At 44.6% G+C, this 144,179-nt stretch overlaps 3 protein-coding genes and 2 pseudogenes across 3 annotated transcripts in view; 2 read left to right on the top strand and 3 right to left on the bottom strand.

Annotated features, from left to right (window-relative positions):
- The first annotated feature begins 14,370 nt into the window (after window positions 1–14,370).
- Window positions 14,371–81,504, top strand: LOC106730305 (rho GTPase-activating protein 20-like). The gene is made up of 15 exons (XM_032470519.1): window positions 14,371–14,488; window positions 18,573–18,655; window positions 40,436–40,600; window positions 47,604–47,753; window positions 54,803–54,844; window positions 55,752–55,836; window positions 58,719–58,796; window positions 60,956–61,022; window positions 63,386–63,574; window positions 70,682–70,857; window positions 72,227–72,388; window positions 73,958–74,067; window positions 76,707–76,896; window positions 78,068–78,182; window positions 79,350–81,504. The coding sequence occupies exons 2-15, from the start codon at window positions 18,576–18,578 to the stop codon at window positions 81,194–81,196; spliced, it is 3,456 nt and encodes a 1,151-aa protein (XP_032326410.1). The 5' UTR covers window positions 14,371–14,488; window positions 18,573–18,575; the 3' UTR covers window positions 81,197–81,504.
- On the bottom strand, window positions 23,457–23,595 carry LOC116660692 (annotated as a pseudogene).
- LOC116660623 lies at window positions 39,045–40,105 on the bottom strand (annotated as a pseudogene).
- On the top strand, window positions 50,883–52,560 carry LOC102516104 (protein-tyrosine sulfotransferase 2-like). Its single transcript, XM_032470518.1, is given in 2 exon segments — window positions 50,883–51,909; window positions 51,912–52,560. Coding segments are annotated over 2 exon segments (1,419 nt in total). The 5' UTR covers window positions 50,883–50,913; the 3' UTR covers window positions 52,335–52,560.
- A 51,978-nt stretch (window positions 81,505–133,482) lies between the features above and the next one.
- LOC116660644 (translation initiation factor IF-2-like) overlaps window positions 133,483–144,179 on the bottom strand; it is a 13,514-nt gene continuing 2,817 nt past the window's right edge. The window contains exon 2 of the mRNA XM_032470560.1: window positions 133,483–133,731. Within this exon, the coding sequence (XP_032326451.1) occupies window positions 133,728–133,731 (4 nt within the window). The 3' untranslated portion in view covers window positions 133,483–133,727. The remainder of the gene's footprint in view (window positions 133,732–144,179) is intronic.

Below are 144,179 nucleotides of genomic sequence, written 5' to 3' on the forward strand. Positions count from 1 at the left end.
CACAGAGGGCGGAAGAGGGGTTCGCAGGCTGCCAAGGCACTCCTGTGGATTTCCATCCAGTGTCCCCCTCAGCCTCCAATGGGGGCGCCCTCTGCTGCTTCAGGGTGGCAAGTGACATCCCTCCAGGTGGGTCGAGTACTGTGCGGCTTCCTCCATTAGACAGACAGACAGACATATAAATACGCAGACACACTAGCCTCTTCCTGCATTTAGCAACAGCCATAAATCTAATCTTCTCTTCCTCATACATTTTATAGGTAGACAAATACATACATAGTCAGACAGAAAGAACCACACACGCACACACGCACACACACACACACTAATCTCCTTCTCTTCTTGAAATAGCTAGATAGGTACATAGACAAACAAAACTCATCCTGCAACAGACAGACTAATAAAAAGACACACTAGCCTGCTGCTATGCCTCCTGTAGGCAGATAAGAATATAGATAGAAAGATAGATAGATAGATAGGTAGATAGATAGATAGATAGATAGATAGAGAGATAGATAGATAGTTAGATAGATAGATAGGTAGGTAGAAAGTTAGGTACATAGTTATAAAGTTAGATAGTACTGCGGGCCCAGAGAGAGACAATCTAGTCGCCTCCTCCTCCGTTAGATAAACAGACACACACACACATAGTCTAGCCTCTGCCATCCTCCAATAGTTAGGCAGTCAGGCAGGCTGTCAGACAGAGAGACAAACTATAGGCAGGGTGCTGTCCGGACACGGGGTTTGGCGGCCACGACAGGGGACTAGGGTGAACCTCGCGAGCCAGAGGATTTCTTCCCTTGTCCCAGGCTGCCTTGCCTGGGGACTGCCTCCGCTCCCCCAGGTTCACGGCATTTAAGGCCTTGAGATCAGTCTGCTCAGGGAGGGGCGTGGTGAGGTCAGGGGAAGAGGTCAGCAGCCCAGGAGGTGGCTGCACAGCATTAAAGGGGGATGCCAAGGCGAGTTGGTCATTTTCCTCCCATCTCCCTCTCTCCTGTCCTCGGGGCGGCCTCTGCTAGCCCAGGTTTGCGGGATTTAAGTCTCCTTCTCAGTATGGTCCTGGGATGCTGGTGGGGTGAGTTCATGGACAGGGATGTCGCGGGGAGCGGATGGCCTCGGGTGAGCCGATCAGTTTGCTCTCATCTCTACAAGGTGTTGGTCTGGGGTTTGGGGGCCTCTCCTTCGCCAGGTTCATTGTATGCATGTTTGCAGGTCAGCCTGCGCCCCTGAGGCGGTGCGGTGCGGTGCGGTCAGGGGCTGCAGTGGGGAGTCGTGGCTGACCCACCGAGCCCGTGTATTTGCTCCAATCTCTTCCTTGGCCGGTCCTGGCTTCGGTCTCTGCTATCTGAGGTACACGAAGTGCACATCTCTGTGTTTTCTGGCTCCCGGTAGGCGGGTGCGGGGTGGTCACGGGGCGGGGAAGGGGCGGGCCTTGGCGGCTACACAGAGGGCAGAAGAGGGGTTCGCAGGCTGCCAAGGCACTCCTGTGGATTTCCATCCAGTGTCCCCCTCAGCCTGCAATGGGGGCGCCCTCTGCTGCTTCAGGGTGGCAAGTGACATCCCTCCAGGTGGGTCGAGTAGTGTGAGGCTTCCTCCATTAGACAGACAGACAGACATATAAATAGGCAGACACACTAGCCTCTTCCTCCATTTAGCAACAGCCATAAATCCTAACCTCCTCCTCCTCATACATTATATAGGTACACATATACATTTATAGTCAGGCAAAAAGAACAACACACGCACACACACACACACACACACTAGTCTCCTCCTCTTCCTGAAATAGGTAGATAGGTACATAAACACACAAACCTCGTCCTGCAACAGAGAGACAAATAAAAAGACACACTAGCCTGCAGGTATGCCTCCTGTAGTTAGATAAGAAGATAGAAAGATAGATTGATAGATAGATAGAAAGATAGATAGATAGATGGATAGATAGATAGATACATAGATACATAGATAGGTAGGAAGGTAGTTAGGTACATAGTTATACACGTAGATAGTTCTGCGGGCCAAGAGAGAGACATAATAGTGGCCTCCTCCTCCGTTAGATAAACAGACAGACACACACATACTCTAGCCTATCCGATCCTCCAATAGATAGGCAGTCAGGCAGGCTGTCAGACAGCCAGACACACTTCAGGCAGGGTGCGGTCTGGACCCGGGTTTTGGTGGCTGCGAAAGGGGACTAGGGTGCCCCTCGAGAGCCCGAGGATATTCTCCCATATCCCAAGCTGCCTTGCCTGGGGACGGTCTCCGCACGCCCATGTTCTCCGCATTTAAGTCTTTGCCATCAACCTGCTCCAGGGAGGGGCGTGGTGAGTTCAGGGGCAGAGGTCGCCAGCATAGGCGGAGGCGGCACAGCAGTAAAGGGGGATGCCACGGCGAGTTGGTCATTTTCCTCCCATCTCTCCCTCTCCTGTCCTCGGGGCGTCCTCTGCTACACCAGGTATGCGGGATTTAAGTCTCTTTTTCAGCATGGTCCTGGGATGCTGGTGAGGTGAGTTCAGGGGAAAGGGATGTCACGGGGAGCGGACTGCCTCCGGTGAGCCGATCAGTTTGCTCCCATCTCCACAAGGGCCTGGTCTGGGCGTGGGGGGGCCTTTCCTTCCCCAGGTTCATTGTATGCATGTTTCCAGGTCAACCTGAGCCCTGAGGCGGTGCGGTGCGTTCAGGGGCTGCATTGGGGAGTCGTGGCTGACCCACCGAGTCCGTGTATTTGCTCCAATCTCTTCCTTGGCCGGTCCTGGCTTCGGTCTCTTCTATGTGAGGTACATAAAGTGCACATCTCTGTGTTTTCAGGCTCCCAGTTGGTGGGCGCGGGGTGGTCAGGTGGCGGGGCTGGGGCGGGCTGTGACGGCTACAGAGAGGGCGGAAGCGGGGTTTGCAGGCTGCCAAGGCACACCTGTGGATTTCCATCCAGTGTCCCCCTCAGCCTGCAATGGTGGCGCTGTCTGCTTCTTCAGGGTGTCAGTTAGCATCCCTCCTAGTTGATCGTGTACTGGGAGGCTTCCTCCATTAGACAGACAGAGAGACAAATAAATATATAGACACACTGGCCTCTTCCTCCCTTTAGAAGCAGACATATTTCCTATCCTCCTCCTTCTCATCCATGAGATAGGTAGACAGATACATACATAGAGAGACAAACGGACACACACACACTTGCCTTCTCCTATTCCTCAACTAGGTAGGTAGATAGACACACTAATCTCCTCCTCCATTAGATAATAGATAGATAAACTTAATAATAGACTCTTTCTCTTCCTTCATTAGATAGATAGTCAGTGATATAGACGGATACACACACTCGCCTCTACCTTCTCCTGTTAAAGATACAGACATATAGCCAGGAACACGGCCTCCTCCTACTTCTCCATTAGATATCGATAAGACAGACTCACAGACACATGGAGAGACAGACACACTAGTCTTCTCCTCCTCTGACGGACAGAGAGAAAGACACTCTAGCCTCCTCCTTCTTCCTGACTAGATCTAAGTACATAGATACCTGATAGATAATCAGACAGACAGGCATACTAGCCTCCTCCTCCTCCATTAAATGCATCTATACACAGATAGACAGACACATTAGCCTCCTCCCCTTTTAGTTACAGATACATAGACAGAGACGCACACCCACACACATAATAATCTAGCCTCCTCCTCCTCCCCAATTAGGTAGGTAGGTAGATTGACGCAGTATACTCCTCCTCCAACCGACAGACAGACAGTTAAAAAGACACACTAGTCGGCTCGTATGCCTCCACTATATAGATAGATAGATCGATAAATAGACTGATAGATAGATAGCTAGATAGGCAAGGAGAGAGACATTCTAGTCGCCTCCTCTTCCGTTAGATAAACAGACAGAGACACACATAAACTTGCCTCTCCCCTCCTCCGTTAGATAGATTCCGGCAGGCAGTCAGAGAGACAGGCACACTAGAGGTGGGGCGCGGTCAGGGGATGGAGTAGGCGGCGGCGACCGGGGAATGGGGTGCCCTTGGTGAGCCAGAAGATTTTCTCCCATGTCCCTAGGGGCATGGTCTGGGGGCAGCCTCAGCTCCCCCACGTTCTCTGGACTCAAGCCTTTGAAGTCAGCCTGCTCCTGGGAACGGCGTGGTGCGGTGAGTGGAAGAGGTCGGTGGTGGAGGCGGCTGCACTGCAAGTGTGTGCAACTGCCCCGGGTAGTTGGTCATTTTCCTCCCATCTACCCCTGTCATGGGCTCGAGGCATGCTCTGCTACCCCACAATTGAGGGATTTAATTCTCCTTGTCAGCCAGGTCCTGGGATGCTGGTGAGGTGAGTTCAGGATACAGGGATGTCGCTGGGAGTGGACTGCCTTGGGTGAGCAGATCAGTTTGATCCCATCTCCACAGTGGACTGGAGTGGGGGTAGCCTCACCTGCCCTAGGTTCACAGTATGCATGTTTCCAGGTCAGCCTGAGCCCTGGAGGCGCGCGCGGTGCGGTCAGGGGCTGCAGTGAGGAGGCGGGTGCTGCCCTACTGAGCTGGTATATTTGCTCCTATCTCCCACTTGCCTGGGCCTGGTGTCTGTCTCTTCTACCCTAGGTTCATGGGGTGCGCATCTCTGTGTCGGCCGGCTCCCGGGAGGAGGTCGCGTCGTGGTCAGGGGGCGGGTGCGGGGGCGTCTGCAGAGTGGGCAGCAGAGGGGTTGGTTGCTGCCCAGGGAAGCCTGTGGATTTCCTCCCAGTGTCCCCCTCCGCCTGCTCTGGGTGGGCCGTCTGCTGCCTCAGGGTGGCAACTGGCATCCCTCCAGGTCTGTCGAGTCCTGGGAGGCTTCCTCCAGTAGACAGGAAGCCACCTTCTTCCTCTGGGAGCTGGTCCAGGAGCACCCAGCTCCTGCCCCAGCGTCCTCTTGTTAGGGCTGTGGTGATCCCCCCACCCCCTCTGCCTGCCAGCCTGCCTGTCTGCCTGCCTGCAGCAAGGAAGCTTGGCTGGGGCTCCTGAAGTAGGGATCTATGAGTGGGACTGGGCGGTGGGTCAGTGGAGCTTGAGGCGGTGGGGTGGTGGTGCGCACCCAGCCCTCGACCAGTGCTGGGCAGGTCCCCAACCCCAATGTCCCCCCCGCTAGGATCCCAGCACCCAACTAGAACCACCATGGGCCCAGGGCCAGGCCACACCCTCACCAGCCCCAGTCCCCCTACTTGCCGACCCCCACCCAGTCAATGCCTCCCCACCCCTGCCACGCCCTGTCCCCTGATCCGTTGCACCCCCCCAGACAAGGCTGCTTTTCCTCACACCCAAGTCCCACCCCAGGTCTGCGCCCCACTAGATCCTAAGCTACAGCCCCTGCAAACCAAGCTTACCCCTCATGCCTCACCCCAGGTTCCCCCACAGTCCAGAGATACTCCCCTAACCCTTCACCCCGGAATTACCCCCCACCCTTCAGCCGAGTCACTTCCACTCCCAGCAACCCCTTCCCCTCAGCATGTCCTCCTCCACTGCCAGTTCGCCCCACACCCGGAGTGCACCCCTACCCCAGCTGACCCCCTCAGCCCTCTCCTCGCGGGAGCCGGGCGGTCCGGGCTCCGATCACCATGGCGACAGCCGCCAGACAGGGATCCCGGGCTGACTGCAGGCACACAGCCCTAGGTCCCAGGTGCCCGGCCCGGGCGGGAGGGCGAGGCTGGAGGCCATTCCAATTTCCTGCACCACCCCCATGCCCCCATCCCTCCCCCCACCCCACCCTCATGCCCACTGCCTCCTCTGAGCTCATGGGTCAGGGTGGTCCCAGGCTGCACACCGCTCGCCAGTGGTCCTTGGCTGCTTGATGCTGGTGCTGGGAGGGAGGGTGCAGCCGCAGCCCGGCCCCCGCGATGGACAGCTGGCAGCAGTGGCGGCGGCGGTGGGGGAGAGGAGGCTGCCCTGGGAGAGCCAGTCTACTTGCTCCCATCTCCTCCGCTGCCTGGCCTGGGGGCAACCTCTGCTGCCGGAGCTTCCTGGAAGGAGTTTCCCCCTGTCCACCTGCTCCTGGGAGGCAAGCCGGCTGTGGTCAGGGGGGCGGGGCGGCGGCAGCAGTGGCAGCAGCAGCGCTGGAGATGGCAGGATTGGGGCTGCCCCATGCTAGATGGGGGATGTGCTCCCTTTTCCCGCTGCCGCTGCCGCTGCCCCTGCCCCCGCCCCAGCACACTGACTGCACCATGTCCCACCTCTCAGGAGCAGGCTGACCCGAGGACAAGCCTCCAGTGACCCAGAATAATATTTCAAAGTCTGATATACTACACTGTATTCATCCATTCATCTACCTAAGGACATCTTGGTTGCTTCCAAGTTTTGGTAATTATAAATAAAACTTGCTTGAACCTCAGTTTGCACGTTTTTGTGTGGACCTAAGCTTTCAGCTCCTTTGGGTAGATACCAAAGAGCACAATGACTGGATCACATGGTAAGCGTATGTCTAGTTTTGTAAGAAAACTACCAAACTCCCTTCCAAAGTAGCTGTAGGATTTGCATTCCCACCAGCAATGAATGCATTATTTCACATCCTCATCAGACTTTGGTGTTGTCACTGCTCTGGATTTTGGCCATTCTAATAGGTGGGTAGTGGTATCTCGTTGGTGTATTAATTTGCATTTCCCTGGTGACATAACATGTGGGAGATCTCTTTTTATGCTTATTTGCCATCTGTATATCTTCTTTGCTAAGGTGTCTATTACGATCTTTGGCCCATATTCTGATTAAGTTCTTTGTTTTCTTGTTGCTGAATTGCAAGAGGTTTTTGTATTTTGGATGACAGTTCCTATTAGACGTGGCTTTTGCAAATATTTTCTCCCAATCTGTGGCTTGTCTTCTAATTCTCTTGATACTGTTTTTTCCCCAGAGCATTAGTTTTTAATCTATTAATTATTTCTTTTATGAATCTTGTCTTTGGTGTTGTATCTAAAAAATCATCAGCATACCCATGGTCATCTAGATTTTCTCCTATAGTTTTGCTTTTTTTTTTTTTAGGTCAGTGACCCATTTTGAGTTAATTTTGTCAAGGGTGTGAAGTCTGTGTTTAGATGTTGTATTTCCTTTGTCCTCTTTTCAAAGATCAGTTAGCTATATTTATGGGGGTCTATTTCTGGGCTTTCTAATATGTTTCATTGATCTGTCTATTGTTTCACCAACACCGCACTGTCTTGATTACTGTATCTTTACGCTATGTTTTGAAGTCAGGTTACATCAGTCCTTTAACTTTGTTTCTTCAGTATTGTGTTGGCTATTCTGGGCTTTTCACCTTTCCATATAAACTTGAGAACAAATTTATTCTTACCTATAAAATAACCTGCTATGATTTTGAGTGGGATTGCACTGAATCTATAGATCAAGTTGGGGATAGCTGATACGTTGACAATATTGCCTTCTTATCCATGATCACAGAATATTCCTCCATTTATGTAGTTCTTTAATACTGTTCATCAAAGTTTTACAGTATTCCTCATACAAATCTTGTATATATTTTGCTAGATTTATACCTAAATATTTCATTTGGGGGTGCTAATGTAAATGTTATCGTGTATTTAATTTCAAATTTCACTCAGTCATTATTGGTATATAGGAAAGCCATTGACTTTTTTATATTAACTTGGTATCCTGCAACCTTGCTATGTCATTTATTAGGTCAAGGGGTTATTTCATTGATTCTTTCGATGTTCCACATAGATGATCATGCCATTTGCCAAAAAAAGAAAGTTTTATGTCTTCCTTCCCAATCTGTCTACATTTTATTTCCTTTTCTTGTCTTATTAGATACCCAGTAATGTTCTTATAAAACTGTATTAACATGTTAACTATACAGAGGCAGAAGAAAAGGTTAATCAGAGATTAAGCAGGGTTTGTTTTTTTAACTGCAGAATATTTCAAAGATTTAATATACACATTTTATAATGTACACTAGGACATCAGCAGTATTTCCCATGGAACCCTCGACTTTGGAACACTTCTTTTTCTAAAAGCATCTTAAGAAACTAGTGTTGCATATGACATGCTTTGGAAAATATGTTTTAAAATAAAACTTCTTTCAGTATGTTTATCTCTAACTTCTTTCTAACTTCTTTTTATTTGACACAAACACTATTTTAAAAAATAAGCCATATGTTTGTTTAATTACCAGTACCGTTTTCTGTTATTTTATACTACAAATAGGCAACAGGTGATTTTCATTTATAATTCAAATAGGATTTAAGGGAAAGAATTTAAGTCTCACAGTTTTAAGAGGAACAACTGGACTAGAATGCCGTTCCACCGCATATTAGCCGAGCAATCTTGCACAGCTCACCGAATCTACTCACGGACTGAGCTCCCTAATAACTCTGCCACATCAGCACAGACAGTAATCAACTGTGCAGCAGATCTAGCAGGGAAATAGGAGTATAATTAAAAGAGCAAGTTTCCAGAGATCTCTGGAGAGGACTGTAACATAAACATGTAGACAGAGCTAAAAAACATGCAGTCAATTGAAATGCCTTTAAAAAAAAAACAAAGAGGAAGAAATTTTTAAAAACCCAAAGTGATTTGTTGGGGAGAGAAGTGTCAAACACTGTGCTTACCCTTGAAGAATGGGCATGAGCACGAGGCACATGGTAGACAATAAATGATGATTAGTTAATTAATTAGGTCTGGCTCAACAGAGCAACCTAAACTTCGATGGAAAACAGACATTCCTCCTCCTTTTTGCTGTTTCTTATTAAAATATCAAGTTGCTTTGTAAAATACATTTTTTTTAAATGATTAAGCTAAGCCTCTGACCAGCAAGCAAGTTTACTGTGGACAGAGCAGAAGGGATCATAACAAGTTTTATCTCACAGGAAATGGATGCAACACAATTTATGCACTCATAAGGAACTAAAATAGGACAATACCATCAAGTGCAGAGGTTAAGAACATAGGATGTGGTGTCCTGGGTATGATCCTGGCTCTTGGACTCAGTAGCCATATAATTTCTAACAAAAAGCTTAGTATCTCTGAGTACCAGGCTCTTTGCATAGTGGGCATAAAACTACAAGCCATTAGAGTTGTTCTGAATATTTTGATAGTGCATAAAATGCTTAGCACAACATTTGACTACCTAATCCATGTTTCCACAAAGTTAGCTCTCAATGAATGGTATCTGTTGTGAATAATATTATAAAACTGTTGACATCATAAGCATATGTCCTTAGATTCAATCAGATCTGGTTCAAATTTGGCTCCATCACATTTTGGTTGTGTGACCTCAGAAAGCTGCTTAACTTCTCTGTGCCTCATTTTCACATTTAACGTGAGTATAATGATGCCCACATCTCTGGTGATGGTCAAAGTTAAATGAGATAATGCATGTAAGGCATACCTAACACACGGCAGGCCCTCAGCAGATGCCAGTTCCCTTTCTACCACTTTCCCTAAAAAATAATAACCACATTTTTACCATGGAATCCTTCATAGTTTGGCCACTACCTCTTTTTTTCAGCCTAAGCTCCTAACATCCTCCATTTCTTCCTTCCTCCTTTCCCTAATTCCTGTGTCTCCCACTTCATGAGCTCCCACTCTTATAGCTGGGATTCTGTTCTTTAAGGGAGTAGCCCCTTTTGAGATTTCAACCAAGGATAAGAAAGCAAACCCCACGTCTGACCTTGATAATTGAGTAAATTCAAAGCTCTGCTGTGTCAAGGCCCTTAGTCACCCTGGGGAGGGCTTGATCTCTTGCAGCATTAGACACTGTCAATCTTTTCTTGGAAAACTAATTACTTTGGCTGTAAAACACATACACACACACACACACACACACACACACACACACACACACACACACACAGTGTTTCTCATTCATTTCTGCCCTCTTCTCTACTTCTCTTGCCAGTTTTTTATCTTCCATTGTCTTACCTGTTAGTGGTTCCTCAGCACTAGGGACAGCAGTGACTCGATAATCATAGGTTTGTTGTGAGCATGAAATGTAATAACACAGCTATAACTCAGTGTTAGCTGATTGTTGCCTTGCAGAAATTGAGCCCAGTGTTATGAAGAGTTTGATCTTTTTCAAGAGGACTGAGATGTCTAAGTGGAATATCTTGATTTTTAAGGTTGGTAACAAGTTTGAAAAAAAGCATGTAAGTTGAAAAACATGCCTGAATTCACTCAGTGGGCCATCAGTTTGAAACCCCTGCTCTAGGATATTTGGGTGGCACTGCTGATGATTCTTGTGCCCATTTTGGGGGCTTACAAGGACTGTTCTGTGGATTCATTTTGACTGTATTCTAAGTGCCTGGCAGAACGTCTGGCACACAATAAATACACTGAATGGACAAGGTGCACAGACACCTCCCTTTGTATTCACTGTTATTCAGTCTAATGGTTGGCAAAACATTTTGGTTTCATTCTGAGATTGCTTCCTATTAAAGGTCTGCTATTGGTATTTCCCAGCTGTTTTATGTTGCTATTCTCAGTACTTTGCTTTATGGTTTGTTTCAAAATATTCTGGATACATCCTGCTGTGTCAGACATGGTCATCACACTCCTCCAACCGCCTTATCATCGCTTTGGTTTTCTGGCATCACCCATTTCTACAACATAACATTTCCAGTGCAGGAAAAAATGGTTTTACCATCTGAGAAAAGACAAGGCTGGCCTAGGATTGTTTCTTCCCCATAAGAGCATCTTCCTTATATTGTGCAGCACAATGAAGATAGTTGTTTTTAATATTTCATTCATTCATTCAAAGGTAAGTCCTTGAAAAAAAATCAGTGAAAGCATACTTGTCTGCCTGGCACCAAGAAGAAAAGACAAATAAATGCAACCTTCAATTTCAAGGAGCTTACAGGCAAGTAAACAGATGGTAGCAGTATAGTGTAAAACATGCTATGAAGAGAAGAATCCACACACAGGAGAGGCAGTACAGCCAAGTGGTTGAGAGCATGGGCTGCGGGCAGACGCCCCAGTTTCAAGCCTGGCTTCACTGCTTACCAGCTGTTTAACAAGTTATTTAACATCTTTGTAGCTTGGTTTTCCCATGTGTAAAATCATGTGTGTGGGTATCTACCTTGCAGGATTATAATGAAGATTTAAGTAGATTAATATGTTGAAATGCTTAGAATAGTGTCTGGTATAAAGTAAGCACTCAATAAATATTATCTGTTGCTACTACAGAAGGTGTGCTTAACCGTGTGTGTATGTGTGTGTGTGTGTGTGTGTGTGTGTGTGTGTGTGTGTGTGTGTGTGTGTGGTGCTTGGAGGTAGCGAGTAATAAAATTAGGAAGATTTTCCTGATTTAATTATTGACTTAAGTCTTAAAGATTATTTCCTTAACAAATATTTGTTGGGTATTTACTTACACACTCTGCACTAAGTAAGTAAGTGTAAAGCAATAAGTTAGAAAATACAGAAGGAGAAATTCCTCGGCAAGGGAACAGCAGGTGCAAAGTCATGAAGGTGTGAGAGGTCATAACAAGTTCTCGGAAGTGCAGATAGATCAGTGAGAGGGAGAACAGGGTGAAAAGTGAAGAGGGGTAAGAAATGAGAAAAGGAAGAAGTGGGGGCCAGGGTGTCAGATTATAGGTGTAGTATGTCATACTATGGCATTTGAAAATTATTCCATAGACACAAGGAACCACAGAAGGTTTTAAGCAGAGGAGTGACATGATTAGGTTTGTGTTCTTAAAACATTACTCTGGTGATCACATCACTCTAGGCAAACTCAGTTTTCTTTAGGAAGTGAGACGTCCCTCAAAACTCCTTCTAGAAGAGAGATAAGATGGTTTTCTATGCAAATCAAAACTAACAAATTTTGAAATAAAAGCACTTACAAATTAAGAAGTAAATGTGAGTTTTCCATATATGCAGTAAAAATAACACTTCAATTGGGAGCATGAGGTGTTTATCTCAAAAAGAAATACCTGATAGCATGAGTGAAATTATCATCTCTAGCCTGGCCATTCTGGATCTATCTCATATCTTTTCTGTGTCTCATTCATTCATTTAATCAAACAAACATTTGTTGTGCCAGACACTGCTCTAAGGTGCTTGGGAGGAACAACAACAAAGGTTCCTGCCCTCTGCAAGACAACAATAATAACACTTAAATGGAATAAGTAAATCACATGAAATATTGAAAGAAGATTAAGAATTATTGAAATTTAAAAATGAAGCAGAGTAAAAAAAAAACTGAAATCATACATTCATGGTAGGAATCATCATAGCACAATTTCAACAAGGAATGAAAGGAACTAGAAAAGCCCTCTGCAGTATAGAGTGTAAAATTCATGATAAACTCTAGGGTGGGTGCAAAGTCTTATCTCAGGACACTGGTCTAAGCAGCAGAAAGAGAATCACCTTGAAAAACTGTATATATATGTGTGTGTGTGTGTGTATATATATATATCACACATATATATACATATATACACACATATACATATATATGCACATACATATCTATTAGCATGACATATAATTGTATGTGTGGGTGTGCATGATTTATAAAGCCTGTGTATGCCTACTTTAAACCATATGATATGGACAAAGCTTAAAACGGGCTGGAACATCTTCCCCCCATTACTTCCACAATCAACAGTTCCAGGGTTTGGTGCGGTGGTGGTGTGTGGGTGTGTGTACGTGTGGGTGTGTTTTGGACAGCAACTCCTGCTTGGAACAGAGCTGGCCCGAACCCTGTTCTTCCGCAACCTGTCCCGGTAACAGTCCAATCCGGCAGGAACTTCGATCCATTTCTTTCTTATCACAAAAACAAACAAACCCCTTCAACGAGCTAGTATCACAGAGTGGTGCCCCTCATCACTAATCCGCCCTTTCTGTAGTCCTGACTCCAAGGGAAGAATGCCATCTACCGAACCATCCGCACCGGTCAGCCAGTCCTGCAAAGTGCGGCAACGCTCAACTCAGCCCGGGTCGGCTCCAAGTCCCCTCCCTCTGATTATTCTTTGGTCTTTAAAAAATTTGCCACTATTTGGGCTGACAGGAAGTTATGCTCTCAGAGCACATAAATGATAAACACTGCCGCATATTGTAGCCTTCTCAACAGCGAAGTCAAATTTCGGAGTCCTCTCTCTGCCTGCGTTTTCCTTAATCGCGCTTGCACGTTTGGAATGCCCAGGTCTCTGCAGCCCGCAGACAGCGGAAACCGCCGGTGCAAATTGCGCGGGGGCTGCTGCCCTGCCCGGCCCAGCGGCTGCAGAAGCCGGCGCGGGTCCCCCGGGCAGGCTAAAGGGCGGGATTGCACAGGAGGTCAGCCGGTGCTTCCAAACCCCTCTGCGACGCGCGACTCCGTCCCCGGGCCTCCCGGGCGGGGCGGGGGGCGGGGGACCCCTCCGCAGCACGGAGAAAGCAAGACAGGCATCACCGGCACTCCTCCCTTCGGGCTGAGGTCGCCACGGCAGCGCCGATGCACGGGCTGCCGCGGCGCCTTTCCCGCGGGTGCAGCGCGGGAAGGGATGGGGTCGGGCGCGAGTGGGCTGGGTGGCGGGAGAGGCGCGCATCCGCGCGCTAGAGGCCCGGTTAGTGACACCGGCCGGTGAGCCCCTTCGGACCGGACCCAATCGGCGTCGCGGACTGAGAAGGTCAGTCGGTGGCCGGTGTCCTAATTTCTATCTAGAAAGGCGCGCGGCAGGCCGGGCCGCCGCGGGGAGGGCTGCGGCCGGAGGAGGGCGGCCCCGCGCGGGGCGCCCGGCGCGTAGTCGCGGACCTGAGGCAGGGCGACCGCCGCCGCAATCGGCTGCAGCCGCGCTGCGGAAGGCGGGAGGCGGTGCATGGCCCCGACGGGAGGTGCGCGGCCCGCACCCGGAGCCCCGCGCGCCTGAGCGCGGCGGCCGGACCGCCTCGGCGCTGCGCGTCCTTGGCCGTCCGGCCGCCGTCCCGCGGACGGGACCGCGTAGCCTCCTCTTGGGCTGGGATTTGCTTGAAGGTCTTCTTCCTGGAAGCGATGTCCCCCCAACAGGAGACGCTGGAGGTGGGGTGGGCAGCCGGGGCGCTCCTCTTCCCTGACAGGAGTGTCTCAGATCGCGGGCGGCCCCAGCACCAAGAAGGTGAAGGCGCCTAGCGGGACCCCGCGCCCGCCGCCGCCGCCGCCGCCGCCGCCGCCGCCGCCGCCGCGGTCCCATTCCCGGCGCGCGCCTTCTGCGTCCGCCGCTGACGCCGCAGGGTTTAACGTTCGAAGCTCGCGTTCGGCGCCGTTTGTTCCAGACCATTCCCGCCTTACCCGCCTTCACGCCTGCGGCGCCCCCAGCACCTCCTGGTCTCTTCGTGTCTAGTCTCACTCGCTCCACAGAGGACCCCGCGGCAGCCCATCCGCCGCGGGCCCGGCGGCCCCGCTCCCGCCTCCGGCGGGGGCGAGGGCCGGGAGCTGGGCAATGCCTTTCCCCATCCCCTCCTGGTGCCGGCTCTTGGCGCCCCGCCCGAAGTCCCCCGGGCGCTCACCGCTTCTTGACCGGGTCAGCTCCGAGGTGGTCGAGGCCGGCGGCGTGTTCCCGGGCGCGGCTACCGCGCCGAGTAAGGTAGGCGGCCGCGCTGCGGCGCCCCCGGGGATCAACCTCTCACCTGGACCCCGCGGCGCGGCCGCTCCGCGCGATTTGCGGGGGTCGGGGAGGGGGTGCGCCCCTCACTGCGCTCCCGGAAGGACTCCGGGTCTCCCAGGCGGTGGGCAGCCTCGTAGGTGTGCTGCTGATGCTAACGGTCAGCTCCACGGAAGGGCCTGGGAACGGGCTGGGTGGGGCCGGTGGGCTGCAGCGGGGGGTCGTGAGGGCTGCGGTGGAGGGCCTTGGCCCTGCGCTTGGTCCCGGCCCGCGGGGCCCGGCGGGGCTGGGGAGGGCCAGGTGTCAGTGTGGGCGTGCGGACGGCGCGCTTGATCCCTGTCAAAGATGGGAGGGACGCAGGCCACAACTTGTAGCGTACCATGCCGATAAACACAGCCGCCGTGCGGTGTGCCCGTTCGGATCGGGTCAGGTTTCCTTGGAACCCTTCCCTCGGCAAGTGCACGTGGCCGCAAGCGGCTGGCCTCTGCAGCTTGGGTGTCTCTCTGATTGATTGATTTGAGTGTTTCTAGCCTTGCCTGCTCTCGCTCCTCCCCTTCCCCAAGACCTTCTGATATTTGGCCATTTTTGCTCTGTGTCCTGGTGGTGCCCTTCCAGCTTCTGTGGAACCAAATTGGGATTCGAGGAATAACCTAACTCTTCCTTAAGAAATGTCTTGAGGCATTGTATTTATATCGTTGGGGCCCTAAGGGACCGCGGAGGCTCCCTGATGTCAGAATCTTACAGCCTTTCATGACTCCTCCGACCAGGATCTGGGTGGGCTCCAGGTCAGTGGAAGAGCGGCGAGATCCATGCATCCGTGCGCCGAGTTCAGAAGTGTGTGAGCTCCCAAGGACCATGACCATGTCACCAAGCCATCTAGGTGTCGGTGAACTCGATGTATCGCTGTAGTGCCGGCTCAGCCTTTGATGTATTGAGGCTGAGGTTTGTCCTTGTGCTTGTCCCCTTCAGAGATGCAGGGATGGGGGGAGAGGGACTCACTAGGTTAGAGCTATATTTGGGAAGGTAATTGAATGTTCAGTAATTAGCATTTTTAAAGCACTTTTATTCTTGTAAACTTAAGGAATTGGGAAAAATCAAATTATTCGTGAACAGATCTCTTCCTTTTTTACTAACGGTAGTTAGGCATACTGGTGAAGGGAGAACGCGTTAGAGGAGCTTGCTTACGTATCAATAGTACTTGTCCAATAAATGATAGGTTGCTTTATATCTTAAGCCATTGTCCTAAAATGCTGTCCTTCATTATAAAACATAATGGGTTGTCTCGTTACCAATCCAGTCTTTTCCTTTTCCTTTTTAAAAAAAGTAAATGGATGTTGCCAGTCTGGTCTTTTGACAGCATTTTATTGCCTATAGAGCAGGAGTAAGGTTGAAGAACTGTTTCATTTTGCTTTTAACATTTTTTTTCCAAAAATGCATTCTCGAGTATGAGTCCACTAGATGAGGTAGGCATACTCCACATTTGACTCCTCACACATCTAACAATTTTATAACTAAGAAAACCGTCTAATTCCTATGTATATATGCACAAATGGTCCTCTGCACTAGGTCTCCATGGAAGCTCCTATCTTAAAAGCACCTTTACAGAAGAAAATTTGTCACCCTTTGATTTATCCATTCTCATGCTTAACAACCATCACTCTCAGAAAGTTTTCCTTATAGCAGAAGGTTTCAATTTGGGGATCCACAGATCCCTGAAGAATCCATGTTAGGGGTTTCTGAGGCCCTTGAAGTTAACGTGCATAATTTAGTTCACAGCTTTTGTGAACTTCTCTGAGAACCACTACCCAAGGTCAACCTGGATTCTCAGTCTACAGTTTGGCCACATTTCTTTTTGCCTTATTTTCTTTGAAAGATACTTTCGATCCTCTGTATTATAACTCTGCATTAATTTGTATATTATTACTGTTTCTAAATGAAGAATTTCAGACCATTTTAACTTCTCTCATTTGAAATCATTTTGATGGTAATCTTTTGAACCTTTTCCAAATTCTTTATAAACCTGAAAGTCAAGGAGCTCAGAATTAAAGATCATGTATTAATGAAGACCTAGTTTAGGAGCTTGGATCTGCTGACAGTGTCAGAGGGTTAGAGCAGCAGAAGTAAGACTACTGAGATAGGCCCGGGATTGTGGCCTGTGCTCAGGTAGCTAGGCAGACCCTCATGATCAGAACAGACAGAGGGCAGGGGACCCAGGGCAAGCTTAAAGGATTGGGCGCATTTCAAATTTCAAAGCATGGTAAATAGATCCTGAATAAAGGGAGTCAGGATAAGGAGCAGGAATCAAACCCAGACCTGAAGGTGGAACAGAATCCTGCAGAAAATCTGCATATGAATGAACTGCCACCTGTTTTAGTAAAATCAAAACTGATCTTCCAAAGTTGAGACTCTTTATGTGGAGACAGGCTGCTGGACCTTGCAGTACAAATACTAGTCTCCCATATTTCCCTGGATCCTGCAGCCTCTGCACCCAGAGTGGCCACGGAGTATTAGATCCCTGAGAGGTACATTCCCTAGAGATGTGACTAATGGAAGCAGTGCAGTGGGGCTTATAGGCTTATAAGCTGTAATATATAAAACAGTTTATCAGAATCACTGGGCTTGAGAGGGATTACAGATTCTTCTGGGAATCTGATGAAAACTTCAGGCTTTCCCTTCAGAAAGGAGGCACCAAATATGTATCATGTGAAAAAAAAAATTTATACAATCTAACCTGCCCCGAAACGAATTCATGGTTAATAAGTCCTGATTGAGTATGGTGTTCTGCATTTGTTTCCTGCCCATTATTAATGTTTTATATAATTGTTTCAGTTGCTATCTGAGCTGTATGAAGAAGGTTTGGGCATTTAGTTTCTACACGTGAGCCAAAAGACGAAAGGGGGAAAGAGTAACACTGAGGCCATGGCACTGGTGACAACAGTAACTTGTGTGAGATCCCCGGGGCATGGTAAATCTGGAGGCAATGAAATGGGCCAAGGAAGTCCAGTATCCCCTTCTCACTGGATGGTTCTACCTCTCTTCCTTAGGATCTAGGTTTTATTTTACTAGCTAAGAAGCAGTTCCCTTATAAATCATGTAAGGAGATACTGCTACTGAGCTAGTTGGTCTTGTGTGTGTGTGTGTGTGTGTGTGTGTGTGTGTGTGTGTGTTTTAAGAGCAGTATCCAGTCCCAGGCATGGCTGGCCTAGGCCCTCAGGTGATGGGTGGGTGAGACCTCTGGCCAGGATAAGGAGAGAGGGTAGAGCAGGAAGAATGCTACTGTGACCCAGCCTGAACTTCACTCATGGCTGTTTGTGACTATATTGTAAGTTTTACACATCCAACTCCAGCGGCAGGCCCTCAGACTCTGTCTAGAGGTGTCAGATATGTAACATTGAAAATTTAAGGAGTAATTATCTGGATAATTCAAGTTGAATAAAACCCCATTTATCACAAATTTTAGGTCCTCTGAAGCACAGAGTATCTGAATTATCCAATTAATCCTGTACTTATATACCACTTAGAAAAGAAAGAAAAAGTTACTTTTTTAAAGTTACAGGTAAATATCTATTTGGAAGGATAGATCCCCAAATGTGTCAACATTTCAATTTTAAAGTCTATTAAGTGTATACGGACCTAGTCTCCGTCTTTTGCTTTAACTACGTTCTTTCTCCCTTTTCTTGATCTCTTCGAATTCTGTTTTCCCTTGAAGCCCACTTTGGGGCCCACCCTGCCTGTGAAGCAGAGCTAGCAGAATCACTCTGATGAGATTCCAGAGAGGAAATGAGACAGTCCGGTCCTGTCCTCGGCGTAGGGCCGTGAGCAGTGAAGCCGCAGCTGATGCTAATGGTTGGGTGCTCTTTCCCGAATACGCTGGTCAACATTTAAGCTCCTTATTCTCTGACCACGAAACAGACTTGCTGCTTGTACCGCTTTTTGCCACTTAGCTGTCCTGGTTTAGATGTTATTGTTTTATGTCCATGATAAGATTGCGAACTGGTATTGAAAACTGGCATTTACTTGCTTTATAGCCTCGTGGTCTTCACTTTGATTTGTTCCCCCTCAACAGAAAATGAAAGCACTAGCAGAAAGGAGGAGGAGTGCCCCATCCCTCGTCCTGGATGAAGCCCAGCAGAAACGGCCGAGGACCAAGTAAGTGTGGAGCTCTGTGCTACACATTTGGCACGTGCTGCGTTGTTTTTTTAAACGTGTGAGGTTTGTTTTTAATCAAGACCAGAATTCTCTGTTAACTAACAGAAAATAGGACTTTTGTTCTGAGGTTATTTAATAAGGCCTATTCTTTATGTGAAACATAAACATAATGAAATACATAATTAATTACTTTCATTTTCCTTTATTAACTGTTAGGATTTTTTTTCTATTTTTTATAATTGAGGTATAGTCAGTTGACAATGTTGTGTCAGTTTCTGGTGTACAGCACAATGCTTCAGTCATCCATGAATATACAAATATTTAGACACTTTTGAAATTCTGTTAAATAGCTGTGAATTTTGTCTCAGGATAGAAAAGGAGGAATTGGAATGAATGGATAAGCATAGACATGTATATAACAAAGGGATATTGGGTCTAATAGGGTTGAAAATGACTGAGAGAGGTGAAGTGCCAGGTTAGGGAAGAAGCCAATACGTGACTTACTGGGGTGGTTTTGAGTTAAGAGAACCAATATGACAATATTGCAACCATGACCCTCTGCCTTCCGGCCTCCCCATCACCTCTGCAATAATTGGTGCTTACATTGGAGCCGGTTCCCCAAATTCCTGCCTCACAAATAGTGAAATATGATGGGTTTTGTGTCAAAATAACCACAGGAAATAAAGTTTAAGTTGAAATTGTGTATGTTTTAATCTTCAGCTTGTTTCCTATGAGTGTCTCTAGGTCAGTAAGACGAGTACTTAGTGCCAGAGAACAGGACTTTCACTTACAGGAATAACGCCTTTACTCTGTGCAGTATCTGGTGGTTAATATGTGTCCAAAAAAAAAAGCTATTTTGGGTGTTGAAGGTGCACAAAATATTTGCAAGTAGCGTAATCTGGTAGGATTGGTGAAGACCTTAAAGGTCATCTGGTCTGGAGGTTTCCAGACCTTTCTAAGTCCGTACTCTGCAGTGAGACCCAGACACCTGCATATTTGTTTAAAAACCCTTCACAGTTAATTGTAATACACTCTGGGTGGAGAACCACTCCCGCAAGCTACAGAAGAATCCTTTCTTTAAAGAATGCTCTAAAAAAAAAACTCAAACAGAATTTTAAGAAAATATAGAATTATAATATTTATTTCTTGTAAAACAAACTGTGTGGATGTTATAAAACAAAAAAGTAAAAGTCCGCACTCTCTGTCCCCAGGGGTGACCACTATTAATCATTTGTATGTCCTTCTTACACCTTTGTTTATGCAAATGTGATTAGGATTTTTATAAGGTGTTATTTAGTAATTAAAGGCTTGTAGGTACCTGGTATTCAGTTATTATTTGTCAGATGAATTAGTTAATGAGCAAGTGACTCAATTTCCAAATCAAAATAGGAATTTAGTAAGTTAGCACAGTAGTTTCTGACTTTTCTGCCCTTCTTTGAGTAGCCAGTACATAAGACTTTCCTTGTTTGTTGGTATTATTCGTGAAATTCTGGCTAGGGAAAAATGCAGATCCATTTTAGCACAATGATTCTGAGTTATTGTTAGGAAGTTATTTCATGCAGCAAAATACCACAGGAACGCATGTATGTGGTCTGGGAATGCCACATATATTGGCATTCTTGTCGTACTTCATTGTGTACTTAGGGATAAACTCAAGTCACACAAACTTCTTCCAGAAAGTCACCTGTTTTGATATTTCAGCCCACCTTGTAAAAGTTACACCAAAATGTACCCGGTTTGGTTTTACGTTACAGTCTGTTTGCACTTTGACGTTGGCATTCGCCCATCTCCATCCTCACTATCCAAATTAATTTACTGTGTGTGTGTTGTTTGCAAGACTTCATAATAAGTACTTTCCATACATTACCTTTCACCTCTGCTTTCTGCTGCTGCGAGGAGAGGAAGGCAGTGCCAAGGAAGCACTGTGGTGCAGTGGAAAGGGCTTGGGCTTCGGCTGCGTCCAAATGCTGGCTCTCCATCCTGATTTTCTGTGTCACTTTGGGTAAATTACCTAATCTCTGAGTCTCAATGTTTTCCTCTGTAAAATATGAATCTAATGCTTTTGTCATAGAATATGAAATGAGAAAATAAGTGAAAATGCTTAGAAGGTTTACATAGTTATTATTAGTTGCCTCTTTCCTTCCCTTGGGTATATTTCATTTGTAAGGTTTAAATCTCTTGAATTCTCCAGCAAAGTCAAGTTTGTTAAGGAAAAGCCACTACTTTATCATCACAGTATCGTATGACTAGAAACAAATCGAGCCTGGCTCAGGATGTAGTGGAAACTGAGTTGTGTCTTGAGGATGACTTGCCCTGGGTCACACAGTTGGTTATAGCATTAGAGACGGGAATGAAAACCCAGGTCTCTGATTTTGATGGAATATTCTTTGCATTGCATAAAGACAAGGAGAATGATACAATGTCTAAGAGAATGGATTCTGGAGCCAAATGGCCAGGTTTTGAATCCCAGTACTGTCCCTTACCAGTTGTGTGATCTTGGGCATGTTTTTAAACCAGGGGTAATAATAAAACCTACTTCATAAGGTTGTAAGAAAGACTGAATGGCTCTTCTGTATGTAAAGCTTTTAACGTAGCTTCTAGCACGTAATCAGTGCTGGAATGAAGTGCCAGCCTGAAGGTTGTTAGTGGTAGTAGTCATAGTAGCAGCAGCACTGAAGCTCACATTATCCTGGAATAGAGACACTTTCAGGACCGTGGTAGATGCAAAATTTAAAAAGATGGAAGATGCAGTCTGGAAGCCAGCTTGACCATAACATTAAATTCATTTTAGCAAGACAGTTATATTTCTAAGGTCACACCTAAAGTGAGATTAGTTCAGAATATTTGAAATTTATTCTCGGTAGACACTAACAATTCTTAAGGTCTCCCTAGGCAGAAGTTGAAAGTGTGCCTGGAATAATTCTGGGAAATTAGGGCCTGAGACATGGAGGATTGACCTGGTTTGCTTGGCCATTTGAGATGAGCAGACGCCAGGGCACTCATATGTGCCAGAGCTGTGAGTCAGGGCTATCAGATTGGCTGGTTTGGAGTAAGGATGCTTGGATGAGAGGACCGCAGCAGAAGACATTGGGGAAGGAGGAAAGCAGCCATTTGCTAACTGACTTCTTCCTCCTGGTCAGTTCACTCCTCTTGTGCGTGACTACACACACACTGGCTAACGTTGTCCTACTCAGGCTGCCCCACATTGTGTTCTGCAAATTCTTCCTTATTCCATTTCCTGTTTCTCTGTCTAGCATCTAACATCTAATTAGTCTCAAGTGGATGATGACTTAACCATACTTTCAAATGCTAGAAGTACATTTATACTCTCAAATAGTTTACTGAGGATTGTGGTCAGGCCTGCTTTCACAGCAGAGTGAAACACTGCTTCTACCGGCAATAGATTAAGTGTGAACCTGGCAGATACCATCCCTGAAATGAGCTGAATGACCTCACAAAGGCCCCTTTCATGATGAGTCTCTGGAGCCATTCTTTCTGGGTTTGAATCTGGCCCTGCTTCTTACCAGGCGTGAGAATTTTGGCAAATTTCATAACCTCATAGGGTACTAAAGATTTAGAATTATAATATATCTGGCACATTGTAAGTATTATATAAGTTTTTTATTGTGTAAAGGTATTAAAAATATATAAATTCCTGTGTGCCCTCTCGCGTGATGTGTAATTTTCTTAGTGTTCCAGGTGTAGGTTTTCTTCAGCTTGAATATCTGCTTTTGGAATGAAGGAACTGTGTTTTCTACTCTTTAAATGCACATGTTCAGTGCTAGGTGTAATACAGATATTCTGTAAATATTAGCTGAGCTGAGTGAGAGATTGCTTCCTTCCCCTGGCTAAGAAGGTCAGCTGTCTGTTGGAGCAGAAAGAGGGGTAAGAGTCCACTGCTACCTAAGGAAGTAACACAGCAAGTGTCAAAAGCCACACAAAGAAATGCCCATTCCAGAGTGACCAGCAGTTTAATGTTTGTTGATTTAATGCTCACATGTTTAACGTGTCTGTATTATGAGTCACTGCCACTGAGCCTCTGATGCGTAGCTCCTGGTGCGATGGATTCAAATCCTGCTCTGTCACTAATGGTCCTGGTAGAGTCACCTGGCCTTTCTTCAGCTAGGACTCTCCTTGCCTGTCAGCGGCGGGAGGAGGGGGAGGGTGAAGTTGACTAAATCTTTCGTGTTCTTTGTCCACCAGCCCCTAACTCTATGATTTTGTGTTTCTTTATCCCAACCATAACTCAGGCGCAAGAAGAATGGAAAATGGTTGAGTGGTTCTTGAAAAGACTTGTTTTTCAAGTGTAGGATTTTTTCTTATTATGTGTAACATGCACAAAATTTTTGTCAATAAATTTTTAAGGAGTTTCTGTTCTGCTGTTCTGATGATTCCTTCCACTGCCCATCACCTTAGGTCTGCAATGTGTGAGTCATGATCTCTAAGATAGCCTTTCAAAAAGAACTTTTGCTTAATCCATGGTTGTCGTATTAGTCAGTCCACAGTTCTTGTAGTTGGGCTTTTTTGCTCTCCAGTGGACCGTGGACACACTTCGCAAATTCCCCACCTGTAATCTTTGAAATCCAATTTCCTCAAGCCCTTTACTTTAGGACCATATTTAGGGTCAGAGGAGATTGATCTGCCTGGTTCTGAATTTTAAATACCCTTTAAATATGCATTAAGTTCAAATCTTACTCACTTCTGAGCTGTCACACCCAGCTGACAGCACTGATCACTGGGACATGCCAATACCCGAAATAAAAACGTCTGACTGCTAGGCTTTTCACAGTTTATTTAGCAGCTCTGTCTTGTAGTTCTTTCCCGCAGATCTGACATGTAGTTCCGTGGGGAAAGGAAACCTATGGAAAGGAAAGTTACTCTCTGAAGCGTTTCCAACACTGTAGGTCTACAGAAAAAGCCCCACTGGGATAGACCTCAATCTTGCAAAACCCTTTTGTCACAGCTCTTAAAACTCTCCAAGGGTGCTTCTGTCACAGAACTGAGGATTGTGTATCCCCCTTACCCACTTTGAGTGCAAAGGTCAAGCGTTTGCTCCTATGGGATCTTTGGTCTGTTTATTGTCATAATGTTGTTTTAGTAGCCAGTCTCCACAGTGGCCCCAATGATTCTCAATACTTGGAATTCACACTCCTGTCCAGTCCCCTCCAACAATGTATCAGCACTGATCCGTGTAACCAATACCATGTGGCAAAAATGACGACGTGTCACTTCCAAGGTCAGGTTATAGAAGCCTGAGCCTCTGTCTTGATTGCCCTCATGCTCTCTCCAACTCACTGATCACTTGCTCTCGGGGAAGACATGTCCTGAGCAGCCCTATGAAGAGGACTGCTGTGGGAGGAACTGAAGTCTCCAACCAGCAGGCATGTGAAGGAGCTTGCAAGTGAATTTTCCAACAGCCAGGTCTTCAGAGATCGTAGCCCTTGTTTTTTAAGTGTAGGGTATTTTTATTTTATTATTGCTTCACTGCAACCTCATAAGAGACCTGAGCCAGCCCCACCCAGCTAAGCTACTCCTTGGTTCCTGACCCTTAGAAACTGTATGAGATGATAAATGTTTGTTGTTTTAACTGCTGTGTTTTGGGGTAATTTGTTATGCAGCAATTGGTAACTAGTACAGGCACCTTCAAGTTATGAAACTAGCTTTCTAGAATGCTTCTCCTATGTACCTTTTATGTATTCTTATAGCTAGAGGTAGAAAGATGGAAACAGACTGTTCCCATTTATAAATGAAAATGCTCACTCCCCGGGTAATGTCATTTGTTGGAAAAGGGGCCAGATAACATTCTTTCTTTCTTTAAACAGTTTTATTGAGATACAGTTTATGCCATCTTATTTACTCATTTGAAGTGTACATTTCAGTGGTTGTTAGGATATTCACAAAGTTGTGAAGCCATCACCACAACCTTAGAGCATTTTCATCCCTCCTAAAGGAAACCTTGTAGCCATTAGCTGTCATTCCTCATTCTCTCCCATGTCCCTTCTTCCCCTGTCTCTACCTCTAAGCAGCCATTGATTTCTTTTCTGCCTCTGTGGCTTTGCCTTTTCTGGACATCTCATATAAATGCAGTCCTGCACTATGTAGTCTCTTGTCACTGGCTTCTTTCAGTTTTCATAATGTTTCCAGGGTTCATCCATTGATATGAGTTCATCAAGCTTGTATCGATTACTTTTCATTGTCAGATACTATTTCATTATATGGGTAAATATAGCAGTTTTGTTTATTTGCTCATCAGTGGATGGACATTTGGGTTAGTTTCACCTTTTGGCCGTTATGAATAATGCTGCTGTGAGCATTCATGTACCAGTTTTTATGTGGACATAGATTTCATTTCTCTTACATATATCTAGAAGTGGAATTGTTGGGTCATATGGTAATTCTGTTTGGCTTTTTGAGGAAGTACCAAATTCTTCCCAAGGCACCTGCACCATTCTGCATTCCCATCAGCAATGTATGAGGGTTCTAACTTCCCCACATCCTTACCATCCCTTGTTATTTTCCACATTAGTGAGTGTAGAGAGGTATGTCTATGTTTTTATTTGCCTTTTTCCCTTATGATGTTGAGCGTCTATTCATGACACGATGTGCTCGGTTCAGCTTGGTTCAGCTCGTGTATTCCCTTCCTCAGATCTGGATTCAGGTCTAATCTAGGCACTGCTATTAGGTTGGTTATCATTTCTAGGTCACTGAAAGTCATAAGGAGAATATATCTTATTTAGAGACAAAATATGTCATAAATGCATATAAATTTATTTCTAATTCAGATTCAGGACTATAGATGTGTTCATCACCCTAGCCTATGCTGGTATCTGTGTTTTCTGTCTTTCATGCTGAGAATACCACATTCAGTGACTCTGGGAATCTATGAATTGAACTATATAATTACTCACATGATTTTACAATATACAGTTTCAGAATAACATCATCAACACTACTACCATCAATATGATTACTGAAAATAGTTTGATTTTTTTTAAGCAATTATCTGTATCTTTATGACATATCCCATTAGTGATATACAGGAATATTGGTTTTTTTAAAGTGACTTGGATTAGTTTTTCTGTTTGTGGTTATTTTGGCTAATTTGTTTTAATTTTACTTTTATACTTTTATAGTTTACAAGTTTTATAGCTTATCCTTTATAATTTTATAGTTTTTACTTTTGTATAAAACTAAAAATTTGTATGGTTTCATAAAATTTTATAATTAAGTAAATATTTACATAGTACTTAAAACAAGGTATATTCAAAGAAGTTTAGTTTCTATCTCCTCAACCTTGTTTTTTTTTCCCTCCTTTGCCATTGCCAACTTTCAAAACATTCAGTTTTTTATATAAGTAGATGTGAATTCTCTTTCTTAAATAATGATATATACTTTCCACCCCACTTTTTTTACATAACACTATCTCTACGGCCACTTCATACTAGTATATAGAGATACTTTTCTTCCCTTTCTACAGCTTACTGGTAATCCAGAGCTTACAGATGCAATGGTTCATTCAGCCAGTCTGATGAAATTATGATCACTTTTTTCCACTCTTCTGCAATAAATGATACTCTAGTGATAAGCTTGTACTTATCAGAAGTGGAATTGCTATCTATAATTTTGCTAGATATTGACAGATTTTCCATTTTTAAAGGTTGTGCCATTTGCATTCTCATCACTGATGTAGAAAGAGGTCCTGTCTCTGCCACAGCCTCACTTACAGATTATGTTGATGTGATGTATCCAGGGTGGTTTTCATTTAAATTTCTATTAGTATGAAGTAAAACATATTTTAAATTATATATTATGTAAACAAATGTAAAGTAAATTTTAAAATATTTACTCTGCTATGAAAACATAATCAGAAATGCAGGGCAAAAAAACAAACTCATCGGAGCAATGTAGAAATATAAAATGTTCTTTACATAAAAATAAATGCTGAATTATTATTTCTGCTGTCATTTTTTAAGTATAATTCAGAGTGTTAATTATGAGAAGGTCACTGGATTTTTCTTAAACTGAGAACTTACATCCAGATAATATTTCCATATCAGTACTACAGTCTTACGAAGTAAAATTTTACTAAACTTGTAAATTGACTCACTGGATTTAAAGGACTTTTTTTCAGCTAACTTTTGGATGTGAATTCCTTGTCCTCCTGCTGTTATTTTTCCCCCAGCGTGTCTCTCCCCCGTGTTCTGGATAAACACGTAAGTTCTTAGTTACACAAAAATGGGCTTATGGTTATGTTTGTGCACCTGGATAACAAAGCGGGCTAATTCCTCTTGGACTTAGTAACTGTCTGCTTTTTATGAAAAAAGAAAATAAGATGAAAACAGGAAAAACAGACAAAGGAATCAGTATCAACTTTTTATTTTTTAACCTCCCACAAGCGTTGGATAAGTAGGATAACTTGTAAGTGGAACTACTGGTCTAAGAATGGTCTCTGACATGTTTGTTTTGGAACTGTACAAGCTTCTGAACTGAGTACCAGAAATCTGTAGTGTAGAAATTTTGGACTCAGTTCTCACTGGGCTGAAATTTTTTTTAATCTAATGACAGTCAGAGATAGCTCTAATCTGGTGGAGGCAACATTAAACTGTTTTCTTACCTTTCAATTAGGAAAAAATTTTAACATGAAGTTTACAGAACAGCGCTCATATACTCAGTACCTGTATTTTCTGTATAATTGTTGACATTTGCCCTAATCATTTCCTCTGTATTTGTCTGGGTATCTCCATATCTATACGTTCTCCTGAGCCATTTGAAATTAAATTATACACGTAGTAATTTCACCAAAATACTTTGGTATAGTCCTCAATCTAGCCTCAATTTTTCTCTCATATCCGACCTTTAAGGTAAGAGAGTGGGTGAAAAACGGGCCAACATAATCAAACACTGGACATTCGTAAAGAGAGTAGCAGGCATGCTGCTGGTTTTCTAAGGCACTGAAAATAAGTGCCTTGAAATTTGGGTGACCGCTTTTAGTTCTGAGGGGAAAAGACCAGGGTATTGTCCTTGGAGACTGTGTTCCTGAGAATATCCGCTCTCCATTGGTGGAGGACGTGGGGCAGAGCTACTGTGGATGGGTGTGGGTAACTGGCCCTCTACTCCCAAGATCTAGTAAAAAAAAAAAAAAAAAAAAAAAAAGGCTGACTTGCCAGCACTCTCCACTGGCCCCCAAGTTAAGCCTTGGGACTCCACCCCTTTTAAAAACTGATGGAAGAACAATTCATTACTCTGTATCTTCATCTATTCCCATGCCCTGTCATTATTTATTCACTTTTCTCTCTTTCTCACAGTTCTCTCTATAAGCCAGTGACAGCCATCTCTTCTAACACACACCTCAGATACCTAGAGGGTGTACCAGCCTGTGCAAACAAAACCTTCCGAGGTCAGTGGTCCAGAGTGTGGTCCTGAGAATCACCTGGGAAAATATTAGAAATACTGATTATAGCACCCTGCCCCATGCTGAATCAGAGCCTGCAGGACTAGGGCCCGGCATTCTACATATGTTTTAATCAGCCCTACATGTGACTCAGATATAGGTCAAATCTGAGGCCATTCACTGGGTGAAGTCTCATTCTCAGAAGTGATTAAGCCATAGTCAGGTAGCATAGCATAGGCCAAGGAGTGAGTGTCAGGTAATAAGGCTAATCCTTTGCAACACCAGAGGGCAATTTCCAGGCCTCTTCAGGATTTCTGAATGTCTGCAGAGGGCTGATGCAGGCTCTGGTAGCGCAAGACAAAAGCGAACGATGAATAGCCGCAGCCCGAGTCCAGGATGTTATAGACGAGGGCCAACCCCGAGTCCTCTGTGCATAGATGGCGTCACTAGTGAACGGTGTACCATGTTTCACTCTATTTGCATTTTGTGAACCCGAGTTTAACTTTGCCCTGTAAATAAGAGTGTTTTTTCAGCACACATTTTTTAAAAAAAATCTGCTTTCCCTCCCACGTAGGCACAGTGAATCAGACAAAACAAGTCGTCTTCCTCCTTGCTGGGCATAAACTGTTACTGTTCGCAGTAGGGGGGACTCTCTCCTTGAGCTACTTTTAAATACGTGTTGTAGTCTTTGTGCCAAGGAGATGGGAACTGTGATATCTTAAGGAAGAAGAGGATTATACAAAGGCTACAGGAAGGCAATTTTTTTTCCTAAAGCAAGTGACCCTTTAGGCTTCTTAAGGTTTCTAGGAAAGTCCCGAATGGGTTTCTCCTTTGCCTGTAGGACACAGGTCAGTATCCACGGCTTCTGGACCATTTACCCATGTGGGAAAGGCAGAAAAACCTCTTGGTCTCAGGATTCTGCACCAATACAAACCAGAGGTCTGCTGCCATTGAGGGAGAAGCTAGAAAGTCTGTTTTTTTTGTTTGTTTGTTTGTTTTTGCCACAGAGCTATCACAAATTCAAGGCAGAATTAGGCTGCCATGGGGATTGAGGAAGGGCAGGACTATGAGAAGACCCTACCTCAGAGGCCCAGGTGCGTAGACTCTGCCTAAAATTGAGACAGGCCAGGAGGACTGAGAACCCCACTTGTTCCCACAAAGAGCCTAATGCTGAGTAGCATGCAGTAGGAACCTCCTGCTAGGACAAGAGCAAGAGCTGGCAAGAACCACCCTTCCACGAAGCGCAGGCGTTCAGGGGCAGCTAAAAGATGAAAGCGGACCAGGAACACTGAGAAGAACTCTGTAGCGTTCCAGGCCTCACCCTAAGCACAGGCGGTAGTGGTCCGTCACGGGGAGAATCCAAAGCCTGTGGTTCACTGATGTTAAAGACAGCAACAACAAAACCCAAACCCAGCTCAGCAACTGACTAAAGCTTCTCAGCCTCCCATGCTAACGATAATGACCTGACAGAAGAGGCGTGCCCATTTCCATGAGTAAATACCAGCCTCTATTATTCTTCTATCACAATGTCTAGTATTCAATCAAAAGTTTTGTGACACAATAAATGGCTAGAAAAAGACCCATGGTTGAAACCTAAAGCAGCCAGCTAGACTTAGAGACGATCTGGATGTTGGAACTATCACATGGGGATGTTAAAACAACTATGATTGATATGTTAAGGCTCTAGTGGAAAAGGTGGGCAGCAACCATGAACAGATGGGGAATTTTAGCAGGGAGGTGGAAACTGAAAAAGAGCCAAATGGAAACGTGGGAGATAAACATGTGCTATCAAAGGTGAGGAATTCTTCAGCAGTTTTATCTGCAGACTTGACGTAGCTGAAGAAAGAATCAGTAAACCTGAAGATGGATTAATAAGAAATTTTCCAACGTTGAACACAAATTAAAAACATGTGACTTATCCAGGAGCTGTGGAATAATGTCAGACGGCCTGTCATACGTGTGAGTGGTCCCAGAAGAACAGAGAGGAAAATGGGGCAGAAAAAAATATTTGAAGATACAAATGGCCAAGAATTTTACACAATTAAGGAAGAAGCTCAGAAGCTCTCAAGCTGAATAAATAAACCAAATTTTGTGTATTGGTAATGGAGGGAGGACATCCTGGCAGGGAGGGATGGCTGGAACTCTCAGCTCATTGTCTTGTCCCTTTTCATCCATGTACCACTGAGGATCTTGCTCTGCTTATCACTGCTGTCATCACACTGATAATTTAAGACTTTAACCCTAGTGTACATATAGCGCCAGCATCCCAGCAAAGGCAGACTGTGTGGGATTACCTAAGTGAGACACAGGAGTGCATTTCTCCACGTGTGTTCAGTGTGAGCGGGCAGCATTGCTGCTGTCGGATGTTCAGTTGAGGGGACAGAGGGTTCTCCATCAGCTTTCACTGTATGTATAGCAGAGTAAAAGCTGTGGGAAATAGGGAAGTAAAGAAACCTCTTCAATCTCACGTTCCTCTCAGGTTCCTTTTCCCTGATCTTCACAAAAGATAAACTCTAGAAGGAACAGGCATTTTGTTTGTCTCATTCACCTCTTAGAACAGTGCCTGGCAATTGTTAATTTATTCAGTAAGTATTTAAATGCCAACTATTTGTCAGGCACTTTTCTAGGCATTTGGGTATATTGTTATGCGGTCCTTGCTTTCATGGAGTTTACATTCCAGTGGGGGGATGTGGATGGGAAAATGCAAAACAAATGAGAGTATTAAAAAGGAGTACCTTGTGTAAGAGAACAAAACAGGGCCATAGAAGAGAGAGTGGCTAGTCTCAGTAGGATGGCAAGGCAGGTGCCCCTGAGCTGGACGCCTTTCTCGTGGTCCTCTGAGTGCCAGCCCCAAGGGGCTCCACATTCTTATGTGACACCAAGTCCAAGAGTAAGAAGCCAGAGTCGGGCACTCTTATCCACTTCAGAGACCTGCCTCTTCCCGTGTCACTAGCCCTGACAGTATCTGCCAACTGCAGAGCAGACCCATGACTGCCTGTGAGGAGCTTTATAAGATGATAGCAAGATGGACATCATCATCGTAATTCATTCAGCAAACCTCCATTGACTTTCCGGTGGCCAGACGCGTCTAGGAGCACAGTAGTGAATATGACGGACAAAGCCCCTTGCCCTCATGGGGGGCAGGGACCCTGATTTTGTCCTGCTGATATTTTGGGCACATGAAGCTCTGGCTCTAAAGAGAAGACGACTTGCTTCCCACCTCCCCGTTTGTTTCATTCTCTTTCCAAAGTCTGTCTGCTTAGCTCCCTGGTTTGGAAAAGGAGACTGGGGTACAGCCAGTGGAAAGGTGGTTAACATGGCTGTATTTCTGTGGGTTACTCGTACTCCCCATAGGTCTCTAGAGTGAGGTCGCTGGAGAAGCTTTTTCTGAAGAATGAGAAACATGAAACTTGCACTGCAATTTATATTCTGCTTAGCCTTCTCCAAACCCCTGCATTCAGAAACCTCTGGAATTTATTTCCAATGTAATTTTATTGGGAATGATAGAAACAGTAGAGCATTTTCCGACTAACCTCCCTTTCTAGGGAGGCCTCTAAGACAGGGGATATTGCTTCAGCCCTTTGCTGAATGGTCAGAGAGAGCGCTGTTAGCAGCACACTAATGTCTTCACAGTCTGGAAATAAATCAGGCCGCATGTATGTTTGCTCAGCTCCCAACACAGATGCAGTGCGTGCTTTCTGCTCTGTTAAGGCAATGATGTCATTCTAGCTGTGTGAAAAATGACTTTAAAAGGTGGTTGGGTTTTAGTAGTGCTGTCATTTCTTACTTTGTCTGGCCTTTAATATGTGCATTTCACACTTGAACATGTGCCGGCAGTGATTTTTAAGTATTCCATTTATTACTAACACTTTTAAGGACTTTCAATAAAGTAGAAATTAATACACTTGTTAATTAGTATTTGTTTATGATCATTGTGATTCATCTCTTGATGATCTGAACATGAGAAAAAAAATTTTGAGAATGATGAAAGGATTTTTTAATGATAATTTTAATACGATGATTCCTCGTGATGAATGTCCAGTTGGTGAGAACTTCATAATGTTTCTCTCTCTTTTTTTTTTTTTTTTAGTTTGGTTCTGATTTCAGTTCAGCACACATTTGTTGAATATATGCTAGGCTTTGTGTTTTATAAGGAGCAAAATTTAAAGATCTGCCCTTGTATGGGGGGTTAGAATTCCAAAATCACACTGGGCATCTTAGCACATGCTTTTGGAAATGTGCACACAGCCCAAGTCTTTGAGAGGGGTGAGTCTGAGCTAGACTCTGTTAACTTAGGCAAGAGAAACCGTTTTTTGAGGGTTTTTTTCCCCCTAATATCTTTTAGCTTTTTCTCAGTTTTGGAATACTTTGATCACTTGAAGCCGCTATGAATGAAATTGTGTGAAGTCAGATACTCATCTTTCTGGAATTCTCCTGTCCTCTTTTATTTTTATTTAGCAGCATTGATGGAAAAGAGTTCCAGAAATAGAGTGACGTGGATGTATAAGTGGGACTACAATCGTGAAGTAGGCGGGGAGCTGGAGCAAATAAGCAAATGCATCTGCCTCCTCCAGAGAGTTACTTCTTTACGCTGTGCTCTACCGGGTTACCATGGTAATCATGTCAAACAAGAGGACCGCTCTTTCCCACCCCTCTCCTAGTCCAGCCAAAGAGTATTAATACCAACATTAGATTCAGAGCAAAGTGGCTCTGAGGTTTGGTTTTGGTTTCTGAGTGGTCCAGATAAACTGAGTGATTTCCCTAGTTTAATTTTGTAGGTGGAGAAGACACTGTTTTGTTTGTTTAGCTATTAACCCTGCAAACGTTTTAGTCCTCTGTACCAGGCACAATTCTAGAAACAGAGGATCAGAAATAAGACATGGACTCTGCCTTACTGCACAGTCTAAGGTGCTCACTGGGAGCGCCATTCAGTTGGGGAAGCAGGGCTCACAGACACAAGACACATAAAGAACATGAAAGGGAGCATGCAATTCAGTGCTACGTAGCGCATCTGCAGTGCATTCAGTCCACGAGTAACACCTGTTACGAGTCAGATACAGCTACTCTATCAGAATACAGACTTTAAAGAAATATATTTGTATAGTTTCTGTTTAGAGAAGAGAAAGATTGCTAAGTAATGTAGGTAATTGAGACATACAGTGAAAATATTCCTGGTCTCCAAGTCTTTGTAGCAACAGTGTTTGTATTGTGACCAGTTTCAACCAAAAAAATGGGAAAACAGCCAAAGATCATTTACTGTGAGGAAAAACTAGGTGAAAAGGACTGCCAAAGCTGCTGCTTCTGCCCCAAATTGAATGCATAATCCAAAGCCTGCTTACTTTCAGCCATCAGAAAACCATTGCTCTAGGCCTGACTTTGCAATAAGCAGTTTGGTGACTTTGACAAATCAGTTGATCTTTTTGTGCTAAAGTTTTTCTTTTGTCCAAAACCTAACTCTCTTGAGAGACTCAGATCCAATGCCGACTCCTCTGTGAAGCTTTTTCTGATGTCTTCCTCCATGCCCACCCGCTTCATCCCCGTTCACCACCTAATTGTCTCAAAGGATGCCTTCTGACTCCTAAATTCCCTTCATCCTTGAGTTGTACCTCTTTTCTATGGTACTTACCACTTTGACCTTATATCGTATCATTTTTTACATCAAGTTACACCACTTTCAATACGTCTCGATGCCAATCAATGGTCCTGGTCAATTTAAAGGATTTTTTGTGTGTGTTTGGTTTTGCATCTTGCTTTGGTGACAGATGCCGAAGTTTTACAGGGTGAAAATAGTGATTTAAAATGCCAGGCCTTTTAAGTGCTGTGTCGTAGCAGATTTCACTCATACTTGCACAAGTGGTGACAGCCCAGGTGAAAAGGATTCATAATTGGAGTTTCTTATACAGTAGTAAATATAAAAATTGCTTCTCTTAGCAACTTAAAAATCTTTTAGCTCAACATTTGTTGACAGTATACATTGTATATATTCCATAGAAAGCTTTTATTTTAACGATTAGACTCACTTTTGTTTGAAATTGGAAAGTGTATTAGATTTTAATGCTTTCAGGAATTAATGTCAAGATTAGAATTCCCAACATAGGCTCAGCTGAAGCACTTGAAATAATATTAAGTTAGCCCTGTCTGAAATTACAGCATCTTTTTAGTATGTTATTTCTGTTTTACCTACAATAAGTGAGTTTTAGGACAGTAAAATAAACAACTTTTTGGTTCTATTTACTGACAGCCAACTCATTCTGCTTTATTAGTTTTCCCTTCTTCCTCAGCTTGTAACTGTCGGGGCGCCCAGGGCTCAGTACTTGACCCTGTTCTCCATCTATGCTAACTTGCTCCATGACCCGATCTCTGCCGTAGCTTTATCTCCCTTTTTCTAATTGTTATTTCAAATTTACATGCCTAAGACCAAATTCCTTATCCCCATCCCTACCCAAGGTCCCCATGCCAAAAATCAATCTGTCATCAAATCCTATTAAGTTCTACCTTGAATGTATCTAGGATAGAACTCTTTCTTACCACCTCCACAGCTACCAAACCACCATCATTTCTATACTGAGTTACTGCATTTCAAAAAGCCTCTAATGAGCTTTTACTAAGGAACTTTAATTCATTCTTTCATAATGAAGTAGAGCTGTCCTTTCTGAAGAGGTGTCATTTGCACCAGAGTGTTTGAAGTTCTAAAACTTGGGTTTTTATTGAATTGGGTTATGTCGTTGACATAATTTGCATGTATTTTTTTAAGTTCTCAGAGACGATGCTCATAAGATCTTGCTCTCTCCTGTAATGCCTTGACCTTATAATTCTCCCTATCATGCCTTGACAAGTGCTTTGTACTACGTGGATTCCCAGCAGATACTGTTGAGCAACTTCTGTGTCCGGGCTGTGAATAAGTCACATGGTTTACTCCACTCTTTGGAGATAATATCTCTTTGTGTATGGATCTCGCTCTGTTAGGGTGACTGTTTATCAGTGTCCTTCTCTGTCCTTTAGTCTCTCCTCCCATATTGCTTCTGCCTTTACTTATTTAATGTTTGTGTTTTCCTTGCTCTTTAAATATTAGCGTCGCTGATAAGATTATTGTTCTCATTGTGTCACTTATGCTGCCGGTTGCAATCAGTATTTTGATGATAATTTTGAAGTTGTCCTTTGTATCCTTGCTCACTCTGTTTATCTAACCATTCGTCCATGTATCCTACAAGCCCTTATCCTACCTTAGTACATTTTGAACCTGGCATTATCATTATCATTAGGCTCTGTTCTGTAATCTCAAGTCAGAATTCAGACTGTGTAGTATGAGCTACATGCTGCATCATTTAATCAGCAATGTTAATTTGGAAGTGAAAATAGTAGTACATATTGCATACAACCTCGTTATGGTATAATCTCTACATACACTTTTCTTTGGTAATTTGAATGGGATTTGAATGTGATTTTTATCTAGATGATGCCTATTGAAATGTAACTGTAACTTTTTGTATTTTATACCATTAATAAGACAGATAATTCCTTTAGACTAGATTTCCTAAAAATGTGCGCTTTTTTTAATGTTTGAAATGTTTGAGATAGTCATGAATATCTAAGGGACAGATTTGTATTGTTGAATAAGATAGAATTTTGATTTGATAATAGTTTTTGTGGCTTCATTTCAGTAGTCATCTCTTTGTTCTAAATTATTTCTGGGCTAATTTATTCTCTAAGATTTACTAGGGTTAGCTTTGCTCAGGCAATATAGAGATTGGTAACGTGACTTATCATCATAACCAGGTAGGGTAAAATAGATGCCAGAATTTGAATGCGAGGTTAAATGAGTTGGGCTTACTCTTTAGACAGTGTACATGCTGTGCATTGACAATATACGTCAAGAAGACTAATATGATAGAAGCAAGAAGTGAATAGTATGGATTGAAAAAGTAAGAGCAAGGAAGTAGAGAGTCCAGTTAGGAGTTTATTACAAATCTAGACTCAGGAGATTTTATTTTTTAATTAGAATGTCCTTAAACATAAGATGTGATTACATATGGGGGACAAAAGAGAGAATAAAAAGTAGCAGAAGGGCCCTCATTCATTTCTCATGGGATTGTACAACGGTTACAACCACTGTGAAAAGCAGTTTGGTGGTTCCTCAGTGACTTAAACATAGAATTACCATATTATACAGCAGTTCCACTGCTGGGTCTACTCAGAAGATAAAAGCAGGTTTTCAAACAAGTGTGCACACATTTTTTATAGCAGCACTATTCACAATAGCCATGAAACAGCCCAAATGTCCATCACCTACTGAATGGATATCCATACAATGGAATATTATTCACCAATAAAAAGGAATGAAGTACTGATTCATGCTACAATATGGATGAACCCTGAAAGCATTATGCAAAATGAAAGAAACCAGACATAAAAGGCCAAATATTTTATGGGCTGAAATATCCAGAGTAGGCAAATTCATAGAGACAGAAAGAGGTTAGTAGTTGCCAGGGACTGGGTAGAGTGGGGAGTGATTGTTTAATAGGTTCAGGTTTTCCTTTGGGGATGATGAAAATATTCAGGAACTCTAGGTAGCGGTGATAGTTGCACAACATTGTGAACATACTGAGTGCCACTGAATTTTAAAATGGTTAAAATGATAAATTTTATTTTATGTGTGTTTTGCCATAATTTTTAAAAATAACTTAAAATTAAGCTAGTTTTTTTTTTTTTTTTTAAAGTGGTGCTAGAGTAAGAATCATGGACTTAAATGCTTTCAGGTCCCTGGGAGTTGCAGGATACAGAGTAAAGAGTTTGCAAGTGAGGGAATGTGGTGAACCAGGCAATCAGAATGCAGGCCAAATAAAACATGACTGTGGGCTGTGGTTCTCAACCTCTGTTACAGAGTGAACTGAGCAGCAATGACGTGATGTCAAGTAGCTGCTTTATGGTAGAATCAGACTCAGCAGTTGTGTAAGAGTAGAGGGTAAGTCTAACTTGTTTACCCCATGTGTTCACCATTCAGCATGGTGCCTAGCCAACACACACAGATGCTCAGAAGGCATTTGTTGGATGAAAAATAAATTAAAAATAAGTAAATAAATAAAGACTGGGCAGTAAGTCTGTTGTATTCCTTTTCTCAGCCAAGTCGATCTCCATTTACCCCACCCCCAACTAATCAGTTTGCAAATTTTAACGATCTATATTTTTAATATCTCTTGAATATGTTTTTTCTCCTATATCCTCTATCCTTTTCTCACTGCCAACTCAGGCCCATGACATTTCTTGCCTGAGATTACTGCAACAAATTCCTAAAGGTCTCCCTTCCTCTAAGCTTGCCTTCATTTATTCTCTTCAACATACTGTAAACCACAGCGTCCTGCTTAAAATCCTGCAGTGCTTTCATACGGAGTCTGAAGGTTGTGGGGAAAACACCTGTAATATATTGCCCCTTCCTCGTCTGCTGCTCCTCCTCTCAGACCTCTGTCATGCCAGCCGCTGGGAACTTCCCAGGGTTACTGATGCACGCCCTCCTGTCTTTGACACGCTCTTCTTTTTCCATAGAATGCCCTTCAGTCTTCGTTGTCCTTCCATCCTTTAAGACTTTGATTCCTCCAAGAAACTTTCCTAACCAATTCAGTCTCAGAAAGGGCCTCCTATTTTGGCTTTTCTCTTTGCCCACAGTGCCCTGCATTTCTTTTATGTCACTTACCTCACTGGCGTATCATGACGTTTACTTGTCTGATTCCCTTGTCACATTGCTAACTCCCTGAGGCTAGAAACCACATCTATCTCCAGTGCCTGGCACATGGCAGCCACCCAGCAAAGGCAACCCTGATCACTATTACAAACAACTAACTTATTATATGGTGATCATATACTCAGTGTATTTTAAATGAGAATGCTTTAAGAGGTTCAAGGTAGGATATGTGTTAGATATGTAAGAAATGCCGATAAGAATTCAAATGAGAGAAATTTTTCATGAAAGAGATGGCGTTTGGAATGAGCAGGGACCACGTGTTAGGCTTCGAGGTTATCAGGACCCTACCTAGTACTGGGGACTGGTACTACCCAGCCATCAGTAGCCGTTAGTTGATTCCCCCTTATAAACACAGGCATTTCCAAGAAGAATTCTGAATTTTAGTTTATTTTCTTTCGTGATTTAAGATGAAGCAACACTACCTCTAAAACTGTACCTGACAGTGGACTCACTGTTACAGTGAGCTTCAGGGGTAAATATCGGGACACTAGTGTGGCCCAGCCTCATGAAAGCTGTCGTCTAATTTTAGTGAAAAATGATTAAGGTCCTAAAACTGCTTTTTGCCTTTCAGAAATGGCTTCACAAACGTATTTGAAAATGGAATGTTAATACATAAGAAGCAGGCAGCAGGTTGACTCTTAGACTCCCCTTGTACTTGTTAGCTCGTTTTAGAGCGCTCTTAAGTGTAAGTTGTAAATCGTAATCAGGCTATATTAAGAGGCTAAATAGAAGGTTATAATCTTACCCTCCTCCCCATTTCCATACTCCAAGAGACTAAAATAAAACACATCTATCTGCATTGCACTCAATAAAAATACACACTTTAGAGTCACATAATTGAGAAATACAGTTTTAAGTAGGAAACGCTGATAAGATTGTCATTTTAGAAAACACAAATTTTTGTTTCCTTCTGTAAAAGACAGTTTTTCTTTTTAAATTATGTGAGAGCTGAGATGTTTATTTTTACTGTGGACTGCTAAGTTGGTTTTTTTTTTTTTAATCAATACTTAGATTGCTAAAATCGTGAGGCATCTCTTGCCATGCTTATTACACATAGATCTTTAAAAATGACAGACTGTACGACATGTACATTGATAAATCCACACTAGAAAAAAAAAGATTTTTATTTCATTGTGGATTTTCCCCTAGAACTACCATCAAATCTATTTATTTAAAACTATTATTGTAAGATGGGAAAAGAGTTATTATGTATTAAAATCCTTTGGGATTGCTTTTAAATGCAGAACTTTTTTTTTTCCGGGTGACATTATTTTTATTGATGGTAAGTGCAAGCAGGTGTGAGTGGCTGTTCCTCTTTCAGAGGGTGCTGGGCTGAAGAAGCCGGGAAGGGAGGGCCAGAGCTGGGCTGTGGATGCAGGATTCGCTCCTTATTTGGGTGGGAACGCTGCATTCGCAGAGGAAGATTTACTGCGGGACCAGGCATAGGCACGGGGGAGGCCAGCGGCACCAGCCATCAGGCCGCACTTTCTATCTGGAGAAGAGCCGCCTCGGCAGCCTCAGGTCTCCGGGGATCTTCCTCGGTGCCTCGCGGAGGTTCTGGCTCTGGCTTGGCCTCCAGCGCAGGCTGGGCTTCGGGCTGGCCCTCAGCACTCCGGCCAGGCCCAAAGCGAGGTGGCTTAACAGGCATGGGTGCCGGCGCAGCAGGGCCTTTACGGCCCGATAGGGCCCCTCGCAGGCTCTGGACCTTCTGCACCCGGTGCGCCGCAGCCGCCGCGCCCTGGCCTCCGCGGGCTCCTCGTCGGAGCGCTTCTCAGCTTCGGCCTCGGGCTGCTCTTGGCCAGCTTCGGCCTGTTCCGCCGGGCCTGAGGGCTCCGACGCCTTCCGGAAGGCTCTGGCTGGGAGTTCTGCCTCCTCCCGGAACAGCAGAACGCGGAGCTTCCCGCGCGCCACCAGCAGCCCGCGGTCGGCCTCCAGCCGCTGCCCCGGGCCGGCGCGGCGCCCCGCGCTCCTGGGCAGCACCCGCGTGCGCGCCCACGCGCTCCGCCCCGGCCAGCAGCCGAGCCGGCGTGCTGCTCGGGGTGTCGTGCCTGCGACTCGGCGCGCCCGGGCCACTCTGGATGCGGCTCACGGGGCCGGCCAGGCCCCTCTGCGGCTCGCGCAGCGCCTCCAGCATGGTGGCCAGCTTCTCCAGCAGGGTCACGGCGGCGACCGCGTGCACCGGGCCCCCGGGCCCAGGCCCCGGCTCCAGCGCACTCTCCCCTATGACCCCCGACCGCCCGCTTGGCTCTCCGCGCAGCCGCCGGCTGCGCTCTGGGCTGGGGCTGCCTTTCCTGGCTCCTCCCCAGCTCCGGCCCTGCAGAACATTTTTAAAATAACTTAATTAACCTTTGGTCTATGCTAACCACAGCAAAAAGAAGTTTGCAAGGTTGTGAAGCAACTAAAATTCTCCGACAGTCTTGTTGAATATATAAATTGATACAACCACTCTAGAAAATTATCTGGTAGTTTTTTATAAGATTAAACATACACCTACTTTGTGACCCAACAATTTTGCCGTGAGGTGTTTATCCAAGAAAAATGAAAACGTAGGTCATAAAAAGACTAGTACAAAGCTGTGATTTTTGTAGAAATTTTGTAGAAAGTCTATATTTGATCACCTGACCAAAGATCTGTGGCGTTTGATCTGTTGCAGGGAAAGCCCGTCTGCTAGCCTGGACACATGTGCATTTCTGTCATCGTTCTTGTGCTCCAGTAGGACCCTGCTAATTGATGGCAGGGTGGAACTCAGAAGAGGCCTGCAGAGTCAGGAGGAGCATCTTTTCCTATTCAATGACCTGTTTGTTGTGGCAACAATCAAGTGAGTATACTCTATACATTCTCCCCTGGTTATCATTATAAAATTGCATTTCCACTGACAAAGGCAACCTTTCTGTTCTTTGCTTACTATGAGACTATCTGGACTCTGTTACCATAACTAATATCTGAAGTGAGTTTTATGTTTGTTTTGGTTTGGTTTTGAAAAGAGTGTTTCAATTATTTATTCATTCAACAGGTGTTCATTTAGACCCCACTCTGTGCCATGTTCTCTGTAAATACAGGGGGTGCAAAGAAGACCGTGATGGACATGATCCCTGCTTTCATATTTTTATGTGTAGACATTATCTTCATTGTTACTTTTAGCAGTTTATTCTTTTAAACACTTTTTAGAATCCTAAATGTTACAGTTTGGACTCCAGACATTTTCTCCCAAGACACTGAGGTAAGCCTCGATTGCCCAAATGTCCTTTCCCTTTCCTTTTATACACTGTTGGCCTCTGAATTCTTACACATCAACAAGGACTCCTTTCTCTGAGTCGTTGTGCAGAGGTGGAAACGAATACTGTGCTTAGAACACGTGATGTTGTAGAACTCAGCCTGATTGGCCAACCATTTTACATCACACCAGTCATTGTTACTCCATAATCAAGATACTGTTCAATTGGTTTGTAAAACATTCTCTCTGCCTAATTCCAGTCGCTCAGCACTCTGGACTGAGTGTGTAGTGTGAGAGTGGTAGCCTGGGTCAGGTCCAGCACACTTTGCTGCAATAACACAGAACAGTGAGAGCCAACTGGCCAGCATCCTGTTTACTGGAGGCCTAGTCCACAGCTCTGCAGGTCTGCATGGCGAGAGGAATCAGCTGCCCACTATCCAAAGTGATTTCTTGGGGTCAGTAGAGTCTCTCTCTCAGTGTCTGCTTCCTTGATGCTTTCATTCTAATGTGTGGGGGCAGACATTACAAATTGTACTTAGTGTTGAGAAGAAAATAGAGTGCTGGTTGAAGTGAAATATGGGATATATGTTAGGTAGGTGTAGTCAAGGGGGAAAAAAATCAATGAAGGATAAAAAACAAACAGCCATTCAGATATTAGGAAGATGGGCAGAGGAGACAGCAGGTACAAAGGTGGTGCAGAAAGCTTTGCCCTTTGGGGGAGTTAAAAGAAAGCCTGTCACTGGAGCATGATAAGCAGGGGAAATAGGCAACGATCAGCTTATCAGGACCTTTGGGGGCTGCTTTAATTGTCTATTGTCATATAACAAATTATCCCAAAACACAACAGCTTATGAGTATGAATGCCTTTGTACATTTTCTCTGAGCCAAGAATCTGAGAGTGGCTTAGCTAGTCGTTCTGGCTCAGAGGCTCTCATGAGGTTGCAGTCAAACTGTTGACCATGGTGACAGTCATGTCAGAGCTTAAATGGAGCTAGAGAATCCCCTTCCCATCTCACTCAGGGGGGCTGGCAGGCCTCGGGTCCTCAGCGGCTGTTGGCCCAGGGCTGTAGGTCTTCTCCAGGTAGGTCTCCTCAAAGTGAAAGATCCAAGAACGTGAGGAAGAGAGTACATAAGGGAAAGACCCCCCAAAACAGAAGCTGCAGTCTTATAACCTGTTTCGGCAGTGGCGTACCATCATTTCCAGTGTCTGCTGCTGGCCACAGAGACCACCCTTGGTGCAGTTGGGAGGGAACTAAACAAGGGTATGAATATCAGGAAACAGGCATCATTGGGGACCATCTTGGAGGCCGGGTACCACAAAGGCTATGATGGGAGTTTGGATTCTATTCCAAAGGGTTTTAATTAGTTCATATTTTAAAAATATTGTTCCGGCTATGACAGATAATGGATTAGAGGGTTGGCAAGAGTAGAAGCAGGGAGACTCAACAGGAGGTTATTGTCCTAGACCTGATAAGAGATAGTGAGGGCCTTAACTGGGGAAATGGCAGTTACATGAAGGATACCAACATATTTGGAATATACTGTAGAGGTAACCAAAAGAATTCACTTTTCACACAACACTAAATGCCAATGCAGTTAACATCCAGCCTAGAAAACAGTGGTTGCAACTTGCTGCATCCCCCATTCTCATTGTTTATGAAACATCCTAAAAGATAAGAGTCGTTTAACAAATCCAGTCTCATCAAAGAGATTGTTAGTCACTAGAGAATAGTAAACACTTTTTTCTACTATCCACACCCTCACACCTAGTTACGCAATGTCATAGATAAGACGTGGGTGGGGAGGAGATCCGGACAGTGGAGTGGGAGGACGGTGGGCTCACCTGCCCCCAGGAACACGTCAAAAGTACAGCTACATGTGGAGCAATTCTCACGGAAAAGCTGGAGACTGGCAGAAAGACTTTTCTACAACCAAGGCTGCAAAGAAAGATCCGCAAGGAGTCAGGTAGAAAGGCAGGAGAAGCAATCAGGTCGGGGCCCCCACCCCTAGGAGGGGACACAGAAGAAGACGGGGGTATCATGGGCTTGCAAGTCTTACCTGGGGAACGAGTGATTTGAAACATATATTGGGCACCCTAGCCAATACCAAGAAGACAAGTCCCTTTGAAAACCAGTAGGAGGGCTGTAAGGAACCGAGAGTCCACTCATGAAGAATGTGCACACACTCTTGCTTACTCCTCAAACCAAGTGGAGGAGGCAGATTAAAACTGCCCAGGGCTCTGACCCAGTGCACACCCCGGCATCGTCTCTGACTAGCTCAACTTCCAACCAGGGTGTTGCCAAGAAGAGTGTGCACTTGGCGGACACAGAGCCAGCTCAGACCCAGCACTGCAATTGAATGAGCCAAGGACATTTATCACTGGCACTCATGTAGGGGACAGATTGGGAGCTGTCTGGAGCTCTGACTGGTATACTGGGGACTGTCCCAGTGTGCACCCCAGCTGCACCAGGCGGCCACGCCAAACTCCTCTTACTCCATCACTGCTCCCGTCTGTGGCAAAGGTGCCACTGCTGGGAGAAGGAAGAGTACACATTTAGAGGGAACAGCACTAGCTCAGACCTGACCCTCAGGGTTTCTGTTCCAGCACCTTTGGACCTGACCCTGCCCCCAGTAGGGTGGTGACGGCCACTGAGCACAGGAGAAGCTCCAGCTCGCACCTGACTCAGGGTGTAGCCCCTCCAGCTCCAGTCCTACCTCTCACCAAGGTGACAGGTGGCAGCGTATCCTGGGAGAAGACGTGACCCACACTCAGTTAAGATCCAGCTCTCCCACCAAAGCCCCTCAGAATATGCAGACTTCCATAGGCATGCTCCCATACAAGGGCACCCTTTTAAGACTGAGATAGGTAAGTGTTTCACCTAATTTCATAGAAACAGAGAAAGTTAGACAAAATAAAAAGACATAGGAGTTTGTTTCAAACAAAAAACAAAGAAAAACCCTAAAAAACAACAAATGAAACAGATAAAGAACATACCAGATAAAGAGTTCAAAGCATTAGTAGTCAAAATGCTACCTGAACTTGGGAAAAGAATAGATGAAAACAGTGAGAATGCTGACAAAGAACTAGAAAATACAAAAAGCACCAGTCAGAGCTTGAGAATACAGTAACGGAAATGAAAAACATACTAGAAGGAGCTAATAGCCAGGTAGGTGATACAGATGACTGTATAAGTGATCTTGAAGACAGGATAATGGAAATCACCCAATGAAAAAAGAAAAACAAATTAAAAAATAAGGACAGTTAGAGGGAACTATAGGACAACATGAAGAGTATTAATAGTCATATTATAGGATCCTAGAAGGAGAAGGGAGAGAGAAAGGGGCCAAAAATGTATTTGAGGAAATTATGGCTGAAAACTTCCCAAACTGAAGAAGGAGGCAGATAACCAGGTACAAGAAGCACATGGGATACTTCCAAAACAAAATGATACCAAAGAGACCCACACCGAGACATGTCACATTAAAATGGGAAAAGTTAAAGAGAGCATTCTAAAGGCAGCAAGAGAAAAACACAGTCACATTAAGGGAACCCCCTTAAGGCTATCAGCTGATTTTTCTGGAGAAACTTTGCAGACCACAATGGAGTGACATGATACATTTAAAGTGCTGAGAGATAAAAACCTACAATCTAGGACACTCTACCAGCAAAGTTGCCACTCAGAATTAAAGGAGAGATAAAGAACTTCTCAGACAAGAAAACTAAGAGTTCATCAAAACTAACAACCCTAAAACTTGTTAGAGAGTCTTCTCTAAGTAGAAAAGACAAGGCTACAACAAGAAGTAACAAGTTAGCAGAATGTATGTGTGTATATGCATGACTGGGACATTGTGCTGTACACCAGAAATTGACACATTGTAACTGAGTGTACTTCAATTTTTAAAAGGAAGTAACAAGTTACAGAACAGGAAAAATCATACTTGTAAAGGAAAATACACAGTAAAGGCTGTGGATAATGACTTAAGTAAGATAGTATGAAGATTAAAAGATAAAAATTGTAAAAATCAACTACAACTAAAACAAACAGTTAAGGGATAAACATGAAGTTGTAAAATATGACATCAAAAACAGAAAATGTGGGGGAAGGAAGAAAAAATGTAAATCTTTAGAATGTGTTTGAATTTAAATGACTATCAGTTTAAAACAAGAAGATATAGATCAACATATATAAACCCCATGGTAACCACAAATCAAAAACCTACAACAGATACACAAAAGCTAAAAAAAAAAAAAAAGGAACACAAGCATTCTGCTAAAGAAAATCATTAAAGCACAAAAAAAGAGACAGAAAAACTACAAAAACAACCAGAAAGCAAGTAACAAAAATGGCAATAAGAGTGCATACCTATCAATCACTCTTTAAATGTCAATGGAAAAAAATGCTGACATCAAAAAATAGAGGGTGGCTGATTTGGATTAAAAAACAAGACCCTTCTATATGCTGCCCCCAAGAGACTCACTCCAGAGCTAAAGACACAGACAGTCTTAAAGTGGGGAGGAGGGTGTGGAAAAAGATATTTCATGCAAATAGAAAAGACAAAGCTAGAGTAGCAATACTCATATCAGACAAAGTAGATTTTAAAACAAAAGCTGAACAAAGACGAAGAAGGGAATTACGATAAGGGAGTTAGTACAAGAAGAGGGTATTACACTCGTTAACATATGTGTACCCAATACAGGAGCACCTAAGTATATAAAGTACATATTAGCAGACATAAAGGGAGAAACTGACAATAATACAATACTAGTAGGTGACTTTAACACCGCATTTACAATGGGCAGATCATCCAGACAGAAAATCAGTGCAGGTGCTTTATAAGAATGGCAATAACCAGGGCTTTTTATAGATACACAATGGTTATGAGCATAATAAATAAGCTTAAGTCCACTCTGCTCAAGTTCAGATTCTATCTCTGCTAGTTAAGTGGTTTGACTTTTGACAAATTACTTTAACTCCCTATGACATTTCCTTATCTATAAAGTGTTTGAGGATTAAACCAAATAATATGTGTTAAGTGTTTACAACAATGAATGGCAAATGGTAAGTTCAACAGATGCTGACCATTGGAATGGAAGTCGTTCTTCACGCTTTCAGACAGCTCCTTGTTATTTGTATAAGGAAATGGATACTCTTGGCACTTTATTGATCTAGGGAAGGATTTTTTCCAGATCAATAGACACATAAAGTGCCCACATGGTATCTGAATTATCTAATATAAAGAGAGGTCTGCATTAAAAGACACAAAATGTATGAAAACAGATATGGAAACACACTTTTCCTTCCAAAGTTTCATAGTGTCAGTTTTGTGTTACCTAAATAGCTGCCATTAAGAAATAAGATTTTTAAAAGAAAAAAAATATCTTCAGTTCAGTCTGCTTTATTTTAAAAAAAACTAATGATTCATAGTGATAAAAAATATTGAAATGAAATATAGAATGAAGCCATTGTGCCACGAAGCACTTCACTGTTACACTTAAGTGGTGTGCCCTACAGGAAGCGTAGATGAGGCTTTGAATCTACACTGTCCTTCGTGTATATAGTTCCTGCAAAATCCCCTTTCATTTTATAAATCCTGCCGAAGAGTTTTAGTTTTAAATATCCCATACAGAGTTTTAGGGGTACTTTCCTGTAAAGTATCTTGGATTTCGTTTTAGCTTCTGGTGTTTCCACAAATGGCTCTGAATGATAGGAAATACACAGGTTTCCAGAATATTCTCTTAATCCTTCCCAGGGCCTTCCATTTAAGCCTTGGGTTCATTATGAGCATTAAATCTGTGAACTAGGCTAAGAGATATAACGGTTTCAATACCAAGGTTCTAAGGAGGTTTAGGTAGAAATTGTCAAAAAGCAATTTCATTGCCATCTTAAAGAAGATCAACTTCTGGGTCTCCAGGGATAAATATTAATTGTATCAATTACTTCTTAGTATTTTTTTTTTCAGTTTAATGTAGAGTCTATTTTTAGGCTACAGTTTTTCAATTTTAGTCAAAATATATGGGGAAATGTTATGGACAAAATCTTAAGAAAGGAAATTTAAAATAATATTTGCTTCTAAAGATTAGAAAATCTTATAACTGCCCAGTTGGAAATGCATTATAAATTTCTGTAATTAATTTCAGGTTATATATTTTAGTGTATCTATTGCTCTTAAGATGAAAATTTTACAAGTATTTTTTTAAATAATTTTTTTTTACTCTTTTGTTCAACCACTAAAATATTTTTGGAAGTAAGCAAGTTATAAATAGTAAATGAATCAATTTTTTGTAACAGCAGCAAGTTTAAAATTAGGGGTTTTGATCCAAATGCAATGCTCAGTATAGAATAATAAAGTCACAAGGTTATGATTATTTCCTGTCACAAATGCAGACATTAGGACTAATACACTAAACATCTCAAAGGCCTTTTTGGGCCAAGGTAGCCAACCGTGTTACCATTCATCGTGGTAGGCACCAAAGATAAAAACAGTGAGTAAGACATTCTTTGCCCATGATTAGTGAGAACTGTCCTCTTATCACAAATGCAGAAGTTGTCATAAAATTTAACAAGCCAAATTACAAGAAGTCCTTGTCTGGTTTTTATCTTTCTAGATACAACAACGACCTTAAGATACAAAATAAAATAAAATTAAGTGACATGTGGACGGCAAGCTGTGTGGATGAAGTGGGAGAAGACAACACCAGCGCTGCGAGGTCCTTTGTCCTGGGCTGGCCCACCATCAACTTTGTGGTCACTTTCAGGTGAGCGCCGCGGTCGGTCTGTGGGCTGGCTGCTGCAAAATCCCGTCAGCTATGGAATGTCCAGGGTGGAAGGAAAAAAAATTAATCAGATTTTGTTCCAGTTTTGTTCTTCTGATTTTTTAAAGGAAATATTTTCTTCTGATTGATCTGTTCTGAAGCCAGTAACTCATCTTTTGACACACCCCACTGGAGGCTCCCGTATGCCTTATATTTTTTCCCAAAGAGCTTTTTATTAAAATATGTGAAATATATTGGTAAATACTGAGAACTCTTGAAATCATTATCTTGGTTTGAGCGGTGATTGCTAAAGGGGCTACCAAAACATCTCAAGCACTGTGGAAGAGGAGGGGGTGGTCAGAGCTCTAGGACCCCCTCTCCAACATCCCCTTCACTCGTGGTCAGGTATTGTTTTATATGCTGAGCTTTCAACTTGGCTTTTCAAACCACTGAAGCAGACCTTTACTGAAACAAATTTTATAAAATTCTCCAATTGAGTTTGAATAACTGGTTTATACTCCCAAATTTTCTAAAAAAAATTAATTATAGAAATGAATTTAATGTCATGAAATAATGTGGTTCCTGAATTGTATATCATGTTCTGATTTAGTGTCTATAGAGATGTGACAATCAAAAGCAAATATATGATACAAGGAGTGAAAGTCAGTTTCCTAAAACTCACTCCTTGGTGGGGATGGAGTTGGAGAATGTATGAATAGAGAATCTTTGTGCTCTCATCCTGAACATGCTCAGCTGGCACTTTTCACATCAAGGTGAGCTGACCAGGACTCTTAACTTGTGATTTTGAACAACTGCATCCTCAAGTCCAGTGTAATGTTGAAAGCTTGAAAGAGCTGGTTTTCATCTCATGCACACAATGTTTTTCTTTCTGCTTCTTCTCTCCTCACTACCATCAAACTCCTCAGGCATCATCTTAAAGCTAGAGAACTAAAAATTTTTAAGCTACTAATTATCTGATGAAGGAAGAGCATGCCATGAAGTTCTGTTATGCACCACTGGCCTACCAAAAGATTTTAAGAACTTATTTGGAAGAAAGCATGTGTTTGTATCATTCTCAGCATATCTTCTTTTCCATGACAGATTTCTCTAGACATTATCATTTCCTATTGTTTAATCTCCTTGGAGTTTACAGCTGAAAGGAAGCGATTTCAAGTGAGGGCTGGGACTACGTGACATCTTTAGTTGAGTAGTTTTTTCATGAACCTTTTTTTTAAGAAGAAGAGAAAATGTAGAAACAAGTTATACAATACATTATAATTCCTGGAAAAGTACAGCACTTTAACCAAATGGTTAAGTTAACATTACTAGTGATGTTGTGTGAATATCTGCCCCTCGAAGAGCAATTCACTCCTGTAGCATCTCTCCCCCAAACCGTAACCTCAGTCTAATCATGAGAACAGAATCAGAGATGCTCAAATTGAGGGATGTTCTGTAGGGTTACCTAACCAGTAAGCCTCAAAACTGTCAAGGCCAAAAAAAAAAAAAAAAAAAAAAAAAGGAAAAGACATAGAAATAGTTACTAAGGAGATATGATAACTAAATGCAATGTGGTATCCTGGATGGATCCTAGAACAGAAAAAAGGACATTAATGGGAAAACTGTTGAAATCTGAACAGTCAGGATTCCTGTAGAGGAATCGAAAGCTAGGAGTGAGGTATATAGACTTTCTGTACTATCTTTGCAGTGTTTCTGAAGATTTTAAATTATTTCCAAATTAAAAGATTACTTTTGTTTAAAAAAAAGTAGTGTTGAAGAGTTCAGACCCTAGTTTGGCAGAGTGAGGTCTCAACAAACAGACTGACCACTCTACAGATAACAATTGTAAACCCTAAGCAAAATATAAACAGCAACAAACTACCTGAAGGTCCTGAAAAGTAAGCAAAAATTAGCATATTTTGGAGAAGAAATGAACCTTGGAATGAGGCAGCAACTCTAGGTGAGTTTCCTGTTTTTAAGGCATTAGCTTGAGGGCAGGCTGCAGGCACATGGTGGTGCAGGAAAACCAAGCCAACAAAAAGCTGCAGTCTTTCTGGGCTCAAGAACCAAAGTACAGAGTCTGGGTCAGCCACCACCACAGGAACGTGAGGGGGGAATTCTCAAAAAGGAGAGTATCAGCAGAGAGAAGCTCTAGAATTTTTGTTTAGACTGTGCCCCAGCTTCTGGCTGAAGGCTGAACCGCACATGCATGGAACAGACTTAAAGCAGTCTGGAGCTAAGGCTAAAAAAATTGAACCGAGGTGCTGCTCAACACAGGTGAGATAAAGTTTTCAGCTTGAGTCTAATAAAGTTAGTTGTTAAAACAAAAACATCAACAGTATTTAGCAAATATAACAAAGCTCAGAGTCTCCAAAACAAAGCATTCCTAATGTCCAGAATGCAATCTAAAATTTCTTAACATATGAAAAACCTAGAGAGGAAAAGATAATAAATAAAAGCCAGCCCTCGGATAATTCATATGTTGGAATTACCGTAAAAGAACTTTAGGCGGCCCCGCCCCCGGCGCGGGCATTCCCCCCCCCCCCCCCCCCCCGGCCGGGAGGCTGGCGAGCAGCCAGTCGCTGCGCGCGCGGCGCTTTCTCGGCGCGCCTCGCACGGGCTCAGCCGATGGACAGTCTTGGGCAGCAGCTGCGAAGGCTAGAGCCCAGGGAAGAGTGCGCCCAGGGGAGGTTCCCAGCTGCTTTCCCTCTGCCAAGTCGCCCTGCTTTTCTTCTCAAGCCGCTCTCCAGGCCTCTGCTGTCTCCTACTCACAGCTGACCTGCCCGCTTTGAGCCGTTTTCTCCTGGTGGCAGAGATGGGCCCCTCGCCGGGTCCTGTCAAAGGACAGTGACCAGCTTGGCCTCAGCCTGCTCTGACCCAGGCCTGCCGCTCTGGCTGTGCAATCCTGGGCAAGTTGCCGCTTCTCTCTGAGCTGCTTGCTGGGCGCAGGGCATCCCTACCCGAGGTGGTGGAGAGGACCCCGCTAAATGGTGCCTAGAATAAGCTTGAGCAGAGTACATGCTCAGTAAACGTAAAAACGCCACTCAGTGCTTGGTTTTGAAGTCCTGTAGCCAAATTAAGGATCAGTCTCAAGCGAAACTTAGGCGAGCCCCAGGGACCTCCCTCTGACCTGTCGCTGAAGCACGCCCCCCGCCCCAGGCCCAGCATGCGCTTGTCGTTGAGGAGGGCACTGCTGGCAGCTGGCTTCGCCCTGGCCCTGGTGCTGGCGGTCCAGCTGGGGCAGCAGGTGCTGGAGTGCCGGGCGGTGCTGGGGGGCCCGCTGGGCCCCTGTCGGACCATGCAGCCGGAGCAGGAGGACCGGGTGATGGTGGGCGCCGACCACATGGAGTACCGCTACGGCAAGGCCGTGCCGCTTATCTTCGTGGGGGGCGTGCCCCGGAGCTGCACCACGCTGATGCGCGCCATGCTGGACCCCCACCCCGAGGTGCGCTGCGGCGAGGAGACCCGCATCATTCCCCGCGTGCTGGCCATGCACCAGGCCTGGTCCCAGTCTGGCCGGGAGAAGCTGCGGCTGGACGAGGCGGGCGTGACGGACGAGGTACTGGATGCCGCCATGCAGGCCTTCATCCTGGAGGTGATCGTCAAGCACGGTGAGCCGGCCCGCGTCCTCTGCAACAAGGACCCCTTCACGCTCAAGTCGTCCGTCTACTTGTCGCTCCTGTTCCCCAACTCCAAGTTCCTGCTGATGGTGCGGGACGGCCGGGCCTCCGTGCACTCCATGATCACCCGCAAGGTCACTATCGCCGGCTTCGACCTCAGCAGCTACCGCGACTGCCTCACCAAGAGGAACAAGGCCATCGAGGTGATGTAACCTCAGTGCATGGAGGTGGGCAAGGACAAATGCCTGCCCGTGTACTATGAGCGGCTGGTACTGTACCCCCGGCGCTCCCTCAAGCTCATCCTCGACTTCCTCGGCATTGCCTGGAGCGACGCCGTCCTGCACCACGAGAATCTCATCGGCAAGCCCGGGGGCGTCTCCCTGTCCAAGACTGAGCGATCCACAGACCAGGTCATCAAACCCGTAAACCTGGAAGCTCTCTCCAAGTGGACTGGCCACATCCCCAGGGATGTGATTAGGGACATGGCCCAGATCGCCCCCATGCTGGCTCGGCTCGGCTACGACCCCTATGCAAACCCACCCAAAACTACAGCAATCCCGACCCCATTGTCGTCAACAACACACACCGGGTCTTGAAAGGGGACTGTAAAGCACCAGCCAATCTGAAGGGCTATTTTCAGGTGAACCAGAACAGTACCTCCTCCCACTTAGGAATCTCACGATTTCCGGATCTCTGCAAATGGCTTTGTTGCCGGAAGAGAAGAAACTGCATTCGAGTGGAAATCGAACCTCTAATCCAAGCATATTGCTTGCTGTTAATTGCCAAATCAGGACTGCTTGTGAGAAATGTATTTGCGTATATTTGCAAAAAGCTGAACATTGAAAACTTAACCTTAAAGTACTCTATTTTAGGACACTCCGGGGTAGAGAAGCAACAGTGTGGAAGAGTTCGGCTTTTGAAACTTAAATATTTTATATGTTTCCCCCTCGAGAACTTTTTCTTTTGAAGGAAGGGATTTTCCATCCTCCTTAATTTGCAGGACCACCGTGGTGGCTTTGTTTGCCAGGACAAGGCCCGCCACCTGTGCCTCTCCCACTAACCCTTAACTTTTGAATTCAGAGAATCTATTTAAGAATTTAATATATGAGGCTTTCTTTGATTCCTCCTCAGTTCTACTCAGTTTCACAGAGGAAAAAATATATATATTATTTGAATCAAAAAAAAAAAAAAAAGAACTTTAAAGCAGCTCCTATGACTATGCTCAGTGGGTAAAGGGAGAAGCCAATTAAAATGAATGAAAAGATGGGAAAGCTAAGCAGAGAAATAGAAAATATTTGTAAAAGCCAAATGAAAAATCTAGATCTAAAGTTGTAATATCTTAAATTTTTAAAAATCCCCCCCTGTAGCCTTAGTTGCAGAGTGGAAATGAAAGAGAAATGAGTCAGTGAATTTGAAGGTGCATTGATAGAAATTGTCCAATCTGAGGAATAGAGAAAACAAAGATTTTTTTAATGCCTTGGTGCCTAGGAAGAAGCCTCTGCACCTGCTCCTTATAACAGTTTCCTCTAGGGTCTTCTGTTTCCTTAGGCACCTCAACTGAATGGCACATAGTTCCCAGCTAACTCTCAGGGATGGTAGACTCTCAATCACCTCCCAAATTTGAGGGGATCTTCCCAGACTATCTTCCCCTTTTTCTTTCTCTAAGTTACACTGCTTGCTTCTCTCCTGGCTCTTATCTTAGGTGTTTATGAAACGCTGAAATAACCTTGATTTGGGAGTACTTCTGTTTTTAGTTCTACAAAAATGCCTGAGATTAGGAATTACTAGGCAAGGAGAAGCCCTGAATTCCTGCATAGAGCGAGAGCTAGGGGAAGATGCAAGAAGATTACCAAAGTAATCTCAGTGAGTTAACTTGTTTGTTCATAATTTGTTTATTTTAAAGTAAAGTATGCTATATATTCAAACAATGGAACACGATGCAGCACTGAGGACGAATGAGCTAAAACCACATGCAGTAAAATGGATAAGTCTCACAAACACAATGTTAAACAAAAGAAGTCGGGTATAAAACTTTGCATGCTATATGGTTATATTTATATAAAATGCCCAAATAAACAAAACTGTTGTGTTTTATTAGAAGTCAGGATAGTAGGAACTAGTGCCTGAAAAGGAACACAAGGAAACCTTCCAAGGTGGTTTTCTGTTTCTTACTCTGGGTGCTTGTCAAACGGGGTGTGTTCAATTTGTGAAAATTCTTCAAGCTGGACAATTAATCATTGTACAAGTTCTCTCTGTGTATCTTATATGTCAATAACAAGTTAAAAGTTTACAATACTGATTGTTTAAAGGGACAGTTTTATTTAATTGCTTTGAAAAGGTACAAGTCTAAAGAAAAACCTAATTTTTTCAACATAGATTTTTTTTTGCCAAATAAATGCAGTATTTGACATAAATGAACCTAGAAAATCTTCTGTTCGGAAAAGGAGAAGGCATCAAAGATTGTAAGGGACTAAGAAAGATGAAAATTTGTCAGTGGCAAAGAGATATAATGAACTTTCTGATGACCAATCCTGGAGATTGCTCATGGAGAAAATTGTTAAACAACAGAGTTAGGAACAAGTTACAAATATTGTTAAGTGTATTTTCCTGGAGCAAGAAAGTAATTGAGGTTTCCAACTTCTTGAAGATTAGAAATATGATTTTAAAAGCTACTGAGTAACAAGACTATGTAGAAATAAACTTTAAATTATTTTTAACTTTAAGAATTAAATACAGCAGTGACTTCAGAAAAATTATTAATAGTAATTTAGTTGTAAATAAGTTGATCTTAATCAGAAGATTACAGTAATTAAGAATAAGTTTTCTATGAACTAAATTACTGAATTATAGTTCTGCCATATGTATAGAGAAATAAATGTTTCCTTTACTGACAGCAAACTGGTTTCTGAGCCAAGATATTTCCATCAGTATGCCAAATTTCTCCTTAATCTCTTTAATCTCAAATTAAGCATATTTTCTGTTTGCATGGCACTTAAAGCTACAAAAACACTCTTGAGATAATTAGCCCAGTTTTACAGATGTGGAAACCGAAGCATAGAGATGTTAAGTGATTTGCCCATGATAATACATCTTAGATATATTTTTGAAGCCAGGTGTTGGAATTCCAAATCAAGTACTTTTTCCACTATAAGGATATTACTTGTAAGAGAGCCATAAAGTAAGAAAGTGGATCTTTCTTGGATCCTTCCAAGAGGTTTTAGTTAAAAACTAAAACCTGACTGTGTAGTTTTTCCTAATGGGGATTTTCACTTCTGGGTTCTCCAGAACACAGTTTTACCCAGGGTTGCAGCAGTACCGTCCACCCCCGTCAGCAACAATGGGCTGCTGATATTTTGTCTGGATTGATGCTCTTAATTTGTTAGGATAAGTGTTCTATGTGGTTTAATTGTTCTCTCCCATTTTCTTTCATTGCAGTTCTCCAGAACAAAAGGGCAAATGGCTCTCTCTCCTTCAGAGGTATTTTTTCAGTATACATATTTTTAATCTTTCAGGTGTAGTTAAACGATTAAATTCTTCTCTGCAGGGATGTGCCGCAAACTATTCCTCTTCCCCTTAGTAGAAATTGTTTGTCCTCAGAATAATCTGAGGTTTAGACCGTATGCCAAACTATGTGCTGTAAATAATGTTCTCTCATTACATGTACTTCTTACTTTCTAGGAAGGAGAACATTGAGGTCTGGATCATGTTAGACAGAATTTAGTTAATAATCTCTCCCATCTCTTTCTTTGTCTCCAACCTGTCACTTGCTCACAGTTTCCTCAAAGCGTGTGTTAAGTTTCCACACATGGAGGGCTTTCTGCTGAGCACCTCAGAATTCAATTATCATCCCTACCTCTGAGCATACAGACTAAAATGGTCAACTTAGATCCATCTCTGATTCCCGTGGACCTTCCCCCTTCCTCCCTGCTCCCCCTTTCCAAGCAGTGGAGATAACCAAGATGCACACTCCCCTGGAGAGCTCAGTGAGAAGGGAAAGGCCACTGCTTTGGTTTGATCTAATAAAGTGTTACAAATGCTCCTGTGCCAATGAGCCAGGTTCTGGGCATGTCCAGGGAAGGCAGGGAAGCTTTGATGATAAAACATCACCCAGAGGTGCCTTAACCTGACTCTGCTTCTCAAGCCTTGCTTGGAATGGACCTTCTCTGTTCTTTTTTGTGCCCATGCCTAATGTCCTGAGAATTTTTAAAGTGATCTTCCAATCCATAATGTAATTTGACTTTGCTGAGTCTTTCCACCTGTCTTTTAAAAAACAGCATATAAGTATATTGAAAAATATTAGCAAAAATAGATTGATTTAAAAATAAGCCGTTAGGAAAATCCATCTGACTCCGTGTTGTTTTGGATTGTTGTTGCATTTGATTAGATACATCAATCTAGAGAAAGAGAAGGACTACCCGAAGAGCATTCCGCTCCAAGTCGTCGCCAAGGACGTTGGGAATTGCACCTGTGTAAGTGTTTCTAAGCCAGAAAAAATTAAGTTCCAGGTCCCTACATAAGGCCGAGCGCCATGGATAAAAGAGAGACAGGCAGGTAGACAGAAAGACAGACAGACTGTGTACAGTCTACAGAAGGTAGGCATTTAGAAATACCATGTGGGGAAGTACATTTTCCTGGGTGTATGTATATCTTTGTATAAGTGACAAGTAACCCTAGAGAAAATGAAACAAGAGAAATTCTTGTTAACTACAGTGTTGAACATTGATGCTTGGAAGGATATTGCCTGTCAGGTGTCTCTTGCCTTCCTCTGGCATCCATGCTTCTCTGGGTCCGTCCAAAAGCCGCTGCAGAGGCTTGTTGTAAAGCCATTTCCATAAGGAGATATTTCCTATTAGTATTAAGCAACTTTTTTCCAACTTGTCACTACTTAAGTAGAGATAAGGAGAGACTGGTTTCGGAAAGTTCTCCATTCTTTGAGTTTTTAGGGATTGAATCCCTCAGGTTATTAATAAATGGATGAGCTGGGAGAGATGGTATTTTTAATGGATCAGCATGTTTCTTCCTCACAGTTGTTATCATATTGGTCAAGAAAAAATTCAGTCTATTTAGCCCTAGTCATTATGTGGAATGTGATGACTGAAATACAGCAAAGTGCCACCATGTTATCAGCGATGAGCAAAACGGAAACATGAATATTTCCGTGATACTGTGGATTGTCACACGTCACAGGAGCTCAAGATCACACAGAGTAGTTTTGTGTGTGGACAGATATGTAGTACAAAATAGTTATATTTTGGGCAAAAGTTATGCAAAGGTCTGATACTAGTGCCAAATGCCACTGCTTGAGGGAAATAATCAAATTTTTCTCTTCTTTCACTTCTCTTCTAAAACCAGTTCTTTCTCAAGGACACACTTTCCATACACTGCAAGTGTTGGAAAAAAATTTTCAAGGTATTTTTCCATGAAAATCCTGAATGTAACCATCTGCCATAACCACTGAACGAAAGCCAGCAGGAAAACGGTGGTGTTTTTTCTGCCCCTTACTTTGCTACAGAAGGTCTGTGCAGTCTCACACCATAAAAACTTGAGTGGTTGAGTTACCAGTGGATTTCACTTAGCTTTATTTTTATATCATATTGTTTGTGGTCGGGTTGGGTGCTCTATTCTATCACTAGACCCTGGTGAAGTCCATGATGGTGCAACACACTGTCCTTTGCTCTCTGAAGTTGTTTCATGGCAACACTCTCCTTTCGGGGAGCCCTGCTGCCAGAAAGAGTGATTCCCTCAAGCAGGAGTGCATGTCTGAGAGTGTTCTTTATCCTTGGCCTTCAGTTATGTGCCACCTGCTAGTGACTTCTGCTAATATAGAAAAAATAGCCACATTTTCAGTTTTGTCTCTTTATTTTGTGTACTAGCCAAAGAAAACTTATCTGCTAAAATTCATTTGTTTTGTATACCAGAGAGGCATGCGGGGAAAAATACACATCCTATAATTACTGTTTCGAGCAGATGTCTCTAATATTAAGAAAAGTCATCGTCTTAGAAACCAGATAGATTGCAGGTGATTATTAGTATTACAGGATAGACGCTTCACTTTACAAAAGATTTTATACTGTTTCTTTATATGAAATGGAGAGGTTTTTCAGACTTTAAAGTAAAAAAGCAGAAGCCTTTCATGATAGTTATCTCAAGTTTGCAAAAACATCTCTGCCATTCTGGTAGAAGGTGAACACTGAGCCCTCCCTGCTGGGTTCTGAGACACTTCTGCATAAACCTTGGAGCTGCAAGGAACACAATTTGAAATCAGTTAACAAATTTAAGCAATTTGTCATGTCAAGTAATTGGCCCATAGAGAAGAAATGCTCTATAACAGAGGGATGAGTGATGAGTTATCAGTGGCTTTCACTTAGCTTCATATGTATACATCATTTTGTTTCTATTTATGCTGCCTTATCTGTGCCATTTAAGCCCTGTTGGGGACACAGCCCTAATTGCTGATTTATCTGATCATTGTAACATGTAGAACCTACCTATAGTAAATACTTACTTTTTATAGCATAGCATTGTCTTATATTTAAGTAATGTCTTGGAATTCAGTGAACTTTATAGATATTTCAGAATCTTGTTATTCTCTTTGTTGTGAACTGTACTATTAAATAGTCATTTCTCACCGTGGTTTAGCACAGAGCTGTTACAGATACCCTGTTTAATGGCAAAGCTGGTAACAGGACTGAGCTTTCTGAAATGTTCAGTCTCTTCAGTAGACTCATTGGTTTTAAGGCCACTCCAGATTTCAGAAATGAAAATTTCAGTAGCCGCAGCACCTGACATAGAGAAAGTGCTCAATAAACAGTGGGGCTTTTTAATGCTAAACTTGAAATGTCTTTTGTAACCAGTTCTAGTTCTGATTTTACCTAAACTGACTTTTTACCATGCAAAGAAATAAAAACCCACACTGTGAAAACAGTACACAAGAAGAAATAGGAATTAATCCAGCGCAGTCCCTTCTTTACTAACATGTTGCATTATGGAAGTAGTCATGGGCTGGGTGATCAGCCTCACTGATTTTTTTTCTTTTGGTTGGGAGGGTGATTCATGTAATCTCTCTGAAATATTTTATTCTTTTTCTGTCTGGCTTAAGGTCTTATGTTCTGTGAGCCACATATTCTTTATTTTAAAAGAAAGAGATGCTGTATTAAAAGGCATCATATATAATAGGATGAAAATAAATTATAATCAAGGGTTTGTGTTCTACTTAGGCCATGTACTTTACTCTTTAAACACTTTAAACTAAGATTTGCCTGTAGATAACCATTTGACGATAATTATTTGTCCACCTGTTTTAAAATTCTCTATTTATAGCTGTGTTTTTCTATTTCTTTTTTTTATACAGTCTAAAACTATAACAGTAACAAATACAGATACTGCAAATGACGTTATCAACGCGGCCCTACCAATGCTAGGGATAACTGTAAGTTACTCTGCTAGACATTCTTAATTAAAAACAAACTTTGATACTTTAGGTTCATGTAAATATTATCCCTTCCATCATAAGACAGCTGATTACTAGAGATACTAAAGTTCTGTTTTGTCCCCAAAAATGTAGAAAATAGGGACAGTAGATTTTTTTATTCTTTTTGAGGGTTTGTTTGTTGTGTAAGATTCTTAATAACCTCCTTCCCCATTCCTCACTTGTCATTGTATGACTATTCTTTCCCTGTTTCCTGTCTTAGTTCATCTTTGTTATCTGTTATTCTCTTTATTATCCCAAAATTCAATTCAGTCTTAGGATGCTGAATTCTGAAGGATTTACTCTATAGAATTTTTACGTAAAGAATATATAGCTAGAAACCATATTCACTGGCTACAGGTTCAGAGGATAAGAAGGATGGTGCTTCTGATGAACTGGTAAATTAAAAAATAAGCTTTGAATTAGATCATGGATTTGAAGGCCTCACACCACATTTTTGTTAGTGGAGAAGATTGGAATGTTTGAGGATGAGGTAGGGAAAGAGCATTGGGGAGTCCCATCTCCTCCTTACCGGTGTATAAACACCACACAGTGGGTCCTTGTATTAAAGTGAATGACTTTCAAAAGGATGGATGCCAAAGGAAACACTTGGACAATACCATTTCTTGCGTGAGATTCTCTATACATATGAAGACACAGTGATACTATGACGTGACATGACATATATTTAAGATATGTCATAGTCTTAAGTATTTTGATTTGCTTGTACACATTGCTATTGTTTAGCCCTTAAGAAAGAATCAAAATTTAGAATGAGATACCTGATTTATTTTAGTTCAATTTAGAAATATATTTAAGGTATAATTAAATATATATGTGCTGAGTAAAGCAGGCCCCTCTGCATAGATTTCTAAGCCTATAGAATTATACATTGGAAGAGAGTGAGTAGCTTGAGGGAAGGAAGGGAGGTTAATTAATGACATGACTCATTTTCTTATTTATGCTTTTCTTTTGGATAAGTGATCAGTCTCATCACACCAAAAGTATTTCTATTCAGTGTGGGATTAGGAATTGAGTCTCTCTGGTTATACTGCTTTAAGGAATTATTAATGTGTACGCTACCCTACATGAAAAGAAAGGATTTTTACTAGATTGCTCTTCCTGTTTGCAATAAAAATGTTTGACTAGAGGATAGGAAAGGAAGTGACAAAGTAGGGGAGGGGACTTGGCAGGATGGTCTCCTAGCCTGTTCCCTTCATTATAAGGTCAGGGTCATGATTTTTAATCAGAAGATAAAGGCAAGAATATTAAATATTGCCATTCTGTTCTGACTTCATTTTAAACATTTTTGCTTTATCCTCTTCTAGAGGATACAGCAAAGTCTGTATAATTTGATATTATTTCTTTCAAATGGGATTTTTAGTATTACTGGGTTGTAATTCTGCTAGTGAATGGTTTCATTGTTTCCCATAACTGGGCCTGTTCTCTAGACAGAATTCTTGTCCTTTCTGTCCCCAGGACTGGACTTGCCCAAAATAAAGCCAGCGCACACTGTGCCAACTACCTGTCTCCTCAGAGCCCCTTGGTCAGTCTTTTCTTTCCACTCAGGAGCAGCTGAGTTAATAATCAGACTTTGAGACTTTACTTTTTCATCACAGACACAGCAGTGTTGTGGTTTTCTGGATAACAAGGTTGTCTTTGCAGGGGCACGTTGGAGATTAATTCTAGTGTTTGCTAACAAGTACAGAGACCTAACAGAAGTCAGGACTCTAAATAAGATCGATTAACCTTTTAGTAAACCAGGAAGGTTTTTTGTTTTTTGGGGGTTTTTTTTGTTTTTTACTTTACAAAAGGGTGTGTATGTGATTTCCCATTCTGTGGGCTACCCATAATACTGAGAGCCTGATTCCACTGAAGTTCATGGATCCCTCGTCATCACTAGGGGAAAAGGCCAAGATTTTGAATCATCTGTTAGGGGTTAGAGGAGAGATGGGTTGTAGGAATCAGCATTGCCACCTTCAAAAACCATATCACCCCCATGAACCATGAAAGCATTTATAGTGGCCCTATGTTTTTGCAAAACATAGAAATGCCAAAAAATATGTCTTTGTTCAGTTACCAGGTGTGAGAGGATGATTGTTAATTCTTTTATCTCCAAGGGCTCTGAGAAAGAGTACAAATTATGGGTGAATTCCAGCAAAGAGGAGGCACCATACCCACTTATTGGTAAGTTTCTGTGAAACTATAAGATGGATTGTGTTTTAGTTATAGTTCTAAATGTCTCAGAGAGTTGGTCATACAGTCCTAAATTTAAATACTATTAAATAATAAATCCCATGTAATATTCATTTATTCATTTAATAAATACATATATCAAGTATGTCCTATGTGCAGATAAATGATAGCTCTTCAAGTAACCAGTGGTGTAGAGGGGAAGAGAAATGTAAATTTTCCTTTCTTTTTTTTTTTCACTTTACAAATAGACCTATTTTTGTCAAACCTTTTAAAAATTTCTTTCTAAGAGAAAGCAAGATGTGCTGGAATCCCATTTTCCCTGTATATTTATTTTTCATATTGAGTTCTTGAATCTCCTTTCCTTTTCCTGCTGTTTGCCTCTATAGAAAACCTTCTATGATCCAGTCATGCCTCTTAATCTATCAGTGAGTATTTAACACCTGCCCTGTACCCAGATCTTTGCTAGGCATCAAAAAAGAAAATGAAATTAAACCATTTAGATTCCTAAAAATCTTTATTGACTTATTTAGCAATAGGTACTACCCTACCAACTAACTACTTTGCTATTTCTCTAGCCAAACTTCCCAGCACCTGTTTTGAGGAATTACTGGAAAATAGGTCACATCTCACCTTATTTAAATCATTTAGCTATAAAAATATTTCTTGATCAGTGAAGTCCTTCAGTATAGTTAATGGAAATAGGGCAATTAAAATAAGGGACAGCATCTGTAGCAAATCTTGAGATGATGACATTGATGATGATGACGATTTCTGTTAATGATTTTTAAATGCTTGCTATCTGCCTAGCATTATGCAAAGCATATCGCATGAGTTATCTCATGTCATCCCTTTCATTTACCTGTGAGATCACTACAGTGTAATTCAGGTTTCAAGTGATCCGAATAACCCAAATCCAAACTTTTCTATGAAATGTATATTCTCAGCTTTAAAGCAAGCCATCATGCACATAGCTGAGGACAAAATATTCCATTCATTTCCAGTTTATTTCTTAATGTTGTCATTTGTGTAAAAGTCAATGAGCAACAATTAAAGCTGTTTTGAAAAGTCAAATAAATACTTAAAATAGTTGTTTTAATAAAATATATTAATTTAATTAAAACTATGTAGATAGTAACTCTCAGGCTTAAAACAACATGAAGCTTCATTTCTAACTCACTAAAAAAAAAAAAAGGATATGGGACATGGTTGTTACTTAGCAGCAATTCTCCATTGTATATTTTACTGCACCTTGCAAATTTCAGTTGTGGATTAGCTACTGGTTATTTTGGTAAATCAATTTTGTTTTATTGCTGTCATAGAAGTCTTTTTTTATTTTTCTGCCTTAGTCCCTGAAAGTTGCTGTAGTACTTAATATCAATGAAACATTGACACTATATGCCTATGCAAGATGAAAAGGAAAAGTTCACTGAATTATATTCAGTGATAAGTCTGGAATGGAAGAGACCTTACTCTCTGTACTTAAAAAGTAAACAAATCTACAGCCCAATGGTACTTAAGAATTGAGAAAATGAAATTACTCAGCGTACTAAAGATCAAAAACTGATATTTCAGTCAGGTGTCCAGGGTTTAGTTTTTCTAGTTAGAAAACTCCTTTTTGAATCTTGTTTTTGTGTCTCTCATACCCTGCAGTCTTCCTTCTAACTATTGCCTGTGAATAACGGCCTCAGAGTGGCATGGTGGGAGGGAAGCGTAAGTCAGACAAGCCAGCCCTTGAGTAACTCTAATTGTTTCTATAACTAATAAAGAGTATAAAATGTCTTCTTTCAGGTAGATATCTTGTATTGAATAATAGTAATAATAGTGATCTTTGAAATATATAGTTATTTGCCCTTTGTATTTAAATACTATTAACCACTAAATTTTCTTATTTGATCCTTATAATACTGTGTGATGGGTAGGATAAATATTTTAAATCATAAACTTAAGGCTGAGAGAGGTCAAGGATTTGCTGAAGATTTACAGAGGTAGGTAGTGTCAAAGGAGAAACTAGAATGCCTTTCAGTATTCTCAGATGTGAACATAGGAAAAGTCAACAGGATGCAACTCACAAACTAACCTGTGCATTCCCAAACAAGATATTCTTTAAAGACTTTTTTCTCTTTGTTTCTTCTCTGTACCCCCCCCAAAAAAAACTACTTTGGTGGGGCCACCTGCATTACACAGTGGTCTCCAACTGTAAGAGTGTGCATGGCGATTGCTCAGTCAACAAAAGGATTCTTTATACCAAAAGCCCCAGGAGCAAATTGCAGGACATTCCAGTCTGTAGCACACATGCTCATACTGACACAGTGCCAGTCAGCCTAAAGTCTACATTTAGATTTTTCTCTGTGTAGGACATGAATTCCCCTATGGGATTGAAATGAGTCACCTTCGAGACAAGGCACTCCTGACGCAGGGGTCAAAGGACTTCCCCACACCTTCAAACCTCCAAGAGTCCTTCTTCATGGAACAGCTGCCCCAAGAGAAGCAGTGTCACTTCATCTTGAAGCCCAGCCGGCTGGCTGTGGCCCAACAACTGGGTGGTGAGTTTTCTCTTTCATGAGAGCCTTTTTTTAGCAAAACTTTTCACTCCTGAAAACAAAGTTTTCAAAGTTCTTTGCCTTTATACAGGCAAAGACCCAAACTTCCAGCCAGATGAGGTATTTTTTTTCTTTTGAGTTTTCTAAGTGTTTTGAAGGGAAAGATGTAGCTTTAGAAGATGGGTTTATAAATCAGCGGTAGGGGTGACTGATGGGTAATCAGTAGCTGGTTGTGGTACGGTCTGTTCTTTCTTTCTTCACTGTCCTTCCCCCTTTAGCTTTATGCCCACTGCAGAGTCAAAGGCACCAGGCAATGCGGCAGGTGCTTCAATGCCTTCTTTGTACTGTAATGCATTGCATTGTGTGTTCCCCCTAAATGATCATATTATTAAAAGAAGGCCGTCCGTGATGGGTGTCAGGAGATGCTGGTGCCCTACCTGGATCCTGGTACTGATAATCATGTGAAGATGAAGGTAATTTCCACAGAAATCTCTCCTTAGTCTGCTAAGCTAATCTGAATTCCCTGGGAACATAGCCATCTGTTACCCTCCCCATAATAAAGACTCCAGAGTGATAAAAAGTGGTGTTCAACGTAGGAGGACCATCATTAATTACCCTAACCTGTGTTTGAGCTTTAAACCCTCAGTCTGAAAGTAAGATTGTATACAAATGAAAGCAAATGTGTCAGACCAAAAAGTGTGAGGTGGGGGTGGGGGGATAGCAGAAAATTGATGCTGAATTTTTGGAGCTGCTTTTGTAAACCTGAACAAACTGGGATGCCCCATGGACAGTGGCCACTGTTTTATGCTCATCCCCCGACACATGCATGTCCAGCCCCATCTCTTTCGGTTGATGACCTAGCCTCAAACTTTATACTTTATTGAAATCACTGGTCAGGACTCCTTCATCTTGCCAACACCAGCTATAAAAAACTTACCCTGCATTTGCACCTGTTTCCCACAGAGTTAAAGTGAGTTTTTGAACTCTAAGGCCCTCTACCCACGTCTTTGGGGTGCTATGGAGATATTACAGTTTTCCATCCCCTGAAACGTGAGCTCCATGAAGGCAGAGAGCTGAGTCTGTTTTGTTCACTGCTATGTTTTCAGCACCTGAAACAGTGTCTGCATATATAAATTGAACTCAATAAATATTTGTTGAATGAATTATTTTATTGACAGGTCTGTTGCTGGTACTCATTGAAGACACAAAGGGAATGTCACCTTTATAACTAAGCTGAGGAAAATGGTGTTTTACTCTTCTATCTTTATACCCATGTTGTTCAAAATGATATCTCTGGGTCCCTTGTCAGTAAAATAAATTTATTTTAACTGACTTGACCAAAACAATCAGGGGTCAAGAATCCTAAGAGTTTTACCCAACTTTGTCAACAGCTTGCTTAATTAGACTGTAGGCATCCTCTGTGTGTTAGTCCTCTGCTTCTCTCTGCTGGAAGTAGGATGATATTGGTTGCAGCTGTAGGATGATTCACACTAAGGGAATGGAGTGACTACAGACCCATGGTGGCAACCTACATGTGAAACTAAAAATTTAACAAGTGAACCAGTTTTGTATTTTTTTAATATGCAAGATTTTGATGAACAGCTGCTTTGGAAACCACTGACTTAGACCAGGGCTCAATAGACTTTTTCTGTAAAGGGCCAGGTAGTAAAATTTGCAGATCAAGAGACAGAATTGACATTATTACACAGGTACTTAAATAACAAGAGGAAAAACAAATTTTCACAAATTTTTTATCGATGACATTTGATATGTAGTAATAGAGTACAATTTTGTGTAGTACAGATCTGCTAATGAGAGGAATAGGATTGTTTTGGGGGAATAACATTTGGCTTAATTGAAGTGCAAAGTTAGTATTCCAATTATCACCATTGGATGGAAAGTGTTCTGATCTGTAGTGAGGTTTTGTGTATTTCATCATCTTTGAAAATACCTTTTCACACAAGTAGGTGCTGCCAAATACTGACATACCACGCTACAAGCGTACAATTTTAATTGAGCATATTTCTCTCTTCAGAGACATTTGTAGAATTTTGTTAGATCCTTCTTTTGATATTTGCCTTTTGGCGTGTCATTTCATTGCAGATTAATCACTTCCAATTGAAAGTTAGGTAGAAGTGAAAGGCTTTTGAAACATGAAATTCCCCTTTGCACAGGTCAATTGCACAGTTAAAGGATTTTCAAATATAGAAGTATCCTTTGCACTTACATTGAGGTAGGTAAATACTGCTAGACATGTAGTTTGAGCTCAGAAAATATATCCGCTACAATTTTTTTATGAGAATGGAGATCTTGCTTCTTGTTTTGACTTTAGACGGCAAGAAAAGTGTGAAAGTAGCTTGACATTACTTGTTCACTAAATGTCATTAAATGTCAAAGTAGTGTTTTTGTTTCCTTTAGATAAATACCCAGCAGTGGAATTGCTGTGTCATATGGTTGTACTATTTTTACTTTTTGGAGAAACCCCCATGCTGTTTCCCATAGCGTCTGCCCCAAGTTGCATTCCCACCAATAGTGCGTGAGGGTCCCGTTTCTCCACATCCTCACCAACACTTGTCATTTGTGTCCTGTTGATAATAGCCATTCTCACAGGTGTGAGTTTCTATCTCATTGTGGTTTTGATTTGCATTTCCCTGAGAATTAGTGATGTTGAGCATCTTTTCACGTGCCTGGTTGCCAACTTTATATGTTTTTTGGAAAAAGTCTCTTCAAATCCTCTGCCTATTTTTAATAGGGTTGTTTGTTTTTTTGCTGTTGAGTTATATGAGTTCTTTATATATTTTAGATGTTAACCCCTCATCAGATATGTGATTTGCAAATACTTTCTCCCATCACCTTATTGAAGTAGGTTGATTTTTCATTTTGTTCATGGGTTTCTTTGCTGTGCAGAAGCTTTTTAGTTTGATGTACTCCTTCATTTTTTCTTTTGTTGTTTTTCATTTTTGGTGTCAAATGCAAAAAAAAAAAAATCATTGCTAAGACCAGTGTCAAGTAATTTACCCCCATGTTTCCTTCTAGGAGTTTTATGATTTCAGGTCTTATATTCACGTCTGATCCATTTTGAATTAATTTTTGTGTATGGTGTGGTCCAGTTTCATTTTTCACTTACTGCTCTCCAATTTTTCCACTAGAACAAATCATAATAAAATTTATATGGAATCACAAAAGACCTAGAATTGCCAAAGCATTACTAAAGAAAAAGAAGGAGGCTGGATGAATAACCCTCCCAGGCTTCAGACAACACTACAGAGCTACAGTAATTGAAACAGCATGGTATTGGCACACAAACAGACATCTGGATCAGTGGAACAGAATAGAGAGCCCAGAAATGAACCCACATCACTTTTGAAGAGACTGTCCTTTCCCCGTTGTATATTCCGGGGGGTATCCCAGCGGCCCTGCCCCTCAGACCAGTGCCTTAAAATTAGGAAATGAGTCTCTTTAACATGAAGTCAGTGATTTGGAAAGAATTGCTTCTGCTCTGAGCCCTGGGGTGGGTAGTGTGCACACGAGTGCTTTAAGAACTGTTCCCCAGTCCGCCACGGCCCACAGGTCTCCTGGGCATGAGCTCTCTTGGCCTTCAAAGTGAGATGTTTTAGGGGTTTGTCTCACAGGTGCCAGACCTTAAAATTTGGGGTACAAACCTTTCACTCCTTCTGGAGAAGGTCCGGGTTTTGAGGAGATTTTAAGTTCCCTCCCAACTGTGGGTTGTTGCACTAGGGGTGGGGTTTATGGTGAGATTGTCTCAGCCTTTTCTAGCCACTTCCCTCTCATTTTCCCAATGTGACAGTCTCTCTGCCAGTTTTTAGGTTTTTTTCCAGAGAAAACTGTCGCATAGGTAGCTGTAGATACGGTGTATGCATGGGAGGAGGTGAGTTCAGGGTCTTCCTATGTCACCATCTTGCTAAAATCTCTCATTAAAGGGTTTTTTGTTGTGATTATTCTTTAACAATCTATGAGGACAAACTTCTGAGAATTATACTTTTTAATATTCAGCTCCCTAATTGAAGCGTGGAGAAACGCTGGCTTGGACCTTGTCAGGGCTCTCTGGGCCGCTAGGCCTTCCTGAACTCCACCAGCCCTGCATTTACATCTCCCTTACAGTTTTTATAGCAATTGCATGTCTTTTCATCAGTCTTTGACATTTGGAAAGTAAGAGCTGTGCATTAAAGTTCTACAAGAAAGTAAACTTTAGTGAGATTCTTTTCTCTCAATCCCAGAGGGAACGTGAGCTCTGAAATTGAATGTTGTACGTTGTAAAAGACATGGCTGCAGCTGAAAGTATTTGTAATAAAGTTCAGGACTCAGTTTCTGCTTTATCCTCTGTCTGCACGCATAGGATAGCTGGGTATATAACTTTATGATAGAGCATTCTTCCTAAGAAGTGTATGAAAGCTAAAAAAAAAATCAAATAAATCTGATAGTTTAGAAATAATGAAACCAGATTAAATGTGAGGAAACTAGGCTGAGTACAACTACTCATCATATGTCAACATATATACTCAACAAACATTTGCACAGATTGGCTTTGCTGGCACACAGGAGACCCCTCCTGGATTTAAGAATGGGTTCAGTTTCCTTTCCTGTTCTTTAAGATGGTACGAGTTGGGAATGTCAGGACAGGAAGAAAGTTCTTTAGTTAAGCAGAGTCTGGGATTCCTTCCTGTCCGCACACTTCCCGAAGGCTGTTAAACAAGTGGAGAATGGATGTGGGGAGGAGGTCCTCTTTCTGGGGAGGAGATTGGTGTCTTGGCAGCTCTGTTCGAGGCTGCTATGGACCTATGCCCTGGGCAAAGTAATGCTTTTCAAACATTATCCTACTTAATTCTCTCAGTGAGGCTGTGAGCTATGGGCGGTGTTCTCGTTTTAAAGTGAAGAAGCAGGATAAGTAACTTGCACAAATATCTGAAGCGGGAGTCTAGCTGGGCTCCTGACTCCTGAAACAAAGACCTCTACACCTGGGTGTATGAGCATTTATGATGCACTTCCTGTATCCTGAGGAAGCCAGGGGTGGATGATGGTCTAGATGCTGTTCAGTAAAATGTTTCCTATTTGATTATCTTCCCATGACGTGGCTTTTTTAGTATTTGGTTTATGTTGGTTATGCTGAGGAAATAAACAGTATGAAACACTTGCTTGAAATGAGCACTGGGCACTGCCGACCGTGCCCCACCGCCCCCCAGGAATCGTCTCCTTGGTGCCCTGCCCCACGAGATAGTCCCCTTTGTGTCCCTCCACCCCAGGAATCATCTCCTCGGTGCCCCACCCCACCCCCCGGAATAGTCTCCTTTGGTGTCCCCCCCCGGAATTGTCTCCTCGGTGCCCCCCCAACATCGTCCCCTTCGTGCCCCATGGTCAGAGAGAGCTGAGGGGTAAAGCACCATCTTTGGCAGCATGGTTGGGTGTCAGGGCCTCACAGCCAGAGCGTGATGACCAGTTTCATGCACTGTCCCTGGTGAAAAATGTAGTCAGACTCTATGTGGGTGCCACCTGGGGGCCCGTTCGCCTCAAGAGCTGTTTTGCATCTGCCCCACGCAGCGCAGGCTTCGGGGGTCAGCCAGAGGCTTGGGCAGAATTCATGCCCATTAGTTGGGTTGGGGCTCCCACTAGTCTGCTCCTTCCTGGGGTTCCCCCTTCACCATCCAGCTGCTGTGGTCATCTCCAACTCCATTCTCTACAGTTTTTTCAAACCAACAAGAGGACAGGTCTCTCTCCAAACTTTAGTCACCCCTGCCACCCTGGGTCCTGTGCTCATGGAAGAAGCTGTAAAAATGGGAACCTCACCCAGCGCCATGCCATTCCCTTCTTCCAGGTGTCAAACTGTTGCCTTCACTCTGTGCCTTCCTTTGGTCACTCTTTAGTGTCTCCAGGTCGGCTCTTACATATTTAAGTGTTGTCTGGAGTTTATAGCTGTTACCTGTGTGTATTTGTTTAGGCCAGGAGGTGTAGGTGGCAGAAAGATCAAAAAGGACCCTAAAGAGCTGTCTTTTTAGGTATCAGATCCTGTGCAGATTCATCCATTTTTGTCTTAAAATTAGATGCAGATGACATCAGAACTGTTTTAGAACTATGATCTCACAAAACCGTGATTCACTGCTGACCTTTCTCCTGCCTGTTTTGTTCCTGCTGTCTTTTTTCACCTATATGTCTGCTCAGTTCAGTTACTGTTCGAGAATGATTTATTGAGTACTTACTAGACATGAGGGATGATGCTGGATCTTCTATCTGTTGAAATCGTGTTGATTCAAAATTCACATCCAATGCAGGTGCCTGCAGGACCGCTCCCTCTCTCCCAAAGGGGAGACATGATGTGCTTCATGGTTCTTCTGAATGCCTCTGGTGCCTTGTTCCTCCCTTAGGACATTTTATTTATTAATATACTTGCTGTCCCCCCACCACCCATCACCAATCTTGTCCCCCCATAAGATTATAAACTTTACCATGGCAAGGGCGAGTCTCACTCATGTTTTCATCCATCCATGCTGCCTTGAACATACTTTTTAAAGTCAGGAACCAAAAAGATACATGAAAAGTCTTCAGTTGGAGAGAAAAGGGGGGAATGCAGAGCATTAGCTTCCTGCCTCTGTGCTCGACAGCAGAGTGGGGCATCAGGCAGCAGAGAGCTCTTGTTCTCAGAGAGCACCTTCATAGCGATGCCTCCTCCCCTTCCCCCTTGTCTTCTTCCTCTTCTTTTCCTCCTCCTCCTCCTCGTCCTTCTCCCCTCCCCCCTCTCCTTCTCTCTCCTTTTCCTCCTCCTTCTTCCTTTCTTTTTCTCATTATTGAGTTGTGGTCTAATTTGATCTTCAGCTTTTTTGTTCACTTAGTTTCCTCTTTAAAATGGCCTGTGTGTTGGTATGAAATGCTTTGTGCTGTAAGTTCAGTAAAGGGGGAGCCCTTCTTTGACCTTTGAAAATTTGGTTCCAGAATTCAAGTACATAGACCAGTGACGTCCCCAAAATGGGGGGGAGAATAACCCAAGCGTTTAATGTTTCCTTACCTTATAAAATGCTGAGCATACTATAAAATGGAAACTATAGAAATAAGATTACATGAATTAAATTAGGTTTACTAATAATCTCACTTCTTCCTTAGATTCAGGTCAGAAGACATTTAAAAGAAGATCTGTCATTAACTGGGCCTTCTGGCGGGGCTCGAGCACCCACCTGGACAACCAGCCCATGTCACCAACGTCTCCAAAGCCGGGACAACTCTTTGGAGTGTCTTTGCCAGATATCTGTGAGAACGACAATCTACCCAAACCTCTCTTGGTAAGTCTCGTTTTGGTCTGTAACACTTAACAGGAAAGGAGAGCTCTGGAGGGAAACTCTACCCCAAATGGAAAAATTGTGGACACTCATGGCTTTGGCTGAGAACCTTTATTATTACTTCAAAGAATACAAATCTTGACTAAACTATTGCAGCATAATAAGGCAGATGTGATGGGGAGGGATGGTCTCGTCTGCTGGCGGCAGGAAGGAGCAGCGCGAACCTGCTCAGATCAACTAGAGTCTGTCTGCTCCATGGACGGAGAGCGCACTTTATCTGCACGTTCCTCTCACATCCTTTCTTGAACCCTGTGTTGTTCAGAACATGACTCTTTCAGTCACCTTAGCAGCAGGGACTAAACCTCATACTTCTTATTAGTGTTCTAAGCGTTTAGGCATGCAGATACATCCTCTGGCATTTAGTTACCTTTTGTATGTAGAACAGATCAGGTGAAAGCCACTGAGTGTGCATGGTCTTCAGTGAAGGTAGTAAATGAACCCTGTCAAGCAGCAGTTATTGAGTGTCTGGTACCCTCCAGGCACCGTCCCAGATGCCTGGCACTTCATGCTCTGCTGTGGGGCTGTGAGTACCAGACACATTCTAGCCACTTCATCGCTGGTCCTTCACAACAGAGTTAGAAGGTAGTTATCACCATCGTCACCGTCACCATCACCATCTCCATCATTCCTACTTCACAAATTAAAGCCCCACTCCCCCCAAAAACCCCTCAAGTTTACTGAAAGTCACACACAGCAAGTCTGAGCCATAACTAGGTCTCAGGTCCTGTGGGTTGCATGTCTCCGGCACCCACTCTCTTCCTCCTCGGCAAGCGTAGGACACGCAGCTGGAAAGGAAGCAAAATGAAAGACTGATTGGAATAGAATGGGACAGAGAAAGCTTCCTGGAGGCGATGATTTTGGAGGCTGATTTTAAAAGAAGGCAACACAGGAAGTAGGATGAAGTGTAAAGTCACATGAAAAGCAAGACAAGCAAGTGGAGGATGAGTTTGGCAAGAACATTTCCATGTCTGGGGACAAGATTTCATGTTAGAGAACAGTGGGCAAAGAATAGTGAGACAGGAGAGAGACGAGGTAACAGGTACCTTGAAGTGACTACTGGATCGCTGAAAAATGACAGTCGCATGAAAGCAAGTGTTGAAATGTAGCAAGAACAAATGGGAGAAAGTAGATTTAGAGACACACACACATACAAAGTGGCTTTAATCCACTGGCAGCCCATCCAGCCCCAGCCCTTCAGTGCCTCCCGCTGGGCCGCCCCGGCCCCTGGCAGCCGGGGAGGGCAGCGGTGTGTTCTCCGGCTCCTTCTGCCTCAAGTGCCATTTTGATTTTTGTTTCCTTTGCTTCCCCATAGGATATGCTTTTCTTCCTTAATCAGAAAGGACCCCTCACAAAAGGGATCTTCAGACAGTCGGCCAACATGAAATCCTGCAGAGAGCTGAGAGAGAAACTGAATTCCGGAGTTGAAGTACAGCTAGACTGTGAATCGGCTTTCGTGATAGCCTCTGTCTTAAAGGTGGGAACGCACACCCTTTGTCCCCCCAGTAGTGGAGCTCTGGGGGGAGACAGCTGGTCTCCCTCATTATAACGCTATCCCCATCTGTGAAGAACCATCATACTTAGAGTCTCACAGCCAATTAGCTACGTGGTAAAAGTATTTGTAGCAGAAATACTTGTGGCAAAGATGTCTATGGCAAATAGGTTTACTTTTAAATTATTTTAGAGCCTCAGCTATAGTTAGCTGGCCTTCCCTTGTCCCTCACTAATATTTGGCCATAGCACATACAGCGACATTTCAGTAATGACCCCCTGCTATGACTGCAACTGTGCTTGGCGTTGAGTGTACGCAGTGAAAGGCAAGGGTCTGGTCTGGTCCTGCCCTGAAGGAGCTCGTAGGCTCGTGGGAGACATGCTCACCTCATCAGCTGACTGCAGCACCGAGGCCCAAGGCTTCCATGTAGTCACAGAAACACGACATGTACGTCACAAGTTGTGTGTCGCCTTTGGTAAAGCACATATGTAAGCCTGCTATTTGATTTTCCAGCAAGAATTAAAATTACTCCATTGCACACCTGTCTCCATGTTGTAAGCAGGAACTTGCAAGAGGGTGGTCAGCCATGGGTCCAGTGCTTAGACATGGAATTGGGTTTTCTCTGCCTGAAGTTTCCTAAGGTGGAGATCAGACTTCGCAAGCTTGGCTTGTTAGGACCGTGCCAAAAGCAACAGAGAGTGCTGGCCTAGAAAGGAAAGGAACATAGGACCAGGACCAAAGTGTGTTTACTTTTAAGCTTTTTTATAAACAAATGTCAAACAACAAATTCCCTTGGTCAGATCCTACTTGTGTCATAGTCTGGTTTCACCACACCCGGCCCCACAAGTGCTCTCAGCAGGAGTCTCAAAGGCCGGGAAGGATAATGTACCAGGGACATGTTATTTAATATACATTAGGGATGAGGGTGCTGCCCCAGGCTCCCAGAGCCCAGCCATAGCCTGGAATGCCTTCTCCCCTCCTATGAAGAATACAGGGAGAAACTCCAGACACCTCTGGATGGAATTAGTCACCAATGCTGCTGGAATCTAAAGTTCTAAATTACCAGGGACTTTGTTTTATTTACTACCCTGTTCCTGGCACCTCAAACAGTGCCTGGCAAAGATGAGTAAATATGTGTAGAATGACTGGATGACTGACTACCACATTGTGAATCTCACAGATACCTTCATGCATTTCTTTTAACTAGTGATTTGAGAGAGAGAGAGAGAAAAAAAAAAAGATTAGGATGGTTTGCCAGACTCTGCCATGTTACACTAGTTTGCTAAGATGTATGCAAACAGGAGGTTTCAGTCCAAACAGGTTGTCCTTTATCTTTCCCACTGTAGTCTAGACCCCAATTTCCCTCTGGTTTTTTGTTAGGAAAAAATTCAAAGCATATTTTTCTGTGTATGCACATCATTGGAGGGCTGGCACAGAGCTCTGTGTGTTCCAAAGAAGGGAGGACTGAATTTTCCAATAAAGTGCCTTCTTTCTAATTTCTCCAATACAAATTAGTAGAATAACAATTTAAAAAAAATTTTCCCTCTATGTAAGGATTTTCTACGACATATTCCTGGAAGCGTGTTTTCATCAGATCTCTATGATCATTGGGTCTGTGTAATGGACGAAGGAAATGATGAGGAGAAAATAAATGCAGTTCAAAGGTAATTATTCCAATTTGGTCATTTCTCAAAAATACTTTAAAAAAACTTATATTTTATAAGCTTGTCTGTTAATGTAATAATAACTGTCAAAGTCATATCCATAGGGGCCAGTTTAAAAATAGATTTATGCTAGCAGCTGTTGTTATTATTGGTTTTTTTCCTAATCTTATTAATATGGAATACTTGACCATTGTACACCTTCTGTATATTCTAATCTGATAGGCACTGAAACCCATTAGACTAATAGCTAATACTGTAGACACAATCTACAATTTATGACCTTAATTTTGGTAAATATTTAACTAACCAGATGATTCCTTATACACTTCATTTAGCAGCTGAATTCATACAGAGAAAATTCCTTCCCCTCAAGGAACTCACAGTCTAGTAGAAATAGACAGATAAAACCCAGAATTCCAGTGTGGTGCAGTCAGTGCCGTGACAGGGGTATGTGGAGAAGGGGACGTGAGGACAGTCCAGAGAGACAGTCAACTCATTGAAAGTGTCAAGGGAAAAGGGAGTTGCAAAGCCTCAGCCTGATCACAGAGAATGCATGGTCTGTCCTCATGGAAAGGGAAGTTGCGAGCAGAACCCAGCACCCCCATTCCTGAGTATTTCCCACATCATAAGAGAATAGGAAAGAAGTGTCCATTAATGAAAAGCAATACTTGCGTTTCTGTGAAACCCAAGAATCCCAGTATCATTTATTTGCAAATGCTTGTTTAGTGCAGTGTTATCTTGAGCAACTTTCAAATGTAAATCATTATCTACACACAGCTACTGATGGTGTAAGTGTTGAAGACACCAGACTCAGAGCCATGTACAAAATGCTGTCTCTGCTTTCATGACAGCTTGTTGGGAACTGTTCAGAGACAGGGAACCTGAGATTCTGTATGTTGTTGCTCACTGTCTAAAACTTTATATTCTAGAGCTATTAAAGGATGATTTTTAAAAGGTCAAAATTATGGCTTTCATATAAATATACACACATGAAAGAAATTTTATTTAAAACATGAATTAATAAAGAGAACTACTAAGACGTTACTGCCGCCGGTTCAGAGAAGACGGTTAACTACCACAAGTTATAATAGTTGAATCAGAAATGCTGAAATGAATTTATAAATATATAAAAAAAACTGGCTTTTTCTGCTGGGACATGAGGCAGTGCAAATAAATCACGTGTCTCTTCACCAGAGAGAATTTTCAGGTCTATGGACAAGTATTATGTGTGTTGCTGTCAATGTGCTACAGTTTACAGAGGTGTAAAATAACTCAAAGGCTCAGGGCCCCCACAGAATCTGACACCCCAAAAGAGCACGCTAGGCAAGGCCTTACTTTCCACTGAATACATTCAGTAATCTTTTGGCCCGTTGTAATCTGTCATAATTTGTCCCTAGAAAACCACACTCATTGTCAGTCTGTGGTGCTGAAGAAGCACCTCTCTGCAACAAGAGTCAGATTACCTGATTTTCTTCCCCAGGTTGTGATACAGGAAAACGGGGCACGAGAGGAGGGCTGTGTCCCAGGTCTCACTTGAGTCCCTGGGATGCACCCTGCCAAGTGAGGGTCGTTGGCTTCACGCAGGAAAGAATTCAAGAGCGAGCCCTAGTTGAGTAAAAGTAGATTTGTTTAGAGAGATGTACACTCTGTAGACAGAGTGCAGGCCATCTCAGAACGCAGGAGAAGGGCAGAGGGGAGCAGGTTGGGTGCTTTGTTTAAAGAAGAAGCAGACACACAGTCCATAGACAGAGTGCCGGGCATCTCGGAAGGTGAGGGAGCAAGGAGGCCACGAGGCGCGGTGTTGCGAGTTTTTATACGCTAACAAGTGAGAGGATTACTCCAACTGCTTTGAGAAAGGGGGCGGGGATCCCCAGGAATTGGGCCACCACCCTCTCCTTGACTTTCACGGTCAGCCTTGGAGCTGTCATGGCACCTGTGGGTGTGCCGTTCGTGGTGCTAGTACATTACAGTGTGTGTGAGGGAGCTCAGGGTCCGCTGGAGGTCAGATCCCCTTCCATCCTGGTCCTCAAGGTCCATCGGAAGTTGACTTTTCCTCCACCTTGGTGCTAACTGCTGTGTCATTCCTTTAATGGCTGTGTCCTGCCCCCTTCCCTCCTGTCTCAGTTGCAGATTCTTGTTGGAAAAAAGCAACAACCATGAATATATGTGTGTATATATATATATGTATTCTGGATGGTAGTAAATGATGGTGAAGGATAATTTAAAAATCCCTTATCAAGTACAAAATCGGAACAGTAGGAAATATACTGTTATAAGCTTGACTGACGTGTGAAAGTGGTGCCACTGAGATAAAGAGACATGGGACAGAACTGACCTTAGAAGCTGGTGGAGCAGAGTGTAAGCTCTCAGGATGGAACTGGGAGTCTTTGTGGCTGAGGCTTGAAAGGTTCTAATCCAGAGACAGAATATACAAAATAAATGAATAACCCCCCTGAGTCTTACTCTCTCCCCTCTATAAGACAGTCCTCGCTCCGCACGTACCGTATAAGCTGACACTCCTGCATATCTGAACTGTGTTTCTGTCTGCGTGATTCCCCATGAAAAGTGAAGAAAGGTTGCCCTGTCTACAAGTTTTCCACAAAATGTCTTGCTTAAAGAGCACTTTTGTCTGTCTTTAGGCTATTAGACCAGCTCCCAAGAGCTAACGTTATTCTGCTAAAGCATCTTTTTGGGTTATTGCACAAGATTGAACAGCACAACTCATCGAATCAGATGAATGCATTTAACTTAGCAGTGTGCATCTCTCCAAGTGTCCTTTGGCCTCCTGCTTCCTCCAGCCCTGAACTAGAAAGTGAATTTACAAAAAAGGTAATAAAGTTTTTCATTTTTCTGCCCTGGGGGACTGAGTCCCCGTTTTGAACCTAAAGTTTGGGGTATTAATTCTGAAAGACATGTTCTTAAGTACATCTTTTTATAAGTCTGAGTTCATCGACTATTCTGTCCTCTCCTGGTAGACTGCAGAAAGGTGATTTCTTAAGTAAAGAAAGTGATAGTAATTGGGTTACTTCTGTTTTCCCTTTAAGGAGGCAAAACAGCTATGACTGACTGAAACCACAGAGGAATAAGAGCAGATGATAAGATTTTAAAAAGAAACAAAATACTTTGAAATTGAACAGGTGCAGGTGGAAATCTCAGCCCTCCGCACTTGCCAGATGTACAATCTAGGGCAGAATTAGTTACACTGATCCACAGTTTCCTCACCTAACACAGTGGAGGTGGGGATGGTACCTCGCTCACTCAGTACTTACTTGAAATCACACTCCTGCAGTACCTAGTGGTTAGTACAGGGACGGGGTACTGATTCCTCTTCCTCCCAACGTTCCGCCTGTTCCTTTGCCTCAGCTATTGGGGCAAGAAGACTATGTAAATGTTCCAGTTTATCTCAGTGGAGGCACAGCGCTCTCCAGTGAGCTCTTCTCCAAGCATCTCCAGTTCTGGCTCCTCAGGGAGGGAAATGCATAGGAAGAGGCTGGTCAGGCAAAATGTACGCTTTTCTCTCCAGCTGTCTCTCTCCTTCACAGTAAATCCACAGAGGATGCCCACCTCCCACACTTATGACACCTGCCTTTTACATAAGAAACATATTTTATAAGTCTTTATCTAATGATGCTTCATGAATTTTAATAAGAAAGTATATTTCTTCATCCCAAATGCCCTGTACAGAGAATACTTAAAATTACCCTAATTTTAAAGACAGGACCATTAGTATCAAAATGTTAGCATTAAACCAAGGCCACAAATAATAACTTTAAGCCACTGGTTAAAATCAATTTCTATACTCAAACTACTCTTGAAAGTATCGTGTTTTTTTAGGGGAAACAGTTCTGTTTAGTTTTCAAGGAGATAGGAACTTTGAATTTTTCTCAGGATTCTTTTTTTTTTTTTTTTTTCGGTTTGAACCAGGATTCATACAGGAAGTGTGATTTATAGGTGCACTATGTGAAAAGTAGCCCTTCATTTTTATTCCTTTTTTGTACAGGTTTCTCTGCTTATACAATTTCTGATTGAAAATTGCTGTAGAATATTTGGAGAAGAAATCACTTCCCTTCTGGAAGCAGTTTCAGTGACATGTGATACGAAAGAGAAAGCCTCAGGTATTGTGAATAATGGGGTTGTTTCTGTTCGTGAGAAATAGACACACATGTGAAGGTCAGCGAGGGCACTGGTTACCCTGCAGCCCAGAGCAGCTCAGGTGAAGGGGCCTCTCGCCTGGGTCAGGGGCCGAGGGCTCCTGCCCCTTCCTTACAAGGCTTGCTCGTAGGTCAGGCTGTGTTAACACTGTGGTCGGGTTACCAAGTGTATAAGACAAGGTTCCCAAACTCCAAGAAGTTGTTAGTGGCAGAATTTTAACTTTTTTTTAAAATAAACCTTACAAGGATATACAATAGAACAATTAACAGACTTACAATATAATATATTGTTATAACATATTGTTACAACATCTTACAATATTACAGAACTGCTGTGGTTGAAACTGGAGTAGGAGACCCAGATGCAGGCCTGGTCTGGTTCCTCCTCATCTTCCTCTCCGAGGTCCCTGACACCTCTCAGAAATCCAGCGCCCTGCAAAACGCTTGAGAAAACAGCTAGCTTCATGGGGCGGGGCAGGGTGTGTGGGGCTTGAAGACATTCAGCCTTCCAGAATATGAATGCCTGCACCACCAATTCTTGGTTATCTTTGAACAATTATTCTGTGCCACCATAACATTAGTATCTTCTCCTGTAATTGTGGGAAACCATAACATCTAACTGGTATTATTGCCGTAAAGAATAAACAAGGTAATAGATATTAAAGAACTTTGTCAAAGGGAAATTGATAAGGTTGGTAAATGGTTTCACTGAGGCTAACAGAATTAATTAGGTATACCTGCCAGCTAATCCATTTAATAAAAGACAGGGTCTTATTCAGAACCTGGGTATATCTGCATTAATTTATTCGTTTTTTTTTTTTTTTTTACCATTTCTTGGTATTATGACATGTGTTCATTGTTTTGAGGAAGTCTTACTTAAAGAAAGCCTATTTCTTCAGGGACTGAGGTAAATCTAGTATACCCCAAAAATTTACTTTTAATTTCTGCACTAACAACTAGAAAGATTGTGAAAGATGCTTTCTTTCTTGGGAGTAGGAATTTGAAAAATCTGCATGAAAACAGAATTAAACTAAACATCATAGTTGTTTAGTTGTTTTTTTGTTTTTTTTTTAAGGCAGCGTGTATTTGAGGCAAGTGCAAATGTTAATCACGGTTTGATTTTTTTGGCAGATATCTCCTGCTTCCAGTTGAATGACTCCTCCTATGACAGCCTGGAAAATGAGCTGAACAAAGAAGTCGATGCTCCGTGCAGTGACTTAGTAAAGAAACTCGGTCCAGGCAGCAGAAGCATGGACTCCGTGTTAACCCTCATTGACTATGACCTCGAGCAGCCTGAGGTGGAAGGCGTTTTAACCTTGAGTGACTTTGACTTAGACCGTCCTAAAGATGAAGACATCCACGTGGAACAGCCCGGTGAGCCCGCGCCGGTGGCCATGGCAGCAGTGCACAGAAAGGCCTCACTGCAGGACCAGGCCAGTGCCCCCTCTGGCACGAGCACCCCCATCTACCTGTCCACAGCTACAGAAGATGCTCCAAAAACCCCGAGGCAACAGCGGCACTGCTCAGAGCCCAGCATCGGCTACCTGGGTTCAAAGATTTCCTTTCTCAGGGCGTTTTATCAGAAAAGGATACGCAGGGCCAGCTGTGATGCTATTCTCCTGAAAAAAGATGAGAACCATCTGAGTCAGAATCCACCCCTCCAGGAAGAGGGTAAGACAGGTTTTAAAACGAGTTTAGTCACAGGTACTGATGTCAAGAAAAATACCACTGATAAAAATCATAAGAAGAAAATCTTTTGTGATAGCGAAGGAAATCATGTAAAGCTTTTTCCTAAATCCAAGCCAGTGACCATTTCTTACAGCTGCCTGTCCTCACATGATTGTCCCAGGAACCAGCCCTTCACTGCGGACACGGCTGGGTACTCCCCACCATGCACAGCAGAGCCCCTCAAGGGCTCAAGGGGGCAGCGGCGCTGCTCAGAGCCCAGCACTGATGACCAGCACTGCAAACTGACCTATCTCAGGGGACTTTATTCAAAAAAGCAGCAGCACAACGCAAGCTGTGACACCAGTCTCTTGCATGGAGAGGAGGATTATCTCAAGAGGCACAAGTCTTTGCAGATGGAGGGACAAAAGCTTATCAATCAGAGCTTGGTCATGGGGATCGAGGTTGGCAAGAGTGGTGCCACAAACCAGAACACTGAGAAGGTCTTCCCCCCAAGATTAAATATTTGCCCGAGGAGTAGCTATTCCAGCTTGTCCTCCCCAGACACGTCCCCATCTGGCTCATCAGTGAGCTCCCAAGACAGCGCTTTTCCTCAGATTTCTGAACAGTCAGTGTTTACACCCACTGAAACATCCTCTCCAGTAGATTGCACTTTTCAAGCTCAAGGAAAACAGGAAGAGCTTTCTTCTGACTTTAGCAGTTCCAGCCTCATTTCTGGAATTCCCAGTCCCTCATCAGGGCAGGCCAGCAGCCACCTGGCTCATACAAAAAAGGACAGCCTAGAGGGGCATTCACAAATGCGTTCTGTAAGTCTTCACCCCAGCACATGGTTGAGAAATGGTATAGCCAGTTTGAAAAATTGGTCCCTCAAAAAGAAGGCAAGGGCACCAAGACCAGAAGACAATAAAACAGGTTCTCTAAAAGCACCCACAGAGCCACCTCCACTTGCTTCTGGCATTCCAGGAACCAGCGCACTGCAAGAGAGACAGACACACATTCCCCAAAGGGCAGCTGAAGGACTTGGAGCCGTGCAAACAGCCCAGTGCTGTAGTTCTTACCCCAGCCAGGACTTGGAGAAGGACGGTAGCTCTCCATCCAGCCTGGCGGAAGATGGACTTGAGCTTTGTATGAAGTCCCCTGAGGAAGGAGAGAAGGATGAGCAGTGTTCTGGTACTCTGCCTCTAGAAGGATCCTCTCCCAGCTCTTTGACAGTGGACGACGTGTCCAGCCCAGACTCAGGGCCAACAGTGGTTTCTGATGCTGAGGACACGCACGTAACCAAAGACATTTAACCACAATCAGAATCTAATATCTGCAAGGACAGAAACCGGGCTGCTAATAACATAAAGATAATAATTACTATGACACCTGTGTATAGAATAACCAAGACAGGTAGCATCAAGGTTATCACTGCTGATACTTAGGACAACAAAAGAATCCTCTTTATTGAGACTATTTGGCAAAAAGTTGAGACTAAAAGATTTTATCACCTAACTGTTTGGGAGGCTTTTCCTTATTAGAGCATGGATTGATCCTATCATGCATTTTAAGAGATCCAAGCAGAGGGCTAAAGAAGAATCATCTTCTCTAGAGGAAACATACCTTAGATGACATTAAGAAGGCAAGGATATCAAAAGCAAAGAATAAAAACCATGGACAGAGGGGGAAGTCTGCAAAGAAACCATCCACATTACATGAAATGTTTTTAATAAGTAAACAAGAAAAATACCACCAATCAAAGCATTAAGAAGGAAAGCATGTCAGATGATCAAGGAAATCACATCAGACTTTTCCCTGAAACCAAGCGAGTGGCCAGTTCTGAGACATCTCATAGTCAATCACATGCCCTCACAGACTCATTTCAGCTAGAGTGGAAAAAACTCAAGGGATTTGAGCCATGAGTACCAAGACATCATAGTTTTTGTTGGTCAATTCTTTTTTCCATTAGTGTTTCACTGCTCTGCAAGGCCCCGGACACAGCTGTGGGGAGAAAGAAGGAAATGGGTGTTCATTTCAGTGTTCTTTCTAGAGGTGCCTGAGCCAGGAACATTCTCCAGAAATTCACTTTTCCCTCCTAGGAGGTGCCCTCTTGACGGCATTCGCTGTCTGGGTGAGCAGGAAGAGTCTGCAACAACAGTCATTCCTTTGTTACATGGTCATCATTGCCAACAGGTGATCAAAGCAAGACCCCACATTGCTGAAATGTTTTTCTGCAGCCTTGCCTATAGGATTAATCAGTAAGAAAAAAAATTGCTGATAAATTCTCCCTTTTCCGATGGCCATTTAAAGCTAAGAGAGCAGTTTTGACGGCTGGCAGGTTGTAAACAGTCACAAAACAAAAGAGCCACCACAGTCGCTGTCGGGCCTTCTTTCAAACAGTCCTCGACGTTGGATTTTCTCACCGACAGAACTTTTTACATCTTTTTCTCCCAAATGATTCATGGGGTATACCCCATTGGTTAATTCCACTGGGGCATGCACCGCAGTGTACACCCCATTGGTTTATTCCACTGGGGAATGCACTGCTGTGCAGACCCCACTGGTCTATTCCACTGGGGCATGCACCGCGGTGTAGACCCCATTGGTTTATTCCACTGCGGCATGCACCACGGTTTAGACCCCATTGGTTTATTCCACTGCGGCATGCACCGCGATGTAGAACCCATTGGTTTATTCCACTGGGGCATGCACCGCGGTGTAGACCCCATTGGTTTATTCCACTGGGGCATGCACCGCAGTGCAGTCCCCATAGGTTTATTCCACTGGGGCATGCACCGTGGTGTAGACCCCATTGGTTTATTCCACTGGGGCATGCACCGAGGTGTAGTCCCCATTGGTTTATTCCACTGGGGCATGCACCGCGGTGTAGTCCCCATTGGTTTACTCCACTGGGGAATGCACCGAGGTGTATTCCCCATTGGTTTACTCCACTGGGGCATGAACCATGGTGTAGACCCCATTGGTTTTTCCACTGGGGCATGCACCGCGGTGTAGTCCCCATTGGTTTACTCCACTGGGGCATGCACCGCGATGCAGTACCCATTGGTTTATTCCACTGGGGCATGCACCGAGGTGTAGTCCCCATTGGTTTACTCCACTGGGGCATGCACCGTGGTGTAGACCCCATTGGTTTATTCCACTGGGGCATGCACCGCGGTGTAGTCCCCATTGGTTTACTCCACTGGGGAATGCACCGAGGTGTATTCCCCATTGGTTTACTCCACTGGGGCATGAACCATGGTGTAGACCCCATTGGTTTTTCCACTGGGGCATGCACCGCGGTGTAGTCCCCATTGGTTTACTCCACTGGGGCATGCACCGCGATGCAGTACCCATTGGTTTATTCCACTGGGGCATGCACCGCGGTGTAGACCCCATTGGTTTATTCCACTGGGGCATGCACCGCGGTGTATTCCCCATTGGTTTACTCCTCTGGGGCGTGCACCGAGGTGTATTCCCCATTGGTTTACTCCTCTGGGGCGTGCACCGCGGTGTAGACCCCATTGGTTTACTCCACTCGGGCAAGCACCGCGGTGTAGTCCCCATTGGTTTACTCCACTGGGGCATGCACCGTGGTGTAGACCCCATTGGTTTACTCCACTGGGGCATGCACCGCGGTGTAGTCCCCATTGGTTTACTCCACTGGGGCATGCACCGCGGTGTAGACCCCATTGGTTTACTCCTTGGGGCATGCACCGCGGTGTAGTCCCCATTGGTTTACTCCACTGGGGCATGCACCGCTGTATAGTCCCCATTGGTTTATTCCACTGGGGCATGCACCATGGTATACACCGCCCATTGGTTTATTCCACTGGGGCATGCACCACGGTGTAGTCCCCATTGGTTTATTCCACTGGGGCATGCACCGCGGTGTAATCCCCATTGGTTTATTCCACTGGGGCATGCACCGCGGAGTAGACCCCATTCGTTCATTCCACTGGGGCAAGCACCACGGTGTATTCCCCATTGGTTTACTCCACTGGGGCATGCACCGCGGTGTAGACCGCAATGGTTTACTCCACTGGGGCATGCACCACGGTGTAGTCCCCATTGGTTTATTCCACTGGGGCATGCACCGCGGTGTAAGTCCCCATTGGTTTACTCCACTGGGGCATGCACCGCGGTGTAGACCGCATTGGTTTATTCCACTGGGGCATGCACCGCGGTGTAGTCCCAATTGGTTTATTCCACTGGGGCATGCACCGCGGTGTAGTCCCCATTGGTTTATTCCACTGGGGCATGCACCGCGGTGTATTCTCCATTGGTTTATTCCACTGGGACATGCACCGCGGTGTATTCCCCATTGGTTTACTCCACTGGGGCATGCACCGCGGTGTAGACCGCATTGGTTTACTCCACTGGGGCATGCACCGCGGTGTAGACCGCATTGGTTTACTCCACTGGGGCATGCACCGCGGTGTAGTCCCCATTGGTTTACTCCACTGGGGCATGCACCGCGGTGTAGACCCCATTGGTTTACTCCTTGGGGCATGCACCGCGGTGTAGTCCCCATTGGTTTACTCCACTGGGGCATGCACCGCTGTATAGTCCCCATTGGTTTATTCCACTGGGGCATGCACCATGGTATACACCGCCCATTGGTTTATTCCACTGGGGCATGCACCACGGTGTAGTCCCCATTGGTTTATTCCACTGGGGCATGCACCGCGGAGTAGACCCCATTCGTTCATTCCACTGGGGCAAGCACCACGGTGTATTCCCCATTGGTTTACTCCACTGGGGCATGCACCGCGGTGTAGACCGCAATGGTTTACTCCACTGGGGCATGCACCACGGTGTAGTCCCCATTGGTTTATTCCACTGGGGCATGCACCGCGGTGTAAGTCCCCATTGGTTTACTCCACTGGGGCATGCACCGCGGTGTAGACCGCATTGGTTTATTCCACTGGGGCATGCACCGCGGTGTAGTCCCAATTGGTTTATTCCACTGGGGCATGCACCGCGGTGTAGTCCCCATTGGTTTATTCCACTGGGGCATGCACCGCGGTGTATTCTCCATTGGTTTATTCCACTGGGGCATGCACCGCGGTGTATTCTCCATTGGTTTATTCCACTGGGGCATGCACCGCGGTGTAGTCCCAATTGGTTTATTCCACTGGGGCATGCACCGCGGTGTACACCCCATTGGTTTATTCCACTGGGGCATGCTCCGCGGTGTATTCTCCATTGGTTTATTCCACTGCGGCATGCACTGCGGTATACACCCCCCATTGGTTTATTCCACTGGGGCATGCACCGCGGTGTAGTCCCCATTGGTTTATTCCACTGGGGCATGCACCGCGGTATAAGTCCCCATTGGTTTATTCCACTGGGGCATGACCGTGGTGTACACCCCATTGGTTTATTCCACTGGGGCATGCACTGCGGTGTAGTCCCCTTTGGTTTATTCCACTGGGGCATGCACCGCGGTGTAGTCCCCATTGGTTTATTCCACTGGGACATGCACCGCGGTGTAGTCCCCATTGGTTTATTCCACTGGGACATGCACCGCGGTTTAGTCCCCATTGGTTTATTCCAATGGGGCATGCACCGCGGTGTAGACCCCATTGGTTTACTCCACTGGGGCATGCACCGCGGTGTAGATCCCATTGGTTTATTCCAGTGGGGCGTTCACCGCGGTTCAGTCCCCATTGGTTTATTCCACTGGGGCATGCACCGCGGTGTATTCCCCATTGGTTTATTCCACTGGGGCATGCACCGCGGTGTAGACCCCATTGGTTTACTCAAATGGGGCATGCACCGCGGTGTAGACCCCATTGGTTTACTCCACTGGGGCATGCACCGCGGTGTAGTCCCCATTGGTTTACTCCACTGGAGCATGCACCGTGGTGTAGACCCCATTGGTTTAATCCACTGGGGCATGCACCGCGGTGTAGTCCCCATTGGTTTATTCCACTGGGGCATGCACCGCGGTGTATTCTCCATTGGTTTATTCCACTGGGGCAAGCACCGCGGTGTAGTCCCCATTGGTTTATTCCACTGGGGCATGCACCGCGGTGTACACCCCATTGGTTTATTCCACTGGGGCATGCTCCGCGGTGTATTCTCCATTGGTTTATTCCACTGCGGCATGCACTGCGGTATACACCCCCCATTGGTTTATTCCACTGGGGCATGCACCGCGGTGTAGTCCCCATTGGTTTATTCCACTGGGGCATGCACCGCGGTATAAGTCCCCATTGGTTTATTCCACTGGGGCATGACCGTGGTGTACACCCCATTGGTTTATTCCACTGGGGCATGCACTGCGGTGTAGTCCCCTTTGGTTTATTCCACTGGGGCATGCACCGCGGTGTAGTCCCCATTGGTTTATTCCACTGGGACGTGCACCGCGGTGTAGTCCCCATTGGTTTATTCCACTGGGACATGCACCGCGGTTTAGTCCCCATTGGTTTATTCCAATGGGGCATGCACCGCGGTGTAGACCCCATTGGTTTACTCCACTGGGGCATGCACCGCGGTGTAGATCCCATTGGTTTATTCCAGTGGGGCGTTCACCGCGGTTCAGTCCCCATTGGTTTATTCCACTGGGGCATGCACCGCGGTGTATTCCCCATTGGTTTATTCCACTGGGGCATGCACCGCGGTGTAGACCCCATTGGTTTACTCAAATGGGGCATGCACCGCGGTGTAGACCCCATTGGTTTACTCCACTGGGGCATGCACCGCGGTGTAGTCCCCATTGGTTTACTCCACTGGGGCATGCACCGTGGTGTAGACCCCATTGGTTTAATCCACTGGGGCATGCACCGCGGTGTATTCCCCATTGGTTTATTCCACTGGGTCATGCACCGCGGTGTAGTCCCCATTGGTTTATTCCACTGGGGCATGCACCGCGGTGTAGTCCCTATTGGTTTATTCCACTGGGGCATGCACCGTGGTGTAGTCCCCATTGATTTATTCCACTGGGGCATGCACCATGGTGTATTCCCCATTGGTTTATTCCACTGGGGCATGCACCGCGGTGTATTCCCCATTGGTTTATTCCACTGGGGCATGCACCGCGGTGTACACCCCATTGGTTTATTCCACTGGGGCATGCACCGCGGTGTACACCCCATTGGTTTATTCCACTGGGGAATGCACCGCTGTGTAGTACCCATTGAGTTATTCCACTGGGGCATGCACCGCTGTGTAGTCCCCTTTGGTTTATTCCACTGGGGCATGCACCGCGGTGTAGTCCCCTTTGGTTTATTCCACTGGGGCATGCACCGTGGTGTAGACCCCATTGGTTTACTCCAATGGGGCATGCACCGCGGTGTAGTCCCCATTGGTTTATTCCACTGGGGCATGCACCGCGGTGTATTCTCCATTGGTTTATTCCACTGGGGCATGCACCGCGGTGTAGTCCCCATTGGTTTATTCCACTGGGGCATGCACCGCGGTGTAGTCCCAATTGGTTTATTCCCCTGGGGCATGCACCGCGGTGTACACCCCATTGGTTTATTCCACTGGGGCATGCTCCGCGGTGTACTCTCCATTGGTTTATTCCACTGCGGCATGCACTGCGGTATACACCCCCCATTGGTTTATTCCACTGGGGCATGCACCGCGGTGTAGTCCCCATTGGTTTATTCCACTGGGACATGCACCGCGGTTTAGTCCCCATTGGTTTATTCCACTGGGGCATGACCGTGGTGTACACCCCATTGGTTTATTCCACTGGGGCATGCACTGCGGTGTAGTCCCCTTTGGTTTATTCCACTGGGGCATGCACCGCGGTGTAGTCCCCATTGGTTTATTCCACTGGGACATGCACCGCGGTGTAGTCCCTATTGGTTTATTCCACTGGGACATGCACCGCGGTTTAGTCCCCATTGGTTTATTCCAATGGAGCATGCACCGCGGTGTAGACCCCATTGGTTTACTCCGCTGGGGCGTTCACCGCGGTGTAGATCCCATTGGTTTATTCCAGTGGGGCGTTCACCGCGGTTCAGTCCCCATTGGTTTATTCCACTGGGGCATGCACCGCGGTGTATTCCCCATTGGTTTACTCAAATGGGGCATGCACCGCGGTGTAGACCCCATTGGTTTACTCAAATGGGGCATGCACCGCGGTGTAGACCCCATTGGTTTACTCCACTGGGGCATGCACCGCGGTGTAGTCCCCATTGGTTTACTCCACTGGGGCATGCACCGTGGTGTAGACCCCATTGGTTTAATCCACTGGGGCATGCACCGCGGTGTATTCCCCATTGGTTTATTCCACTGGGTCATGCACCACGGTGTAGTCCCCATTGGTTTATTCCACTGGGGCATGCACCGCGGTGTAGTCCCCATTGGTTTATTCCACTGGGGCATGCACCGTGGTGTAGTCCCCATTGGTTTATTCCACTGGGGCATGCACCGTGGTGTATTCCCCATTGGTTTATTCCACTGGGGCATGCACCGCGGTGTATTCCCCATTGGTTTATTCCACTGGGGCATGCACCGCGGTGTACACCCCATTGGTTTATTCCACTGGGGCATGCACCGCGGTGTACACCCCATTGGTTTATTCCACTGGGGCATGCACCGTGGTGTACACCCCATTGGTTTATTCCACTGGGGAATGCACCGCGGTGTAGTCCCCATTGAGTTATTCCACTGGGGCATGCACCGCTGTGTAGTCCCCATTGGTTTATTCCACTGGGGCATGCACCGCGGTGTAGTCCCCTTTGGTTTATTCCACTGGGGCATGCACCGTGGTGTAGACCCCATTGGTTTACTCCAATGGGGCATGCACCGCGGTGTAGTCCCCATTGGTTTACTCCACTGGGGCATGCACCGCGGTATAGACCCCATTGGTTTACTCCACTGGGACATGCACCACGGTGTAGTCCCCATTGGTTTATTCCACTGGGACATGCACCGCGGTGTAGTCCCCATTGGTTTATTCCACTGGGGCATGCACCGCGGTGTAGTCCCCATTGGTTTATTCCACTGGGGCATGCACCGCGGTGTAGACCCCATTGGTTTATTCCACTGGGGCATGCACCGCGGTGTAGACCCCATTGGTTTATTCCACTGGGGCATGCACCGCGGTGTAGACCCCATTGGTTTATTCCAATGGGGCATGGACCGCGGTGTAGACCCCATTGGTTTATTCCAATGGGGCATGGACCGCGGTGTAGACCCCATTGGTTTATTCCACTGTGGCATGCACCGCGGTGTAGACCCCATTGGTTTATTCCAATGGGGCATGCACCGCGGTGTAGACCCCATTGGTTTATTCCAATGGGGCATGCACCGCGGTGTAGACCCCATTGGTTTACTCCACTGGGGCATGCACCGCGGTGTAGACCCCATTGGTTTATTCCAATAGGGCGTTCACCGCGGTGTAGTCCCCATTGGTTTATTCCACTGGGGCATGCACCGCGGTGTAGTCCCCATTGGTTTATTCCACTGGGGCATGCACCACGGTGTAGTCCCCATTGGTTTATTCCAGTGGAGCATGCATGGCATTGTAGACCCCATTGGCTTATTCCACTGGGGCATGCACTGCGGTGTAGACCCCACTGGTTTTTTCCAATGGGGTATACACCATGAATCACCTTGGGACAAAAAGATGTAAAAACTTCTGTTGGTGAGAATATCATCGTCGAGGACTGTCTGAAAGAAGTCCTGACTGGCACTGTGGTGGCTCTTCTGTTCTGTGATGGCTCTTCTCTTCTATGACTCTTTACAGCCTACCAGCCCCTCTCTCTCAGAAGTTACACCTCTCCTGAAGTATCTCCATGGATGATTAGGCCTTGCCAGACATTACAAAGGGACAATCAGGAATGGTTGTGCACCTCCCTTCATTTTAAAGAGTTACTTATTGGAAATTTTTTAGAACCCATTTGACCTCTTTAGTTCAAATTCCAATGGCCTTTTCTCCCACAAACTTGCTTATTCCAAATCGCCTTTCTTAGCCACCCAGAAACTTTCATGCCAGATATGCTTCCCCTGTTCTCCTAAAGATTGCATTTTTTTGTTATGAAAAAAATTTTTTTCTGTAAATTAGAAGAAGTCCTTTCAATATTAGCTATAGGTGCTACCTACCTCTTGGGGACATGGCACTTTTTGACCTAAGCATTATAATAAACCTTTATATTTCTGTGTCCAAAGAGCTCCTTTATGACACTGGCCATCTCAGTCACAGATGTGAAGTAGATTTTACCTTATCACCAACCACTCCTATATTGAGAGTCCTCCAACTGTTCCTATGCATCTCATGTGATATGATATATGAGAGCAGCAGGGATTTCCCTCACCCTGCGGGCACACTACTGTCAGAACTGCAATATGTGAATGAAGCTGTATGGCTTGGAGTGTCTTCTCCGGAAACAAACTTCTTCTCTACTTAACAAAATAATAGTTCTAGCCATGTTTTTGTTTTTCTCTTGTATTGACGGGAGAAAATCATATGCCCAGTTTGAAGCAGAGAAAAGAATAGACACTCAAGTTCTTTAATAACCATTTCTACTCTGTGTTCCCTTAGATACTCCTTACATACTTAATGTGAATACTTAATATTGCTGTAAAGTATTATATTGTATGATTTGAAGACAGACTACATGTCATCTTATTACACTCTTGTCAGTCTATAAAATATTAGACTGATGCTTTATCTAAGATGCTTTTGAGTTTGTATAATATATCTTGACAAATTTTACTACCATATGTTATGTAAGAAATGTGTATTTTTGTACTTGAAGGAACTGCTGCTAACTTTTAAAGTTGTTTGATTTTTCAAGGCACTGATAATGGATGTGTATGAAGTTCATGCTATGTATTAAATGGAACACCGTTCTTCAAAAGTTAACAATCCCACCAGAGTAATACTGCCCTTTGTGTAACTGTTTTAGCTAATGAGCTCAATTTCTGCTTAACGTTGGGAATTTCATAAAATGTAAATAATGCTGAATTGGAACTTTGAACTTTTCATCATAGGCCATGGTCAGTCTTTCCAGAAAAAGATGTTTTTTCTATTCTTATCATTTACCAAACAAGTCATGCTTTAGACACAAAGTCTTCATTTTCTTAGGTATTATATTCTCACGGTGCTCCTAGAATCAGATGCACATATAGTCTACATTCTTACAGCAAAAAAAAAAAAAAAAAAAAAAATCAACTCCGTTTGATTGTGTAAGATCTTCTTATCTAAATTTGAACCATTCTGACCAGAGTGTCCAGTTGATTCCAGACATACCCAGTTATCCCAGGATGTCTGGGTCTGGATACTACAAGACATCAGTACTTCTAGGATCATGTAAACTTAAGCAGTATTACTGGTTTCTTGTAACTGCTGCATTTTTGCCCTCTCAAAGTTCATGGAGTTCACTCTGTGTGAGTCAAACACCATTTCAAAGAGATTCAAAAATATATATACTACCTTAGTCCAGAAAAAAATGATTTGCTTTGAGCAGCAAAGACCTACAACCCACTGTCAGAAATGTCACTGATAAAATTTGGGCAATGTACACATATACTGATGTTCATTTCTCTTTAATGTTAAACAAATAATTTTTTGCTTTTAAAGAAGAATCTTATTCTACTGTGAAAACATTGGATTCAATAAATTATCTCACATTGTATTTTTCTGCTTTTCATGGTGTGATATTGAATTGAAAGCGTCTAATGTCTCCTTGAACCAGTGGCATATTTTGTCTGTTGAAAGGTAACTGAGACTATTATGTATCTTAGTCCTACTTATGGTAGTAAATGTTTGACTGATATTTTCCTACCTGGTGATGTTTTAATGACTTGAGAGGAAGTCTTTGGAAAGTGTTTATTTCAATATGAAGGAAAAAATTGAATAAAGTTGGGTAAAATGTTAACTTTAAAAAAAAAAACCTATTCTGGTTATGAGGATATCTCATAAGCTAACTTTCCTGCTGAAAGGAAGAATACTCTTGAGTTCTGGGTTTTCTACACCAAGCATGAGTCTCCCTTATTTCTGAGCCACTTCTGCATATAAACCCTTTGTGTGTGCGTGTGCGTGTGTGTGTGTGTGTGTGTGTGTGTGTGTGTTTAAGTAAACTCCTTAAGCTTCAGTTCTGCATGATGTCAGATGTGTGATAGAATTGGCAGAAGGCTCTAGGGTGTGATTTGGAAAATTTTGTTTCCAAGTCCTCAAAAAAATATACACAGGATGGTATTAGATATATACTGTTACTTAATTTGTACAGCATGTGTGCTCATTGAGCAGTGCCAGAGTACACATACGTACGTAAGTAGATAGTTCACAGTGCTTCTCTAACCTATTTTAATTTGTTAAGGCAAAGTAAATATGTTTTCTGGAGTCTGACATTATATGACAATGTGAGATGCAGGTTTGGGAGATGTTGAGATTTAAATGCTAGTTGTTTTATCTAGGTTTGATTTTTAGATTACAGCAACTTGGAATTCAGTTTAGAACTCCTCACAGCCTCTTGATCTGCTGTGAGGAGTGAATAAATTAGCTAAAAACCTATACTTGTGAGGCAGGCCCATTACTTTGAGCAAGTAAAATAGATATTTTAAAGAAATACTCCATCTTTCCCAGGTCACAGGGATGGTGATTATTACAGCCTAAATTTTTTAGAAGGAAAAGAAACATTCTATCTTTGCCCCAAGAATGAGATGACTAAGAAGCAGAGAATCTTCAAAATACATGAACACAGAGAAGCTTACTGCTTGAAGGCACAGCAAATGAATAGAGGGGAGGAAAGCCGGAGATGAGCTAATTCAAGCAAGAAACTGAATCACAAGGAGTTAAGAGAAAATTGAGAAAAGGGAAAGAGTGTGGCCGGAGGGAGATAGAAGTGTTACAAATGATATAAATGCTAGTCAGACAGTGTAATTTTTATTGCCAGGTACTGTTCTAGACCCTAGGATACAAGGTGAAAAAGGATAGCTTGTTTCTGTCCTCAAGGACTTTAAAATAACTTGGGAAAATTAGGCTGCAGAGAAGAAGGGAAGCAGTGAACACCCACTGGGCACTTACTGTTGCCTCCATGCACTGGTGATCTGCACATTGTTTTATTTCATTTAATGTTCACTGTATCCTATGTGGTGGGTACCTTCAGAACCTCACTCTGACTCCAGGCTCTTTTTCAGCCTTTCATCTTAAAATAGGCATGATGATACTTCTTCCATAATAAAGCAGACACAAGGCGTGTACATGAGGACCTATCCAAACCTTACTAAGTTATTGTGTCTCAGTTAAATATCTCTAAGAAAATCCCCTCTCCCCTCCAAGTGTCTTCCAACAGGGACACCTGCCGATGCCACATAAGCACTCAGAGCTGTGACAGTGGACAGAGCAGCAATTGGAACTGTAAGAGGGGGACATGCAAACAGAGCCCCCCTCAGCTGGGCTGGGTCTGAGGGATGCTCTGACCTATGGCTCTACCTATGCCCCACCTGGCATCCAACACAGGCCACAGGTGACGGACAAAGTCATAGGAGCTGATTTCAGTCAAGGCAGCTCTCCGCATCCTGTTGCACTAGATCAACCAGTGGTTGGTCTGGTGTCATGTAGACAAAACAACTCTTTGATGAGTGAGTCTTTCACTTCCCCCAGCTCAAGTCAGCATGAGTCTAGGGTGGTGCCTGCCAAGTATGTGGGCAAATTGTGGCCCCAAACACATTGCTGTTTGCCATGCTGGAGGCAGCCCCACTTTCCCACTGCCCTCAGAGGGGTTTGGTTTGGAGCTGGGGGCAACAGAAGGAAGCTAAGACTGGGAAACTGATAACTAGGATGGGGCTAACCTGAAAAGGTCTCAGGGGTTTCCCAAGTTTAGTTACCCTCTTGTCCAGAGTGGGGTTGGCAGAGACCTTGACATCACCCCAGCGTGTGCCTGTGTGTGACTGACCAGGCTGTAACGAAGGCTTTCTCGGAATCTGAGGTTAAGAAAGATGAAGGGCAGGGGCCGCCTGTCTGTCTGCAATGGGCATATTACATAATAATAGCTTTCTCTGATCTGTCTTCTGCCTGTTCGTGGTTTCTCTACTTCCTTTCAACTTTGTAACATGACACCCAGCTGCTGGCTTCTTATCTCTGCTACATGCCCCCACCTCCCAAATCTCCTCAGATTCACACAGAGAACAGAGACCCCTCCTGTTTTGAAGCCTGGAGGATCACACCAGTTCCCTTACCATCTCTCTGTTTGCTGGACTCATTGTTTAGTGATGCTGTAGCCAGTTGAGGACCATTCATCCTGCCTCCATGTCTCCCTCTCCCAGTTTAGTCTAAGGTTACTCTGCTGGAAAAATCTGAGCAAAGTCGTAATGTGAGAATGTGTCCCTAGTCCCTGAAGTTCAGGTTTTCTGTGGCTTTAAATATCACCTTGGGTTTTGTGGTGTTTTTTTTTTTTTTTTTTTTTTGACTAATTTTTCTCCTTTGTATGAACTTTCCTAACAGTTAAGTATAGCTAAGGTTAAAAGTATATGATATAATTAAGAAGAAGGTGATTACATCTTATCCGTAAATGAAATATTTTGATGATGGCCTACCATTCTATTACATAGGAAGAATTTGTAAAATATATGTATTTTCAAGGAAGAGTTAGCCTTGCTTTTCTAAATTCATGTGTTTTTTTCTATGAGATTGGGTTCTGAGAGCCAGCTTTTCAGTTGAATACTTTGATACACATGGTCTAATCTTTTTTTCAAAGATTAGCTTCATGTAGCTTCAATATTTATATAGTTTCTTTGTCTAGAAGTACTACTTTAATTAAATTAAGCTCTGAATACATGAGGAAAAGAAGAGGATTGCAGTGCCAGGAAAGTGCTGCTTGGTTGGGCACTGGACTAGGATTCAGAGAATGACTACTCACCGAGGGGTCCTGAGAAGTCAGTCCCCGTGGGCTTTAGTTACCGCGTCTCTGAAGTGGGTGTAATAATAATACCACATCTGGTTGGGTTGTTGAGAAAATTGAACTGCACGAGGGATGTGAAAGTACTTGGAGGCCCCAAATCACTGTATATTTCTATTATGTCCTGCTATTTTTGCAGCAGAAAAAAATTGGATTATTTGTCTTATTATTGAGTTGAAAGAGTTTATTATGCATCCTGTATACAAAGCCTTTATTAGACATATTATCTGCAATTGTTCTTTCTCCTGACTGTGGCTTGTCTTTTCATTTTCTTAATAATGCTTTTGAAAAGCATATGCTTTTTTTTTTCAGAAAGTTCAATTTATTGTTTCTTCCTCTTTTGTAGCCTATACTTTTGATGAGTTATTTAGAAATGATTACCAAATCCAAGGTTATGAGGATTTACTCTTATGTCTTCTTTGAAGAGTTTAAGAGTTTCATTTATTGCAGTTAGATATATTATCCATTTTGTTAATTTTTATATATGTTATGAAGTAAGGATCTAAGTCAGGGGTTGGCAGAATTTCTCTGTACGGGGCCATCAGGGCTTTGTGGGCTGGACAGCATCTGTCCCAGCTCCTCACCTGTGCTGTTGTAGCGTGAAGCAGTCATGGACAGTATGCAAACAAACAGATATGACTGTGTCTCAATAAAGTTTATTTGCAAAAGGAGGCAGCAGACTGGATTTACTTTATGGGGGTAGTTTGTTGATCTGTGGTCTAAATATTACCTTTTGCAGGTAGATATCCAATTGCCCCAGCTCCATTTGCTGGAAAAGATTATATTTTCCCTATTGAATTGCCTTAATTTCTTTGTTGAAAATCTATTGACCATAATGAAGCACTATTTCTGGACTCTCTGCTGTGTTCCATTGAGCGGCATGTCTATTCTTTTGGCAGTACTACACTTTCTTGATAACTGTAGCTCTGTAGTAAGTTTTAAAATCAAGAAGTACAAGTTTCAGCATTATTTTGACCATTCTAAATTGTTTGCATTTCCATATAGATTTTAGGGTCAATCTATCAATTTCTGCAAAAACAAAACAAAACAAAACAAAAAAACAAAACTGATCTAAGATTTTGTCAGAGATTAGTGAATGCCTCCGCCCACCTTCAGACCACAGGATGGGCTGGCACTCCAGAGAGACCCCCAAGCTGCAGCCTATCCCTCTGTCTCTGTTAGACTGATCTCCAAATTGTATTTTGATTGTTTAGAGTCTGGGCCTGTGAAATTAGAACTCATAAGTAGGTTCAAGCATTTCTTCAAGGGCAAATTTGAGGTCCTCTGAACTTCTGTGCCCCTAACCCTAACCCTAAACCTAACTTAGTGAGTCTATAGATCGATTTGAGAGAATTTCCATTTTAACAATATGGGTTCTTCCAATTGATAAAATTGGAAACTATATCAATTTATTTAGATCTCCTTTAATTACTTTCTGTTAAGAAAACAATAGCAAAAAACCACATTATCACCTCAATAGAAAAATACATTTGACAAATCTAATATTCGTTTATTCATTTATGATGAAACCTGTCAAAAACCTTGGAATAGAAGAGAAATTCATTAGCTGGATAAAAGCCCTCTTTAAAAAATCCTGTCTTCTGAAGCAGCATGGAGATTTTTAGAAACAAGGAGCCAGGGGCCCACTTCCTAAAAGAATGAATCAGAGCCTCTGGCCAGGACCCCACCTTGGCGAGTGGTCTCTAGTTAGGAAACACGGACAGCGAAGCACGCAAGGAAGGACTGGGACACCCTGGAAGTTGGGGGTGGGGTGGGCAAAGGCCCACAAGTCTCAGTCTTGTTTGGCTACTGCCAGCAGGGACTCTTCCTGCAGGGTCAGGAGCTGTGGACTCAGTGACTTGGGGGTCCTTGATACATGTCCTTTTGTAACAGGCACAACTGTCCTGCTGTACATTGATTGCTAACATTTTAAAGTCATGGTAGGTAGAGTCCACACATCTGAGGGAGGGGTCACCACCCCCCTGCTTCTTATTTATGTCCATTTAAGCTCTAAGCATTTTGGCCTACGTTATCACATCCCAATCCTCACAGCTCTTCCAAGTCAGCAGGTCAGGCTGCATTATGCATTTTCAAAAGAGAAATCTTTTAATGCTTAGAGAAAGAAAATGTGTTGCCCCGGGGCCCCCAGTCTGGGAGTCACGCTAAGACTGGCCCCAGGCTCTGAGGCAGGGAGATAAATGGACCTTGCGGTTTCTTCATTCTCAGTTTGTCAGGGGAGGGAAGTACAAGGGGATTTAGAGGACAAAGCTTGCCCAAGATGTGTGCCTTTGCTGGGGCATCCTGGAGAACTGGGGTGACTGGATGAAGCCGGAGCCACAACTGGAAAGCAGATCACCCAGTTCTAGACCCAGCCCTGCTGTGGTCCAGTGTGGTCCTGGGCGAGTCCCTCCCCCTTCTCCCACCCCAGACCTCCTTGTCCTTAATGCAGGAAGAACTGCGTGGATGACCTCTAAGGTGTAGGCTGGCGCCAGGATACAGATTCTTTCTGTTCATCTTCATTCTGTTTGGTTTCTATGGATTATGCTTTTGGAAAATGAATCAATTTGATTTCTTATTGTAAATACTTCATTTTCCTTTATATAATTGCCAGTGAATATGAAGGACTTTATTTTCAATGCCAAGCCACAGTGCCTGTTACTTGAACCCCCAAAGTGGCAACTTTAATCTCCTGATGACCACTGTTAGAGACAAATGCAGAGGGTGGGGGAGGCATCAAGCCAGACAGTATCAGGACATCATCTCAATCCTCACCTAGGCTTTGAATCATCTTTGAATCATCTTTTGAGTGGGTTTCCAATGGTCTAAGTCAGCCCATGGACTCAACACCCCATAATAATAATGTTCATTAAGCATTTATTATGTGCCAGGCACTATTCTCTGTGCTTTTCATACATCTTTGTTAATTTAATCCTTATAACAACTCTGTTAAGTTATTGTTATTCTCATTTCAAACATGAGGCAAATTAGGCACAGACAGGGTAGGTAACTTGTCCCAGACCACACAGCAAGTGGTAGGAGCCCAGAACTAGATGAGGCCCATGGTTACCAGTAAGAAACTGGAGAGGAAGCAAAGAGCATTAAGATGAAGATGTGTCCGTGGACAGTGCTCCATCCCATGCCTGGTAAAATGGGGGTGACAGAGCCAGGTAGGTTCAGAAAATCTGAGAGCAATGAAGATATGGCAACAACTGAAGTGGAAATGTCTGAGTGGAGTGTGCAGGCAGGCAGGGGTTGGTGAGATCAGCAAGTGCCCATGCCCACCAGAGCAGGCAGGCACCTGTGTGTGCAAGGGTGGCACTGAAGGAAAGGGCGAGTTATCCAGCCTGAGGAACCCCTCGTACAGGGACAGGAGAAAGTCAGAGGAACCACGAGCTGACTGAGAGTGTTTCCACCAGGCAGGGGAACCAAGACTTAGAGCAAAGGTTAGTTACAAAAAGATCATTACTTTTTTTTTGCACGTGGGATTTTGTGGATTGAAATTTGTACCCTTTATTTTAAATAGGATTTTAAAACATGAAATATGGATCCCATTTTCAAGTTACTCCCAATCTAGGCAGGAAACAACAGTACCATAAGGGCCAGAGCCCTGGGTGTGCAAGGTCACAAGGCCTGACCTCAAGACCAGTTCCCCTACTTTCCAAAATGATCTAAGCTTTGGGGTCCTTCATCTGTAAAATGGGCACATGGCAGTAACTCACCAGGTACTGGGTATATTAAGTGAAAGGCATGCGAAGGACAGCAGGAAACTCTGTTTGCATTGGGGTAGGCTCTGACACTTTGTAAGTGGAGTTTTCTTTCTCTTTTTAGAAAATTAAATAAAATAAGTGTCCATAAAGCTCTTGTTGCAAAGTAGAACTTTAATAAATGTTAATTGCCTTCTCTTAAAAAAAAACCCACAACGTTTTGCCCTTGATAGCAGACACTATAAATGCTCCCACTCAAATCCCCTTCATTGGGTCTGTGAGTCCTCTTCAGTTTCTGCGTGCTTTGCTTTTAAAGGCTTGCATCTGTGATCTTCAGAAGGCTGCTCCGGGCCACTAGAGCCATTTCCTCTCCAAACTGCTCACCGCTGCAAAGCAGGAGGTGCCCGGGAGTTGATGTCCACCACTCTCCACACTCACAGATGCACTTGCACACTCACAGGCAGCCAGCAGCTAGTGACTGACTTGTGCAGGAGATGCACACTCTGAGATGTAACGTACACACCAGAGCTACCCCAAAGATCGGGCTGAGGTTGGAATCGCTTCAAAACTCACCCTTGCTTGACTCCTTCCCCTCCCCTGTTCTCCTACCCCTCCCACCTCCTGCACTTTTCTCTCCTAATAAGTCACTTGCACCCAAACCCCCACCTGAGGCACGCTTCTAGGGAACCAGACTAAGACACTCAGGACTATGGACTGAATGTCTGCGTCCCCCCACATATAGGATTTATTTGTTGAAACTGTAACCCCCAGGGGAACTGTATTAGGAGATGAAGCCTTTGGGAAATGCTCAGTTCATGAGGGTGGAGCCCTCATGAGTGGGGCCAGTGCCCCTATAAAAGGGATCCCAGAGCACCCCCTCGCCCCTCCCACCGGGTAAGGACACTGCAAGAAGACAGCCATCTGTGAACCAGGAGGCAGATCCTCACCAGACACAGAACCTACCAGTGCCTTGATCTTGAACTTCCCACCCTCCAGAACTGTGAGAAGTAAATGTTTGTTGTTTACAGTACCCAACCTCTGGTAGGTTGGCTCTCTAAGCTGTGCTGGCTGAACATCATGGAAGTCTGCCTAATCCCTCATGGTGCAGCGGAGCTGAGTTCTGCACCCCAGCTGTTGAGTGGCATGGGGGACGTGGCAGGTGGAGATGCCTACCGCTGGGCAAGACAGAGTAGGGGGAGGAGAGACCAGGACCAAGGAGAAGGTTTGCTGACAGAAATCCCTCCCTCTCTCTCCATGCCTCCTGACACCAAATTTTAAACCCTTCGTGAGAACTGCGGGGGAGCCATTCCTGGTTTTTGTAGAGAGAAGTGATGTGGTTCACCATTTGTATCAGGAAGTTGGCTTTGGGGGTAACGATGACTCTATTGGAAATACCAGAGGCAAAAGAAAGGAAGGCCTGTTGAAAGACTACTGCAGCAATACTGAAGACAGATGACAAAGGGTAGCCGCAGTAGGGATAAGCAGTACTGAACTGTGATGAGATTAATGAGAAGGGGCAGAATAAACAGAACCTGGAGATCCATCACACGACTGGAGACCAGGGATAAGCGGGTAGGACCATGCCTGTGCTGCTGGGTATATGAAGGAGGGGAAGAGGATAATGAGCAAGTTTGGGACAGAAGATAATTCATGGATGTGTTGTATTAACTTGATAGTGAGATATCCAGCTGTGTCAGCTATTGCCACAATAATGCTGTGTAACAAGCCACCCCTAAACTCAGTTACTTAAATCAATCGTCATTTATTCTTCTTCACGTTTGCAGGTTAACCAGCTGTCAGCTGATCTAGAGTGAGCTGTTCCATGTTTGTCTTATCCTTGGACCAGTGCTCTATCCAAGGTATATTCTCATGGCAATGACAGAAGCCTACGAGGGCAAGTGGAAATACATAAGCATGTGTCAAGTCTCTGTTTGTCCTACATCTGCTAACAGCCATTAGCTAAAAGAAGTTTCACAGTTGAGCCCAAAATCAAGGGGCAAGAGGAAGGGAGAAAGGAGAAAATAACCACCAAACAATAATCAAATCCAGCCATGAGCAAACTGTAATCTGTAGGTCAAGTCCAGGCTATTGCCTGTTTTTATAAATAAAGTTTTATTGCAATGCAGTCATGCCCATTTGTTTCTGTTGCCTCTGGGTGCTTTCACGCTACTAGGGCAGAGCTGAGTAGTGCAACAGAGAGACTTGGGTTGTTCTAGAAGTGAACATCAACGGAATCATACTGTCTGGATTCTTTCATTCAGCATGATTATTTTGCGGTCATCCATGTTGTATTAGTGGTTTTTCCTCTTTAATCGTTGGGTGGCATTCTAGTGTATGGTTATCGTACAATTTGTTCATCCAGTCACCTGTTAATGGACATAGGGGCTGCTTCCACTTTTTGGCTATCACAAGTAAAGCTCTGTGAGCCTGCAGACAGAACACTTGGTGTGGACATGCGCTTTCATGTCTCTCTCAAAGTAGCATGACTGGATCATATTTTATTACATTTTTCTCCTTCATCCCTAATCTTTACTCTTGCTCTCCCTTAAGCACCCACTCTGATATATTCCTTTAACCATGAACATATCCTCTTAAAATGCTCAGAGCTGGGGGGTGTGTGTGTGTGTTTGTGTGTGTGGTGGTGGGGATGGTTAACTTACGTACACAGTACTAGGCTGTAAATCTAGTTCTGTTTCTTACTTGTTTCACTTGACCTTACTCTTTGAGCTCCACTCTGCATACCCTGCAATGAAAAGCTTGTTGCTTCTGACTGCTGCGCAGCATTCATGGTGTGTCCCCACCACTTTACTTATCCCTCCCTTTGATGAACACCAAGGTTGCCCCCAATGCAGCACTCCCATAAATAATGCCGTGGTGAACATGCCATCCTTCCAGTCCCCTTGCTGGTCTGCACAAGCACTGAGAGCGGGTCTCTGGGACCCAAGCTGTGCGCTTACTTTATGTCACTCAGGGCTGCTGGCCTGACTGCTTCCTCACTGCCTGAACCAACCAGTTACCTGCCTGGGCTCCAGCAGAGCTCCAGCCCCTACCTCCCCACATCCTGGCCCACACTGGGTACCTACCCACTTTGCAAATCTTTGCCATTCTGATGGGTGTCGAGTAAAACCGTGTTTCAGCATATGTTTATCTTATTACTAATGAGATTGAGTATCTTTTCAAATATCCATTGGCTCTTAGGACCTCTCTTTCTGGGAATTACCATTTTATATTCTTTGCTTGTCAAACTTTGTTCTTCCTGGCTTGTCCTTACTGATAGGCAGGAGCTCTTTTTTCTGCTTTGTTTGAATTGAGACATAACTTTCATAAAGTAAAGTGCACAGATCTTTAGTGTGGAACTTGACTAGTTCTTACACAAGTTTACATCAGTGTAACCACTGCCCAGATCAAGACTTAGAGCAGTCCCAGCCTTCACAAAGGCTCCTTGTGTTCCCCTGGTCAGGTATCTCTTAAGGTAGCAGCTATTGTGACCTCTATCACCTTAGGTCAGTTTTCCTGTCCCAAAAGTTCATATCAATGGAATTAAACAATATGTACTTTTTTCTCTGAATAGTGTCTGTAAGACCCACCTATGTTGTTTGCAGCATTAAGTCAGTCTTTTTTATTGCTGCATGATATTCCACCATGTGCCTATGCCACAATTATTCACCCTTTTGCTTGATGATGGACATTGGGGTTGTTTCCAGTTTGGAGTTATTATATGTGACTAAAGCTTCTATAAACATTCTTGAACATGCCTTTTGTTGGATATAAGCACTCAGTGCAGTTGGGGGTGGAATTGTTGCATCATGGGCATTTTTGCAGGTTTAGCTTTAATGGACACTTGCAAACATTTTCTAAAGTGTTCATACCAATTTACACTCCTACCAGTAGTGCGGGAAAATTCCAGTTGCTCCTCATCCCTGACAATACTTGATATTTTCAGTTTTTTTAATTGTAGCCATTCTGGTGGGTTTTGTAAGAGATCTATGTATTCTAAGAGATTCACTTCTCTAGGATTTTTTATACTGTATTGTAAAGGTAATTTCACCCATCTGCTACCTTAGTCTATCGTGTACGTATCTGTCTCAACATCTGTAAGTGGGAATAACACTATGTACCTTCAAAACCTGGCAAAAAATGGGTGCTCAGTTCATGTCACTGTACATTTCTGTCTCCACCATTAGACTGGTGCTCTTCCAGGGCAGGGACAGAATCTTAACTTGTGTAGCAACCAGGGCCCAGCTCTGTGCCAGCAAGAAGAGGTTTTTCAGTACAGTTTGTTGACTGAGTAAATGACAGCGCCTCCCAGACGCAATCTCCAGGCAGCAGTTCAAGGATCTGAGGGAGGGAACGAGGGGCTGTGGCAGTGAAGCGGGAGAAAGCACTTCCCTGCGGGGGGCCAGCAGGGTCCGGTGGTGGGGGAGAGCCTCCTCCCCCAGGCCTCTGGCGCGGGACCTCGGGAGTGGGGATGCTGGTGGGAGCCCGGGCCAGGAGGCGGTAGCTTTTCCTCTTGAGCACTCGCTGCCCTGCTGGGCCGTGCGGAGCTGGCCAGCTGCTTTCTGTCCCTCTGCCACTCCCTTTCCCCCCCAAACGCTCTGCCCAGAGGAGGAGCAGATGGAGCAGCAGGAGGAGCAGGCCGAGCCGGAGAAGGAGGTCGCTAGCGTCGCGGCCGCCCGAGCCTCCCTTGGGCTCCCACTGCCCTGGTTCGGCCCGGCCGGACACGGCCCCGCCGCCGCCGGCAGCCGGACGGGGGCGCCGCGGCCCCTCGCCGCCCAGGCGCTCGGCCACCCGGCTGTCGCTGCCGCCGCCCCCTCTGCCCGCAGAGCAGGCCCGCAGCCAGGCTGGGCAGCCACCGGGGCGCCCCGCCGCGGGCATCGCCCTCCCCGGGCAAACAGCCCTTCTCAGCCAGGGGTTCGCCACGCCCCCACGGAGCACTTCCAGGCTCGCAATTAGAGTCTAGTCCACCCCTCCCTTTACGCACTAGGGCAGAAGGGGAAGCAACCGTTCAAAGTGGCGTGGTGGACTAGGGACGGAGTCAGCCCTAGGCTCTAACCCCAAACCCCGGTCCTCCCTTGCCTCTGCCCTGTGTCCAACACAGGCATTTCAGTCAATTATGCCTCCCAAGTCCCTTTGGACTCCCCAGGCTCCTCTGGCTCTGCATGCTCTGAGTCAAAGACAGGTCCTGTGTACCACCCGGGGCTGGCAGCCCCCATCATAGGCCTCCTGCCTTCCCTCTTGTCCCCCTAACATCCCATCCCCCATCCAGCAGCCAAAGTGATTTCTTAGAACATGAATCTGACCACCACAATGCCCTGTTTAAAAGTGACGTCTTCCAGCACACTGGGAACACAGTTGAGAGCCAGTCCCACAGCCCCAGGCTCCTGCCTTTACTCCTCTCCTCCCACTAAGCTCAGCCCCTGGTCTGAGCTCCAACCTGCCAAGTTCATTTCCACCCCAGAATCTTTGCACTTGCTGTTCCCACTTCCCCCAAACACTTTTTCCCTAGGGGTTCTTAACCAGCGGGTCCATAGGATGAGGTGGATTTACATTTCACTGAATTTAATTAATTTTCCTATGAAACACTTTGCATATTATTTTATGCATCATCTAGGGAAGGAGTCCTGAGGCTTTGCCAGACTGTCCCAGCACCTGTGCCACAGAAGAGTGTAGGAATCCCTAGACCTTTGCATGTCTGGCTCTTCCTTGTCCTTCAGGTCCCAGCTCAATGTCACCTCCTCAGGGAGGTCTTCCTTGGCCATGGCAGCTACAGGTGCCCCCTTCCTGATCAGGTCATTGCTTAGTACAGTGGTTCTCAAAGTGTGGTCCCTGGACTTGCAGCATCAGCATCACTCAGGAATTTGTTCAAAATGCATGTTCTTAGGACCCATCACCGACCTACTGAGTCAGAAACTCTGGGGATGGGGCCTGGCACTCTGTTTTAACAATCCCTCCAAGGTGATCTGGATATTGGATTCTCAAGTGTGGACACCACTGGCCCAGCCTGTTATCCCTGTGCCCGCACAGTCTTCATCATCCAGCCAAGGAAAGTTGGAACCTGGGGGCCTGAAAATAGGAAGGTTAATGCGGCCAAAGGTGAAAGGGGAGCTGGCTGAGTAATAAGGTGGAACTGCATTAGACCTGAAACCCACAGAGGGCCAAGCCGTCTTGGGGAAGGGGCACAGTTTGATTTCAGCTGGAGTAGGGCTTGGGGAGTCTGGTTTCTGTCTCCTGTTGGCTGGCCCAGGTCAGCATCAAGCTGGAGAGGAGAAGAGGTCCACGTTCCTATGTTTTGCACATGACAGGGGAAGAGTTTGCACTTCCTTGGGCACTCATCCCTCTGCCCTGCTCTGAACATTACCCAGTGTCCCTGAAGTCCCATTTGGAACCAGCCACAGTCACTCCCAACTCATACCACTCTGGTCTCTTGGCCTCTGCCCCATTGGCCACAGGAAGTTCCAGGGCAGTCCCAGGGCCCTCCCGTCCTGAGCTGTTCCCTGTGCATTTTCCAGGAGGGCCAGATGCTCCTGCAGCCTGAATCTGAGCCTATTCTTCAGACTGGAGAGCTGGTCTCTCTTTGCCAGTCCCTGGGAACTGCCTGTTGCTTCCAACAGACCCACTAGGTGCAGCCTGCAGCCTCTGGCTTTGATGTTGTAAAGGGGGACTTATGGCCCTTTTCCTCTTGGCCCCTGATCCCTGGCCTCTGTGCAGTTCCCAGGCCCTCAGGGGAAACCAGACACTTTTAATTGACTTCCCCAATCTGATGATAGAGTATCAGGCATCAACAGACCGCAGGCAAGCCACTTTGATCCATGATTTCAGACAGCAGCAGAAGCCCAGGCTGCCACCACAGTCCTGCCACGCCATCTCGGGGGATGAGCACACCCCTGTCTGCTGGCACAGCGGCATTTGCTGTGGCCAGGCCGTCTGACTCAGGACCACCCAGGGAAGGGTCTAGGAAGCGGGGGTGTAAGCGATTACAGCAGTGTGGCTGAACCAGAGCCTGCTGGAGGCCAGCCTGGAGTCAGGGGACCTGCGCATTCTCCCAGCTCAGCCTCTTCCAAGCTGAGGACACCAGGCAGATGACTCATCCAATCTATGCCTCAGTTTCCCTGCCTGCCAAGACATAGGTGACAGTGCTGGCTCTGGAATTCTACAGTGAAGTCCGAGTGTTTACTGCCACCCTGTCTTAAGTGGAGTCTTGAGCCTTGCTAGCTGCCACCATGATAAGAGTCACCAGCTTGGTAACATTCAGGGGCCCAGGGTATGGTTCCAGCTTCCCCACTTGCGTGGCCTTCCTGAACTTTGGCCAACACTCTGGGCACAGGACTGGGAGGACATCTCCCAGGTGTTCAGGGCACCTCACAGGCATACGCCTGCACGCCGGGTCCAGTGTGGGCAAACGCAGATTGAGGAGACGGCGAAGCAGCCAGGATGCTGCGGGCACTTGCCCTGCCAGCCCCCGCCAGACCCCTGCACTGGGTCTTTCACTCAGCACTGCCCTGTCTGGGCTGCACGCTGCCCCTCCCCCACCAGCCTGTGAGTTTGGAGGCAGGAAGCGGATCCCATCACCTCTGTGTCTGTAGGACGAAGTGGGAGCTTAATGAACAGTCATGGAACAAATGAATGGATGGGTGGGTGGATGGGTGGATGAATGAAAGAAGGCAACCCACGAGAGGCAGGCTTGCCTGATATCCTGTGTGCATGTGCGTGTCATTGCTCAGTGGGGGAGAAGACAGGATTAGTCACAGCCAGCTAGGAGGGGACTTGATGGCTCTGTGTGGAAGCCTTCCCCCTCAGTCATGGTCTACAGACTCAAGAACAGGGAGATTTCCTTTATGAGAAAAACCACAGAATCATGGGATGTTGGTTCCAAGCGATAACCTCAGGTCACTTGATCCGCAGCCCTCCAGTGGGGAAGCAGAAAGCCCAGACAGGTTCAGTTCCTGCCTGCGCACTGAGCTCATCATGGGAACTGTTGCTGTTTCCGTGAAAAATGAGCCAAGGGGCGGGGAGAAGGGGCACAGGGAGGAGTCAGTATTAAAAAGACAACTGTTATTACAGAGAAAGCCTGTGCCTTCCTAGGGGCCTGACCAGCCCAGGGCAGGGGGCTCACAAAGCAAAGGGGGCTTGCCAAGCTCCAGGGGTGCCAGCTCACCTGGGCTGGACCATAGACATTATGTAACAAGTCAGAGGCTCCAAGAAACACTGAAACTGGCCTGGCGTTCATTCTGGAACATGGTTTCTTGCTATTTCCTTATTATAGAGGGACATTTTGCTGAGCATAGGGTTTTCTGCAGTTTCCATCCAATTGCTATTAAAGAGAAGCAGGAGACAAAATATAAAATCCTTCCCTGAGGTTGCCAGAAATCTTCCAGTTTTGAAGAAGGAAGGGCTTAAGCTCTATCCCATGGCCCCTAGAGGCCTGATGCACCTGAGAGAGCGGGAGCTGATCCCAAGGTGAGATCTGCTGCTCAGATGGGCTGCCCCCCTGGGGCCTGGCGGGGAGCGGGGTGCTGAGCCCTTCTGCTGAGGCCACGGCGGCCGTCTGGGCTTGCACAGCTCCAAGAGGAGGGATGGTGAGAGGACAGGCAGAGCAGCACAGGAGCCTTAGAGGCCTGGAGGAAGGAGCTCCAGGCAGAAGGTTTAAGTCAGCTTTGGAGAGGTTGATACAGGCCCTGACAAAGTTCATCATTGAAATTCTCCTCTCTGTCTTAATGCCTTGTCTCCAGAAAGCCCCGCTTAGGGAAGAAGGACAGATGCCTCTGGGGTGAGCACCTTGGGAAGCAAAGAATCCCTGACAGGGGTGGAGGGTAGGTCAGGAAAGTTCTAGACCACAGGGCCTCCATAGGAGGGCAAGCCTGGGGGACATCAGTTCTCAGGGTCCCAGGAGAAGTGAGGGACGGGTGCCGAGGGCCTGCCTGGACCTCAGCCTAAGGACGGGAGCAGAAAGACCCCACAGGAATACGAGCACACTCTGGGTCCAGAGTGAATGTAGGGTGTTCTCACATCTGCCCCTTCCAAGCCCATCCTCGGGCCCCCAGGCCCCTCCCCTGCATGTGTGGGAGGCAGCACAGACCGTGTGATGATCAAGAGTCAACCCCTGCCATCAAGGTCAGTGCTGCCCCTGGTAACCTGTGTGACTTCTCTCTGCCTCTGTCAGTGCATCTGTGAAATGGAAACAACACGGGCACCTCCAAGCCTGGGCTGATGTGAGAACTGAGACAAAGCAGCAAAGCGAGCAACACCCATGTCCAGGCCCAGGCCCTTGATAAATGTGAGCCGTTAGGATGCTAACCAGTGCTTCTGGGGCTGAATGAGGACAAGCACGGCCCGTTGAGCTGACATCTCTGGAGCTGCTTCGTCTGCCAGCAGCGTGTCAGGCACAGCATGGGGGTGAGGCAGGGCACTGCGGGGTGAGTGAGGAAAGAGCCGTACCTCTCAGGGTTTACTGCAAAGAATGGGCCTCATGGAAGGACAGCTGTGCTGAGGCAGGAGGCGGAGTTCAGGGAATGCTGCCTACAGGGGGCGCTGGTGTCTCAGGGGGACTTGTTTCAGCGACCACAGGAAACAGGGTAATGACAGCCAGCATCATCCCAGGCCACGTGCAGGACCCCATGGAGATGAGCAGCCCCAGCTCTGTCAACCCCTGGTCCTTGCAAGGGCTGCTGAGATTCAGTTGCCACATGGATGAATCTCAGGGACTCTGGCTGATGGGAGGAACTGGTTCCAATGTCCTCGCTCTCTTCTGGGTGACTTCTCTGAAGCTTTGTGTGAGCTCCCAAACCCCTGTGCTCCGCAAGTGCCTCATCTTTAAGCTTCTACACACTTCACATCATAGTCACTGGGCACTGAGTTTTGGTGCCCCCACCGGCCTGAGTTCCCTGAGGGCAGGGATTCTGTTGTCCCCGAGCCCAGCTTAGCCTCTTGGTGCACCAGCTCAGTAAAGGCACCCACCCAAGAATTTTTTTTAAAAAGTTGGAATTTTGATATTTCTTTAAAAAACATCCGAGTCAGAGGTGGAACACCTTCTTCTGTGCGGCAGTGCAGGGCGAGGGCAAGTCCACCAACTCCCGACCAAGTTGATTCGAGCTTGAAATCCATTTCCACCACTGATCAGCTGTGTGACCTTGGGCAAGTCATGTGACCTTGGGCACCCCGAATGACCTCTGCAAGCCCTGATTCCTCCTCTCTAATGTGGGAACAATAATGATTATTCGCCAAGACCCAGGCACTGTTCTGACTGCTCTGCAAACATCACCTCATTTCATCCTTGCCAGAACCCTATGAGTTGGTTCTTTTGTTACCCTCTTTTACAGGTGAGGAAACTGAGGCACAGAGAGATAAGAAGCTTCCTTGGTGGGGCCAGGATTTCAATTTTCATCCAGCTGACCCCAGAGCTCCCCCATCCCTCCCTGTAGTGCCACCCAGAAGGGGTGCATAACACACACACCCCGGGCTCAGAGCCTGACACCTGGCCCTGCCCCTGCCGTCCTCAGTTCCCTCCCCGTGAGCGGCTGGAGGGAAGAGGGGCAGTCTGGGCCCAGGGGCCTTTTGGCTCTCGTTTGCGCTTTAGAAGTTCCTCCTGCCCAGGCAGAGAGCAACCACCATGGGCCCCAAGTTTGCAGCCGGCCTGGGTTTCACGTCCTGTGCCTCCTGCGGCCCCTTCTCCCCCATCCCCGACCCACCCCACACACCCCCTGCAAAAAAAAATCCAGCCTCTGCTACTTGGTAGCATCAAAATAATTAAATTTTAAACATCCCTATTTGGTGCAAGCTCAGCCCGCTAAGAGGGACCTGGCTAAACCGTGTTCCAGAAAGAAAAAATTAAAAAATCTAATAGACTAGGTTGTTTGTTTGTTTTAATGAAAAGACTCAGAGACTAAAATAGCTGGGGGTGGGCGAGGGGGGTGATTCTGGGCCAACAGGGTAGTAGAGCCACTCTGCAGAGAGAATCCCAGGGGGGCCGTGGGGACAGTCAGGGATAAACCCATCCGTGCTTCGTCCAGGGTGCGGGTCTTTCAGTGGAGCCCTGGGCGCCTCTGCGTGAACGTGGGGCGAGGCGGCCCCGGTCCTCGGCTGCCCGGCCCTCGGCGGCGGCTCTGTGGTGCGTCTGCTCGCGCAGCCGTGGCCGGACGGCGGGCGGCCCCCGTGCTCGTGCTCCCTCCGCCGCTTCCCTTAAACAGACTCCAGAAGCAACGCTCACCCTGGGAGTGGGGCTTGCGCAAGAGTGGATGGAGCCCAGGCTGTGGCCCAGGACTTTTCCAGGGCCCCGACAAGGACCGCCCTCCTGGGCCCCCTCTGAAGGGCTCAGAGCGGCTGCGGTGGGACCCGAGATAAGCCTGGGCCCCTCGGTCCCTCGGTTCCCTGCCTTGAAGGGACTCGCTTTGCTCCTTGCCCCCTGACTCAGCGCACTTTCCGCTGCAGGGACGCAGAGCCCACCGCAGAAGGTCGTGAGAGCTCAGCCCTGGAAGCCAGGGGACAGGCGAGTGTCAGTTTGCTCAGCCTTTCCTCCACCCGCTCAGCCCCCCACACGCCCGGCTCCCGCTGCGTGCTTGGCACCGCTTCCGTACCCACGAGCACAAGAGCTAAACCTACTGGGCGTTTACTGCGCGCCTGGCCCCGTGCTGAGCACCCACGCACTTTCTTTCTTTCTTTAATCCTCACAACAGCTGTGAGTGTATTTGCCTTACTTTATGATTCCCATTTTACAGATGAGAAAACTGAGTCTGGGAGGACAAGTTCCTGCAGTCAGCCAAGAGCAGGCTGGGACTCCAACCCAGGCGTGTCCGATCTTAAAGCCCGTGCGCTTCACCACTAAGCACCCCCCCCCCGGGGTGCACTAAACACCAAACAGTGGGCCACAAAGAACTTAGGAGGGGTGATCTCTGAGTTCAGTCTTCTTTTTCAGAAAGGGAAAAGTTAGCCAGATTGTGGAAGCATGTCTGCCCCCTGACTGAGCTGAGCAAGTCTTCAGGATGGGAAGAGGTGGGAGAGAGAGTGTGTGCGTGTGTGTGTGTTCAGTCTGTTGGTTTAGGGAACAGGCTTGGCACTAGAGACTTCAGCAGGTATCAGGGCCACACTACTGGTGTTTTCAGCTACTGCCCTTGATAATTTAATCGCTCCCCAAATCTAACTGAGAACCTACGTTAGTGATGTCTCACATGTCACTGTAGGCTTTTGGGTGTCAAACGTCATTTGGTCTCCACCATGATGTGACCCAGACAAATTCAGTTTTTCAGATGGGGAAATTGAGGCTAAGGAGATTAAGACACTTGCCACCATGCATGTCACTAACTCGATTCCTTGGACTTAAGAAACTCTCAGGATGGGACAGGCCTCCAAAGAGCATCTACTGCAGCCATCCGTCCAGTCTGCGCCCCCTCCCCCCAACAACATCCTTCCAAAGCGGCTGCCATACTTTTTGTGTGAACATATTTAATGGAAGAATGCACATTATCTTCCAAAACACATCATCTGTCCTCAGAGAGATCTCTCAATCGCTGACAAGTTCCTCCCTATTTTGAGGGTAACTCTGTCTCCAGGTCCTTAAACTCCATCACTCCAGCTCCCTTTGGGGGCCCTCCAGGGCAGCATCACTCTCTTCCAGGGGCCAGCCCTTCAAAAAGTCAGAAATGACCCTCCAGTCTCAGCCAGGAGGCCTCGGCCATACCATGAAGTTGCTCATGGAGACCTCTGTCCCGCTGCCCTGCCCCTCTGGGCCTGTCCTCGTGTCTGTCCTGGCATCAGGCCAACACAAGTCTGCTCTCAACACTCAAGAGGGGCCCTGTTTGCAGAGAGCTTCTGCCTAGTGGCCCGGCCCCAGGCACATTTGCCCAACTCAGTTTGCAGACTTGCTCCGGCCCGTGTGGTCCTCCCCCTTGTGCCAACTTTGCAGCCAGTCTGCTCTCCTCCGCCTCTCCCTCTGCTGCTGAGAGAGGGTTAGGGACGAAGCAGCAGCAAAATGCCCTACTGCTCAGACCTGCAGCCCGCCGGCGTGAGTCCCTCCCGGGCCGTGTGGCCCCCTGACTCACGGGGGCCCACCTTGGGTAAGTGTCCCGTGCTGGGAGACCACAGGCTGTCCTTTTAGAGGGCACATTTCCATAAGGCCCAGGCTGGTTCCCAGAACAGCAGTAAAGGAAAGACCCACACGTTCCCTCAGCCCCCCTTGCTCAGCCAGTGTTGACAGAAGGGCCACGTGACACCGAGTGAGGGAGGCGGGGGGCTGGAAAGAGTGGGAGTGGGAGAAGGAGCAGAGGACACGGTCCTTTGCTGGCCATCACCTGGGACAACACCAGGCACTGTCCACATACCCCTTCCTCTGCTGCCCATTGTGGGACCATGAGTTTCCAACTGAAGCTTGAGCTGTTGGGCTGAATCCAGCTCAGCCCCGCAGCCAGTAAGGCCCTGTCCCAGGGAAAATGTCTCCTGCTTGGGCTCAGGAGGCAGCAGGTAAAGACACCCTGCCTGGCACCTTCCTCTGCCTCGTTCATCTGCCCAGCCCCTTGGTCAGACCATGGTGGTGGAGGGCGGCCTCTACACCTGGAACCCCCCAGCCCTCCTGTTCCCTTGGCTGGCTGTGTTTGTCTTGGCGGCCTTCACCTGGGCTTTTTAAAACAGATTCTCTTTCCTTTGCTTTCCCCCAGCAGCTGGCCTCCGCAGCACGGCACACAGAGCAAGTCTTGTTTGCAAGGAGCCACAGAACCCTGCTCTACCCGGCAGCCCACCCGTGTCACCCACTTCTCTCTGGGGCCACAGAGAGAAGCCATGGACAGAGATGTGTGAGAGTCAAGATCTGGGACCAGAGAGCCAGGCTGGGGGACAGGGGGGCCAAAGTTAGTCAGGACAGGAAGAGCCGGGCCAGCGCAGAGCTGGCACTCGGCACCCTTACACTGAGATGTGTCGGAGGAAAATGGGGATCAAATGGAGAAATTCAAGTCCCCAAACCAGTCTAGAGGGAGACCCTAGGAAGAGGGGACCTACCTTCAAGTCACCCCTTGTTATCTGTAAGGGCCCCCGGGCCCTGCTCCTAACCTGCGATGTAAGCAAGGTAGTACTCTCCTCGCTCCAAGGTAAGCAACTGGACTTCTTGAGCTGTTTTCCGGTTTGCAGTCGCTGCATCTCGGCTGGGTCACCACCTCTCACCCCCCACTGCATCCCTGCAGGGCCCCCGGTCCTTGCTGAGCCTCTGGCTGAAAGCGCCGACGCCCCAGTCGCCCCCTCGCAGCCTCGCGGCCGCTGGCCCTACTTTGGCCCAGAGAGTCCTGGCTCCCTGCCGCTTCCCGCTGAGCTGCCTCCATCCTCCTCATGCCTCACTGCCCCTCTCTTCTCTTGGCCAGCTCTAACCGACCTTGTCTATTTCTTGCCACTTGTCCGATCTGCAGTAAATTCTCATTATCTGAGGTAGTTATATTCTGTTAAAGTCACCACTTACACCGAATTAGTGAACACGGAACTATTGCTCCTATGGGGGGGTATGGGCTTAGGCTCTTGCCAGCCTCTGGTCACATTTTTATCGACCATCAACACATAACCTTGTTGTATGTGGGTTTCCGTTTAAGTGCACCTTGCTTAACAGATATGGTTGACTCATTAATGTGCTGGATTCAGTCCACAGCACTAGGACTCAGGCCTGATCTAAGTGGCTCACACGGCATTCTTGCTCTCAGGAACCCCACACAGCCCTTCAGCGTGATGCTTGGGGGCCATTCTGAACAGCCCAGTCACTCACACAAAGCACAGATAAGCAAAAAATGAGACACTAACTAGACTGGAAGAGGACACGTATTTACAGTATGAGCTGAGACAAGAGGGCAGGGCATCGCCTTGTCCAACCTCAGAGTTCAAAGTCTCCACTGATCTGTGCATGTCCGTGAGTGACTGGGCCACAGAGCTGATTTTGAATTACACATGAATTATAACAAGTAGTAAATTTGAAAAAAAAGTATCATCCATAAATAACGAGGGTCACTGTATCCCCGCTTCTGCTCTCCCCACCCCCTTCCTTCACCAAATCCTCCTGGATCCTCTCTGCCACGTCCTCCCTTAGTCTGTCCTGTCCTCACTTGTTCACATAGCAAACACTTATTAAGCATCAAGTCTGTATCAGGCACCGTGTCCCCCTGGGCTCAACACTGTCTGCTCCCTGTCACCCATCTGTGCCTGCCTCTGCTGGAAACCCTCCCCTCCCCACAGGGCAGGGCGCATGACGCCCCTGCTCCCTGCTATGTCAGGCCTAGCATGCCAGGGGCTATTTATTTGCTAGATAGACAAATAAATACATCAATCAGTGTCCTATATTTATGACTGCACAGGACCCAACTATTGGGCCCAATGCAATTTTAAAATATTTCAAGCCAACTCCATGATTATATTTAACAACAGACACCTCTAGGGACCTGTCTGGAAGCAGCCCCTAAAATTATAAGCACTTCTTTAGGGATAAGGTACCTGTTGGTCCTCCATCCCCACATTTCCCTCAGGAAAGGGTCCAGAAAGGGACCATGGGCATGCAGCTGAGACAGTGAAAGGGGGTGCCTCCTTCTTAATATTTTTCCCTCCTCATTCTTTTTTTCTTTCTCTTCCTCTACCCAAGGAAAGCCAGGTAGCCAGAAGGCTGCTGAGGCTTGCCTCTGGCCTAGGGTTTTAGGGAGCAGGGTGGCAGAAGTCCCTGATTCTAGGTTGTCCAGCCCAGCCCTTGCTTGCCCAGTGGGCATAACATTCCCCTGCACTTGGCCGGAGCCCCCTGGGATTGTATCTCCTGAAGACTCAGGCAGCAAGATTCAGACCCAGGGGAGGGAAAGGACTCCCAGTAGAGGCCTGTCACTAACACAAAGCGACGGCCTCCCAAGGAAGGATATATGAGGGGATGGGTCACGTGAGTCAAGATGAAAATTAATTCCCAGCCCCCCTTAAGTCTCACCGCACTGCAGCCCCAATCCTGGAGCCCCTGGCTCTGTCCCCAGGAATGTGTGTGTGCACACGCACGTACGAACGCGGCCTCGTGGTCTGCAGGACAGGAAAGGATCAAGCTGGTTTGGGGCTTCTTCTCAGTATGTCACTTCTACCTATAAAGTCTCCACTGAGACAATCTGGCGCGTGAGTCCAGGGGCTTAGGGGTCGAGGGCAACTAAGGCTTGGTGTGAAGGCGAGCCTTCCATGGGTGCATTATGCTGAGCACAACGTAAGTGCCTCGCAAACCAGTCCACCCCATCAATCCCCTCCCAGCAGTGGGGACCCACTGTTCTGACTTTTATCACCATGCATTAATTTTGTCTCATATAAATGGAACCAAACAGTATATATTCTTTTGTCTCTGTCATCCTTTCCTTGACATGTTTCTGAGATCCATTCTTGTTGTTGTGCTTATCCATAGTTCATCCTTCTTATTGCTGAGTAGTAGTCCATTGTATAGATGTGCCACAGTCTGTTTCTCCATTCATGGATGTTTGGGCTCATTTCAGCGCAGGCCTATGATGAATAAGGCTGCTAGGACTTGCAACAAAAGCTCTATTGCTCTTCAATGGGAGAAAAAATGTCCTGCGATAAATGACAGTGGAGCTATTGGATGTCTAGTTGGAAAAAAAATTAACCCTTACCTACCCCTAACTTATACGTCACACAAAAATTAATTCAAAGTGGATCACAGGCCTGAATTAGGAAAGAAAACAATCATTTTATGAGAAAATATAAGAAAATATCTTCACGACCTGGGGAAGGGCAAGAATGTCTTAACAGGACACAAAAGGCATTAAAGAAATTTAAAAATACTTCATTAAAGTTAATAACTTTATTAAAATTAATTGCCTGAACTTATGGTGAAAAACAATATGAAAATGAATATATGTATGACTGAAGCACGGTGCTGTACACCAGAAATTGACACAGCCTTGTAAACTGACTATACCTCAAATAAAAAATTAATTGCCTGTTCATCAAAACTTCATTAAAATTAATAACCTGTTCATTAAAAGACACCATGAAGAAAATGGATGGATAAACCAAAGACAGAGAGATGTTTGCAATCTGTATATCTGACAAAGTAGTCCTATTTAGAATGTTTACTTTTAAAATTCCGCAAGTCAGTGATAAAGAGAGAAAGAGCTCAATAAAAAAAATTGGTAAAATATTTGAACAGGAACTTTAAAAAAGATATCCGAAATAGCTCCTAAGCCTTTGAAAAAATACTCAACATCATTACTTCTCAGAGAAATGTAAATAAAAACAAAATGAGACATTGCTACTTACCTACCAGAAAGACTGAAATTTTAATTAAAAAGCCTGGCAGTCGCAAGCACTGGGGAGGACGTGGAGCAACTGGCGCTCTCGGGGACTGCTGGGGGGAGGGCAGGCTGGCCCAGCGGCTTTGGAGAAGCATTTGGTAGAATCTACTGAAGGTAAACCGTGCTCTGACCCAGCAATCCCACCTCCAGATAAATAACCAACAGAAAGCAATGTGCATATTCACCAAAAAGACGTGACAAAGAATGTCTTCAGCATCTTTATTTGCAGCACCCAGCATACTTTGAAGTATAAAATAAAAATGTCCTCTAAGATGACTTTCATCTTAGGTTTGAGAGGACGCAGAGCACCAGAAGGGACGATGCAGAGGACTGCTCGACTTGGTTCAGGAAGGAGACAGATAACAAAAGGGGGATGAAAGCAGGTGGTCCCCGGAAGGCCACTGCTTAGATGATGAACCTGGAGGTGGCGCAGTCCTGCTCTGAGCCAGCTAGGTGGGCCTGTCAAGCTATATATGAGAGTCAGAGCAACAGCCCATCACCTGTGCCCTGACGTCGGCCCTTGCTTACATAGTGTATGTATCCTGTTGGAAAAGACAAGGAAAAGATAAAAGCTCTGCCAGAGAAGCCAGGGAGAGCGAGGTCTTTGAGGGGAAACACCTCCCTTCCATGTGTCATAAGTAGGCACCCACTATCCACTGAGACTCTTGAACACTGGGATCCAGTTCACTGGACACAAGCCACAGTGGAGCTGGTTCTGCTCCCAGAGGGCTGGACCTTCAGCCACCTTGCTGCCTGTCCATGCTGCTCAGCTCCTCCCCTCCACAGACCCTGCCAGGGAAGGACTGTGCCAGGTGAGGGTTCTGGAAACCCCTGGGCCAGGAACATTGCGTCCATCCGTGCAGATTGTGCATGCCCAACACGACTGCTTTTCTGAAAGCAGAAATACCCTTGTCCAAGCACAGAACAGAAGAGATGTTCGACAAGGAGATACACAAGCACCTCCTGGGGCAGGCCCTACGGCTGTAGAACCCACCAGGGAAGGACGCACACGGGGCGTGGTCCTAGGTGGCCTGGGTCTTACACAGGAAATGTCTGGATACACCTCTCACCTCAACACACATATTTGGTTAAACTGTACCTCCTGGTGATTGGGGGGAAACAAAACATCTGTCATTTTTAGTAAGAGGAACTATTGGAAAATACTGTCAGGGAAAAATAGAAATAAATAGAAAATAGTTCTGCTTTAAAAGTAAACAGTCCACAGGAAGCCATGAGATTATTTAAAATTCCATATTGAAAGTCCAGGAAAGATGTGAGCTAGGGCTTCAAAACAGCTGCTAAATAATGAACCTGTCAGGCTGGGCTGCTGAAACTACAGCTCATCGCAGAAGGAAAGTTGTGTTTTCAAAGATGGGTAGTGGGTCTGAGGAAGCACAGAAACCCAGAAGCCCCCACCCCAGAGAGGCAGCTGGCGCTCCCCAGCCTGGGCACCGAGCCTCGCCCTGACCCGGTGCCCGTGCTGCTCCCTGATCTGTCCGAGCCCCCGGTGTTTTCCTCCTCTGTTCATTCTAAAAGGCAGGCTCCTCTCTGTAGAAGAGGATGGATGATCTCATTCACCAGCCTCTCTTTAATGAGCTATCTTGATAAGGTTAATAGGTCCAAAACATAAAACAAGGAACTTCTTAAATGAGATATCTCAAACCAATAATATGAGCTATTTCAAGTCAGAGATGAAACCACGGCCCCTCTCCTTGTGGAGGTCTCCTTCTGGGGGAGATGCTGCAGCCTGATGGGGTAGCTAACCCGACAGTCATGGTGGGGGTGTGATAAACGCTCTAATTGAGGGAGTGCAGGGGGCTTTGGGAGCCTAGTGGGAGGCATCCAGCCCTCCGTGGTGTATCGGGAAGTCTTCTAGGGACCCAGTGCCTAAACTAGGTCATGAGCCAGAAAAGGGGAAGGAAAGACATTCCAGGAGGAGAAGCCCCAAGTGCAAAGGCACGGAGCTGTGACTGCTGGGCAGACGGCATGGGCCTGAGGGAGGGACAGGATGGTGAGAGAGGAGGCCAGATCAGAAGGAGACTTTTATGCCATGCTCCTCTTCTGAATTTACCCTGAAGACACATACATAGGTATCAGATGAGTAACTGACGGTGAGGGTTTCATGATGCGAAGCAACGTCCAACTCACTCCCACTCCCCAGGGATAAAGGCATCATTACACAAGGGGACGTTCGGGAAAGTGATTATGCCCGTAAGAGCACTGAGGAACTTCGACTGAAAATAGATTTATGTATTTGTCTTGTTTATTCTCAAGAGCACTGAGAAGACAGTGTTCATGGCATGAAGAATATGGAGGAGGTTCAGCACTTCGAAATGCTGGAAACAGGAGGACACCCAGCAAACTCAGAAAGGGAGGCTTTTGGGGTAAAACCAGGAAGCTGCGAACATCTGGAATGAATCCACCGTAGAGACAGTAGGGAGGCAAACAAAAATTGGTTCAAGGAGGGTTTTGATCATTTCAGGGGTGGGAGAGTCACAGTGATTGTTAAGGGCAGCTGGGGGTGTTTGGCACTCACTCCTGACCACCTGAGGCTGGACTCGGAGCACTGCACACTTTCCCAGCAAACCTCACAGACAGGGCGGACCAAGGGCTGGGCTGTACTGACCACTCATCCAGCTCGGCCTGGCCCTGCTCCTTCTCCCTGCATCACTGGCCTCAAGCCTGGGGAACCTGGTTCTGAAAATGATAGGGGGGCAGGACTCAGAGAAGGAGCTACTGAGCCTGTATACCCAGCCACTGAACTGAACACATGTTCTCTTCCCTCACTACTCACATGTATGCCAAGTTCTAGAGCCTGAAAAGGGCTGCGAATGCCCATACCTGTGGATTTGAGCAATATCTGACTTTATTTTCTTCTTGCAAATCTCATTATTTCAACAAAGAGGCTCATTTTTACATGGATATCACTTATGGGCAAGGGTATCAGGTTTCTATGTTCAATGTCAAAGGTAAAGACATGGAGACAGAGAAGAAAAATCTGATAATAACAAGGAGAGGGCACTAAGGATAGAAGCCAAAGAAATAAATAGCAGTCACCATAATGGTGGAGTGAGGAAAAGCCGTGGAAGTAGAGGTGGAAAAGACAGAAGTGGAGGTGATGGTGACGGAAGTGGTGGTGGTAGAAGTAGGTGGTGAAGACGATGGAGCAGTAGTGGTGAAGGTGATGAAGGAGATGAAGTCAGTGGAAGTATAACTGGAGGTAATGATTATTGTGATGAAGGAAGTGATAGTAAAGGTAGCAGAGCATTGGTGGTGAAAATGGTGACGGAAGTGGTAGCGGAAGTAGTGAACCAGTGATGGTAGAGGTGATGCAGAGATGAAAGCAGTGAAGATAAAGGTGGAGGTGATGGTGATGATAGTGGTGTTAGTGAAGGAAAAGGAATGGGGATGGTGGAGGTGATGAAAGAGATGAAGGCACTGGAGGTGATAATTAATGGAAGTAAACATTATAGTGAAGGTGAGGAATAAAGAAGGAAGTCAGTTATGAGCTAGAGCAGGGAGGGAGGGATTCTGGAACATGTGAGTCTCGAACCAGAATTTACAGACTTGTAGAATTAGAGGATAGAGTAGCACATTCCAAACCAGGGAAAGGTTAGTGAGAATTTGCAGGGACAGAATACATAGGCTGGATTTGTGGGGCAGTGAGGGGAGGATGCATACTGGACTGGCATGGGAAAGGGTGCACTATAAGGACAGAAGGTGTGTTGTGGGCAGGTTTGGAAATGGGGAGCAGCCAGCTGGAGATGGGGCAGCCAGCAGGGAGACTGGAACCCATGGGGAGCGCAGTGATGGGCACCAGGTTCCAGCAGCGGAGTGGGGCTTGGTGAAGCTGGGAGGCTCATCTTATCCTAAATCACAGCTGTTATGTGCCTTCTTTCCTGAGGTCCAGGTTTCAGCCACCACCCTCACCTTAACTCCTGAGGAACCAGGACACATTTTGTCTGGTTTGACCCTTTACCAGGCCGGACTGCAGTGGTGTGCTGCAGCTAACTCACGTGGGCCTGTGAGAGCTGAGTATGAGAACGTCTTCTCAATTTTGAGGTCAGTGACATCATGTTGGTGGTTTGAAATCAGCCATGGTGAGCACATTTACAACATGCAGATTGTCAATGCTGCAAGTCAGCTTTGCTTTTCCTGGAGCTCCAGTTGTTAAATATTTAACAACACACCAATGATTACACCCCAGGAATCCCAACATGGAAAGCCGTGGTATTTCCCAAACTAGGCCCGGGCACACAGCACATCCTTGCATTCTAATGTCATCTCTGGTATGTTTCAAACCTAACCTGCATTACAATAATTTTGAACCCCCAATCGGCAGGGAAACCCATCAGGTCTGTATACTTTTCTCAAATTTCTATTATTAAGAAATTCAAATGCACAGAAAACTTGAAAGCCAGCACAGTGAATATGCATATACTCTCTGAACACATATTCAAATTGCCTTCAGTTGTCCCAAGCATGTGTTTTTTTTGTTTTGTTTTGTTTTCTCTTCCAAAGATCCAGTTAAGTTCCCTCATTGCATTTGGTTGTTCTGCTCTTTAGTCTCTTTTAATCTAGAGCAGGGATCTAGATTTTTCAACAAAGGGCCAGATAGTAAGTATTTCATGTTTTTCAGGCCAAGAAGCAAAATCATCGTAGGTACTTAGATTAACAAACATTTAAAAATATAAAAGCCATTCTTCCATCATTCAAAAGTCCACAAATGACAAATGCTGGAGAGGCTGTGGAGAAAAGGGAACCCTCCTACGCTGCTGGTGGGAATGCAGTTTGGTGCAGCCACTGTGGAAAGCAGTATGGAGATTCCTCAAAAGACTAGGAATAGTCTTACCATGTGACCCAGGAATCCCACTCCTGGGCATATATCCATAAGGACCCTTACTTCAAAATGACACCTGCACCCCAATGTTCACAGCAGCACTATTTACAATAGCCAAGACATGGAAACAGCCTAAATGTCCATCAACAGATGACTGGATAAAGAAGATGTGGTATATTTATACAATGGAATACTATTCAGCCATAAAAACTGACAACATAACGCCATTTGCAGCAACATGGATGTTCCTGGAGAATGTCATTCTAAGTGAAGTAAGCCAGAAAGAGAAAGAAAAATACCATATGAGATCGCTCATATGTGGAATCTAAAAAAATATATATACAAAACAGAAACAGACTCATAGACATAGGTACAAACTTGTGGTTGCCAGGGTGACGGGGGTGGGAAGGGACTGGGATCTCAAAACGCAGAATAGATAAACAAGATTGTACTGTGTAGTACAGGGAAATATATACAGGACCTTGTGGTAACTCACAGCGAAAGAGAATGTGACAATGAATGTATGTATGTTCATGTACAACTGAAAAATTGTGCTCTACACTGGAATTTGACACAACATTCTAAAATGACTATAACTCAATAAAAATGTTTATATACATATATAAAAAAATTAAAAATAAATTAAAATTCAAAAGCCATTCTTAACTTGCAGCTCTTAAAAAGAAAAGGCAGCGGGCTAGATCTGTCCTACAGGCCACAGGTTGCCAAGCTCTGACTTAGAGCACTCTCTCCACATTGTGTCCCCTGCGACCATGGATATGTGACTTGTTCAGTTGTGCTCAGAAGGACCCAGTGTTTGGTTTGGTGTCCTGCTATCACTCTCCTGAAATTCTTAATTTCTTCTGATATTCTATATTTGAACTTATGTTTTGTAAGGGAAGTTTGAGGGGACCACGGACTATGTGTATAAGCAGAGGAGATATGTACAATATGTGTGTCTGCTGTCATTTCTTGCCACCTTCCTGTGTGCAGAGTCCCTGATATCCCACAGGCACACAGTTCCAGTGGACCCATAATGTGTGTTACATCTACAGTGGGGCACTTCTGTTCAAAGACTTTATTCAGATGCAGAACAAAAAGCAAGGGGGTTCTAAGAAACATACATGACCAAGGAACCCTATCAGATCCTTCCTCACTCACCTTAATTCCCTGTAACGTGCTTCCCTATAACTTGCCCTGGAAATGATGACATATCAGAAAGGGGAAGGAGACAGCAATCCTTTCCTTCAAGTCTTCCTTTCTTACAAGCACCTGGAAGGTGGAGACTGCTGGCAGAGTGCATCAGGAAGTGAAATATGGGGGAGGGTACAGCTCAGTGGTAGAGTGCGTGCTGTGCCCGTGGTCCTGGGTTCAAGCCCCAGTATCTCCATTTAAAAAAATGATAAATAAATAAACCTAATTACCTCTTCCTGCCAAAAAACAAGTGAAATAAAAGCAGCTATTATTTCGTGCAACATTCCCCCTTTTCTGGTAAAAGCCAAATACACATGCCCTCGTACAAGCTATGAAGTACAAGCTGTGTAATTCTGGTGATTCCACGTATGAGTTGAGCACTTTTATATTTGTGGTTAAATGCAGCAGTGCACAATGTAAAGATGGATGGTAAAATTCATGCTAATAATGTAAAATTTTAATTTCACTTTACTTAAAATATCATTAAATAGCAAATTAAAAATATCATGGCCGATCAAGAGAAAAGCCATAGAAGAAGAAAAAAACTGTAATAGTTTTTAATGTCTTTAACAGCACTTTTTTCTTGCTTTTTGAACAAAGGGCCCACATTTCCCTTGGCACTGGGCCCCACAAATCACGTAGCCAGGCCCACAATACTGGCTCTTTGAAGCGTCTAAGCTTTGCAGAAGGTCCCACATTGCCTGATTGTATCCACATGGTGTTGTCACTTGTTCCTCAATCCTCATTTTTCTTATAAACTAGAAGTGGAGACTAGATGCCTGAGTAGATTCGAGTTAAACAAATCCTGGTTATAATCCAATTTAAACAAATTTCGCAAGTGCTTCTGTGTTCTTCACAGTGCAGCACACGAGAAGGCGTATGCTGCCAGGCTGCCTCCCTGAGTGGTGCGATTTGGGGGATAGGTCTTCAGATCATGGTGATGACCTCCAGGGACTTCCATCATAAAGGCAAAGTTTTGTCTTTGAAATAAGTAATTTTGAGGTAGTTCCCCAGTGACCTTTCACCTAATGATTTTGGCGTCCATTGATGATCTTTGCCTAAATCAGTGACTACACTGGACCCTGTGGACCGGTTTTCTGTCACTCTTCTCATGTGTGCATGCAGACCTTCTTCAGTTTAAAAGAGAGAGACCTTCCCCTCCTCCGCACGCGCCCTCTGTTTGGGGGTCGGGGGATGTAGCCTAGGACGCTTTTTCATCCTTAGTATTACAGTTAGAGACCATCATTATTCTTTGTGATTTGGCTCAAATTGGGCCACGTTTGTTCAGAGGAAAGCCCTTCAGTTTGGCTTCTGTGTTCTTTTGCCAACACTCCCATCCATCTTTCAGGGCTCCTGGGTTTCTGACACAACTTCACTTAACAATACGTCATAGAAATCGCTGTACATGCATTCATAGGGATTTTTCCTCATTCTTTCCTAGGCCTGCCTGGTACTCATTATGTGGACATACCAGAGTTTATTCAGCCAGTCCCTTTTTGGTAGGATTTGGGTTCTGCATATGTTTTGTTTTTACAAATAATGCCACAGTGAGTAACCATGTGCTTACTTGTTGAGTTGTACCTTCAGGGTAGATTCCTGGAATGAGTGTGTCAGGTCAAAGGGTAAACTGCATATGCCACTCGGTGAGGTACTGCCACCTTCCCCTCCACTCTGCACTCCCTCAGGGATGCGTGAGCCTGCACAGCCTCAGAGTGAACTGTCGGTTTAATAAGTGAGAACTGATTGTTCAATGAAGTTTTGATACACACTTGTCTGATTGCTTATGGGGCTGAACACAGCTTTGTATGTTTGAGAACCACTTGCCTTTCTTTTTTCTATGAACTGTCCGCTCATGTCATGTACCCATTTTTCTATTAAGTTATTGCTCTTTGCCTTCTCAGTTTCAAAGGGCTCTTTATATGTCATCACTTTACGTGTGATACGGATTGCAAACATTTCCCCTCAATGTGTCATCTGGCTTTTGACTGTTTATGCTGTGTCCTGATGGTGTTTGCTCTTTGGGGAAGGAGAAGGCAAGAGGGAAAGGCCACCAGTGCTTCCCCAGCTGTGTCCTCAAGATTTTAGGCCACTTCTCTCCCTTCCCAGGTCAAAAAAACCCAGCCCAAATCCAGTGTGTAAATGTCCTGGAGCTCATGAGACAGGAAGCACGGAGACTAGCCCGAGTATGGGGACGGCCACCACACCTCCTCCCCGCAAGAGCTCGGGGAGCCATCAGTCGGAGGCAAAGCAGCCCTCGGGGAGAGGCCAAGGCTCGGGTCCTGCCAGGCTGGGTCTGTACAGAGGCTGTGAAATTCCTCCTGAGCTCAGCAGGAAGTGGCACTTGGGCTCTGGGTGAGCAGAGCACTCCAGACCCCACCCAGAACGAGGCATGAGGGAGGCCAGTCATGAGAGGGGAGGGACAGGACCCTGAGTCAGTCCTGAGCAGGACCGTTGCTGACTCACCCAGGCTGTGAGGCGCCTGGAAGGAGCGAGAAACACCTGAGATCTCAATTCTAGGACTTGAGGAAAGTTAGCACTCCCAGTTGCCCCCTTTTGTGTTTGCAAAATATGAAAACTAACATTTTAACTGGTAATAGTAAGTGCTTTTCATATATCACCTCATTTGAGTCTCACAGCTCTACAAGGTAGTTGCTCATCTGTGGCAACCGAGGTTCAGAGGAGTAAGACTCGCCTTCAGCACCTGCCTCCTCCCTTGTTTTATCTGTCTGAGAGATTTCTCCCAGACCAGGGCTCATTCACTGCCAGCCACTAACAAAAGCCAGGGAGTTCACAGCCCCAGGGGCAGCCCTCAGCCTACAGAAGACAGGGGCTGCTGGATGCGTGCGCCAGCCTCCCATCTGCAGCGGGGAAAAGCATGTGCTCTTTTGAGGCATGTTCCATATGGTTTCTCAGAGAGTCTACAGTGAGATGGAGCCTCAGTTGCCCAGTCTGTAACCTGCCCATTAATGTACCCTCTGTGGGCTTCTCTCTTTTCCTTGACTCACTTTCCCTAGTCCCTTGCTAGGATGACCTGTCGAATAAACTGCCTGCACCCAGGACTTGCCCGGTGGTGTGGCTTTGAGGGGAACTCAGAAGACACCTGGTTTCAAGTTCTGACTCTACTTGTTAATGACGCAGCACCTGCTCCAGGTCTCAGCTCCCACGCTGGAAAATGGGGCCACCATCTCTGCACAGCACATGGTGGAGAAGAGCCGTGAGACAATGATTTCACTGAGGGGATGCCTGTGAGCACGTCCTGCACGGCACAGGGACCAGCAGGAAGGGTGTGTAGTATCACTATTAATTACGCCAGAGAGGAGACAGCAAGGTGATCTTATGGGAGCCAGAGAGTAAATATACTCAGTCATGGACGTCAGCAAAAATTAAAGTGATGGGCCCCTTCCCTTCCCTTTCAGCCCTTCCTCCAGGACTGAAAGTAGTCAGTTCCTTGGGTTCTTGTGCCAACTTCCGATCTGGCCAGTTGTCTTCTGTTTTTTAATGGGCCCACGATGGCCAGGATCATGGCAACTTTAGTCCCACCAGCCTGTGTGACTAATCTTTAAGAAGAGAAAGGAGGATTGCTATTCATTGAGTGCTACTCTGCTAAATGCTTTACATAAATGACCCTTTTTAGTCCTCATAATAGCACTGCTTACCTGGGCTCGCCAGCTCCACTTCACAGATGAGGAAACCAATGCCCAGATGTTTGTTACTCAGCAAGACGTGGGGGGCGTGGGGGGCAACCCCACGTCTCAGTGCCTCCCCAACTCCATGCTCCTTCTAGATCGGATGTGCTCCCCGCCAGGAGGCCAAGCACAGTGCCCAGTGACTCCGCCTGAGCTCACAAATCCTCTTTAAGAACTGTCTGCAGAGCCAAGAAAACCAGTCTCATTAAACCTTGGCTGTACTTGACCAGTTAGCCGTTTGCCTTCCCCCTTCTCCCTGGAAGCAGTGCCATGTGGAGGTTAAAGAGTTAGACTCAGGCGTCAGACCAACTGGGTTTGAACCTACTTCGCTGCTGTGGGATCTTGGACAAGTTACTTAAACTCTCTGTGCCTCAGTTTCCTCATATGTAAACTGTGGACAAGGAAGCCCTACTGTGTATCCCCGGAAGGGCTGTGATGATAAAGCAGGACAATTAATCCACGTAAAGCGCTAGCCTCATGCCTAGATGTTCGGAGTGTTCAGTAAACACTGGCAATGCTATCCCTTCCAAGACAGCCCTGATTTCCCCACCCCTCCTCTGTGTGGCTAGGGCTCCCTCCTCTCTGCTCCCCCAAGCACCCCCAGGCTGCCTGTCATGGTACTTAACCCCTAGGCACGGTCATTGCCTGCTACCGTAGGCCAGGTAAGAGCTGTGCCCCCTGAGGCCTGGCACCGATCCCACATCAACTGGGTCAGGGGGCTCTTAGAAGGACAACCAGCTTGTCATCAGGCTGGCCAGCCTGCTGGTCACCCCTGGCAAACCATGCACACTTTCAGGGTTTCTCATCCACAAGCAACCAGAGCAGTGCCTATCTCAGTGGGCAATGGGTAAATGAGCTCTGAATGACTCTTAGCTAGTTTTACTTTTAAAACATCCAGCATCCCCACTGAGAAAATTCAAGATCATTTGGAGATGGGGCTGGGACCAGTTCCTCAAACAGTGTGGCCTCACTGGATATGTGGGTATCCAGCCTCCCCAGGGAGCAAGCTCATTTGCTTGGATGAACTCTGATCTGTGGTTTTTCTGATCAGTGCTTCTCCGTGTCCATCACTATGCTGTGCGCACGGTAGGAGCTCAGTAAATAGGTGTTTATTTATTCAAGTACCTCAGAGCCCCTGAATTTGCAAACAGAAACCAGAATCAGAGTCTCCTCCCTTGCAGACCAGGCTGCAGTCCATCTGAGCAGACAGATGGCCATTCACCAGCCTGCTCCCCCTGGGAGTGCTGTCCTGGCCCCAAGCAGGGCTGCTGAAAGGGGGCCATTCTCTCATCTTAGAAGGGCCTCAGACACCTCGCAGTGAGGATTTTCTTTCCCAGCTGCCTCACTTGATCTTTGGGCTTAACAGGCAGTGGGCAAAGGCCAGGGAGGCCTGCAACAGATGGCCTTCCACCAGCCCACGACCTACTCTGCTCTCCTGGACTCCCAACTGGACACTTTTGCGGGCTCTCTGTAACCTTGGAAGAGCATGGGAGACCACAACACTTTCCTCCTTTCCTGCAGATCGGGTGCTGGTCTCCACCGGAAGCTAGGAGGCTGCTTCCTAGGGCCACAGCCCCTGAGCCACCACCCTCTCCCTTCCCCTGTCTCCCTCCAACATGGCAGGGGGTCAAGGCATTCAGGTATCTTAAATTATAACACAAGTCCTGACTTCCCAGTGGGAGGAGCTCAGAGCCAGGGTGGTCATAGCACAGCCTGCCCCGGACTGGGGCTCCCTCTCTGCAGACTGGCCTGCTGGGGAGGCGGTGCTGCTTGCCACAGCCCCAGGAGCTCGTGCTCCATCAGGTCAGCTGGGGGTAGCCAGTGGAGAAGATGGGGTACCATATGAACATGTGCTGGGGGAAGAGAGAAAGATGTAATAGGAGACACTGTGGGGTCTCCTGAGAGATTCAGGTCAGTTGATCCCATCTCTTGCTTTCGGTATCTCACCCCAACTTCTGGCATTTTCATAACATCATTTACCAGGGAGACCAGGCAGGACACAGCACACACAGTGAGTCCTGAGCAAGTGTCAATTACCGTGATTATCAAGGGCCAAGGCAGAGGGGCACACAGGCAGCAACACATTGTCCTGTTTGGCTGGAGCTAGGGACAGGTGTGAAACATCTTTTAAGGTGGAACTGAAAAGATAGATTGGAGGTCATCCTACAGCTAAGGCCCATGGGAAGTTTATACTTAATTCAGTGGTCATGGAGGCCATTGAACAAGGTGAAAATGGAGAGTTTACAGACAGAGGAGGATTTGGCCTGTGGTCTTATCACCAATGCCCTTGTGATTAGATCATGCCAACCCCACTCCCCCCAAGCCCCCACCCCCATCCCCCGGCCTACACAGCAAACGGTCAGCCTTGCCATTGAGGATCACTGCTTTCTTCTTTCCTGCCCTCTGGATGTGAACGTGGAATCTTGCTTGAATTTGCTGAGTGACAACAGGGCTCAGCGAGAAATCACAGGTCTGCACCCCTTTCCAATCAGGCCCTGTTTTGATTTAATGATGACTGGTGTGGTGCCTAGTTTCTGCACATGTTTCATCTCATTTTCCTGGGATTTCTTCTTTTTTTTTTTTTCCTCCCCACACTGCTCTTTGCCAGTCACCAATAAAGGAATCTTTAGCAAAACGCTGCACAGGACTGGCAGTCTGTCCTGTGGATCCGGAATGTTGAATCTGTAGGTAGGGAAAGCTGAGGCCAGCGGGAGGTGATCTGCCAAAGTCAGTGTAATAGTGGTGGAGGAACAGGTGTTGGAGTCAGACCACAGCACCCCTGAGGGCAGAGACTAGGTCTGCCTTGTCCTCTGATGTCTTCTCAGGACTTGGAACAGTGCCTGGCACACAGCAGGTGCTCAATAAATGGATGCTAAGTAGAGAAGTGAGTGGAGGAATGGATGCCCACCATCGTGAGAGGTGCACGTGTAAGGAATGCCGTGCAGGGTCAGGGGGCTCAGGCTCAGGAATGCCTTGCTGCCAACTGCCAGGCTTCGGAAAAGTTCAGCCACTCGCCCTGCTGTGTGGTGGGCAGTGGGTGATGAGCCAGTGTTGGAGGGAGGGGGCAGGTCCGCCTCTGAGGACGAATCTGGCCAAGGCAGGCCTGGAGTGGGATACTGTCAAGACAGCGCGGGGGAAGGCACCCTGCACCCCTGTCAACTTCTACCCTGCTCCCACCCCGGCACCCCAACATGCCCACTGCAGGGGTGACCGTGACAAGGGCATCTTTACCGCCTAAGTAGGTGGCGAATGCCCCTGACTCACAGCCCGAGAAACCAACCGGCCGGGAGGGGGCGAGCAATCCAGGCCTAGGTCTGCCTTGCTTGGCGGAGCAGAGCCCAAGCCCGGGCCCCAGGAGCCCTGGCAGAGCGTGTCCCCAGCCCCCAGCGGGAGTCCGCGGCAGGCAGCACGTCCCCTCCCCGGCGCGGTCAGGAAGCTCGGCCCCTCGCGCGGGCCAGAGAGGCCCCGGGGAGGTCGGGGCCCGGGGCACGCACCCGAGGCAGCCAAACCGGTGCGGGCTTTGTGCCGCGGGCGGGCGGCAGGACGGCGAGTCCCCGCGCCCCTCCGGGCCCGGGCCCGCTGAGTCCTTGGCCGCAGCGTCTCGGCAGGTCCGCAGCGGGGAGGCGGCGGGCCGGCGGGCAGGACTTGAGCGGCCCCTCGCCCTCCCCTCTCTCTCCAGGAGAAAAGCTCCAGAGGAGAGAGAAGCAACCAGACAGACCTCCTAGGGATGCAAACCTGCCACCGAGCCAACAGGCCCAGCAATTTGAGCACTGGCCGGCTTTTGATGGAGCAGGCGCTGAGGCAAACCCAGGGCCGGCCCACGGGCAGTTCTCCCCCAGTGGAGGGGCCGAAAGTACTTCCAGTGCAGGGTGGGCTGGGGAGAAAGAGGACGTCCACAGCGTTCCCCCTTCCTCGCCCCTGGGCCTGCCTCCCCAAGGCCCTCAGGAGTGAGGAGGTCTGCACACCAGAGATACTGAGTGTCTTAAACTCTCGGAGGTGTGCCTGGTCCTGCTGCAGCGTGGAGTCTGAGAGCTGAGCCCACCACAGGGACAGCAGGTGGGAGGGAGGAAGGTCTCCCCCACTACCACCCCAAGATCCCAGTCCCAAGCTACATCTGCCCAATGCTCCCAGGACCAGGACAGCAGCCGACCAGATCCTCTGCCTCTCTCTTGCACCTGACTGGGGTTCTGCCTCAAGTCCAACCCTGCCAACCCTGAGGGGGTCAGTGTGACCTTGGGAAGCGAGCTGTTGGAATGATCTCTGGGCATTCTTAAACTCTGTTGGAAAATGTCCACACAAAGGAGTGTGATATTTCAAGAGGTGAGGCCTTTAAAATAGTTCTTCCTCCTGATCAGCAATTTCAAGGAATTTATCCCAAAGAAGGAGTTATACATGGGCACAAAGATGTTCACTATGCCATTACTTATAATAAGGCAATTGGAAACAAATTCATGGCCAACAATAGACCTATACAGACATCACACGGCACGTGAGGAAAATTACCAGGATACATCATTAAGTAGGAAAAACATAAGATACAAAACTAGATGTTTTCAGTTTAAGAGCTCTGATAGGCCTGAGGAAGCCAGTGTTCCGAACACGCAGAGCTGAGAGCTACAGTAAAGCAAATCCAGGATTTCCAAATACACACCCATGCTGAATAACATATAGCACAGGGGTTTCTTGATGGCCAGATGAAATTATTCTAGCCAACATTCACCAAATGCTTATGATATGGAGGGAAACTTTTAAAAAATGAGATGAAAATGATAGAAAAAGCAGGAAAGGGGGTAAAAGATGCAGGGGGAAAGCAAAATGAATAGAAAGCATATAGGAAGATGGTAAAAACAATAATACATCAGGAATTATTACAAATGGTGAAAGTCTAAACTCCACATTTAAAAGTTTGCCAGGTTTGGTTTAAAAATATGTGCACAAATCAAAAAGTGATAGAAATTTATAAATCCACAATGAGAGGTGTAAGATTTCCAAGAGAAACAGTCAAAACATGAAAGAGAAAGGTTGAAAATAAGACTGAAAAAGATATACCAAGAGACACTAATCCCCCCTCAAAATAAACCCCCAGCTACCGTGGCTGTATTAAACTATAAAGAGAAAAGGTATTACTTCGGGGGGGGGTTAACTGGCTTGCTTATTTATTTATTTTTAGAGGAGGTACTGGGGACTGAACCCAGGACCTCATGCATGCTAAGCATGCGGCTCTTCTACTTGAGCCACACCCTCCCCCAAGCATTATTGAGAATATCAATAACTACATAATTATAAAAGGAGTAATTCACCAGGAAGCCGTAACAATTGTAATAACATATGTTTAGCATCCAAATTTATAAAACATTAAGTGATAGAATTACAAGAAGAAATTTATAAATCCTCAAACATAACAGCAGATTTACTATACTTCTTGCAGTAGCTCATATATCAAGCAGACAGAAATCTAGTACAGACAGAATATTTAAATAATACAATTAAGTTTAATCTATGAACATGTATAGAAGCACGTATCCAACACAGAAATATTTTTCAAGAACACATAACACATTTGCAAAAATTTATTATTTACTAGGCATGAAGTTAATCATTAAAAAAGGCAGAAATCGGTTGCATATAAACTTTATGCTCTGAGTGCAATGAAGAGAGAAATCAAGAACCAAAAGATGACTAAATATAATACTGTCAATGTTTTGGAAAGGAAGGAAGGAAGGAAGGAAGGAAGGAAGGAAGGAAGGAAGGAAGAACATCCCTTGATTGATAGAATGTATTAATAAACTGTGATCTAGTCATAAACTGAAATACTGTGGATAAGTAAAAATGAATGAACCACAGCTATATGCATCACCACAGATGAATGTCAAAACCATAGCAATGAGCAACAATAACTAGTGACAGAAGAATTCATATTTCTGAAAATATTTCAAGAAATGTTATCCTATGTTTGAGGGTGAGAAGAATGTCTTAAATAAGATATAAAAGACATGTAAACCATATTTATGAAAGACTGGTAAAACTGATAATATTAAAAGCAAAACTTCCTGCATGACAAGACAAATTTTAAAAAGAGAGAGAGAAAGACAAGCTACAGGCTGGGAGAAGATATTTGCAGCATATTTAAGTGACATGGATTGGTCTGCAGAATTTATATAAGATTTCTTAAATATCAACAGAAGTCAAGCTCAGCAGTAAAATACAAGGGAAGGATATGAAGGTCCAATTTAAAGAAAAAGAAAGTGGAATGGCTAACAAAACTTTATAAGATGCTCAAATGCTCTGAAGATGGGAGGATGCAAATTAAATCTCTAATCTTACACCTGAGCTCCCCGCCCACCCCAGGCGCTCAACACCAGGCTCACCATCCTGCCGCTGCCACCACTCACCGGAACCACTCATCTTCAGTGCCAGCCACATCTTGATGCTCTCAACTGCCCCAGCTGGGTGCCAGAGCTCGCCTGCCTCCTGCCTAGCAGTGCCCTCTTTTGGAGCTGTTCAGGTCCTCAGGGGTTAGACACGCACAGCCTCTTCTTTCCCAACCCACGTGTACATTTGCAGGGGGACTGGGCTCAGGCAGGTTTGAGTCACAGCCAAACACTGTGACTAATGAAATGCCGGTCCCCTTCAATCCTCAAACTCTTTGCTGAGTCAGTCTCACCATGGCTTGTCCTCCTTTCTCTGTGGTGCCCTCCTTTCCCTTCCAGGTTCTCAAATATCCATCCCCCTTGCAATTAAGTGTCTGTTGCCTTCTCCACCCCGTTCCTGTGTGTCTAAACCCCCAAGTGTGGACGTAGTTTGGAGTTATTCCCAGAAGGCTACCTAGTCCCCATCAATATCAATGAATGTGAAATACAATTCATAGTAGTATTTATTCTAGGATAGGTCAAAATTGCTAATTTTTAAAAATCAAGGTAGAAAGCAAAAATAAAGAACTCTGGAATAACCAAGGTGTGAGGGCATCTCAGGCACACCCTCCTGCTGAGAGAGCTAGTGCTGCACTGCAGCATCAGTGTCCCTCAGTACGCCTGCCACTCCTGCACTATCCCCCTAGTAACAAATTCAGGCATAAGAACAAATATCTCAAGAAATACATGCTCCTTTCTTATCTGGCTGTAAGTGAGGCCATGCCATGGAATTGGCGAGAGTCAGCTGCCATGTCTCAGGAACACAGAAGCTTGACAGTCATCCTGTTCAGGCTCTCACCCACGGCAGCCACGGGGACAATGAAGTCTGCTTAATCTCTCCAGACAGTGGGGAGGTCAAGTCCGACAACCCCAAGCATGGGCATCCCCAGCGCACAGCCGCAGACACGGCCAGCCACTGGGCTCTATCTGCTGAGCACGTAGGCGAATTTTTCATTTACTGAAATATTAAGTTTCATTTGAATGTGGTTTTTGACCTATTAGCTTTATTTTGTGACTTGGAATGGCATTTCTATATATTTACATGAGGGTTACATTTAGAATCTAACCACCCTCAGAAAATAGCTTTTTGTGAATCTAAAAATTCTCAAGGTTGCTGTTTCAGTGACTAGAAACATTTTTCTAAATGGCTTCTCTAAAAGTAGGCATAAATCAGCACCACCTTACTGGCTGCAAAAATACTGATGCAACTAATGGGTTATTTGCAGATAGCAGCACGCTAAATTTGTTCTTAAAGTCTACTCATGTCACCAAATATGGGCTTCTCTATAGTACTGAAAAATAAAGTTATTTTTCAATGTAATGTAATCCAAATGTCAACAGTCCCTCATCCTTCCCCATTCTTTCCTCTTCCTTTTTATGAACTTTTCCGCAGTGGTTGAGAACAAAATTTCTTCATGCGGTTACATTCATATTACATAAAATTTGGAAAATAAAACACAAAAAATTATCTAACAAATGTAAGCATTTTTGTGGTTTTCTTTCTTCCATCCTTTCTTCCCTTTCTTTTTCATTGTTGCTGTTGTTCATTTGCAAATATATTTGTATGTTACATGAATTGTCCATACATGTACATATATGTTACATACGTTTTTGTGCTTTGTTCTTTATTTTCTGGAAAATGTCTTGTATCCGGCTCGCAATGTAAGGACAGGAATCATATCTTTATCTCTCTATAATTCTCTTGAGGTGCATTGCCATGTGCTCTCAATAATATTCATTAAAATTCGCAGTAATATTCACTGAAATCACCAAAGAGCAAAAGACACTCTAAGTCTTCAGAATTATGACTTACCATGCTATGCATAGATCTGACAGCACTATTATGTGGAAGACAGTCTTATTTTTCTCACCTGATAAGCGAAAAAATTAATATTCAGAGAGCTTAAATACTCCATCCCAGGTCACACAGTGATCTAACAAGTGGCCCAGCTAGAATTCACTCACAGGTCTAAAGTGTCCTAACCCTAAGCTCCTGACCAGCTTGTATGATGAGTGGAGTGTCTAGGGAATACAGAAGCCTCTCACTTTAATAATGCCTCTATTCGGAAGTTGGAGAGCTTCCATCATTAGAGAAAAGACCAGTGTGCCTTTTAATAGTGATTGGCTTTGAAGTTAGTGCTTATGTCCACTCAGGTCTTTTCTATTCAAGGCTAGTTATCACCATGTTTTTAAAGCTTCCCTTCACATAGCAAGGTTTCTAGTCTTCCTATCACTATCAGTCTCTTCCAGACGTATTTTAATCTGTGCATATGTGGCTTCAAATAGGGTGCCAGAAACAAGCAACAATTCAAAAAGAAATTAAGAAAACAATCCCATTTACAATAGCATCAAAAGGAATAAAATATTTAGGAGTAAACTTAACTAAGGAGGTAAAAGACTTGTACATTGAAAACTGCAAAACATTGCTGAAATAAACAAAAGAAGACACAAATAAATGGAAAGACATCCCATATTCATGGATTGGAAGGCTTAATGTTGTTAAAATGTTCACACTAAAACGTTCAAAGCAACCTATAGATTCAATGCAATTCCTATCAGAATCCAATGACTTTTTTTTACAAAAGTAGAGGAAAAAATCCTAAAATTCACATGGAACCACAAAAGAACTTGAACAGACAAAACAATCTTGGGAAAGAAGAACAGAGCCAAAGGCCTCACATGTTCTGATTTCAAAACATATTATAAACCTACATTAATTAAAACAATATGCTATTGGTATAAAAAAAAACCCATATATATATATATATATACACCAACGGAACAGAATAGAGAGCCCAGAAATAAACCCATGCATATGCTATCAACTCATTTTCAACAAGAGACCAAGAATACCTAGTGGGGAAAAGATGATCTCTTCAACAAATGGTGCTAGAAAAACTGAATATCCACATGTAAAAGAATGAGATTGTACCCTTATCTTACACAAAACAAAAATCAACTCAAAAAAAAAAAAAAAAAAAAAAGACAAACCAGGACAGTCCAACCCCAAATACTAGGATATGCATTCTTCTCAAGTGTGCATAAACATTTACCAAAATAGACCATAGATCAGCCACAAAACAAGTCTCAATAAATTAAAAAATAATGAAGTCCTACAAGAAATGTCCTCTTGACCACAATCAAATTAAATAAATAACAGAAATACTTTTGGTAAATTTCTCCATATTGTTAAGTAATTAACATTTGTAAATAACTTATTGATCAAAGAATAAATAAAAAAGGAATTTAGAAAAAAGTCTGAACTGAATTAAAATTTTAAAAACTAATCATAGTTTATAGGATACAGCTAAAGACATTCTTAGGGGGAAATTTACAGCAGTAAATAACTATTTTAGTAAAACAATGAAAAAGAATGGGCCTTAGATTGTATCTTAGGAAACTAGATAAAAAAGAAAAGACTAAACTCAAAGCTGGCAGAAGATAGGAAATAATGTATCTAAGAGTGGAAATTAATGTAGTTAAAATATGAATCAGGAAAACAGTATTAGTGGTTCTTTGAAAAAAGATCAACAAAATATATAAATTTAGCTTGACTTACAAAGAATTAAAGAGCATGTAGACAAACACAATCAGGAATGAAAGAGGGGTATTGATATTAACATTACAGAAATTAAGAAGATTATAAGGGCTACTACAAATGAAATTATGCTAGCAAAGTCGTTATGTTAGATGGAATGAACACATTTCTACAGAAATACGAATTATCACAATTTCTTCAAAGAGACACAGAAGATCTGATTATATTTATAACACTGTAGAGAAATTATTACTTAAAAGTCTTACAAGTGACTTCTTCCAAGAGCCCAGGTCCAGATGGTTTAACTGGTAAAGTCCATCAAAAATTTACAGAAGAAATAATACCATTTCCACAGACTCTTCTAGAAAATAGAAACTGAAAAACACTTCCCAATTCATTCCCTGAGAACAGTATTACCCTGACATCAAAGTGAGACAAATACTTCAGAGAGAAAGAAAAACTACAGACCACAATTTATCATAAAATCAGACACCAATTCCACAAAAAAAATTCTATGGGAGAAATGAAATTGAATCCCATTAGAGGAAAAAAGCTACAGTGTAAAATTTCTTATAAAGAAATGCTCCCACATTACGGAGGGTAGCAAGTCATTGCAGTGTTTAGACTCTTTTGTAAAAATTTCAAAGAGCAATAAAGCAGTTTTATTTTCAAATGTTAATCAGGTTGGAAATTTCATCCATTGTGACTCTTTAAGCTTTGAATGAAATAATATTACTTTTCAACTACTTAGAAAATTCAAACTAGGAATAGAATAACTAAATCCTTTTAATATTTAAAAAACTAATAAAAAGGATTATATATACAACATATACCAACATACAAAAAAGGATTTCTTTTTATATTTTAATATGTCAAGGGTTCAAGCTTTTAATATAATTTCCTGCTCATTATAATATTATTTTCTATCATATTTTAAGTTCCCATATGGATGCTGATTTTTTTCTGTGCTCAATAGTTTTACTTGGTCTACTAGTACATTTCTGTATCAAAAATAAGCTGTTTTATTTTTAAGGCTTTATACATGATAAGATAAATTCTCTTCATTCTTTTAAATTTTTTCAACTATAATTTCTTCAAGACGGAATATTTTCAAAACGGTTGGTAAAGTTACATGGAAAAAAAATCCTCTTATAATTTTGATTAAATTTTAAGTACTTTCAGAAAGAATTTAATTCTGCTATTATATAACTTTTCCTTTAGTGGACATAATTTACCTCTCCCTTTAGTTTTCTTTGATATCCTTAAACAATATTTTATATTTTCTTTAGTGTTTTTAACCTCATTCATTGGATTTGTTCTTAAAAATCTTAGTGTTTGTTTGCAATTGTGATTAAGGCTTCCATAATATTAATGTTGCCTCATTGGTTGTTCTTGGTTCCTACAAAGTTGACTTTTGTTTACTGCCGTACATTCAGCAATGCTACTTAACTTTGATTATTTTGAAGTTTTATTTCTAGTTTCTCTTGTGTTCTCGCTTTAAAAAATCATTATTTGGAAGGAAAATTTAATTATTTTTTGTATTTTTAGGCATATCTTTCATTGATTTTTGTTTGTTTTTCCTTTTTACTAAGACATGATTGACATCCATCACTGAATAAGATGAAGGTGGACAGCATGATGGTTTAATTTACATACACTGTGAAATGGCTAGCACCATAGGTTCAGCCATCATCCATCTTCTCATTTGGATACAATAAAAAGAAGGAAGAAAAGGATAAAGGAAAACAATATCTTCTGATGAAAACACTTAAGATTTATTCTCTCAACTCCTTCTCTATATATCAGACACCAGTTTTAGCTTTAATCATCATGTTGCACATTACATCTCTAGAACTTAATTATCTTATAATTTGGTATAATTTAAATTGGGAATTTGTTAAGACTTACTTTAAGGCCTAATGCATAATCTATCTTAGAAAATGTTCCATGTGCACTCGAGAAGAGTGTGTATTATGTTGTTGGGTAAAATGTTCTGTACGTGTATGTTAGGTCTATTTATGTATAGGTCAACATATATGAATCCCATGTTAACCACAAATCAAAAACCTAAACTAGATGCACAAAAGCTAGATAGTAAAGAACCCAGGCTCACCACTAAAGAAAATCATCAAACCACAAGGGAAGAAAAAAGAAAAGAAGAAAAGAGAAGTACTACAAAAGCAAGCAGAAAACAAGTAACAAAACGGCGATAAGGACATACTTATCAATAATCAGTTTAAATGTTAATGGACAAAATGCTTTAGTCAAGAGACAGAGTGGCTGATCGTATTTAAAAAAAAAAAAAAAAAAAAGACCTGCCTATAAGCTGCTTACAAGAGACTCATTCAGAGCAAAAAAAACAAAACAAAACAAAACAAAAAACAAACAAAACAATAACAACAACAACATACACAGAGTAAAAGTGAGGAAATGGGAAAAGACATTTCATGCAAATGGAAATTAGAAAAAAAAAAAAAAAAAACAGGGCTAGCAATACTCATATCACACAAAATAGACTAAAACCAGAGTCTCCTATAAAAGAAAACAGAGGCATATACAAAGATAAAGGGATGATAAAAGAAGAGAATATTAGACTCATTAAAATATATGCTCCTAATACAGGATAACCTAAATATATAAATCAAATATTAACAAATGTAAAAAAAGCAAACTGACAATAATACAGTAATATCATAAGGAATTTTAACAGCCCACTTACATTAATGGGTAGATTATCCATACAGAAAATCAATAGGAAAACAATGGTCCTAAATGATACAACAGACCGGTTTGACCTAATAGAATCTGCATGACATTCCATCCCCAAACAGCAGAATATCTGTTATTTTCATGTGCACATGGAATGTTCTCCAGGACATATCACTCTTGAGGCCACAAAACAAGTCTCAACAAATTTAAGATATAAATTATATTAAGTATTTCTTCCAACCACAACAGTATGAAAGTTGAGATCAATTACAGGAAGAAAAATAAGAAAATAATGAACACGTGGAACTTTATAACATGCTACTCAAAAACCAATGGGTTAATGAAGAAATCAAAGAGGAAATCAAAATACCTTGAGACAAATGAAAATATAAACACAAATTTCCAAAATCTATGTGCTGCGACAAAAGCATCTGTAAGCAGGAAGTCGATAGTGACACAGGCCTACCTCAAGAAACAAGAAAAATCTCAAATAAACTGCCATCTAAAGGAATTAGGAAAGGAAGAACAAACTAAATCCAATGTCTGCAGAAGGAAGGAAAAATAAAGATCAGAGAGAAAATTTTAAAAAGAGAGAGAGAAAAAAATTAATAGAAAAGGTCAATGAAACCGAGCTTGCTTTGTTTGTTTTTTAAAGATGAATAAAATTGATAAACTTCTAGCCAGCCTCCCCAGGAAGAAAAAAAGAGGAGTCAGATAAACAAAGTGAGAGATTAAATAGTAGAAATAACAACCAATACTACAAAGATACAAAAAAAATCATTAAGTGAACACTTTGAACAGTTGTATGTCAATAAACTGGACTACCTAGAAGAAATGAATAAATTTTTAAAAACATACACTCTTCCAGGACTGAATCAGAAAGGAATAGACAATCTGAACTGACTGATCATTACTAGCAAAATTACATTTGTAATTAAAAAAAAAATAATAAAACTCCCAACAAACAAAAGTCCATGGCCAGAAAAGTTTGCAGGGGAATTCTACCAAACATTTATGGAAGAGCTAATGCCTATTCTCCTCAAATTATTCCAAAATATTGAAAAGGAAGGAATACTCCCAAATGTATACTACAAGGCCACCATTACCCTGATACCAAAACCAGAAAAAAACAGTACAAAAAAAAAAGGAAATTACAGATTAATATATTTGATGAATACAGTTGTAAACATCCTCAACAAAATATTAGCAAAACATATTCAACAATATACACAAGGAACCGCAAAAACCTGGGGCCTGGTGTCCTGGCAATGAGGTGAATGCGTGTACAGCTCTGGTATCTGTTTTAAATTACCCATTAACATAAGTACAGCCCTGGAAAAAAAATAAGTACAGCCCTGGAGTTAGTGGGGTGGGTGAGGAACAGACAGGGACTGAGGGGAGGAGGAACCTAGGCAGTCTCTTTTTCCAGTTGCCTGGGTCCACAGGAAGGGAGCAGGGGAACGGGAGAAGTGCTGGGTCCTATTCTCGGCCTCCTCTGGGCCTGCGGCTTGTTGCTTGGGTCTTACATCCAATGGTTGGTTTTGAAGAGAGATTAAATTGGGGCAGAAGAGAGGCAGAGTGACCCTAAACTCCTGGTCCCCACCCCAAATTTGAGGGTGTAAAAGGAACTCAGGATCCAGAACTTTGCTGCGGCCCTCCCTACAACCACCCCAGGGAGCCCATTCCCCACCTCCCCCATACTGAGATGCAGATTTGGATGGGCTGGCCACGGGGGTGGGGCGGGTGGGTAGGGGTGACTCCCTATTACCATGGGGAAGAAAGGGGGACCCAGTGGTGGAAGAGTGAGTCACCCTGATGGGCACCGGCCTCAGCCCTCTGCCCACTTTCCTGGATCTGCCTTCCTTGCTTTATGCCCACTTTCCCTCTCCCCCCTGCCCTTTGCCCATCCACTCTCACGCCTTGGCTCTGCCCTCTGCTCCCGAAGGCCCGAGACAGTGGGGGCCAGCTTGCAGCCTGGAGCGTTGAGCAGGCAGGGACTAAGATGGGAGCTTCAGTGAAGCCCCAGGCAGGCGCGGGTGCGCGAGAGACGGTGGGGCCAGACTCCACCACAGCCAGAGGTCCTCTTCTCTCCTCACCCCTTCTCCCCGACCACCGTGGGTATGCGACGGCCCCTTTAAGAGCAGCGGCCCCTCCTCCCACTCCCTAGACCTTTTAGAGCCCTTGCCCAGGTGCCGCTGACTCCGAGTGTTCGCGGGAGCGCCGCATCCACACTGCCAACCCGCATCCCGAGGCCGACAGCTCCCGGCCCCGATCCCCACGTCTGCCGGGAGCAAGCTGAGAGCCGGCCGGCCGGCGCGCTCCCAACCGCTGGCAGTCTCTGTCCTTCAGCCCGAAACCCGGTACCCTTCTCAGGACCTCTGCCCGCCAGGCAGCGTTGCCACCCTGCCGGCCATGGAGACCCCATCCCAGCGGCGCGCCCCCCGCAGCGGGGCGCAGGCCAGCTCCAGCCCGCCATCGCCCACCCGCATCACCCGACTGCAGGAAAAGGAGGGCCGGCAGGAGCTCAGTAACCGCTTGGCGGTCTGCATCCATCGTGTGGGCTCGCTGGAGACTAAGGATGCAGGTCTGCGCCTTCGCATCACAGAGTCTGAGGAGGTGGTCAGCTGCGAGGTGTCCTGAATTAAGGCCACCTATGAGGCCATACTCGGGGATGCCCACAAGACCCTCCACTCGGTTGCAAAGGAGCGCGCCCGCCTGCAGGAGATCAGCAAACTGCGCGAGGAGTTCAAGGAGCTCAAAGCGCGGTCAAAAACTTCAAAGTTTGTATAGAGAGGATATATCTCAACATAATAGGTGCCGTTTATGACAAATCCACAGCTAACATTATACTCAACTGTGAAAAGCTGAAAGCCTTTTCTCTAAAATTAGAAAGAAGACAAGGATGCCCACTCTCGCCACTATTTAACATAGTATTGGAAGTCCCAGGCATAGCAATTACATGAGAAAAATAAAAATCATTTAAGTTAGAAGGGAAGGAGTAAAATTACCAGTATTTGCAGATGACATGATAGTATACATAGAAAATCCTAAAGTCTTCAGCAAAAAACAGTTGGAAATAATAAATGAATTCAACATCAATATGCAGACATCTCTTGCTTTTTCTATGCACTAATAATGAACTATCAGAGAAAGCAAGTAAACAATCCTGTATAAAATTACATCAAAAAGAAAAAAAAAATACCTAGGAATAAACTGAACTCGAGAGTTGAAAGACCTATACTCTGAAATCTACAAAACACTGAAGACTTTGAAATGATAGAAATAAATGGAAATATATCCTATGTTCTAGGGTTGGAAGAATTAATATTTTTTAAATGTCCATACTACCCAAGGCAATGTATAGATTTAATGAAATCCTATCAATATACACATGACATTTTTCACAGAACTGGAACAAATAATCTTAAAGATTATATGCAACCACAAAGACCCCAAATTGCCAATCAGTCTTGAGGAGAAAAGAACAAAGTTGGAGGTATCATGCCCCCTGACTTCAGACTATACTTCAAAGCTATAGTAATCAAAATAGCATGGTACTGGAGCAAAAACAGATGCATAGATCAACAGAACAGAAGAGAGAGCCCAGAAATAAAACCATGCACTTACAGTCCAATAAATCTATGACAAAGGAGACAAGACTATACAAGAGAGAAAGACAGTCTCTTCGGTAAGTGGCGTTGGGAAAACTGGACAGCTACATGTAAAAAAAAACTGAAATTAGAACATTTCTCATACCATATACAAAAATAAACTCAAAATGGATTAAAGTCCTAATGAATCCATAAAACTCCTACAAGAGAACCTAAGCAGAACACTCTTTGACATAAATTGTGACACTGTTCTTTTGTCTGACTCCTAAGGCAAAAGAAATAAAAGCAAAAATAAACAAATAAGATCTAATTAATCTTAGAAGCTTTTGCACAGCAAAGGAAATTGTTGACAAAGTGAAAAGACAACCTAGTGAATGGGAGACAATATTTGGAAATGATGTGACTGATAAGATGTTAATATCCAAAATATATAATCAGCTCATATAATTCAGCATCAAATAAACAATCTTATTAAAAATGGACATAATGCCTGAATAGACATTTTCCAAGGAAGATATACAGGTGCCCAGCAGGCACATGAAAAAAGGCTCAACCTCACTAATCATCAGAAAGAAGCAAATTAAAACCACAATGAGATATCACCTCACATCTATCAAAATAGCTATCATCAAAAAACAACGTTGGTGAGAACGTGGAGAAAATGGAACCCTGGTCCACTGCTGGTGGGAATGTATCAATATGCAACCACTTTGGGGGTTCTTCACAAAACTAAAAAGAGAACTACGATACAATCCAGAAACTACATCAGTGGGTGTATCTGAAGACAATGAAAACATGAGTTCTAAAAGATACCTGCACCCCAGTGTTCATAGCAGAATTATTTACAATAGTCAAGATATGGAAGCAACTTAAGTGTCCATAAACAGATGAAGTGATAAAGAAGATGGAAAACTACTCAGCTTTAGAAAGAAATGAAATTCTGCCATTCGCAACAACGTGGACAAACCTAGAGAATATTATGATTGTGAAAAAAGTCAGAGAAAGGCACATACTCTATGTTATCACTCATATGTGGAATCTAAAAAACATAACAAACCAATGTATGTAACAAAATAGAAAAAGAATCACAGATCTGGAGAACTAACTAGCAGTTACTGGTTGGGAGAAGAAAGGGGGAGAGGCAAGATAGGGGTAGGGGTTTAAGAGATATAAACTACTATGTATAAAATTAACACCAAGAATATATTGCACAGCACAGGGAAATATAGCCATTATTTTATAACTTTAAATGGAATATAATCTATAAAAATATGTAATCACTCTGCTGTGCACCTGAAGCTAATTATCATATCCTACATTAGCTACACTTCAATAAATATAAATAAACCAAAAAATAACTAAATCAGTTGTGTTGCCATTTTTACTGAAAATAAAGGACCTTAAATTTTAAAAAATTTAAAAAAAACTAAAAATGAACAGTCTCAGGGATACATGAGACAATATAAAAAAAAAAAAAGCTAGCATTTATACCATCAAATACCCAGAGAAGAGGAAAGAGAATGGAACTGAAAAACAGTGTATAAATAATAGCTGAATACTCTCCAAATGTGTCAAAAGTCATAAACCTATAGACAAGAAATTGAGTGAAACCCACATAAAATAACCCCAAAGAAATCCATGCAATACCACTTCTGAAAGTTAAAGAAAAAGAAACAGTCTTGAAAGTGGTCACAAAGAAATGATGTATCATTTAGAGAGGAATGAAAATTGGAATCACAGTGGTTTCTCTCCTGAAAGAATCAAGGCCAGAAGGGAGTGGCACAGCATCATTAAGTAATGAAAGGAGAGAACTGTTACCTGACAATTCTGAACCTGACAAAAACATCCTTAGGAATGAAGAGGAAATTAACACAGAGTCGGAAGAAGGTAAAGTTCAAAAATGTGTTGCTTAGTAAATTTACTCACAAAGAATGACTAAAGAAGGTTCTCCAAACAGAAACGAAATGATAACAAGAAAGGATCTTCAGAATGGAAAGAGGAACACTGGAATTAATAAAAACAGGGATGATTTTATATACTATACTTATTTTTGGTAATTTCTTAAATCTTATTTGGTGTATTAAACAAAAATTGTAATACCATCTGACATGATCTTCAACATATTTGAAGAAATAGAATTACATTTAAAAAGTGAGGAGTAGAAAGCCTAAATAGACATCTCTCCAAAGAAAGCATACAGATGGCCAACACGCTCATGAAAAGATGCTCAACACCGCTAATTAGAAGAAAACTACAATGAAGTTTCACCTCATACCAGGCAGAATGGCCATCATTAAAGAGTCTACAAATAAAAAGTAAATGCTGGAGAGGGTGTGGAGAATAAAGGAACCCTCCTCCACTGTGGGTGGGAATGTAAATTGCTGCAGCCACTATGGAGAAAAGAAAGACTCACAGACATAGAAAATAAACTCTGTTACCAAGGCGAAAGGGTGGGGAGGGG

The sequence above is a fragment of the Camelus ferus genome, chromosome 30, assembly GCF_009834535.1.
Source record: "Camelus ferus isolate YT-003-E chromosome 30, BCGSAC_Cfer_1.0, whole genome shotgun sequence".
In the NCBI taxonomy this organism is placed as follows: domain Eukaryota; kingdom Metazoa; phylum Chordata; class Mammalia; order Artiodactyla; family Camelidae; genus Camelus; species Camelus ferus.

Excerpts from the sequence above, each read along its gene's own strand:
- LOC106730305 (XM_032470519.1), top strand. The coding sequence starts at position 18,576 with ATGAAAGCACTAGCAGAAAGGAGGAGGAGTGCCCCATCCCTCGTCCTG. Across the intron at positions 70,858-72,226 it reads ATCTACCCAAACCTCTCTTG|GATATGCTTTTCTTCCTTAA; the intron begins GTAAGTCTCGTT and ends GCTTCCCCATAG. Across the intron at positions 74,068-76,706 it reads AAAATAAATGCAGTTCAAAG|GCTATTAGACCAGCTCCCAA; the intron begins GTAATTATTCCA and ends GTCTGTCTTTAG.